The 144,179-nt window shown below is 42.3% G+C and overlaps 1 protein-coding gene across 1 annotated transcript; it reads right to left on the minus strand.

The window, feature by feature from the left end:
- Positions 1–4,530: 4,530 nt before the first annotated feature.
- plek (pleckstrin) lies at positions 4,531–50,880 on the minus strand. Its single transcript, XM_079511771.1, has 10 exons — positions 50,781–50,880; positions 11,113–11,174; positions 8,907–9,062; positions 7,707–7,888; positions 7,491–7,582; positions 7,184–7,368; positions 6,576–6,680; positions 6,262–6,345; positions 5,467–5,539; positions 4,531–4,746 (listed from the first exon to the last, which is right to left on the minus strand). The coding sequence occupies exons 2-10, from the start codon at positions 11,152–11,154 to the stop codon at positions 4,607–4,609; spliced, it is 1,059 nt and encodes a 352-aa protein (XP_079367897.1). The 5' UTR covers positions 11,155–11,174; positions 50,781–50,880; the 3' UTR covers positions 4,531–4,606.
- Between the last annotated feature and the right edge of the window lie 93,299 nt (positions 50,881–144,179).

Genomic DNA, 144,179 nt, shown 5'->3' on the forward strand with positions numbered 1-144,179 from the left:
ACATTCCGGGTTGATCGTCTTCTTCAATGGTTTCCCGGTATAGCTCATCGGACGACGATGGGGAGACAATGAAAAAAGGAGGGAGGGAGCAGCGAGTCTCGCTGTAAGCACTGGACCAGGGCTACTCCGCCTGGAGAAGGCGACTGGGACGCGTATGGATCAATACTACTACCACAAAACTCGCTCAAATAAATAGTACTGCTTTCAACTTTTTCTGCTAGAAAATCGCTCGGGCGAGACGGCAAACAGGCAAAACAATGAAAACTATGAAGACTCCCTCTGCCCCCACTGTTTACAGGGGGTGGGACCAGCTTCCAATGGCAACACGTACACGTGTGTCACGTGACACGGGTTTTCTGGGTAATGTAGTTGGAATATAAGCTCAGGAATTTAAACAGCGCTTCGGAGCATATTAATATGTTTAGATTCATCAAAAACTGTGAAGACGCCAATTGGCGTCATTGATCATTTACGGAATTCTGATGAAGACGCCAATTGGCGTCTTTCATCTTCTAAGGGTTAAAGACCTCACTAGAGTAGGTTTTGAGGTCCCTTGATATGACTGTTTTGTGGCAGCCGGTCTTAAGTTTTTGTATTTTGCGGGTACAGAATATCATAAAATGATCACTAAGCCCACATACAATAACCCCTTTCTTGGAGATTCTGGATTTGTCCGAGGACAGAATGAGATCAATGACAGTTTGAGTAGAATCACACACTCTAGTGGGTTGGGTAATTAGCTGACTGACACTATGTAGATCACAGAACTTACTGAATGACTTAAACACAGGTGCTTCCTTTCGTTGCATGTCTGTATTGTAGTCGCCAATCAGGATTTTCTCTACACATTCCTCCTCAGCTAAGCACCCCTCAAGTATATCATAGAACCCATGTTGGTCAGGCGGTCTGTAGACGGTGCCCACTAATACTGATTTAGCTTTTTTGAAAATTAATTCAACCCACACAGTTTCAATTTCATCATGCTGTAAGTCAGTACGAGTAACATATTCAGTGTCTTTGTGAATATACATACACACGCCACCACCATGCCTGTTTCTGTCGTTTCTGATCAAAGAATAGTTCTCTATTTCAACTTCTGGGTCTTTGGTTGACTCATCAAGTTTGGTTTCAGAGAAGCTAATGATGTTCGCCTTACCACATTGAAACATATGCCTGATTTCAGCCATTTTGGGTCCAAGGCTGTTGACATTCAGGTGAAAGATATGAAGTCCGTTGGCTCTGACTATGGTGCTTATCTCCTCCAAGGCGAAGTAGGGGAGCGGAGGGCCATTGTTGATGTCTGTAGAAGCCGCGGGTTGCCGTGGGGGGAGGGTGGGGGGTGCGTGGGGGTCGTCGTGGGGTGGCGGGAGTGGGGGATGGGGTCCCTCGTCCAGGGTTGTTGAGGGCTCTGGTGGGGCCGATTGAGCCATGGTGTCGACCGGAGAAACAGCAGAAATAGCAGGTAAAGTATCACGGTGTCCGTCTCCAGCCTCGTTGTCCCCCTTGGTTGGATGTGGAGACTCTTCACGCCTGTAGATGGTGGTGTTGTCCGTGTCTTTTGCCTCGACTGCCGCCGATGTAAGATCTGCGTTGGGTCCCCAAGACGGCTCCGTGCCCGTACCTTGAGTTGGCTGTGTGGCCGTCTCATGCGTTGTCCTTGCGATGGATCCCCAAGGCGGCTCCGTGCCCGTATCTTGAGTTGGCTGTGTGGCCGTGACCGTCTCATGCGTTGTCCTTGCGATGGATCCCCAAGGCGGCTCCGTGCCCGTATCTTGAGTTGGCTGTGTGGCCGCGACCGTCTCCTTTGTTGTCCTTGCGTCCGTGATCATCAGGCAACAGCAAATATACTTACTTACGCCTATCGCTCCTTTTCATGGAGCATAGGCCTGGGCCTTCTTTTCCAGCTGTTTCCATGTCAGTCCACACTGCTTGGTCTCAAGGTCCCTGCGCCAGGTGTTCTTCGGCCTCCCTCTCTTTCTTGTGCCTTGCGGGTTCCATCTAAGGGCTTGTCTTGTGATGCTGGTATTGGGCTTCCGAAGTGTGTGGCCGATCCATCCCCACCACCTTCTCATTATTGCTGATGGTGTCTAGCCAGCGGATGCTCAGAATTCTCCTCAGGCAGCTGTTGGTGAAAGTTTGCACCTTCATCGTTGTTGCCTTTGTTGTCCTCCACGTATCTGATCCGTACAATAGTACTGGCTTGACGTTTGAGCTGACTCAGCTGAAGAGTCTGAGCTTTGTCCGCTGGCTGTTTTGTTTCGAGCTCCAAATGATCTTAAGTTGGACAACAAATATAGTTGAGCTTCACCGCCGCCAAGCATTATCCAAGACCATGATTCATGATAACTACTTTTTATATATGTGATGTATGCCATGCTTTTGTTATTGCTTAATGTAAGTCGCTCTGGATTAAGAGCGTCTGCTAAATGCCTAAATTGTACCATGGACAGTTCCAACTTCCTCAGCCATCTTTAATGGGACCGTCAACCCTGACAGATTAACAATAACAGCAGCAACAAATTAGGCTAATGCGTTTTGCCAATATTTGCGGCGTTTTGGCTTTGAGCCAGTTCCTTTAATATATCCATGATTTTACAGGTTTGGTTTTCCCTCTGAAAAGATTTGAATTGAACCGCACCGCCCGGCAACAACACACAGGTATAATGACGTAGCGGTGGCGTTGAGGTGCGCTGCATGAAAACAAATCCGACTCGGTGCAGACTATTGCCAGTGTACTTTTTATTATTGCATTTTTATTAAACTATGAATTCATTTGAAAATGTATACATTTTATATAATCACAAAGAATATATATTAAATAATGGTGGGGTAGGGTACTACTGGCCAATCTGGACTGGGGGGGCACAACGTCTAATCTGGGTGGGCATTGCCCCCCCGACATGTGTGTGTGCGTGCGTGCGTGCCTCTAGTAACTTCATTTATACATGACGGCTCAGAATTCCTTCAGCTAACAGTTTTGGAGATACAAGGTTTATAATAATACATACAATTTATATAGCGCTTATCAAGGTACTCAAAGTCGCTTTACAGAACAGAAAATAAAAATACAATCTCTTTTATTAGAAATATAAACTAGTTGAAAGGTTAAAAGGTTTCCTTCCACTCGACAGTGACAATGTGTGTAATAAAATATCGACACCTCTGCAGTCAACGCTCCTTTTATACAAACATGAGTTAAAGGGACACTTCACCCTTTTTGCAAAAATATACATGTTAATGATGTTTAGAAGATTTAGAACACTTTCCTGGGGGTCTTTATGTGTGTAATATGTGGTTTTAGATATTTTAGATTTTAGCAGTGAGCCTAGTGTCTCTGATGTCATCGAAAGTGGGCTCACTTCCTTCCTGGACTAGAATTCCCATAATGCTTTGGTGCACTGCTCCTCCTTGTGGATAGGGGGAGGGCTGTCTTACTGAGACAACATGTAGTCCAGGAAGTAAGTGAGCCCAGTGTCCATGACATCAGAGACACTGGGTTCACTGCTAACATCTAAAATATCTAAAAACACATATTACACACAAAAAGACACCCAGGAAAGTGTTCTAAATCTTCTAAACGTCTTTAACATATATATTTTTGCAAAAAGGGTGAAGTTTCCCTTTAACCCACAAAGTGACAGCAGAAGTCAAAGGCAGGATATGATTCTGTTTTCGTCACAGGAACTGTAGGAGCTGTGCTCGAAAGATTATGTTTAACTAACGGCATGAGGAAAACGGATGAATAATTATGGAGGAATTAACTTCTTACACGCTTCCTTTGTGCCTCACTGCTCATAATCTTTTAATACATTTTAGTGAATAGTGCAAGTAGCTTTCACTACGTTTGTGCTGAAGCGTATGATGAAGTGTGGCATTTATTGACAGTTTCATGGTTTTAGAGGAAAAACATATCCAAAAGTTTAAAAAAGAAAAGAAAAACACACAAATTACACTCATTAAATATTCATAACTAATTTAAAATGTCAGATACTCAAATTGTACTTAAGTAGCCTAATAATTAACATAATAATAACTTTGAATCACAAAAAATAAATAACAATGTATTGTCCTTGTATTTAAAGAGGGGGGGGGGGGGTTAAAAGTATTTCAACTGGTCAGCCAAATGAGATATCGACATAAGTTATATTAGGCCTACACTAATTGTATATCTGTTCTTGAGGTAATTGTTTACCCCACAAAATCACAAAAGCTCATTTGACTTTTGGGATACACAAATAGGTCGGTGTGTGTCCAAAAACTTAGTTATGGCAATTTGACTTTGCAGGGCAGTTCAGTTATTAGTTTCTATAGATTTTGATTATTACTGCAGTATTGGTACTTTTACTTAACCCATTTTGGGCCGGAACCACTTTTGGTGTTAGCATTATGTTATGCTTTAGCTATTGAAAAATAGCAGATCTACAAGCTCATAGCGCGCCACCGAGTGGCGCGCTACGAGCTTGTAGGTCTGCTATTTTTGAAAAATCGAAGAACGACATAGAAACACAGCTTTTTCAGAAAACTGTCAGGATGTAGAAGACATTTTTAGAATCTGATCTCAGGTCAAAATGGGGTAACACATTTGAAATCCTTTTTCCACCACTGGCTACTTTCCGCTTTTGGCCACAGCCTGTACGGCCTGGATCCACTGCTTCCTCTCCTCGGCCGCGGCCGCCTGGAGGAAGTAGTGTCTCTCATCCGACGTGATGATCTCGAACAGGTTGCCATCCACCTCATACTTCTTAGCTGGGAACGAACAGAGAGAGAGCATGCAGTGTTGATTTCGTTGACTAAATCCATGATGGAAAAATGTTCGTCGACTAACCTTTTTTCTCTGACAAAAACTAAATTAAAACCAAGCGATGATGATGAAAACCAAATGTATTGTCAATTTCGAATCGGAATGCCGGCGTGTAACCATTTTCAGCATGCAACCCAAATCTTCCATTACGACAAGGCACCGCCTAAATACATTTTAGTCAACAAAATCAACTGTAGATGTTGTGGTCTAAAATCGTATGATATTTAATCGACCAAAACTATACAAAAACCTAAAAGTTTTCAGATGACTAAAATATAAAACTAAATGCATGGAAAAGGCTGACTGAAACTAAATCAAAATGTGCTGTCAAAATCAACACTACTACAAAGGATGCGTTGAAATGATGACGGAAAGGGAGCCGAAATTAACAACCTCATCATGAGAAAACCTCATTCCATAATGCTAACTTATATTTTAACTTATTAACTTTTTTTTGGTAAATGAACGGCCTAATTGATCACACTACAGTGTCACACAAGCATCAAAAGTTTGAATCTGAATCCTGAATTTGAATCCTGAAAAGTAACAGTTTTGGACATATGAGGTTTCCCCTCCTGACATAGAGGTTATGGCCGTGTATAGCATTTCCTGGTCACGGTCTGCCTGTCACAGTGGGAGGACATGGACATGGGTATCTCACTCACCATCTGGAACAAACTCCACTGCTGTGACCACAGAGCCCCGGAGATGGATGGAGCCCAGAGGATACTCCTCGCCCTGAGAGAGAGAGAGGTTGGGGGGAGGGGGGGGAGAATGTAAGAGAGAACTTTCTCTAGAAGAAATGTAGCCTTTCTCTTTCAGACATTGCATACAGCATACTGTATGTCAATGCAATCAGCATATTTCAATGCATTCAGAGTGGGGGGGGGGGGGGGTCGCCAAATTATTTTGGGGGGTATTTAATATTTATTTATATATATATATTTTTTTACAAGCCAATGGCTGGAAAATGGAAATTTAGAGTTTACATAGTACACATAGTGCATGCATAAACGTTCCTTAATGATTAAATCTGGTTTTAGTATTCATAATGTATTTTCTCTGTAAGGTTATTTTTGCAGTCAGTTTGCATTGGTGGTGGGGAGGGGGGGCGGGACGGGGGTCACGAGACATGGCCAAAGCATTCCCGGGGTCCCCAGCCAAAAACGTTGAGAACCCCTGGCATACAGCATATTGTTGTCTAGCAGAAACCTCTTTTCTCCATATTTTAACTTGTCATTAAAGTCAGTGTTTTTTTTATTCATGAATCAATGTCCCACTTGATCATACCACAGAGTCACACTAAACTTAAGTATCAAAAGTAGATCCACAAGCTCAAAAACATGATGCAAAGTGATTTGCTACTTTTCATTTTTAATGGTGAAAATTCAATGGTTTGGACATGACGACATGTCATTGCATACAGTATTATGTAAACGCAAAGACACATATTTATTTACCTTTGTGGGATCATAATAATGCAGGTACGCGGGGTCATCTCTCAGTATGAACTTCCTCACTTTCCAGTTCTTCCTCTTGTGTCCCTGTGAGGTGATGACAGTTTGGCACATGCATTTTTTCACTGAAGTAAAAGTATCAATACTGCAATGTAGAAGTACTCTGTTACAAGTAAAAGTCCGGAATTTACTTAACTTTTGCACTTAGTAAAAGTGCAAAAGTATTGGTATCAAATGGTACTTAAAGTTCCAAATGGAGGCATTGGGGGTGGTTGTCCAAGCCAGGGGTTTTGGAGGCTTTCTCTTGTCTCACTCACCTGTTTGAGTAAGCAGCCCTGTTTGACGATGTTTCCTCTGAACTCCTCCTTCAGAATGCTGTCCTCGTCACTGGAGTAACCCTCGCAGAAAAACCCACTGTCTGCCTGTGACACCAGATGGACAGCGAGCCGTTAGTCGTGTGCTACACACACACATGCACTCATTTCATGTTGTTAAATTGGTACACATCCTAGCTTGGACTGTATGTTCCTGGATTTATGTCATGTTTCCTGTGTGTAATTATTGCTACAGTGACTACGTGTGTCATTGAATTGTTTCCGGTTGATAGTGGTATATATCACTTGTTCCCAAACTTTTCAGGTCGAGACCCAAAACAGAGATTAGACGCAGACCCAAACCAGTGAAAATAGCAGAACTACAAGCACACAATGCGAAGATTTGAGATGCATTGCAAGCGTGTAGATTGAGATTGGAATTTCTTAGATTTGTTTGTAAAGGTGTAACATTATTTAAAAAAATAATAATATAAATATTTTAATATATACATTTCTTTTATGTAGGAAAATACATTTTTACTTGATTTTAACTTGATTTGTTTTTTGTTGTGTAGGAAACAGTGGTATAGATAGATTCAGATCATGCTTACAAAGAAGTAAAGGGCGTCTGGCTCGTCTAACAGGACAGACTGCGCTCCTTCCTCTGCTCCCTGCTTGGACAGTTCGCCTGCTGGTTGGAGGAAGCCCTCGTTCATGAGGCCTGAAGCCAACATGAGGGCCTCTGGCTTGTTCCTCGCTTTGCCCTTCGAAATCAGCCACTCCACCGCCGTGGCACCTGTGTGTGTGTGTGTGTGTGTGTGTGTGTGCAAGGTGGGGAGGAAGGGAAGTGATTTGTAACTTAATTGACCACGTACAAGTGCTGACTGTGAATAGACATGGGAGAAGTGGTGCGCATACCGGTGAAGCAGTGGTTGTAGACTTTCTTCTCTTTCTCCAGTTTCAGTTCTTTCACTCCATTATCCTGGTCTTTCATCAGTAGGTACAGCTCGCTGAGGAAGCAAACGTTTACCATTTACAGTTGGGATGCATTTCTGTCTGTCCTGCTAAAGCACATCAAGATACAAATCAAAAGGCCCGGCCCAGGCGGCTGGTGTAGCATTTGACAGAACCTACTTAAGGTTGACAGAGTCAGGCAGGCGAATGGAGCGCCTCGTGGACTTCCTGGCAAACCTCTTCCCGCCCGCCAGGCAGGTCATAGCTCGATTGACGTCTTTGACCCAGGACTCTCTCTCTTCCACGTGCGTTGCTTGGAAGAAATGGTCCTGCTTCTTCTCTGTGGTAATTTTGAACACCATCTGAAAACCACCTGAAAAGTTAGATGGCTGTCGCATGCGCATATCGCTTCAACGTTGCGCCGACATGCTCTACCTTTTGTTTGTCTGCGGGAAATTAAATTACAATGACCCAGATTAGCATAGAAACTGCTGATTGTGAGATCGATAGGGAATCGATAGGGAATCTGATCAAGAAGCAGGATCGATAAAGGGATCGAAATCGATTCAAAAATAAAATACAATGGAAGGTATGCGCATGCATAAAGTGAGTGGAAAATTGAGTGGCAAAGTGAGTTAACGCATTCAGATAGGACTTTTCTGTTTGGATGTATGTGCTGTCAAGGCCAGAAAGTAGTTTTTTGCCACTCGCACTCAATAGGCGTTCCTGCATAACTTCCGGGTATGATGATGATGTCACGTGCATACCCTCTATTCCCATCCGTATTTTGTGGTAGGATGTAACTGACGATAATGCAAAGCAGATGTATTGTAAATCACCTTGAAGGTTTGTCTTGGGGTTTCACACGGATAAGATGAAAAACATACCAAAAATGTGAATTCTTTGCATGTAACTTTTACTGCCGTACAGTACGGCATCTTTCCCTATTCTTGGCTTCCACAAATACGCATCCACATAAACCATATTGTGACACATCATGTCCCAGACTCTTCTCCCGTCTGGATCCTAAAAAACTTGCCATCGTAGTCTGAAAACTCACCTCTTCAGACTCCATCTTAGCCTGTATCACTTGCCGTAGGTAGCACTTGCACTAGCCTCGACGACCTTACAGGCGTATGCAAAGGTTAAACTTATGTAATTTAGATGGCATTTTATGTACTGTAGACATAGCACTCTATAATGTAGCTTCACTGTACAGAAAAATCTACTGTTAGACAGATATTGGGTTCTTCTGCTTGCTTATGATACTTGATGACCATTTCTATGTATTTGCTGTATTGCCTTATGATGTTCTTGCTTAATGTAAATCGCTCTGGATTAAGAGCATCTGCTAAATGCCTAAATTGACATATTTCTTACCGTCCGCTTTCCAAAATCTTGGCAGGGACTGGTGAGGGTTGCACCCTTCAGCGGGATCATTCCTTTGGGAGAGTTGTCGGTCTTCTTCTTATAAAATTCCACCCCGTCTTCAGAGAGTACCACCCACACCGCCTTCCAGGAGTTCAGCACTGTACCCTGAGGGGGGCAATGGCACAGATGGTTAACGGAAAGTGATGGAAAACGAAAGATTGATACAAGTTAGCCGCGGGGCCGGGGCCCAGGGGACCTTGGCTCTCAGGGGCCCTTCAGGGAAACTGGATTGTGCTGTACTGGGTTTGGGGTCCTGACAAGGGCTCCCGGGGCACTTCATTGGCCGTTGATTAAATTTAGATCAAAACAGTTTGAATCCACTGCAGTGCATCTGGCTTTTGTCTATATGCCAGTGGTTCCCAAACTATTTTGCTCGAGACCAAAAAGATAAATCGGTCCATCTGGGGGAGTCAGGTTAGGGATCCTGGGTTTCATGTGGTTAAATGTCAAGTACAAAGTTATTATTAATCTGTCGTAATGGAAACCACTATTGTCCCAAGTTTTCCTTGTTGTGACACATACTGTATCTTAGGGGGAAACATTTACATATGATTTACCTACCGTACCATAGTATGGCATAAATGTAAGGTTCTACCACTGATATACAGTAGCGTACTTACTTATTAATTACTAATTTACGTACTGTAACCCAGAACCATTTCCATGACCTGTCTTGTTCTCTTTTTACATTTCTATTATAACCAGAACTGGAAGGTAGCCTAGCTACTTCATAAAATATAAAATACAAAAATACAATAGTTATAATAATTAGCTCATCTACAACTTGAGCATGTGTAGATCAGCTACTTTTCCCACTATTTTTGAATACGTGCCAGTTCTGAATTTGGGGTTAGTAGGCTACTACTTCCTGAGCAGGGCCCAAATTAGGTTCTAGGAACCTTATCTGAACCCAGCCGTAGTGCATGGCAGTGTTCATTTCATCACCTAAAACTATGACAAAATGTTCGTCATCTTTTTTCACTGACCAAAACGAAATAAAACTATGATGACTAAAACTAAGACTAAATATATTTTTGTCAACAAATAAAAACTAGACTAAAAATGTTAAGGACTAGTGGAGAAGCTCCAGTAGAACTTAAAAGATAAGTCGTTTTGTAGTGCTCAGGCTCTGAAAATAGCTGCGACACGTTGAGCTTGTAGATCGGTTATTTTCAGCAAGTGTGAAAACTGGTATTACTACACCATCAAGGCCCGCCGTAATACATTTTTGTCAACAAAATCATTCTGTAGATAAAACCTAAAACATTTCAGATGATTTAAATATGAAAGTAAAACCCAAACCCACAACCCATGGAATATGTGAGAAGGCACAACACGGTTCACTTAATTATTCTAGTCGTCACAAAAGACACATTGATCTACGGCAGCATATTGGCAATTAAGCGAAGCGAGAGCGCAAACTGATCAATCTGCTGTTGATCAGCTAACCGTACATCCAAGACCCCATGCATCAGTGGTGGAAAGTAACTAGTACATTTACTTTTTACTTTACTTACTTTTTTTACATTACATTTTTAGGTATTTGTACTTTTCTTGAGTATTTCCAATTTCCAATACTTTTACTTCTACTCCACTACATCTCGGATCCAAACATTGTACTTTAGTTGCTAGTTACTTTGTAGATGTTGATGTATTATTACAAAACATACAGTAACCACTTCAGCCCTACATACATTTTGGCCATTTGAAAAACGATCTACTGTACAAGCTCACAATGCGTGTCCTTGTAGATTGGCTATTTTCAAAAGATTTTTTTAAAACATTTGAAAACCCGAAATGGGACATTCTGAGTACTTTTACTTACTTTTGGTATAGTACATATTGATGCCAAAACGTTTGTACTTTGAATCAAGGTCATTGAATTCCAGAGTCTGACTTTTACTGTGGTACTTTTACTTAAGTAAAACATTTGCCACCATTTTTCCACCACTGCCCTGCATCCACGCTCTAGTCTAAACAACCCTGTCATCCTGTGAAATAAGACAGAAGTTTGACCATAAGACAGCCGTATTATTCAAGTGGAAAGCCCACGTTCTGAGAGTCTTTAGGCTACTAATGACCCAAGTCTGGGTAGCCTATATAAATAAATAATATACTTGTACAAATAAATAATTGTAATAATACATTTTCTTACCTTTTTGACTAAGTATCCCTCTTTGATCTGTTTTGGCTCCATGGTTGCAGGTTGTCTGGGTACTGTAACACAGCATGCAAACACACACACACATGCAGCGGGTTAGGGGAAGTTGCTGTTGGGGGTATGACTCAATATACTGTAGGCTGTTGAGCCAGCTTCCCCTTTGTCTGCAGTATAAATACATTGTTGGCTATCACTCATTTTGCAATTATATTTGGTTGTCCTGCTTTGTGTGTGAGCAAATTATTTACTGTAGTGTAGGCCTACGCACATTGTTTTGTACAGTATGCTGTTCACTTGTTGCATCAGGTAGTACTTTCAAATAACTACCCCTTATAATTTGTAGACACTCCAAAAATAGCCGATCTACAAGCTCACAATGTGTCGCAACGCAACACATTGTGAGCTTGTAGATCTGATATTTCTGGTGAACAGTCCACCCAGAGTAGATTGATGCTGGGGTTCAAGTATTCAATAGTTCATTAACAAACTGTATGAGTTATTAATGATGTGTTAATGTTTATAATTGAGTTGATTAACAACTTTACAACTTTACCCTCTGTTCTTCCAGCTCCTTTGTTTGTTTTTGTTTATTATAAATGTATTTGCACATAGCATATACATGCTATGCCCCCCTTGATATCATCTGATGTGTCAGAACAGAAAATGGGTGGAACAAGTCATAAATGGGTGGAACGAAGTCAGTTAAGGTACAAAATCAGTCATGTCTGAGTCATCAGTGACTGGACAAGAGCTGCCATGCTGATGCAGTAACCTACTGATGATGTTACAATAGTAACATTGGCAGCAACTGACTAGGTCAGGGGTCATTGTCATGCTGGCTTGTGGTGGATATTTTGGTCAAAATATATATATTTTTGCCACAGACATACAGTGAGCGGACAGGCCGGACAACAATATTACCAGAAACACAACACATGAAGAGATGGCCCTGAATGACGTCGTAACAGGTCTGTAACTCTGAGTGTTCAAATGGAACTAAATGGACCCTTATCGACCCATTTGGTTCCATTTGTACACACTCTTGAGTTAAGGGGGTCCAAACGTTTCAGAACCACTAGTACTAGTGGACTCGTAATGTGCCATAGTGTCATCGTAGACAAAATAATTGCATTATGGGTGTGTACAAAGTGCTTAGATAGCACTTTTGTAGACTTAGATAGCATTTTATACAGACTTATAGCATGTGATGTAGACGGGACTAGAATTGCATTGTATCTAGTCATAGCACTTTATAGTATATAAGTATAGTATATATGTATAGTTTATATGTTTAGTTTCATTATATAGAGATTCCACTGTCACGTTCCTAGCTTACGCATGTTTCTTGAATATTACTCTTTATGTATGTGATGTATTGCCATGCTTTTTTGTTCTTACCTAATGGATTAAGAGTGGACGCTCTGGATTAAGAGTGTCTGCTAAATGCCTAAATTGTAAACATTTGCCACGGACAAGGCCAAGTCTTTGCCACGGACACATTTGTCCGTGAAGGAAGCCAAAGAAAATGTTTTTACTCTTATGTACCTGTACACAAGATGTAACAAAGTACAACCTTGAACCTTGTGTACGTTACGGACACACATGACCCTCGACAGGGTTTACTAAATAAATAACGGTTGAGAAATGACAGTTACCGTGTGGGGGTCCCTCTACTGTACCCTCTACTGTACTGTACTGTACTGTACTGTACTGGCATACCCGAAATCACCATACAGTTAATATGTGCGTGTGTGTTTGTGTGTGTGTTAGGTTGCGCACAGGTGGTGAAAAACAACCGTGCTGTTTTCGTGCTCAGACGCACCCAGCCAGCCAGCCAGCCAGCCACCCACCCACCCACACACACACATAGCTCCGTAAGGGAGTGGTTGCACCACTCAAAAAGAGGTTGCCTAAACAACAATGGGTATTCTCAGTGGAGTGCTACACCCAAAATCCAGTATGGATATCAAAAGTAGGAATTTAAAAAATCCCCAAAAGGTAGCAGCACATCCAAAATGTCAATCAACATTTTTTTTATATTGGCATACACCAATAAATTAAGGAACGTCTTGCATGTTTCGGCTATGAGCTCTGATGAAGGCTCATAACCGAAATGTATACAAGCATTTTATACTCAGTTGTTACTCAACTCTTAACAAATGGTCTACTTAAGTCATAACTTAATGAGTCATTACTTATGACTCATTATTAAAGCTTCACTATGAAACTTTCCTCTTCTACCCCCGATTTGGTTTCTGACATTTTTACCATTGAGCTAATAGAGCCTGCCTGCTTGCTCAGGAATGAAGTCCAATGATTCCTGATGAAGACCCGGAGGGGTCGAAATGTTGATTCCTGACCATTTCCTAATAAACTACTGGGAGCTTAAGAACGGTGTGCGGACTTCCTACCTTCTTTCTGTATGTATATTTTTGTCCTGCACCCGTCAACATTTTTTGAGATGTGCGTGCTTCCGAACACATTGATATTCATTTTGTATTCATCCTTAGGTCCCCAAATCATACCTTGGACCCCCTTGAGGGGTCATATTTTGACAGCAGAAACTGCCTGTCATAATTCACCCCCCTCCCTAGCTAAGTATTGGACAGTATTAGTATGTTATTAATTTTGTATTCATCGTTCCCAAATCACACCTTAGAAAACATGTCTATTTCAAGTATGTGGCACATACTGTAAATGCTGCCCAAAAGTCACTGAAGCTCTTAAGATGAAAACAGGAAGTGGGTTTTCACACCTTACAGTTTGTACTCTGTGTTGCATCACACACACACACACACACACACACACACACACAATCAGGCGCGGTGCTGCCGGGGGGAGGGGCGGCATCTGTCGGGGAAGGTGGGGGGATTATGACACTCCACTGCCGCTCACTTCCCCGGCAGTGCGTTGGTCAGACATGCGTTGCGTCGTGCTTGCGGTTAGGTTTCTGGTTTAAGGACTTCAGTGTTTTGTACCATCAGGGTGTTAGGGTCGCCGGTTAAAACTCACCCGTGGCTCCTGACATGCGTTGGTCCGACATGCGTTGCGTCGTGCTTGCAGTTAGGGTTAGGGTTTTGGTCATAGAGTATATATATAATAGAGACTGAACTGGCGCGAAGCTCCGCCCCCTCCGCTATTCATGTCAGTGGAAGTTGCTCAGTGGCGTTTTGAAGCACCCGGAAGACTGCCGGAAGTCCCTCCCCGGACCTGGGTGACGTAGGGCAACCGAGCGCTCAACGTTAAAGCCCAGCTGCACGGGGTTTCCCGGTCATGAATCCACGGGTCCGCCTGTAGTCCCTCCTCCTACCACTAGGACCCAGAGCTTCAACGTTGAATAGCCTCACTGGCCCCTTGGTTTTGGTAGCCTGGGGTCCACCTATGCTTTCTATGGCATAGGCAGCTCCCAGCAGGATCCGCCGGGAGAATCTAGACGCAGCTGTGCGACATGAGACTAATTAGAGCGACAGAGAGAGGCAGGAGTGTGCGTGTGTGCGTCAATTTGACAAAGGTGCAGACGATCAGAAATCAGAAGAGTGATCGAAGTTTGCGCTACTCTATGCCGAATTGAATTGGACTCGGTCCCAGACTTTTTTTTTTCTCCCTGGAAATAAAAACGTCTGGGTTTCCGAGGCTATGGTTTTGGTAGCCCAAGATTTAGACTCTAGTAGACGTATTTATCGATTCTGACCGTTAACATCCGGAGCCCGAATCTGGATGTGCGTGCAATCTATGGCACCCAGAACTCCAGGGAACCCATACTTGTCCAGGAATTCCTGTTTCACCCTATGTTGGCTTTCAGGTGTTGTGGGAAACGTGATAAACTCACGGGCGTGTCGGATGAGGCTTTTAGTGACCGCATTTAAAGCCAGACTTACAGAAGGTTGTGACATTCCTCCAAGTGAGCTGAGGTGATTTTGGAATGAACCACCAGCATAAAAATATAGTGCAACACTGACTTTAACAGCAACTGGCAAGGCAAAGGGGCAGGTGTCGCTCGATGTCGTTGCTGACCAAATGGCAAATGTCGGTTACTGCCGACGGGAGAGGCGCAGCTCAGCTCTGCATTGCGTCTCTGTGAGAAAATAATAACAATAACTATATATATATATATACACACACACACACACACACACACACACACAGCCTTCATGAAGTTGGATCACCTAATAACAAAGAAGAAAGAATGAGAAGAAGGCTATATGGCCTATAGGCATATACCTGTCAGTCCTAGGTAATTCCTGCATTGTCTGTAGGCCTAGACCAGGGGTGCCCACACATTTTTGACGTGAGGGCTACTTTCAAAATGATCTACGCACCATTGCTGAAAAAGTGAAAATAGTTTAAATATGTACCTTTAGAATAGAGGCACTGGCATTACATATAGGACAAATGAACTTGGAATGGGAAAGAGAGGGGGAGAAATCTAATAGTTAGGGGGGTTTTGTATTTAATTTGTAATGCTACAGACATTTGTGCACAGCAACACTGTTGAAAACAAAATATTGCATTGTGAGTTTGAGTTTACAGGCCCCGTTTGTCAATCAAGTCACCTTTAACTCAAGTGGCAGATTCCAAAAATATTTTTTTATATATTTAAATTACATTTTCTTTAGGGACATGTCCTGTGATCTACCTGTACAGCCTTTGTGATCTACTGGTAGATCACGATCTACCTTTTGGGCACCCATGGCCTAGACCCTCTCGGCACGGCGGTGGCGTCTCTCGTATTCTCTACCTAGAATGTACTCCATTGTTCTCTCTCAGGCTGGACATGTGATTGACTGACGTCAGGACGTGGAGTAGCGTATGTGTTAATTTGTGTACCAACTGCGCGCTCATGTCAAATCAAACATTGCTCTTTGCATTTAAGAGGTGGTCAGACACAGGCGGAATCGTTATGCACTGAGTGTTTTTAGGTCAAGGGGCTTAATAGCAGAATGCGCAAAGCGAATAAAATTAACATATGGACACTCCCCCAATGCTAAAATATTCAGGAACGTGGTATGCCATGTGCGTTCAACACAGCTTGCATAATACGAAAGGGCGCAGAGCGAGGCCAAATTCTGTATTACCGCATGGGTTTTGTAATATTATTTGACCTGCTTAATCCAACCCATGGTGTCATGTTTGGAATTGTATTATAATTATTGTTATTATTACAGCAGAAAAGATATGTGGACAAGGATAGAGCCCTGGCTCAACAAACTATTCTAGTAATTGGTGGAAACTACTTAAGTTCAAAAATTGTGAACTATCCCTTTAAAGTAACAAAAGTAGAAAGTACTCATTATGCAAAATGTCATACGTATAAAAAATCTTTTGAAAGCATATCTACAAGCTCACAATGCGTCACATCGCGACGTGTTGTGTGAGCTTGTAGATTGACTATTTTCAAAAGGCAGAAATGTAAACATATAGGGATGAAGTGATATGTAATGTATGTTTTGTAATCAAAGTAGTAACTAGTTTTCAAATAATTAGTATAGTAAAAGTACATTTGGATCAGATGTAGAGGAATACAAGTATAATACTCCAGTAAGTAGGCTACTCAAGTGACAACAATACCTCTGTTACGTAAGTACAGTACTTGAGTAAATGTACTTAGTTACTTTACCCCACTGAGCAGTTGGTGTGGGTCTAATTAAGTTTCTAACGTGTCCTTTTACCTAAGTCTGTACAGTACTATGAGCGTAATGTTGCAAACATACCACTAGAGGGTCCTAGAAACACGTGGAAACGAATGGAAGCTGAAGCAGGTACTAGGTAGTAGGGTGTTCTGCACTGTACTGTGGCTGGTGCTAGGAGGCACCAGCCACAGTACAGTGCAGAAACAGAACCGGACAGAAGTGATTGCGATTTTTTTTTAATACTTACTCATCTGTTATGGTACAGTAGATGACGAATGAGCAAAAACAATGAGTTAAAACTAGTGTTCCTCAAGGGACAATATATACGTACATACATGAACTGTAAGAGCCATTATGACTTTTGACTATGTTAATTGATGATGTCACAATGGGGCATGGTCAGATTTAAATTATATCCTTTTCTTTTCTTTCTTTCTTCCATTCTTTATTTAAAATCCCTGATTCGTTGCCCGGGTTCCACCCTTTATTTTCCCTCTACGCCAAATCTCTTCGCCGAAAACTGGCTTTCTGTGTTCACCTGTTTACGGCATGATGTTCCTCTCAAAATAGGGATGTGAGGGTTCAAGTGGTTACTGTAAAACATGAAAAAGATATTAATTCCTATCACACAAAGATTTGGGCATCCTCCCTGTAGTATCTCTGAGGACCCCTTAGACCCCTTAGCCCCCTGTTGAAGCCAAAAATAGCCGATCTATGTACAAGCTCTGCAATGTGCCAATGTTCCCCCAGGAATATAGATGCTCGGGTTCAAGTGGTTAGTGTACAACAGGGACAAATGCATATTACGATGATCTATAACCCACTCTGCCGGTTTTGGTATTCCTCCAGATTTGTATGAAAATGAAAATTATGTCATTTAAAAGTCACCTTGCAACGAATGATGATCTCATGCGTATGAACATAGATCACAGAGATGCCCTCCACGACATGCAGTCCTCCGTGACAATGTCACCTTTTCAAAGGCAGGGACACATTGTAGAGTATATAGACCAGAATGCATCTGCTGTGATTAATTTGCTTTCATGCTGATAAACATCCACGGCGGAGGATATTGACGGCTTTATTGATGTGTCTTGGATGACCGAGGTTCATTAGCTGTCACTATGAAGACCCCAACTCTCCATGACAATTGATTGGAAAATGACCGTTAGGACCCTTAGCTGAGAGAGAGATGAAGCAGGGACCCCCACTATACATTATTCATTGGATTCATGACATTTCAGAATTAAACCCTCAATACCTTTTGTTAAATTGACCTTTGGCTCTGTACTTTAGCTCTCTCGAGCTCTTGTAGCCTGCTGTAGATGGCCTATTTTCAAATATCCAAAGTATAAAATAGCGGTAAAGTGTTTAAACCGAATTTGATGCAATATTAACTCATTTAGCTGAAACGTCTGGGTTTCCGAAGCTAGGGACACCCTGGAACCGCCTCAGGGACCGAACTTTGAGAACCACTGGCATAAAACATAAGAGAAGATATGTGGAGTTGTTGAATGTTTTGAAAATTGAAACCACAGCCCTGTGTTTCTTGGTTCGTCTGATAAGGGAGCAGAGGGAGCAGAGTGTAGTCTGCTGATGTACACAGAAGAGATGTACTTCACTAGGCTTTAGGGAGAGAGGCACTGTAAGCATGATGAAACTTATGAAACAGGAAGTCTTCACTGTTCCCAAAATGCATTTGCATATTCTCTCCTCCACGTCATCAGTGCCCATACCCGAGGCAGGGGTTGGCGAAAGGGCCTTTCTGTGGAGTTTGCATGTTCGCCGGAGCACCTGATGGAGGGGAAAGGAACTGGTCGGAAAAACGTGTTCCTTCCACGTGCTACGTTCAACCAGGGAAACACAACTCTGTCAGGTGAAAAGAAGCGGCTTGGACTCCTCATGCATAGAAGGAAGCATGATGTCAGTCCACTGCCCCCCCAAATTGGCATGTGTAGTGTAGCACCCAGGATTACATTAGATAATTGACACTGGGTGAAAAAATGGGTTGCAAAGTCATGGAATAAAAGAATAATACAAAAAAAAGAAAGTCTTATGATCCATATAATTTGAAAGATAAAATAATAATAAAATAATAAAAAATATATGAATAAAAATAAATAAATAATAAAATATGATCATTATAATGGTGAGTAAAAACAATCTAGATTTTTCCACGGACAAGGCCAAGTCTTTAATCGCTCGGTCTGGAGGGACCTCATGCACAGTTTTCCCATTTTCACAACAACAACCCAAAGCCTAAGGGTCCGGCTTTGGTTTACATTTTTGCAGTCTATGGATGAACCTTCTGGCATTCTGAAAGAGGGGCGTGGAGGTTAATACGCTCAACCATCTGCCACCACCCAGGTGAAAAAGAAATATACTAAAGTATAGTACATTTATTATATAAATGTATTATTTTCAAAAAATGTAAGTTGTACTTAGTTGCACTAAAGTTGCACTAAAGATATATTTAAACATATTTTAAATATATTTGAATGTACTTTCCCCCCCGAAAAAAATACAATTTAATTACAAATAAAGTACAGCACAGTACACTTTTGCTGGTGTCATTAAGTATATTAAAGTATACTATCATTACATTTATAGTGCATTAACAATACATATCAGGTACTAAATAAATATATAGAGTATATTGCAATTATGCTTAAAATATACTATCAATGTATTGCAAATATACTTGTATTTGTTTCAAGTATACTATCAATGTATTACAAATATACGAGTATGTAATAAATTAATTTGAAGTATACTTTTAATAGTTTGAAGTAGTAATGTAATAATAACGCATTTAAACTCACTACAAGTACACAGACAATTAATTTAAAATATACTATTATTACAATTAAAGTATGTTTGTGTTGTAACATTATTATTACATTGCTAGTACACTTGAAACTATTGAAAGTATACTTCAAATTAATTTATATTATATTATACTATTATACTTAAGTATATTTTGAGCATAATTACTATACTACTATTACTATATGCCAAAAATTGTCATAATTGTAAAGGCTTGAGGTATAGTTGCGGCCTGCAAGAGCCATGACAACTCTTTGTTGGAGCAACCATCAACAACAAACCCAATCCAACAGATACTACACATACAGTATGAGACTGGCCAAATGAACAGACATTTACAGTCATGGTTTTACTAAACAAATCACCAAATAACACTAACAAAACACTAAACACAATGACCCATAAAATAACGCCAATATGCATTCTAATATTCACCACAAATAAGAACAATAACAGACAGTCCTTGGAACCCCAGTGCATGCTGGGAAATGGACTTCCTCTAGCCACCAATATAAGTATATTTTAATACACTCAAAATATAATAATTTAAAATATATTTTAAAGGAAAGGTACTTAAGTTGAACAAAAGATAAACATTATTTGAATACACTTTTAAAAATTACATTTGATATTTTTGTTTAGTACACTTAAACAAATTACAAATTAATTTATGTTGACATTTAATGTGTATATATTCAATATATTTTGAATTTACTGAATTACAATACATTACAAATATAATGTAAGAAATATATTTCTAATAGCATCCAGGAACATTAATGAATAGTATACTTAAAATAAAGTAGACTAAAGTAAACTTTAAGTGTAATGCTTTTTCTGTATACTTTGTCAGCATTATACTATAAATGCACTGATGAAAAATGTACTTTTATGAAGTATAATTAAGTGAAACTTCAATACATTGGGCATTAACATACTTACAAAAATGTATACTTGAACATATTTTGATTGTATTTGTGAAAAGTATACTTTTTATATGCATATTATAGTATATCTTAAGATAAGTGCATATTGAGGATACTTTCCTAGGAGTATACTGTATAAGAACTTCAAATAGTTTAAAATATATTTAAAATTAAATGTACTTAAGTTCAACAAAAACTTAACATTATCAGAATACATTTTTGAAAAGTACATTTAATTGAATTAGAATTATGTTGACATTCAATGTACTTTCTAGAAATATATATTGAATGCACTCTGATTATATTTGTAAAAAAATGTATTGGAAAAAAATGTACTGTTAGCATGCTTTGACAAAAGTACCAATATACTTTTAGTACAAAAGTATACCTTCAGTATAATAAATTTACTAAAAGTATATTTTTAATATATTAAAATACATTACTTTTTCACCTGGGCACAGTGGCCTACTATACATCATGTGTTCGCTTCCCGGCTGCGTGCAATGCCTCCAGCTTCGCCCGGGGCGCTCGAAACCAGACGAACACTGGTACCATCGGCAGTGTTTGCTGCTGCGTGGTAATACGCTGGTGGGGTCCGATTTTGTCATTTGGTCGCCGCACTACATTGATCCCAGCTTTGGTTGCATTCTGAAAATGGCAGATCAACAAGCTCACAACGTGTTGCAGCGGCCAAGGAAGCTTTGAGAAGGAAGAAAAGTGGTCACGTGACTCCCACTTTCATGGGAGCCAAACTCACACCGGAAGTGCAATGAATACATGGCAGTGAATGGAGCCGGCTAGACCAACCGGCTCCATTGTGTAAAATCAGGCTATTACGATGCCATCAAGGCACGCCAAAATACATTTTAGGCGAATAAATAAACTGTAGAATTAGTCGACTAAAATCGACAAAGTATTACTTATTTGTAATACTTATCACAAATAAGTATTACTTTAAGTTTCAGTGGTGTGAATAAGTAACTAAGTATACATACAGGTACTGTATTTAAGTACATTTTTGACTTGAGGAATTTGAGGAACTTTTGAATATTTTCTATTTTCAGCAGGCTACTTTTTATTAGGGTACTACTCCACTACATCTCAGAGGCAAATATTATACTGTAACTTGAGTTACTTGTTACTTTTTAGATTTTGATTATTATTACAAAACATACAATATCCACTTCAGCCCTATATACAATGTGTGTGACGCATTGTGAGCTTGTAGATCTATTGTTTGTTTCTTCTATTTTGTAAAGATTTTTTATTCATGTATGTATATGCATTTGAAAACTTGTAAAATGAGACATTCTGCAGAATGAGTACTTTCCACTTTTGGTACTTTAAGTAGTACATTTTGATACTTGTACATCTACTCAAGCAAAATTTTAATTCCGGACTTTGACTTTGACTTGTATTTCTACATTGCAGTATTGATTATTTTACTTAAGTATAACACTTGAGTTTCTGCCCGACACCAACTTTCCCTTGGCAAAGAGGTCCCTCTTTGCCAAAAACACCTACATTAACACAGTCTGTAATAAATAACTGAATATACTGCTCTCCCTCACTGATGCCTTTGCTGCTATCAACTCTTGTTTAACAGTGTAAGAATGGAGACATCTTCATCCCCACGCGGCCTATGAACCTCATGTCCAAACATCGATAATTCTGCTGAGAGCGGCACTGTGCTTAAGGGGGGGACATTGATGTCTTTTCCATGCTACACCCAATCTCTCCTCCATCTTCCATTCCCAGTATATTTGCGCCCAGGCACTCCTCCCATGCATGTATGACCCCCTGCAATGTTATTTATCATTTCTGCTGCATGGACAATAGGCACAGAGTCAGACACAGCATAAACGCACGTACACGGCACGCATGCACACACACACACACACACACACACACACACACACACACACAGTTTTTAGTCCAGGCATGATTCTCAGCAGGCGCTCACAAAAAGGTTGTCTGAGCAGATTCATATGATGATGATCCCGGTGGTGTAAAGTATCAATGTACATTTATTCAAGTACTGCGCCTAAAGGGAAACCATGCAAGATCTCTGGTCTGTGTGTGTACAACCCCCCCGACATATGAATTGATTGGAGAGAACAATAATTGACACTAATTGACACTTTGACACTTGTAATAAGGCCCAGTCAGTCAACTCGGTGCACAACCCCTTTGAAGTTCAAAGGGATCAATGTAGAACATAACGGCTGTAAATCATTCATAGATGACAATCCATGCATGTTGAAGATGAGCAATCATCAGTGGCATATAGCCAGGAATAGGGTGTACTGTACTGTTCATTTTTCATTTATTTATTTATTTCGAACATATTAAAACATAAATGAACAGACAAAGGAAATAAAGGAAGAACTAGATTTAAAGTAATAATAAAACAAATAAAATTAACAAGAGATATCTATTATCCTTAGTTTATGTTCGAAAAAGGAATAGGAAGAAGTTTTGTTAAAAACGTATCGGGTCCTATACCCTTCTTTGTGTATCAGTCTTTCTGCCACAGTATTTACACACTCGCATTTTAGTGAGGTCAAAACGAAAAGCAAAGTTTTCATGAACAAAAAATAGTCGAGCATATACAAGACAGTATAGATCTACATACATTTATACACACATTATGCGTACACACTGTACCCAGCTATTCTATCCCATATGTATTATATCTGTTTTAAACATTGTTTTTAAACTTATTCCATGTTTCACATTGTTTCAATTCGTCTCTGCATTTGTTCCACAGGATAACCCCTTTCACTGAAACACAGTGGTATTTTGCACTGGTTTTGATTGATTGATTGATTGAAATATTTATTAACAGTTTGCAGAATTACAGTACATTTCAAGCACAAACTCAATACAAAGACTGTTAACTGTGAGTGGACGACCCAATTAAGCATTCACTTGTTTACAAGAGGGTCCACCATGTTCAATTCATCAAAAATTGAATTGGTCCTCACTAACGGCTGATTAAACGTACTGTACTGTACTGTACTGTACTGTACTGTACTGTACTGTACTGTACTGTACTGTACTGTACTGTAGGTGGAGAGAGCAGCAATATAATGTATTTTACAAACAAGCCTGTACAGCAGTAGGTTCACAAACTTCTTTCATGTCAAGGACCCCCAGAAATAATGTTGGAAAAAATCTAAATGTTTACAATCTTTGCAAGATATCTTGAAAATAGCAGATCTACAAGCTCACACATGTCACATCGTGACATGTTTTTGTTGCATTCCTAAGCCAATAATTTGATGATTGGCTTAAACGATGTCAATTGAGTCTCCTACTGGTGACTCTGTCTGGTCATCACATTATTGGCTTATGCATGATAGGACAAAGAAAATCTATATGAATTCAAGGCTTAATGGGGTCTGTAATTGATAGAAAATAAGTATTTTTTTAATGCCCTACTTTGCAGTGCCACACAAAATAAGCAGGAATTTCCACTCAAGGTCACAATAAAACGCTGTGAGAATGAACAACAGCTAGCTACACTGCATCCAATGGAACAGGTTATTTTTTATTTAGAGTTTCTTGATAAGTAATGATTTTCAATCTCCCGGCCATGGCGATAATTGTATACTGTACGTACAGTAAGCCTGCACTGTGTCTGTGTATGCCTTGAGTGTGCTTCTGGAAAGCAGAAAACACGCGGGGACCACATAGCATTTTAAGTGGCTGCATGGGGTAAATGGGCAGCCGCTTGCCGCGAATCTTCCCGCAGGTTCGTAAAAGCAGCTCGCACTGATCGAGCTAATCCCTCGTTTGAAACGCTGTACACCAGATGAATGAGTGATATTTCACTTCTGAAATTATAAAGTTCAATATTTTATCTCCGTCACCATGAAAAGCCACAGGCAAATTGGTGTTTTTAAATTTCATTACTGTACCTGCCAAATAAATTATCCCCGCTTATATAAAGGCCATTATTTGCATAGTGGACACCCCCAGATTACTATGTATTTGGCCGTGGAAGCCCCCCGCCCATCTGAAAATATTACAAGATTTGTGTTGTCAAAATGTTTGAAAAGCATTAAATATATTTTTTATGTTTTTCTTAAATAGCCAAAGCAATCGTGACGCGTTGCAACCTTGTAGATAGGGTATAAAACAAATAATAATAATTATTAATAATAACTTTTCAGGAAAACAAGCCAAAAGTCACTTATAATAAGAAGACTTGGCAACACTAGACACTTACAACGCAGTAGTGTTAATCACCACGTTTGCATGTGAACATTATGAGCACATGTTATTTGGGCTGTTTTTTGCTTTTTTTAAATATAGATAGGATATAGCAGACAGACAGAAAACTGAAGGCAGTGCTAGGAGAAGGACATGAAACATACATACACCACCAGCCAGACTCAAAGCGCTCATCCAGTGGTCCTATAGCTACAGGGCCAACCTGTACTAAATGTTTGTTTGCCTCGTGTCCAGAGATCCTTACAATCCGTTTCATCTTTCACATCACAGCTAGTCTACAGGTTTAAAACGGTGGGTGAAAAATCCTCCATTTCGTATTGCGCGAGAAGAGAGCGGATAGAGGTAGAGTGCCTCCCCAGACAGTGCCCCCCCAGTGCCTCCCCAGACAGTGCCCCCCCAGTGAGGGGTGAAGATGCGAATTAGAATGTTACCATCAGGTGTGTTGTACATGTTGTTTTGAAACATTACATGCAGGTGGAAAAGGTAGAAGCATGTACTGTACAATGTTTCTTAAAGTTGCCGTTTCAAAGACCAGTTTGTGCATCATGGAAAGCAGTGTTTATTACAATTATAGAACAATTACAGATAATAAAAATAGACTAAAATGTTAGGGAGGGATTAGTGGGGAAGAGATCCAGTAGAACTAAAAGACAAGTCATTTTATGTTTGGTTGCGCTCGGATGATGCACTCTGAAAATAGCAGATCTACAAGCTCACAACACACTATTTACTTATAGATCGGCTATTTTCAGTTTCCGAATGCAACCAAGTGTACAATCAGCCATTGCGATGCCGACACAAACATTGAAGACAAAAGTGAGGATGTGAATTGTGATGAGATGTATGATGACCTATGATGATAAAAGTGAGGATGTGAATTGTGATGAGATGTATGATGACCTATGATGATAAGAGTGCCCCTCACTTCACACGGGTGTGATTTTTTTAATTCCACCTGACCTTTAAATGTAGTTGTACCTGTTATTACTACAGCTGAAGTTTGAGCTGTCCAAGCTAAGGTCACAGGAAAAAGAAAAATATGTGTACATGGCTGTGAAAGAAAGTTAATCTGAATTTCCACTCATAATCGCCTGCAATCACCAGCCAGGAGCGATGGTTTAACACAAAATGAGAGAGAACGCGGTCAAAGACATAAAGTTCAAAGTCTAAATTAACAACAGGGCAGGATAATAGAGCTGCTGCAGGTAAATTGGACCCACTTTTACTTGCACCTGTAAACCCAGTGGTGTAAAGCAACCAAGTACATTTACTGTACTTGAGTACTTATACATGAGTCCAATTTTGAGGTATTTTGTACTTTAGTATTTTCAATTTCCAATATTTTGACTACTTCTTCAACAAATATCCACTCAACTACATTTATTTGAAAACTTTAGTTACTAGTTACTTTGTAGATTTTGATTATTATTATTATTTTTTTAAACATGCATTATCCACTTCAGCCCTATACATTTCGGCCATTTTGAAAATAGACGATCTCTACAAGCTCACAATGCGTTGCCATGCAACACATTGCTGAATGTATATTGTAGATACAGTATGTCATAGAGAACTGACACCACAGATGGCTGATGATTGTCAAATAATAATCGATTAGTAATAATTGCACAGGTGACTGACTAAATGGTAATTGCACAGGTGGCTATGACTAAATGGTGATATAACTATCACTAGCAGTGACAAATTGAACCGATCATTAGCCATCATGATTACAAATTGTCTTTGCTTTTTAAGCAATCTCTTATAGGTTGTATTTTAAAGTCAAATAATTGGTGCCCTCTCTTAATTCTGTATAGGCATTAATATGCCGCAGCCACACTGTGCATCAATGAATATAGCGAAAATAGCCGAAAAACATATCACCTAATCAATTAGTCAACACATTCCTGCGACTTTCGTTAGTCAGCCAAGAATGTATTCCATGGAGGACAGCCCTACAGAGGATAAGACGGTGTGGTGTTTGGAGCTACACATGCAGCCAGGGCCGGTCCTGAGCAATCTGGCGCCCCAAGCAGGATTTTTCGCGGCGCCCCCCCCCCCCCCCCCCCCCCCCCCTCAAAAAATAAAAAAATAAAAAATGTTTTTTTTTTTTTTTTTTTTTTTTTACTCTGTCCCAAAAATTGAGGAGACACTGTGGAGGCACTTGGGGGGACAGTGGGGACACTGTGGAGGCACTGGGGGTCCATTGGGGAGGCACTGTGGGGACACTGGGGAGGCTCTGTGGAGGCACTGGCGGGACACTGGCACTGGGGAGACACTGGGGAGGCACTGGGGAGGCACTGGGGGGGCACTGGGGAGGCACTGGGGGGGCACTGGGGGGACACGGTGCAGACAGAGTTGGGACAGAGTAAAAAAAAAAGGAAAAAAAAGTTTAAAAAAAATAAATAAAAAATGTTTTTTTTTTTTTTTTTTAATGTTTTTTTTTTTTGGCGCCCCTCCCCCATGGCGCTCGAAGCCGTTGCTTCGTCGGCCTGTAGGAAGAACCGGGCCTGCATGCAGCCAGTTTCTCTTACATCATCACCACTTTAACCACATCCTCTCATGGTGCCATCTGCCTCCGGCAACAAGCTAACTTTATTTACTCTCATGAACGTTATTCTAATCTCCAGCCAACGCCGATATAACCCCCGCCCATTCAAGAGTTTGTTTTACGAGAGGCCTATGCTAATGAAATCTCTTTTCTCTATTGGAACTAAAGTGGATAGCTTCTCTTATCCGTTGCCTCACACCTAGTTTGCTGCTGGCTGCCCGTTATTTCGGTGGGAGAGGAGGGGACCTGCTGCTCAGGCCTTTGTGGCCTGGTTCTTTTAGACACTACTACAATAGTGGCAGAAAGAATACACTGCTTTGCACAAATTGGCTGTTGTATTATTATTGCATAATTCCAATAGCTAATGTAACTGTGCGACACGCACATACACAATCAAATCCTGAGTGTTGATTTTTGAGTGGTGCTAGCTACTCCTATAGACTGCAATGTGTGTCCCTGGGTCTGAGCACGGAAATAGCATATTTTCACCACTAAGTGTCACTGTTGGTGACACACGCACGCACGCATGCACGCACGCGCACACACACACACACACACAGAGAGAGGCCAGGGAGGAGAGCTTGTACAGTACGTACAGCACAAGTACAGTACAGCACCACTCACTTCAGACAGGTCTGATTTTTTAAAACTCGGATCGACCTGAAAGCTGGGTCCATTTAAGGGTTTGAGTGTTTTGAGTTCAATTCAAACTGAGGGTTTTACCGTGTAGTATAAGAAAGGCAACACATCGAGAGTTCTGAGCGAGTGTCTGGTCTCTAAACCCTTGAAACGCAGTTGATTCCAGATACAGCCGGGGGCTATTAAAGAAAATGTAACTACGTTTTTAAAATAAATGTAGTGGAGTAAAAGTACAATATATGGATCAGAGATGTAGTGAAGTAGAAGTAAAAGTATTGGAAATTGTACAAATTCCTCCAAATTTCACTTAAGTAAATCTACTTCCACCGCTGGAAAATGTCCACTATAGTCATTTGTGCTGCAGCTCTGACGAGGCCATGTGTGTGGTCGCTCAACCTCAGTGCCTCTGGGCTTGTCGTTAATGCCGTGGATTTCACAGAAAGTCTGTTTGATGGTCTGGCCTTTGGGTAAAACAACAGACGAGGGCACACCGTGTCCTTTAAAAGCGCCTTCAAATCCTGCCGTGCCTGACGCAGCCCGTTTTTCTCGCGGCTAGGCCATTGTGTCAACATATCTGCTACTGTCGGTGTAGACGTGTTGAATTGTCTTTGTGTTCTTCTCACATTATGTTTGTTGTTGGTATGAATAAGCGTTCCAATTTGCCTCAGGCCCTGCATTCCATACCGTACTCCGAGGCGCTGAAGAATTGCGCGGTCTGCTCTGTGGGGGGTCACGTCTCTTGTGTGTCTGTGCAGTGTGCATGCGTGCGTGCATGCATGCATGCGTGCGTGCGTGCGTGCGTGCGAAAATCTCCCATGCTGTTAAATTTTCCCTTGAGCATTGTAAGTCAAGCACAGCCCGACATACATACAGTACATATAGCTACACAGTACACTACAATCACATCTACACTATATCTGCTCTAGGAAAGTGTCACAAAGTGATTCAAAGCTTTTGTTTCTCATAATGTTGGTATATAGACAGAATCTACATTTAGGAATGGCACCTCCCTGGTTAATTCAGGAAGGATATCTTTATGTTGCAGCTAAAAAAGAGAAATATACAGAATATAGAATAATAAGAATATACAAGAAGAATAATGCATGAATAAATTTGCGTCCGAGGCACGTAGGCTACACTTTCATTTCATGCAAGCCAAGGTAGGTTTATTTGTATATTTCAACAATAACGCTATTTAATGTGCTTTACACAAAAACATTAAGCATAGGATGCATTGTAAAAGGACATTAGAATACAATAAAAACAAAAGAAGAAAGACAATTACAGTGCAGAATAATTATTGAAAGAAATCTGAATAAAGGCTGTGGCAAACAGAAAGGCTTTCAGCTGTGATTTAAAAGAACCAAGAGTTGCAGCAGACCTGCAGTTTTCTGGGAGTTTTTTCCAGATATGTGTATCCTCTTCTTTTGAAAGGAAATACATACGGTCTCCGAGACTAAGATATGTGAGACATACAAACTTAAATGCTGTTTTCCACAAAGCAGACCTTTCCCAGATGACCTACAGAGTTCTGGAATGGTTCATGATATCGCACAAGATCAGGAATGTATATTATATCATATCAGGAACTGCATATCTAATCTCTGATGTCAGCGTGTTGGGATCCTGTAGGTTTCTTTTTGGACAAAGCCCTTTTAGGGAATTCCAGCCCCTGCCTCTCAAACATTCTTTGCACGTCCCTGCACCTTTTTTTTTAATATACAAAAACGACAACAATCATAACCAATCTCCTACCTAGGTAACATAAAACAGGTGTGTTATACAATATTCCGTTTTCATCATCTTTGCTTGTTTTGTTTTTTTGGTCCGTCTGCATCATGGAATACAGATTTGTTTGGGTTAGTTTGGTAATTAATGTGGCTTTATGTGTGGCCACGTGAGACCGCTGGCATGGAGATAATGTGTTTTGATGGGAAGGGCTGCCGCTCCCCTGCTCAGAGGGGACCAGAGGTTGGCAGGGAGTGAGAGAGATGCCAAACGACAGTCTGCGGCAGGATATAAATCACATCTCTCAGGAGACCATAGAGGGGCTCAGGGCGCACACAACATAAACACACGCATGCGCGCGCTCACACACACACCGTGTGTATTACTATACTTGGTAGGACATCAATGGATTTTTGAATGCCCTTTTCAAACATTTTACATTTTTAACCGAAAGATTGCTGATTTACATGCCCAAAAACATTATTTTTAACTAGATCTTAACTAGATCAGGCATAACTCCATCTCAAGTCCCTAAACCTGGTTTCTAAATGTCTAATCCTAAGCGTAACCCCAACCTGAATGTTTTTCCTCGTCTAAACATCCTTTTTATTTTTTAAACCAATGTCTGTTTCTCAAGTACTACTATACTTATGGGGACATCTGGCGCTCAAAAGCTTAGTAACACGCACACACGCACGCATGCACACTGTGTTCACGGCACATCTGCCTATAAGCACCGGCAGAATGACCTTAAAAACCCAGAGGGACTTTTGCAGAAGTATGCAAAAATTTTCGTGGCATTCTATAGCATGAACTACATTGCTGTATGAGGTCATTGAGGTACACTTTAAACCACTTTAACCCTCTGTATATTTAGTAAACTGGACACGAGGATCCTCTTTTTTCCCCCTGTACACCGAATCTCTTCGGCACAAATAGCAGATATTTTCAAACGGCTGTAAAGGCATTATTCCAGATGCTTTACACAAAGCATAAAAAAGCATGTCGACACAAAGCCGTTTAAAAGCGTACAAATACAGAATAAATGAAACCTAAATGAAATGGCCTCAAAAGTGAAATTAATTGGTGGTAATGTTGCGCAGCCTCATTATTTTTTCTCTCCCCAATTTTGGCGTAGAGAAGCCAATTCCCATCGAACAATGAACTATGCATGTCCTGAGACCGTCATTTTGTATCATAGCCCTGGGCCAATAGCGAACGTTCTTCTCAAGTGTGGGTCAGTGCTTCATCAATGTAGTCCCATGGTCGTACACAAGGATTGCAAAAACGAGGTCCGCAAGTCCATTAATCACTACGTTTTGCAAACGGTAGCTGCAAAAGGAGAATATTAAGTAAGCCTATGCATGTGCTTTAACATTGGACATGGGTGACCTGCGTGTGCCAATTCGATGCGTGCCCCCCCCCCCCCCCCAACCCCCTCCCCCCGTATCATATCTAATCACATTATTTGAGCATTTAACGCATTAAGACCCAATGCCAGTTCTACAAGATGTCTTCTACATCCTGTTTTGTGAAAAACATGTTGCTATATCAGTGGTTCTCAAAAATGTATAAGATTAGGTTAAACTGATTGTGATGCTATATTAACTACTTTTGCTCGGGACCCCCTGTTACCCCCCAAAGACCCCTGGGGGTACCCGGGCCCCACTTTGAGAAACAATGTTGCTAAAAATCTAAAACGACACGGATTGTTTCCCGGTTTTAATGGGTTAAATTCTGATACACACACACTACCCCCAAACCCCCTTTTCTTCGCCCGCTATGAAGGCTTGGCTCGGCTGACAGCTGCACATTGGAGAGAATATACCCCGGGAGATTTTCATGTGGCACACACGGTTGGGAATCCAAATCCCTTGGCTCGTCCTTTCTTTCTGTGACTACCAGCTCTTGCCCTTCCACTCGCCTGATGAATTATAGGCGTCCTGTTTGCTAGGGTGTAAAGGGATTCATTCCGCACACCATTGTGTCCTGAAGGAAGCTCTCCAAATGGGTAATGTATCAAGGTTGGCATAACCCGCAAGGATTTCATTGAATACCATATTATGTCGATTCAGGGCTCACTGGCTCAGCATGGTTTATAAAATAAGAAATTGTATAAGAGCATAAAAGTGGACTTGAAGACATGGCTAGTATTGCTAAATCATGTTTTAAATTCTCTGTGGGTGAGTCTCTCTGCTATAGTATTTGCTTAATAGTATTAGCCAACAAGGGGACATGACCTTTCAATCTGCAGTTATAACTGTACGTCAGTTGGATCACTGACACTTCCCAAAATTAGTTTTCTCCCTCAATAAGAGTATAAACATTATTGCTCACTTGGTCTGACCTACACTGCCCTACAAAGACAGAGTTTAAATTGGTTTTTTTTTTAGAGGAAAAAGTGTTTTGCAGTATTGCAGTAACTACAAAAGCTAAACCAAAGCAGAGTGCAGTAACTACATTTTGGGGGTCAAGGGTAAAAAAATGATTCTGATTTTTGGGAATGAGAATTTCTCATGAATACATGCACAATTAAAGTAATATCACTTTGTAGTAGTACCCATTTGGCTGGCCAGTTGAAAAACTTGAAAGCCAATCATCTGTTTCACCTTCAAGCGTATTGTATAAAATTGTGTTGCAGATTAAACTTTGTCATAGATTTCATAGATAGATTTATAGGATCATCAGTATGTTGGATTCGTAATGTGTATTTTATTTTTTTCATTTAACCACTTCACCCCTCAATACTTAGTAAACTTGACCTTTTGACACTGTACTTGGTTGAGGAGACATCTCAAAATGTAATGGGGTTGATTTGTGCCACTACCTCATGAATGTGTGAAGAAATGTATTTCCTTTCCTGGTATGAGTATTGAAAAGAAAATTAAACATACAGTAACATACTGGGTGATAATGATGTTGCATATTTGACCCCTTTTGACACATCACATTATTTAAAATTTTATCCCCATTTTTTTCCACCTAGTGTCAATTATCTAATGTAATCCTGGGCGCTGCACTTCCTCTGCCAACCTGGGGGGACAGCGGACTGACCTCATGCTTCCTTATGCATGAGGAGTCCAAGCTGCTTCTTTTCACCTGACAGGGGCAGACCAGACGTGGCACGTGGAAGGAACACGTTATTCGCCAGGGGGAGGTAGTTTAGAGACCAGGATTACTGCATGTTTTTTGTGAGGGTACCTACTACCTACCCTAGGGGACACAGGGAGAACATGCAAACTCCACACAGAAGGGCCCTTTCGCCAACCCCGCCTCGGGTATGTGCACTGATAACGCGGAGGAGAGAGCACGCCCACAGCGTCCCCAGCGGGAATCGAACCCAGGACCTTCTAGCTGTGAGGCGACAGCACTACCGACTGTGCCACCGTGCCCCTTGACACATCACATAATGAATGATTTTGATGTCGGATGGCTCAAACGTGAGCCAACCTTTCATGTATTGTGGGGAGACCTTGCACTGGATGCTTTTCTTGATGACGTCCCGAGAGTCCTTGAGTCCCGAAGACATGCAGTAATTGATTTAGACATCTCTCTCCTGTGTGAAGCTTCTTTTTTTTATACCGTGTCTGATGATCCCATCGATTCGCCATACCCCAAACCATAACTGTCATATTTAATTTACTTTAGTAATAGTCAAAGAGGGGAGAACATGCAGTTTAAGAAATCTCTATTCAATATTTCTAATGACTGCTTTCTGCCAAAACAATCAGCTCATATTTTAAGCCATATTGTTTAAATCGGCACCCAGAACGTATTGTGTTGTGCTAAATCATTGTTTGTGTTGAAGCAACTGGCTGCCTCATGCTTCAGAAGCATTGGTCATCGCCATGTTTGTGGCATACAATTCCTACAGTACACTCTCAGAGTTATGAGACTAATGAGAGTCCTTCAAAATAAACAGTTTGATAACCACTGTCCTAGTGGAATCCTAATGTGCCATACATAATAGTGTCATAGTAAATCGGTGCTATACATAATCTGAAGAAAACTTGTATACTGACATTCAGTAATTGCCTAAATGATACGTAGCTTGTGGAGTTAGTCAGATACACTCAAGGGGTTAATATCATAGATATTAAAAAAATAGATGCAGACGCTGCAGTTCGTTGGAGCGATGTGTGTTGAAGGAGGGGAATTTACACTGGGGAAGGAAGTACGCCGGAAGTGTGGAAGGCACGTTACGTCACGCTGCCACTCAAGTGATTACTGGCCAATCACAGCGCATCTTTCCGGGACTTACAGGCCCGAACATGCGCTCTGTGCTTCTGCGGTGCTTCGCAAGGAATTTCGGGAAAGTTTTGCCCTCCCTTGAGCACATACGCTCCAGAGCCGGAAATATTGGTTAAATCTATTTGTGAGTTATCTGACTGAATTGGGTATTATGATCAAAATAAAAACACATTATGTCATGTAAAAACTACACGTAAAATTTGCCACGGACAATGACAAGTCTGGTATGCCGCATGCTCTGTGTGTGTGTGTGTGTGTGTGTGTGGTTGTGTGGTTGTGTTGTGTTGTGTTGTGTTGTGTTGTGTTGTGTTGTGTTGTGTTGTGTTATCACACAGATCACATACAGCCTGGCTGGCATAATTATGCTTCTTAGGGATATGGTGAGATGCTCAGTCATCCATGATGAGAGACTTGGAGTAGAGGCGCTGCCAGTTGAGGTCATTTGGGCATAAAATGCCCAAATGATGCGTGATGCGTGATGATAAGGATGCGTCCTGGTCGCCTCCCCAGTGAGGCAAGTGAACGAGGCAAACATTGTGAAAATGGCCGATCTACAAGCTCACAACTGAAATGTAATGCCTCAACTCCTACAATTCCAAGTTTCACAGTTCAAATATGATTCTTTTGGGGGGTCACAGTTCAAATATGATTATTTTGGGGGGTCCACAGTTCAAATATGATTATTGTGGAGGATTGCCTTCTTGGATTATGAGACTATGATGCAAGAGCGCAAGGCAATCTATCTTTGTGTGTGATCTTGACTGTTGCGTGTCAAGTGATTTATGTAATAAATCGTTCTACATCATTTTGATTTATGTTTGAAATAATTTGACTGGAAGTCCATAAATTAATGGATTTCCACATCAGTTCATGAATCCGATAAGACTAATAATCTTTGATGGTTTGTGCACACCGTCTTAATGCTCCCAGGAAATAAATAAATGAACATATTTATTCATCCAGCGCTCGTCCCTCTGCTCTGGAAAACACACTGAACCCCCCAAGACGAAGCTCCGCACCATGGGGGACCGGGCCTTCAGCTCAGCTGCTCAGCGGCTGTGGAATTCCCCCTCTGACCATCTGAGAGCACCACAGTCCGTTGACGCTTATTTATTTTTTTGCACATTAATACAATTTATGCAACATATACACAGTAAGAATGAAAAAGGAACTACGTTCAGGGTGTGGGTGTAGGTGAAAGACTGTGAATTGTTAAATAAATTTGATTAATCAAATGGGTTCACTTCTAAGCTAATATTTTTAAATGATTTAGTAAAGTAGACTTTGATGAGATCACAATACTGTGTTCCATATATGCTTTTAAAAGGGGACTAAACACCTTTCTTTTTAACAAGGCATTTGCCTATAGATAGATAGACCTATTGATTTGACTTTCAACCTTTTCTTAGCTGTGTATACTCTAAGAAAAGTATACTCTGACCATTGATCTGAATTGTATTTATTGTTGAATCATATATATATATAATCTTTTTGTTCTTGACTTTTATGCAATGTAGTACTTTGAGAGATGTGTCAAATATAAAGTGTGTTACAAATAAAATGTGTTATCCTTCTACCCTAATTGAAAAGGGGTGCAAAGGGGTATACCCGTTTATCCCTCCCTCTTCTTCTACCAAACCACTCTGTTTGCACAAATCTCTCCATGCACAAATACTACTGCATGCCATAGGAAACAACACACTACATTGCATGCTTCCTACTTGCATATTTACTGTACAGTTTGCATTTGTATGACATTTTCCAATTTCACCAGCCCTCCCATTTTCACTGAACACTCACATACAGTACATGCACGCGGCACTTGGACAACTGGGAACATGTGGCCACCTGGACAACTCGGCACCTACGGACATGTGGCCACCTGGATGACTGGTCACCTGGACAATTGGCCACCTGGATGAGTGGCCACCTGGAGAACTGGGCACTGGGACGAGTGGGCACCTGAATGAGTGGACACCTGGACAACTGGGCACCGGGACGAGTGGGTACCTGGATGAGTGGGCACCTGGAGAACTGGGCACCTGGATGAGTGGGCAACTGGATGAGTGGGCACCTGGAGAACTGGGCACCTGGATGAGTGGGCAACTGGATGAGTGGGCACCTGTAGAACTGGGCACCTGGATGAGTGGGCAACTGGATGCGTGGGCACCTGGAGAACTGGGCACCTGGATGCATGGGCACCTGGAGAACTGGGCACCTGGATGAGTGGGCACCTGGAGGAGTGGGCACCTGGATGAGTGGGCACCTGGCACGTTTGCTTTTTACCAGCTGCGAAGCAGGCTGGTCTACTTTCTATCAGGTTGCTAGTGGCATCTTATCATTTCATTGGCTACCGTAGTCACCTAGTGGCAACTTATCATTTAATTGGCTGCCGTAGTCACCTATTTTTCTGATTGGCTGCCTCGTTTCTAGGCAACCAGACACTTTTTTTTGCCTCTAGCCGACCTCTCAGCCAATGGGATAGCATTGCGTTGCAACCAGCAAGTTACAACAACCCACTAGTTATTTCACCCACATTTCTGCAGAAATAACGCAGCTGGTAATTATGACTGTCATCAATTCTTTTTTTTCTCAAGGTTTTAATTTTTTCTTCTTCTAGAGTTAGTTAGTTAGAGTTAGTCTATTATTATTATAAAGACATAACATTTCGGCCTCTGTGGCCGCCATCGAGTGCACCTGTACACCTGACAATGTGTTTCTACAGCTGCTGCATAAATTAATTTAAAAAAACTCCGGGGAGCATTAAGATGTCGTGCAGACTTTCTCCCTCTATGCAATGTTATCTATTCTGATCTAGCACCCGTCCAAATAGCCAATTTATGGATGTGCGTGCACCTCTTGACTGCTAATAATCTTTGCTGCTCGGTATTTGTCTTCATCAGTAATCTCACCTCCAGTATCTGTATAAAGTTAAAAGAATATATATATTTTATATTTACCATTGTTTATTTCTAATACAGTTGAAAAACGCACAAGATTTGTGGGCAAGGATGGGGACAGGATTCATCTCTTGATTTATCTACCGTCTAACAGTTTGAGAGGCAAAACTATAGTTTGATAGATACACATCTAAAAGATGAAGGAATATATAGATTCCTGCATGCTTGGCTGTCAACCCCCGGATATTATCCTGACGGTGACCTTGCAAACAATGTGGAATGGAATCTCCTGCCATTGGCAGAGCGCTTGATTTTTCATGGTTAGTCCAACTTTTATCATAGAATATCTGATGCTGCATACAAAGTGGATGGCTGGACCCATCAAGCCTTCAGGTCACTAACCGCAATAATGGGAGTATCTAAAACGGATAAACGGATAACACAACCAAATAGATTGCATTCATGCTTGGCAAAATGAATAGAATGTCATTTTTGTTACATCACACATTGGGAATATTATAATAGAATTTGTTGTGCCCTTTGGTTGGTTCCGTTGTGTTTATAGTATCTGATACAAGATAATTAATTATATTAGGCCAAGTTGTTTGCCTTGATTACATCAGCCATGATGATGCTCTATCATAATTACTCCACTTTTTGTTGTCATGAAATAATTAAGTGTCTAATAATAAGAGTGTCTGAGACAAAATAGCAGTGGGCTACACATTATAATGTGTAATGTCGGCTCAATGGGGGTGGCAGTATGGCTCAATGGGGGTGGCAGTATGGCTCAATGGGGGTGGCAGTATGGCTCAATGGGGGTGGCAGTATGGCTCAATGGGGGTGGCAGTATGGCTCAATGGGGGTGGCAGTATGGCTCAATGGGGGTGGCAGTATGGCTCAATGGGGGTGGCAGTATGGCTCAATGGGGGCGGCAGTATGGCTCAATGGGGGCGACAGTATGGCTCAATGGGGGTGGCAGGATGGCTCAATGGGGGCGACAGTATGGCTCAATGGGGTGGCAGTATGGCTCAATGGGGGTGGCAGTATGGCTCAATGGGGGTGGCAATGGCTCAGGGGGTAATGTGTAATGTGGGCTCAATGGGGACGGCAGTATGGCTCAATGGGGGCGGCAGTATGGCTCAATGGGGGTGGCAGTATGGCTCAATGGGGGTGGCAGTATGGCTCAATGGGGGTGGCAGTATGGCTCAATGGGGGTGGCAGTATGGCTCAATGGGGGTGGCAGTATGGCTCAGGGGGTAATGTGTAATGTGGGCTCAATGGGGGCGGCAGTATGGCTCAATGGGGGTGGCAGTATGGCTCAATGGGGGCGGCAGTATGGCTCAAAGGGGGTGGCAGGATGGCTCAATGAGGGCAGCAGGATGGCTCAATGGGGGCGGCAGTATGGCTCAATGGGGGTGGCAGTATGGCTCAATGGGGGTGGCAGTATGGCTCAAGGGGGGCGGCAGTATTGCTCAAAGGGGGTGGCAGGATGGCTCAATGAGGGTAGCAGGATGGCTCAAAGGGGGTGGCAGGATGGCTCAATGAGGGTAGCAGGATGGCTCAAAGGGGGTGGCAGGATGGCTCAAAGGGGGTGGCAGGATGGCTCAATGAGGGTAGCAGGATGGCTCAATGAGGGTAGCAGGATGGCTCAAAGGGGGTGGCAGGATGGCTCAATGGGGGTGGCAGGATGGCTCAATGAGGGTGGCAGGATGGCTCAAAGGGGGTGGCAGGATGGCTCAGGAGGTAGAGCTCATTGTCCATATTTAACGGCATCTTTTTTTCTCAAGGTTTTAAATATAATTATATATTATACTATTTTATTGTTATAAGATGATTCAAATGTTAGTGTTTTGCACATATTTTTTGGGGCCCACTTGCAATACCCTTGCGGTCCAACAGTGGGCCCCGGACCACAGTAGGTTGAGAACCAGTTGTTTTAGACCACCATCTGCAAGAAATGTATTTTAAAAAAAGTAAACGTTGAATACGCTTCTCAAAGAGTGCGATACCAACCGTGATTTATGATGGTATTTATGATGATTTATGATGGTATTTACGATGGTTACATCATGTGATTCCAACCATATTGGCCTACTCTGAGATTTTAATTTAAATTGGAACGATGCTGAACAATTTGATTAAAGGTATATTCAGTGATTTCACTTAATTCAAATATCACTTATTTTTTTGTTTTGTTGTGATAATCCTCCCTACTATAGAGTGCCCATATAAGGAGTTCCTCCCTGTCCCCAGTTAACCCCTGGGGGTCAAAAAACCTTTTTTGGCTAGGTGGCCCAGCCATTCATCCAATCAGGATAGAGAGAGCTGGCCTTCCGCCAATCATGATCGAGCGGGGTCGGGCCTTGGTGTGTGTGCTGTTGGCCTGTTGCGTGTGTCCCCACTCACTGTAGTGCCATATGCACATCTTGTTACCGTGGCGGACCGAGGTTTTTTCCAAATCACTGAATGCTCCTTTAAAGCGTTGTCTGACCTCAACATGATTCTGATTGAGATAAAGATCACTAAAAGCAGATTTACCAGAATAAAACTACCAATAGTCAATCGGCGAAGGGAACAACCATTTTGCACACTGCATACTATAATTATATCATGGCAAAAAAAAAGATATACCATTTTATGAAGAACATGAAATGCAGCTTAGATGGAGATAATCTCCCCTGGTTAAATGAAAGAAATGTTGTCACTCATGGGGTGACGCTATTAAAATGGCTCTCAGGAACAAAATAGAACATGAGAGGCATTTATTTTGTTCACTACTGAGAAATAATGTCTTAATGACATATTATGGTGCTGGATAGCCTGTATGTCTCCTGCCGTTTGATATCTCCCTATACTCCAGTCCAAAGATCAAATGCCTTTTGTGTTGCTCATAATGCATATTGATAATGTTCTCCATAGTTTCACACATTTGTATGCGGCAAGAGGGGAGAAAAATATCTATCATAATGGGCCTTTTAAAACAAAATAGAGATCACAATGATGCCATTATGCCAACAAAGGTTTTGATTGATTTGCCATTGCCTCGACCTGAAAAGTTTGGGAACCACTCGTTTAAACTAATGATAAATATAGAGAAATTCTCCATAGAGAATAAATACTTAAAGCTTGTGAGAATCGTGCGGTCTGTCTCCAAAGCAAATTAGTGGTGTATACGGACCCATTTCACGCTGACATTTTAGGACATCTGCTGGCAAGAACCTTATCGCTGTAGGACGTGACTGGTTGTCACGTGGGCTTTAAAAGGAGGAAGAACGTGCCTACATGAGTCCTGTTACTAAACATGGCTTGTATGTGGAAGTGGAACATACCCAAGGAGGTTTCAAATGCCTGGTGAATCAGAGTAAAAACTAGTTAATAGTATAACAGTGGTTCTCAAAGTGGGGTGCAGGGACCCCTAGGCGTATTCATACATTTAACTGGAGAATTTAATCCCTGTATACTTGACCGGGATCCCTCAGGGCTCTGTACTAGTGTTTCCCAAACTGGGGGGTTCCCGTTTTTCATTTTTATTTATTTTTTATTTTAGGGCCAGACGATTAGCTTAACTTAATGTGCAACATTGTTTTCTCACTCAACAGTTAACAAACCAATTGTATACTACAGCGTATCTGCCATTTCTAAAGTTAGAATTTAATTACCTTAAAAATACCAAATTGGCCAAATTGTCAAATACTACTTAAGAAAGAGGACAACATTGTGAAAATAGCTCACAACGTTGTTGGCTGTTGTAGTTTGTATATTTCCACAATGTTGGAACCGAGTCAAACTAAATGTAATGCCTACAGCTACACCATCGGCTAACAATTCCAAGTGCTTGTCGGGGTGCGTTCAAATATGATTATTTAAGAGGCCTGAGTTTCTCTCTCTCGATCTGCACCTTTTACTTGTACACCACATCACAGCCAATCTACAAGCTCACATAGCATCACGTTGTGGCACGTTGTGATCTTGAAGATCAGCTATTTTTGCCCCCGCAGAACATAGGGACGTCTATAGGGTTAACACACCATCGGCCTACGAGACACGTAATTTGACCATGAACTGAGCCATTGAGCGATTTGGCTTCCGTCGTTCCAATTTAATATCGTATTACTGTTTGCAATTTAACTGCAACAATGCTATCTCCTTTGGAGCTGTTGGCTAATGGTTCCGTTAGACAATCATGCATTTTAATTAGATCAAAGATTACGCCGTACTCTTTGGCCAAAGCTCGTGATTAGACCAGACAGAGTGAGTTATTATGATTAAGCTCGCTGTTTACAAGCTAATGAATCCGACCCACCTGAGAATCGATAAAGGACACCTCAAGGACCATTTTCACAAGAGGTGCATAATGGGGGGGCTTTCTCCCCATGGTCTCCACCTCGTGATTAATTACATTCAATGCTGACGCTGAGCGCAGTCATTTAGTATGTTACAGTGTAGGGAAGCACAGGCTGCCTCGTTCCCCCGTCTCAGATTAAAATAAAGCTGTTAATCCCCTATAATTTCAACACGGAAAACGCCACAGGATATGTTCCATGTGTAATATATATATATATATATATATATATCCTTGTAGGCAGTAAAGTAACTAAGTACATTTACTCAAGTACTGTACTTATAAGTACAATTGAGATATTTTTACTTGAGTATGTTACATTTTCTGTACTTCTACTGAGTAGAATCTACATTTCAGAGGCAAATATTGCATATTTTACTGCACTACAATTATTTTACATCTTTAGTTCTGGGTACCTGCCATGCAATGGCAGAAACACAGGTTGAAATCCAAAACACATACTTAACTAGAAACAAAATTTCAAGAAATTTTACTGGGTGCCTGCAGCTCGCCAAGTCTGTGCAGCATTTGAGCCACGGACCACCATTTGATGACATTTAGCCTCTCAGACCCTGTAAGGGTCCATTTGGTTACATGTAAGCCAGGTCTCTCCATTGACTTTCAATGGGGTATTTTTGTCTAAGTTTATTTTGCGAATTACGTTGCCACCAACATTCTAATGCTAACATGCTAAAACTAACATGCTAATGCTAACATGCTAATGCTAACATGCTAATGAGAACAAGCTAACATGCTAAGATCTCTGAGCTGTAAGGGTCCATTTGGTTTCGCTCAGGGGGGCGGCCCGGTTCCGGCGAGCCGCGCCGCGTCTGAAACGGTTGAGAAATGACAGAGTTACGTGTTTCCCCGATTTTCTCCATTGACTTTCAATGTGTGTGTGTGCGTGCACATGTGTGCATGCGTGCATGTGTGTTCGTGTGTGCGCGTGTGTGAGAGGTGGTCAACTTGACCTTGAATCATTAACAAAGTATCATTTTCACCTGGGCTACTCTATGCAAATACACACACTATTGAAAGTTAAAAGCACACTGACTATGTGTCTCAATGAGAGAACGTATGTCCGAACAAATTGCTCTATCGCAAAAAGTAAAAGTCGAATGCGATTTTTGTTTTCGCTGTGAGTGACCCGAGACATTGAGGTACGCTGTGTGCGAACGTGGTAATGGTACGATAAAAAACGTGGTTATAAGAGCGAGTTAAGAATTGTGTTTGTGATGAAAGAAATTGCTGACTCATTCAGGCAGGTAACATGGAGACACATTATGATGGTAGACCTGTCGCTTTCAGGGCTGTAGTTCACGTACTGTATGTATCTGGGCTATGGTTGTGACATTGGGTGAAAGAGGACGAGTGTGGCTACAAAATTACAGAAACCCATGCGTGTTAAATGAATATTTTGGCCGTGAGGACGATTTGTTCGGAGAATTTCGGTACAGTCTTCACAGTGGCTTCTCACTCTGACCCGGTCTCTCTCTGGGCGTGCGTCGAGATTATTGCTCAGACCACACACAAACCGTGCAACGTATTCGAATTCCGTCTTAACCACCACAAAGTCGATGGCCTCGTGTGCTGTTTGACATTTAAATTGTGTTTCTATGTAACAGTATGCCAGAGCAATATGGCTCCAAAGTAATGTGTAGTTTTCTGTTTTTCCACGTGTTTCCCCATTGACTTTGAATGGGGATTTTTCGCGTCGTTTATTGCGAATTACGTCAGCACGGTAACGCGAATCGGAAAGAAAAGCACAAGCACACCATTCCCGGCCGAGCCGCACGTTTCGATGTATATATTGCGGGGCTTTGGTAAACCGTGCGGCCGGCCATAGAAGTTCGGAACATGTATTATAATAATTAAGTATGCGTTTCGGATTTCAACCTGTGTTTCTGCCATTGCATGGCAGGCACCCAGAATAATTATCAATACGCAAAACTTTGACCTTGAGATTAGTGATTTTTGTGATTTAGTGATTTTTAGTGATTTAGTGATTTTTAGTGATTTTAGTGATTTAGTGATTCGTGATTTTAGTGATTTAGTTAATCTGTGATTAGCGCTCCTCTACTGTTCTATATGTACCATTTTCTGTCCTCTCTTTTTTACGTGGTTGCCTAAGTGGGGTTTCATATTATGTGTATTTAGTGATTTAGTGATTTTTAGTGATTTTTGGTGATTTTTAGTGATTTTAGTGATTAGTGATTTTAGTGATTTAGTTAATCTGTGATTAGCGCTCCTCTACTGTTCTATATGTAAAAATCACTAAATCACTAAAATCACTAAATCACTAAAATCACTAATCACTAAATACACATAATATGAAACCCCACTTAGGCAACCACGTAAAAAAGAGAGGACAGAAAATGGTACATATAGAACAGTAGAGGAGCACTAATCACAGATTAACTAAATCACGAATCACTAAATCACTAAAATCACTAAAAATCACTAAATCACTAAAATCACCAAATCACTAAAATCACTAATCACTAATCACTAAATACACATAATATGAAACCCCACTTAGGCAACCACGTAAAAAGAGAGGACAGAAAATGGTACATATACAGCCCTGCACACAACTGGTGCGCCAGTGCGCATGCGTCGTCAAAATGTTTTCTGCACGGTAGATAAAGGCATGCAAGGCGCATTTGCGCACCAAGAGCTGCGACAGTTATATGTAGAGAATCTGACAGGTATTCAAAAGGAACTCAAATATGATGTTATGTCCTGTAAGTAGACTTAGAAATAAAACTAGTGTTGACTAATCTTTACACGTGACTCTTATTTTGAAGAGGAAGTCAGAGCAGAGCGGGCAGCGGTGGCCGAACGGTTTGCGGAGCAGTCTTGATACCGGAAGGTCGCCAGTTCGAATCCCCGGACCGGCACGTTAAAATTACCACCGCTGAATTGCCCTTGAGCAAGGCATTGAACCCCTACCATGAAATGTTCTATGAGCAGGGTGTGGCTGTAAACAAGCATCTCGAGCTTAGTCCACTTCCCTGGGTAAACAAAGAACTTTGCTTTGCTTTGCTTAGCACAGGAAGTTTGTTTCAGTTGTAAACAAGCTACTATGACACTTTCCCAAAGTTTACGGTGCAGTGGTCGCAACAGATTGCTGTATGCTTGTTGTATACAAAGGGTGTGACACAGCTTGCCCCAATGCATTTCCAATGGGAGTCACATGGTTTGACACAACATTTGTGTTGTATGAGGGGGAGGGGCGCAGTCGAAACACAGCCGAAAGCCATACAACAGCTTGTAGTCTAAAATGTGGACTACAAACCATGTGACTTCCATTGGAAATGCATTGGGGCGGCCATGACACTCACAACATTCATACAACAAGCATGCATCAATGTTTTAAAGGTCTGAGTGAGGCCTTACAGAGTATTTATACGTGGCATTATTGATACTTTTGCTTAAGTAAAAAATGTGAGTACGTTTTTATTTTCAGTGGGCAGCCGTGCTGCACATTGATTTCTAGACGTCCTTTTAGCACCTCTAAAAGAGGATCTCTTGGCAGTTGTGAGATCCTGGCGGGGGAAACATTTCACACTCACACTGTGCGTACATAACAGAGGTCATTAGTCACGTTTGCAAGACTGTCCTTCTCTGCGTGACTTCACAGTACAGAATAAAAGGGGCCATCCAATATATATCAGCTATGTGACGTAAAACAAAGTTTATACGGAATAAAAAGTTCTATTAAAAAGTCCATAGACTTGGCTGCCCATCACGGGGCACACAAAGCCTTGGGACAAGATACAAAATATGATAAAAAAATATAACTATAATGGTCACACATCTGCACCAGCCAGTGTTGCAGCCAACTCATGCCGAGATGTTGGACCATGTTGTCTTGCGGGTTATGAAGTGGAGTGGTTGGAGTGGTTGGTTCACTAATAAAAAAGCAAAATGGCTGCCAAGTTGCTTGAGGAAGCTTATGGCCGCCCTCTACCATTGGTTATGGCACAGAAGTGCTTATTTGCTAAGAAACAGATAGGGCTGCAAGGAGGTATAGGGATCTTTGTGGATGAATCAATGGAACACCAGTGTTCTGGGAGAAGGGACCTTCTCCTTAAATAGGGAGCTTAATAACCATTTGAGACAGTATCCTGGCATTAGTTCAAAAACATGTTGTGTGGGGACTGAGACTTCTGTTGGCTGAGGATGATGTGAGAGGTAGGCTATAGAAACTACTGCATTCACCTGTGAGACCATGAGTGCTCTCTGGTATTGATGATGCTACACTGCTAGTCCAGAGCCCATACAGGAACTGGAGGAAGGCTGTGAAAAGGCAGGAGGATGAAAAATAAATGGAGGCATTTGGCACAAGAGTTATAGAGCACCGAAGTCTGACGTAATTATCCTACCTGTGCCGTGTTTTTTTCCCATTCTAAATTCCCATAGACTTTTTGTCGCATCAAAATAAGAACTACAGTATGCTCAACGTTAATGTCACTGCTGCCGAATTGGTTATATTGAGTGCCATAGTTTTGTACTTTTGTTGTTTTGTACTGTATGTGTCTATGGAGTTAACATTACTCTAATAGACCCTGGGATTGGTTAATATATTCAAATACAGTACGTCTTCCCTGTGTATTTTTGTTTTCTTCCTGAAAGCTGAAAGCCTTCGAGTCAAAAAGCCCAGTCGAAATACACCACTTCCGTGACACTCTAAAATCATCCCTCACCGAACCCCTCCCACATTATCATATGACTGTGGGTAAAACATTTTTAGAGAAAAAATATAATTCCTGCTGATCATGTTTTGGGGGATCACGGCCCTCCGTCTTCACATTTTGCCAGAAACAGAGTATCAAATATGAGTGACTGACTATCATAAATGATACAGATACAGCTCCCCGACAATATATATCGCAGAGACAGTTTTTGGACCACGATGGTTATACGACCCAATTTTAAGATGACCCAATGTTATTCTCCATAGAGGAATTACTTCCGCACCCCAGGGATGAGCGAGTGACGTCAGGACTTCCAGGTCAAGTGGGAGAGGCATCCTTGGGGTACAAGACAGCAGTTAATATACCATTCAGCTGGTAGGCCCTTCTGCTGTACAGGTGGGTGTGGGGCATATTGCCAGGATGTACATCTTGTTTGTTTTTACAGTATATACTGTACATTTAGATAGATTTTATTATTCATGAATTATTCATGTTTATTTAGAGTAGCCTGCCTACCAGTGACATCATCGTTTTTTTCTTTTTCTTTTTTGTTGTTGTTTTCAAAGGCTCCCATTAGAGCATGCTAACTTTCTAGGAAGGGGAAGCCTGCCGTTTCTATTAGCTTGGATTTGCTACTGATGATGTCACTGGTAGGCGAGTTTGAATTTGAATTGTAGATAGATAGTACAAAGTGTAGAGTAGATACAAATTGTACCATATCACCATGAGCATTAGCGAGGAACAATTTGAAGATAGGATAAAAATGGGTGAAGTCGTCCTTTAACTCATGTATCCTACTGGCTCACGTGCTAGAGAGCAGTGTTGATTTCATCAACTAAAACTATGACGACAAATGTTCGTCGACTAGCTTTTTTCAATGACGAAAACTAAATTAAAAGTAAAACTAAGCTAAGCTATGATGACTAAAACAAAGACTAAATATATATTGACAATTTCTTCAACAAATAAAAACTAGACTAAATGCTAGGGAGGAAAACTAAATCGAATTTTAGTCAAAAGATTAAACTACATCAATGCAGGCTAGCAAGTTTACACTTTACTGCACTTACTTAGCTTGCATACCTTGGTGAAGTCTGTTGATGTTGTAGTTTGTTGACAGTTTGGTTTTGGGACCCGTGAGGCAGTACTTCTGTCAGTCCCGCTTCACTCAGCGTCTAAGTACCAGCTGCTGTCTTAGGCTGGAAGCTAGTACCCATCGCTGATGTTGTTTCGTCAAATCTATTCACCAAATGTCTTTAACGGCGTGTCCGCAGAGCGGACAGCTAGGGGTGATAGATTATGCATATTTTGTGTTTTACATATAACCACGCTTGAACCCTAGCGTCCTTATTCTGTGGGAGCCAGAAACATCCTTTTTTTCCCACTTCTTCTGAGAGGTCTTTCTCTTAGGACCGTGTTACCTTTACTGCTGTTGAACAAAATATGTCCTTCGGGAAATGGTTGATTGAGATGCTCACAAAGCCTTGGCGGCCGATATCCACTGGATATGTTGTTGCTCTCCAGTGGTTCTCTCGGCATTCTGCCACCAAACTATCTAAGTTACAAAGTTACAAAGGCATTTTTCAGAGCCCTGCATGACGCTGAGTAGTGGTGTGGCCTTGTTGAATGGTGTGAGAGACCGTTCCCGTCGACATTAGGGATTCACCGCCAGTGGACTACATTGGGAAGAACTGTATTTACTGTGATACACAGCAAGGAGCGGATGCGGTTGTATTTGGATGTTGTCTGCACCCTTACATGCAACCAAAACTGCAATAAATAAATAAATAAATCACACTCGTGTGTGAAGTGAGGGGGGCCTGCTAATGTTTGTTTAACAGCTGTAAACCAACATTAAAAGTCCATAGACTTGGCTGCCATATGACATAATTTCAAAAGCCAGATGGTGGAGGGACTAGTGCCCCTCAAAAACACGTACTGACATGGAGGAATCGGACGGACGCTGGACGAGGAGGACCAAAGAGAAGAGCTTTGGAGGGGGATACTCATAACATTGCTTGTTGATAAGTAAGCCTTCCATCCCTGCACTTACTGGCTGTGACACTAAATTAGTTCTATGTTCAGAGTGTATTAGCAATTAAAGGCCTCGACAAGTACCTAGTTGAGTAGCATTAGTCAAGACTGTATAGTAATACTCCTAGACTGACTCCTTTTCTTTTTTGACCACATTTGGTCTTAAGGAACAGCACATCATCTTGGGGGCGTCTAGCATACAAATCTACAAATGTCTTCTAAATCCTAACCTTTTTCTGAAAAACGGATGTTGCCGTTTTCAAGTCAAGGCGGACCCTCAATATATTTGGCCACGGATCCCCCTTCTCAAAATATTTTGTTTCAAGGACCCCTCAAAACTAGCAGATCTACAATTTCATATGAGCTTGTATATCTGTTATTTTTGAATAATGGTTAAGACAAAATGCTGCAAACAAATTGAGCTTAGTGTTCTCGTTATTGCCATGTCAAGTGATGCTGTGCATACATACTCAATAGCAAATTAATGAGAACAAATTATAGACTATGCTTTTCGTATCCATGAAGACAGTTAAATGTTTATACATACAGTAGCTGTTGTGGAATGTGTGGATAGTTGAGCGACTACATTTTCATGACAAAAACAGAGGGGTAAGAAAGGGAGGCACGGGATGGGGAGAGCTGCTGATGTGGGATTTTGGGAGTTTGCAGTAGCTTATACCTCTGGGTCAGTATCAGTCTACGATCGGTAAAGACAGTGAATGTGTCACGTTGTGCAATCTATGTGCAGATTTTGGCACTTTACATGGAGTGCTATTGATAGAGAGGGCGCTTCCGCCCTGCTTATAGGGAGATTTGTAGTAATGACTGACAGGGAGAAATATACAATCCTTTCAATCGTGCCAGCCTGATGGATACATTTATTATGCTGAGTGTTATTGTTTGCAAACAATAACACTCAGCATAATAAATGTTCCGTCTACTCAAATATGCCCTATGACCGGAAAGCTGTACAAACAAGAGCAAGACAGTGCAGATGCACACATCACTGCCTATAATGATATACAGCTCTGTCTGTCTGTCTGTCTGTCTGTCTGTCTGTCTGTCTGTCTGTGTATTATTTTATATAATTTGTCTGAGGGTTAGGCTACGCGCACATACTTCATATTTCCTTTCCCCAAAGTTTCCTTAAAAAGCATAAAAGCTTTTCCTGAATAGGCCTACAGGAGTTTATCCCGTTGTGTTGAATGGTCAAGCAACAGAATACCCCAAAACACCGGACACAAATCTGGCGACCTCGGAACGGTCTCTACCTGGTATTCCTAAACGTACAGTAACCTCAGTAAACTATGCCTAAACCTATCCTTATTCCTAACCTTAACCCTCAGAAAAACAGTGGCAAAACCTATAGCCCCATTCCTAAACTTAGAACCTCAGTAAAACTATATGCTTAACCCTAAACGTAAACCGTATCCTCGTAAAACAAATACAGGAATACAGGAACCGCCCCAGCGTGCGGTCGGTCGGGCGACCGTGTTTTGGGGTGAGCCTTCCAGGTTACCCTGTAACAGAATGGAACATGCCAGGCTTTTGTCGTTGGCTCTTTAGTGTACATTTAAAAGCAGTGACTTGACAATGAGGACTTTTACAATTAAGTTATTGTCATATTTTCCCAGATCGACTTTGTCTACAAATAAGTAGGTTAAGTGCCACAATTATATTTATTTATCTATTTTTAGCCTTTTAAACTCCTTGCTTTGTGTTTTGTTTTGTTTTGTGTCTTTTCTGCAGCCCCTGTGCAGTGTGTGTTTTTCTACTTGTGTGCCCACTAATGCTCTGTTTCTCTCTCTCTCTCTCTCCCCCCCCCCCCCCCACCCCCCCAACACATTTGTTTATTGTGTTGTATAATTATGTGAGCGTATGCACACATAAGCTGCCTTTGCATGCATATTTGTTGATTTATAGGCTACTACTGAAGGCTACAGTATAGCCTATAATGATCTACCCATGCGTAATGCATTTGGGCTGCTGCATATAGCATGCATATAAAATGCATCAAATTTCCTGCACTTTTCCTTATACTCCACTACATCTCAGAGGCCAATATTATATAGGCTACTTTTACTCCACTACAATTTGAAAACTTAGGCTACTATAACTTAGATAACGTAGACTTTGATTAGGCTATTATTGCGACCAGGTCGCAATAATCACGTAACATCATCAGGGATGGAGCATGTGCCCAATATAGCCCAAATATGGAGATCCCTGATGTCATCAATATTGGCCATGCAGCAACATCTGATCTCAAACCCTTAGATCTCCATATATGGAGCTGACCTGTTCTGACATTCCATGTTGATCCTTCCCCATCCATCCTTCCTCTTCGATGTCTCCCTTTGACTGATACCTGTCCATTTAAACTCTAGACGGGCCTGCCCCAAAGTTATTATTGCAGCCGCGCCCGGCAGCCGGCGAAAACTAGAGTTCTCAACAGGCCCGAAAATTAAGATCTTACCCCCCATGCCAAAGCACCAACGCTCACCCAGCAGTCTGCTGTCACCTAGGCTGTCACCCAGGCAGATGCGTGCTCGCTTCTCGCCTTCAGGCGTTACAAAACACTTCAGCCCTGTATTATCTGTATACATTATAGCCTATATTTGGAAATAGCAGATCTATGAGCTCACAATCTGTTGCAATGTGTATTTTTTAAATATTTCTTAAAACATGTTATACATTTGGGAAAACGTGTAAAATGGGACCTTCTGCATATGTGAGTACTTTCTACTTTTGGTATTTTTTTATACCAATTTTGTACTTTTACTCAAGTAAACCTTTACTTGTAACAGCAGTATTGATAGGCTATACGTGTAGGCTACTTAAGTAAAATAATGTGTAGGCCTACTTTTTTCCACCACTGCGTACTTATACTTACTTGCTTACTTAAAGCAGAAGGGAGTTGGTGTTGTTGTTGTTGTTGGTGATTGTTCTGTCAACTTGAAGTTCTGTGGCTCGTCCAAATCCATCCATGCTCGCAATAAATCCTTCGCCCAGCGGGACATCGTTGGGTGGCGCTAGAGTGCAGCGGAAGAAATAAACAAACTCCAGGGGTTAATCTTCAGCCCAGAGCTTTCGCTGCTCATCCAATACGTCCCAGCGGATTCTGTGTGAATCCTTTCAGCGAGCGGTTGGACCGCGCTACCTGTCAGGAATAATAAGCAAGCACTGTCTATCGCGCTGGGAACAGATCACAGGCGCACGGCAGGCACAGAGCAGCCAGCGGCTCGGAGACTTTTTTTTGTGACCAGACCAGTAGGCTACGTGAAATTGCAGCTACCGATCCTGGGACAGTGCACGTGCAGTTTACGCATCATATTTTAGTAGCTACAAATACAGATCAACTTTATCTGCATGATTGCGTCCTACTTTCGAGGCACCATGCTGCATGCGAACAACCGCTGGCATTAGTGAGATTAGGCTACATTGGACGTGTGTGCGCTCGCTCGCAAGGGGCTCCGACCCCTCTCTCTCGATGCTTTGAAGATTAGACGGGTTGAGGAAATACTCAGATAGCCTACTCTGAAGGACACCGACAACAGGATTAGAACCCACACCCACTCCAGTCGAACCTTGTATTCATTCAGATCCGATCACTGTGAGTCTGTTCTGCCTTAATTGGCTGAATATTTGCGCAACAATGACATTTGGCGCATCAGGTGACTGCGTGACAGCCAAGCGCGTTCGTATGTGAGGTATTAAGGTAAGAATTGCGTGTGTGTGTGTGTGTGTGTGTGTGTGTGTGTGTGTGTGTGTGTGTGTGTGTGTGTGTGTGTGCGCGCGCGCGCGCTAACGTGTGTGTGTGAAGTTATCTGATGTAAAAGGCTATTCATCGGAGACTTAACGTTTTTAGGAGAAAGCTGTCATCTGCATGCCTGGATCTCCTTTTGAGGCGCGCGTAATGAAGCTACTATGCCATCCTCAAAAGCGACACATTTGTGTGACACATTTGACGTCTTGAGTCTCGGCTCAGCAACATATGACATGATGTATCATGATAAGATTACTTGTATTACTTTATTCAGATACTCTGCTATGCCATACGGGGCTATCTTCCCTCGACGTGTCAGGACCCGTTAAGTGCGCTTGACTTCCCAGTTCCACAGGGGCTGTATGTTAGTAGTACTTACGACGATGGTGGATGCAATGCATGGTACTTGGTAGTAGCAGACTGCTCCTCTGCTGCATGCAAATGCAAACTATCAGAGATGATAAAACAATGTGTTGACTTCAATGACTTTCATGGTGATTAGGCTAGTATAGCTGTCATGTCATCTCTACTATTGTCATCTCTACTATAGCCAGCCTACTCGCTGTGGAGAAATGTTTCATTCTAGCTCTTGAGTTGTTCTCCCAAAGGGGAATATAGCCTATGCCACTTGATGTCCATATTCCCATATTCTGCCAGTTCACAAACTGACAGTCCAATCTGTGTGTTGTAGTTCCTAACCACTTGCCTAGCTATAAGCTGAGTTGCAACTGTATACTTTTTCCATCTACACACAAGTTACACAACACACAGAATCTCTTTGACAATTACAGTATATTGTTTTGGCTAATGTAACTTACTACCTGTAGTACCCCCAGAATAATGGATAACACCCAATTAAGTAGCCTATAAAAAAGACTAGACTAGTAATATCTAACATACAAATCAAACCCAATTCATTAACTTGTAAAACAAAACAAAAATAGGCAATCATTCAACTTAACTGGTGAAAAACTATACATGTGAGCACAGTTGATTTGTTTTCAACCATAGTTTGAGTCCTCTGTTAAACACATTCCATTTTCAAATGTAAAAAGGTTTGCTGGGGAAGAAGTGGTCAGAATGAAAGCAGGAAACTAAGTAGTCACAAACAGATCAAATCTCTGCATGGGTAATATAGGGATCACCCTCAGACATTTTGTTGACATATAACTTCCAAGTCAAGATTCTGTCTGTCTGTCTGTCTGCCTGTCTGCCTGCCTGCCTGCCTGCCTGCCTGCCTGTCTGTCTGCCTGCCTGCCTGTCTGTCTGTCTGTCTGTCTGTCTGTCTGTCTGTCTGTCTGTCTGTCTGTCTGTCTGTCTGTCTGTCTGTCTGTCGTCCGTCCAAACTGACACTGGTATAATTCACAGGTATGTCCAAGGAAGAGTAATGCTGCGTTCACACGGGCAGATGCAAAGATCCAGTCCACCATTTATCTCCAATGGAAGCCAGCGACATGAAGATACATCCGACGTTTGTAGCTGCATGCTGCAACCGCTACAAATACACTGTGTAGCGTTGCATCTTTGTATCTTTAGCATCTGCCCATGTGTTGTGAACACAGTATAATAACTCTAAGACCAGCCTGACGACAGGCTCCCTTGTTCAGCAGTCTGACCGTATAGCCGGAAGCTGTTCAAGAACCTGGTGATGCTGCTCTTGATACTGCTCCTTGCCTGGCCATGGTCATTGTGGGGGGTTGAACAGTTTGTGGCTGGGGTGCCCTTCATACCTAAAACAGTCTCTGAAACCATTCACATCCCCATACCCACTTAGACACACACAACATCCCTATCTTGTGGTTCCCAACAGAATATTTTCAGAATCTGGACGCAGGTCATTCCACTACAAAGCCCCATCTGACTGGAATAATCTCCCGCTTCCACTCAGATCAATTACCTCTCTAGGCCGCTTCAGGACTTCCCTGTATTCACATCTTCAAACAACCTGTTCATGCTTCTAATACTGCTTGCTCACATGTTTACCTCTAACTTTGAGACAGGTTATAGTACCGTTTTCCCCATTATTCCCATATATAAACGAGTCAGGGATGGGGTGGGGGTGGGAGAAAGGGAGTTTGTGTTGTGTTGTGTTGTGTTATGTTGTGTTGTGTTGTGTTGCACCTATGTGTACCTGCACTGCTGTAATGTTGTATGTATAGGACCCCCTCTAAAACGAGATGCTGCATCTCAAGGGGCCATCCTCTAAATAAAATTCTGACAAATTCTGGTACTTGACCTTGATGATGTGCTGAGCTTTGACTACACACCACCTTTTGTATAGTTTCTGGAGCGTGGGGACTCGGGAGCTCGCCTCCCATTGTGCTGCAGATCGCACTGATAGAACGCCTTCAACTGAGCTGTTGTAGGACAGACTGCGGGGTACTACTACTAACGTTTTCAGGCAGGGGAGCCATGTTCAGTCGCTGTTGAGCCTTTGTCCTCAGGTGTGTGTTCCTCCCATTTGGGAGCCAATTGGAACTAGCTGAATCTTTCCACTGCATGTGTGATGTTAAAGGCGATGTTGTTCTCAGAGTTGATCTCATCTCAGACTCGTCATTGTTCACAAATGACAATCAACTGTTGTGTCGTCCGCGTATTATGATGGTGTTTGAGTCAGGTGGTACAATATAAATAACATGGGATTGTAATTTTATTTGTTTATTTTTGGGATTGCTGTTTGTTTTTTGAGGGGCGCTATAGCCCCTCCAATGCATCACTTTTGAAGATTACATGTGGCAGCCAATTCTATGGACTTTTTAATGTTTGTTTAGATCACTTGATGTAAATAGTGTGCAAGCAAAGTATATGGACTTTAAGGTGTGAGAAAACAAAAGTCATCGTGTTGTACATGGGATTTAGCTGATGAACACATGCACATCAATGACATCACACAGCTCAGTGGACTTGCGGTTAGACTGTCCGCCCTGAGACTGGGAGGGCCATACAAAGACTATAAAAATTGAACATTTTGATTGGGGGTAAGTCCCTGTGACATTGCATCATGTCCAGGGGGTGGACTTGTACATCAAGCTGCCTCACGCTACAGATGGCTCATGGCTCGGCAAGGCTTACTTATCATACAGCATAGCAATGTGACGTGAGCTTGTAAATCTATTTGACATTTTCTTCTTTTTTTGTACCTATCTATCCTCTGTTGGAGTGGTCCCTGACACTTTTCAGATGGGGGGGGGGGGGGGGGGGGGGTCTGTGTGTGTGTAAACACAGCATCACAATCATTTTAACCACTTCAAGAATAACAGATCTACATTCTCACACGCTGCAAGTCCTTTGACATTTTTGAAAATATATTTTTTAATATAATATAATTTAATATATTTTCTGTCTTCTCTTCTTGGGGTCCGTGGCCAAAATACGTTTCAATTTTGGGTCCTTAATTGACATCTGCTAATTTTTGAAAATATTAGAAAATATTAGAACAAATCTTCTCTTCTGGGGGTCCGTGGCCAATTTCTGGTCTTTGACATGAAAAGGTTTGAGAACCTGCCCTAGTGTTCACATTTAACCTCAAATTCAGTTATTTTGCAGATCAGTCTGTGCTGACTGAGTGCATCTCATTCCATGGCATCCATGTGACGCATGTTTTCTTGTGTGCAACCATTAACCACTTTCAAACCTTGAGTCATTATAGGCTAATGTTTTCAAACATTTTCTGTGTCGCAAACGCCTTGCATATTTTGGAAATGGGGCTTAAGAATCTTTAAGAAGAAGATGAGAGCAAGCACTCAGTTGAATAGTTCCATGTAGTGATGTAACGGGTGCACGGTTCTGGAACATGTAGTGATGTAACGGGTGCACGGTTCATTCAGCTTAAGAATCTTTGCCACCCCCTGTTTTTGTCTTTGTTTTCTGAATCAACGCCCTCTGCTATCAGGCCACAATTTCAACGAGCAACCACTAAAAGGATAGCGATTTGTTTACTTTTGTTGTGTTTTGTTGGTTTCCACCTACGACAACCTTGGAACTAAGTGTTTGCACTCTTCAGTGAGGGGTTTAAGTGCCATCTCCTCTGGGAAAATACAACCGTGCACGTATATTATACATATTTCCATTAGTGTGATCTCGAATAAATTCTTGAGTAAATTCCTCATGAATAAAAAGACCTTGAGAATGAAACCATGCAAATTGGAACAGCCTTGAGTCACAGTGTATGAATCTCTTTGTAAAGCCGTTTTACAGAGCTGTGCATTTTTCAATGGCCTAATTCAATTTAAACTGTGAGACACTTTCCAACAGCCTTGTAAAGAGAAGCCTCATCGGTGGCCAGCTCCAAGTCCATTCATGAATATGTGTTGACGTTGTTAGAAATGCATGCAGTGGTGGACAGTAGGCTAACCACAGTACATTTACCGGTACTTGATTTGAAGTACATTTTTGTTTTTCTTTGCAAGCTCATGACTTTCACGCAGCTACATTCAAATGGAAATATTGTATACAGTATGACTCCACAATATTTATAGGAAGGGATCTTGGGACCTAAACAAGTGTTTGTCCTTGTTTGTCCTTGTTTGTCCCTTGTTCGAGACCTTGCCACTGCGTGCACTGAGTTTGAAGTCGGGCCCATGTATGCACATGATATGGGCATAGTGACCGGATCTGTGGCTCTGGACAACCGGATCTCTGTAACTGTCAGTCCTTGAACCTTTTATGTCCATATATGCGATCACTGATGTCATCAGTATATGCCCATATATGGAGCTGAGTGATTTGTTTGCACCTGATGTCATGACAACACATTAGTAAGTAGTAGTAGTCGAGCCACGAGGCCTGTAGGGCAGGAGCCTATCCTGTTTCTGTAGCGTGAGGCAGCTTGATGTACAAGTACACCCCCTGGACATAATGCGTTGTCGCAGCCAGGGACTAACCCCCCAGTGCCAAGCAGGGAGGCACTGGGTCCCATTTTTCACAGTCTTTGGTATTCTAGCCGGGGCTGCATTGTTATAGTGACGTGGCCGTAGAGCTTGTAGATTGGCTATTTTCACTACTTTCACTACTAAAGATTTTAAAATGTTAGACTTTTTTTAAAGAAAAGAAAATCCATTTTAAATACTTTGTAATATTTACTTGAGTATATTGTTCTTTGTCTGTCACTGGACGTATAACTGTAATGAATACTCTATTGTGCATGTGCATACACACACACGCACGCCCTGAGTGCAGCAGGCACTAAAGCTTGATCAATTTGAGAGACCTGTGTGAGCTTAGCTTGGAGAAATATTGCAGACTATAGTAATGGAATGTCCCCATGCATGCATGCCTTGGACTGGAATCTGTAGTAATTCATGAAAACAACAGAAGGCAATCGAAGCCCACAGAAAGACTTATAACCCATTAAAACCGGAAAAGCTTCTGTGCCACTTTAGCGGTTTGCATTGGCTATTCCAAAATAGATATACAAGCTCACAGCGTGTCACTTTGTGCCACCCTGCGAGCTTGCACATCTGCTGTTTTTGATAATTCCCTAAACATCTGGAAAGCGTGAGAACTACCGATTTTAGAAGGCATTTTGTAGAACCCGCCTCCGGTCTTGATTAGATAAAGAACACACGCCAACATAATTCGTCCTCCTCCAATATTTAGAAGAGTGTGTTTGGCCTTTACTTTACTTCAATACACCCTGGACTCATTACTAGCACATTATGTTTCCACTGAGCCAACAGCAAAATCATTGAGAGCCATTATATATCCTTGACACAACATGGCATAGACCAGCTGGTTCTCTAACTTTTTCACGGTGTGTGTGTGTGTGTGTGTGTGTGTGTGTGTGTGTGTGTGTGTGTGCGTGTGCGTGTGCGTGTGCGTGTGGACACCCATCTGAAAATACTATTCTACCTAACCCCATGGTAACCCCAAGCTAGTGTCCCCAGATTTTGTGAGAGAAATAACAAGCAACCAGGACTATGAAAACAAGCCCAAAAGAAGCGACTTGGGCACTAAACCATATACTATATCGGCTATTTGAAATACCGTAGCAGATCGACTATTTTCACACAGATACTTAGAATATTGAATGTCATTCCATTCATGTACCAAAAAAGTCATGGGGCCCTATTAAGCAAGTGGAATCTAATTACATATAATTTTACAGTTTTTAAGACGTGGGGGCGTGTGCAATGTCATATTACAATTATGGGCCAGGTAAGAAGCGCTTTCGACACCCCGTGGTGTGAGCAAAACGGCCTTGAATTAGTCATGGGAGTGTTTCAGGGAGTTTTGAGGCTTACCCAATGAACATGTCCGTACTATTCTCTTTACGACACCAGCTGATGTCCTCATGGAATGCGCCCTTTTCGGCAAGTGGTATTACATTTCTGCAGACTGGCACCATAGACATGACATGACTTTGTCACATTTGGGTTAATTATTCCTATTGCACTGCATGCTGTCACCTTTATGCCTCAAAAGAACAGATCCACAAGCTGTCACAGCCATGATGTGCATAGCTTGTAGGCCTATGTCTCTATTTTGTTAAGTAACTTGCAGTGTTCATTGGAAAGTCATTACAGCGGCGCAGCCATATGCTAAGGGAGGGAGATATACGCACATCATCACTTCATTTGTTTCTGTTCTAAGCATGAAAAACAGCTGTAAAAATCTTTATTCTAGTTCATTTGATTCATAAATGAATAACTAAGCCTTTGAAATGGCACCTACCTATACCTTTCAGATCGGAATGGAACTGCGAGTAGATACGCAGCATTGGCTGGCAAATTGGCAATCCATGCGTAATGTTCCCAGAATCGTCTAACCCCCGAACATACAAGTTCGTTTGATATTGTTTAATTCGATAAAAATAGAACCATATACCATACAGCGAATGAAAGCAAGATTCCTAAGGAATGTGGGGATTTTTACATTTTAAAAAACGGCTGAGAAATGAGAGAACCATGAGTGTTTATAATATCAAATATTATAAGAATAATATGAAAGACAAACGGGCTGTGAAGAGCTCAGCTCACCATCCCGACAAGGAGGAAATATAGCCTATAGTGCATGCACGTATATGCACTGACTGTTGCACACACGCTCTTTATTTGTTTCTATTGAAAAACACCAGTAAAATAACGTTTATTTTATTTAATTTCATTCGAGTCACGACGAAGGAATGAGTTGAAATGCCATACGTGCGCCATGCGTATTGCTGCGGCCCCAATGTTATGGTCTTCGCTCGTAGCATTTTATTGAAGAAGAATTGAGTCGGGTGTGATACAGCGTATGAAAGCAAACTTCCCAGTGATTATGGAGATGTTTTAATTTTTAAAAAAGGTTTAGAAATGAGCGATATATGACCCTTTATAATCTCAACGAGAAAGCCAGAAAGCTCGCTGTTGCCATGTCTCATAGAAACAAGTAAATAGGTCTATAAACATACTCCCAAAAGAATCGCATATAACAGGGGCCTACAACCTATTTTAAATGAAGTGCCATGTTTTTATTTTCTAGATAGTGAGTCTGCCATATCAAGATTCCTTTTAATGACACCACATTAAAATTTCCAGCATATTTTGATTGTCCACAAATATAAAGTTCTTCCTTCTTTTTACATATTTTCTTGCACATTGTTATAATGATCATTATAAATATATATCCCCCTGCAGTCAGAGTTCATTGTTTTAATGAATGAATGTGATGCATTGTGAGCTGGTAGATCTGCTATTTTCAAAAGTAATCTTTGAAAAAAGTGACAATAAGAATATTTTTGAAAAATGTTATTGAAACATTTAAAAACACAAATCTGTCATGGGGGTCACTGGCTTAGTTGGGCAAATGCATTCATCTGGGGGTCCTTGACATGGGAATGTCGCTGTGTGAGGATCACTGGTTTAAACAACATTAGGAGAAAAGCCCAAATAAGCACTTTAGAAACAAGAAAAGCAACCACAACTACCAATATTTACAAGCAACTTTGCAGAAAAAGAAGCCGCTTATAATAAACAGCAAACAGACATGGCAACACTCCAGCAGCACTCCAGAGCCGCTCAAGTGTAAAATCAAACAGTGCTTTTTGCTTTTAAGACGTGGTCAGACCCAGGCGGAATCGGTATGCGCTGAGTGTTTTTAGGTCAAGGGGCTTAATAGCAACTAGCGCAAAGCGAAAATAATTAACATATGGACACTCCCCCAATGCTAAATTATGCAGGAACGTGGTATTCCATATGAGTGAGCGCTCACCACGGCTTCCATAATACGAAAAGGCGCAGAGCGAGGGCGAAATCTGTATTACCGCATGGGTTTTTCGTCTTGCTTAATAGGGCCCATGGTGTCTGTTATGTTATTCTATCAGAAGCACCTTTAGCACCTGTTCCAGGCTGGCAGGGGAATGTATTGGGAATACTTAGAAGGTGGATGCTGCTGGATATGTCTTCATCCGTCTATAGAGCTGGTTCACAGTACAGCTCCATCCAAAAACATGTGAGATGAAGAGCAGTGTTGGACAAAACAATATTTACTACTCAAGTAATTGTTTAATGTTAATGCATTGCTGTATTGAAATGTAGAGCTCAAAAATGTAAATGTAAAACAAATCTAAGACTAAACAAAACAGCGAATTGTTGTTAGCTTGTAGATCTGCTATTTTCAGTTTTCACTGTCTTTAAATGGGAAGCGGTTAATGTTATATTTTTGTATGTTTAGGTCCTAAGAGTCCTTTACAAGACATCTAGGAGTCAAAAGTGTACAATATTTGAAATGTAGAGAACATGACATGAAAGTCACGTGAGCTTGCAAAGAAAACAAATACTCCAAAAATGTATGCAGTTAAATACATACAGTAAATGCACTTAGTTACAACACAAAACAAGTCCTGGGGACTTGTTTCATTATGGTCCCGTGTACTCAATTAATCAACATAGCATACAAAATGAATAATACACAATACAAATGCTATATTGTAAAAAAAAAAAAAAAATTGCATTTATCTCCCCACTAATGAAGAGCAGTGAGGCTTTCGGGCCAGGCAACGTCACTCCATTGGTATTCTGGCGGGGCGATGCTCTATAGGCTGCAGCCCGTTGTCATGGCTGGCTCAGTCTCTGATGATTGAGGGCTATAAGTAGAGCCTGTCGTGGAAGACGGAATAAGTTGTTTTTTTGCCAGGTGCTTGGAAAGCGCATGGACTACATTTTCTAGTAGTATACCTCTAATAACGACCGTAAAGACAGCCATAGTGGACACTTTTTCATGATTGGCTGCCTCTAAGCCAATGGGAGACTTACACGCTCCAACACTGGACTCTTTTAAGGCTGCCTTGAAAATACACTTATTTTCTCAGGCTTATGGCATATAGTCTTTGATTGTTGTTGGTACATTTTGTAAAGCGTCCTTGGGTTCATGAAAGGCGCTATATAAATTCAAGCTATTATTATTATTATTATTATTACCCATAAGACCCATAGTCTGAACGGCATAAAAATCAAAGTACAACGTTTTCCAAATAATTGTAGTCGAGTAAAAGTACAATATTTGATCTAGTGGAGTAGAAGTACAAGTACTGACAATTGGACACACTCCAGTAAAGTAAAAATGCCTCAATATTGTACTTTAGTAAATGTACCTTGTTACTTACATCTGTTAAGAAACTACATGCTAATTTATTGAAGCTTAAGGATTCATTCTCTGTAAAAAGCTGAAGTATTTGCGTGTTTTTGCACCTGTGTGCACATGTGTCAGACTACGGTGCATGGAGAGCAATACAATCTGACACTCAAACACAGATAACAAGTAACTGTGACAATGATTGTGTATCGACTTGTTTTGTTGTCATCCACTTCACCCACCGCCACCACTCGCCGCATGCTAAAACCGTAGACTTTGATTTCAGATGCAATACGCATCCTGTATGCATAATCTTTATTTTGAACATGCAAATGAAATTGTTAAAAAAAATTGTTAAGAAAAACGGAAGACGAAACAAAAAACAACAAAATACACGCATCATGATACGTTCACAAAGGAGTAGGAAGAACTTATTTAGGCCTACTCCTACCCTGGCCTTCTCGACTACTGACATAATATAAATGTATAACTCCTATATTAAACCCTATACCTATTTATTTTCTTATATATCCTGCTTGTATGCAGTATACTTGTACTGTATATGAGAATTATGTATTATACGTATCACCATAATATTAATTGGTAGTATATATCACAGTGCAACCCTTACACTTCCGACGTGCTCAGTGGAACACCTAGTATAATGCATACGTTTCACAAAAGTATTCCCCCTCTTAGCCTCTCTTAAAGTCTCTAATGGTCTCTAGATGATGTGGAGAAACAGTGGAGACATACTTCCCCTGCAGTGCAGGTGCTTCAGAAGTTTCCAGTGGGGGGTGCAGGGGGTGGTTGCCAGATGCAACAGAACCACATTGTGTGGCCCACTTCAGCCTCCTGAAGATTCATGGACAAGCCAAGGGGAAAGATTTATCTGTCGTGAGTGCACAAAATTGCAGCACGATGCACTATTCTGTCCAGGGCTTGGCGAGTAGAGACGGATTCCTCCATCGCTTTGGGAAATGGAGAAGTAGCGGGAGAAGTCAAAGTAGTTCACGTCGAAGACGGGCTGAGCTGTTGTGTTCCGCTGTCAAGTGGCGGTGATCAAGGCTAGCTGCGGTCTCGCTTTTCTTATAAAAGAAAGGAACAAAGTTAAGAGGATAAGAACTACCATTAGGGAGACGCAAAGATGGTCCATCTAAGGACACTGGCAAAGTAATACGTTTTGAAGAGGGCCAATGCAAGGCGTCAGTCGAGTTTGAAAACTGATCGCCCCGGCATTCTCTGGTGGCATCTATAGGGATAAAGTACCTGTCATGGTAAAGTACTAGGACTCGTGGCTGGATGAACCACAGTGGGTTTCAGAGTGGATATACACAAAGCAATTGGCCGTGTTCGGGGGAAGGAAGTATTATGGAAATGTTAATATCCAGTGTTTACAATTGTTTTGAGGAAGATTGAGGTAGACAAAACAGCATGACAACAGCACAACCCCAGGCCTCCTGGCTAGCCAACACAAAGGAGGTGATGAGCTGTATGCTCAGTTTAAGTAACACTGGTCAGAACTAAATACTAGGGTGTATATATATATATATATATATATATATATATAAACAAAAGTTTGGCACAATTATTATCCTGTGAGTCCGTCCGTCCGTCTGTGTGCGTGTCTGTTAACAGCTATTATCTCTGGCACCGTTGGACCGATCCGTGTGAAACTGCATGCACATTCCCAGTAGACCAAGGAAGAAACTTTGCCACTTATCTTTATAATCGGCCTGAACCTTATGGTGGATTATAACAGGCCACAGGACAGAGTTTTAACACAATCAGTGCCGGGATTCCTTCAAAATAGAAGCTCTGGGGTGCCGGAAAGACATGACTGCTTTAACTCTGAACCCCCCAAAAACCAAGGCTTGAGAAAGGACTTGAGAGCTTGGCAAGAAATACAAGACAAGGCTTGAGTGAGTCTGATAAAGCCAGAGTTATATTACTTGGTCATATGACGGTATACGTCACATGTGGAAAAAAGGTGATCTACAAGCTCACACAACGCATTGTCTCTGTTGGGTGGAAACCTCATATGTCCAAAATTGTTACATTTCAGGATTAAAGCTCCAGACGCATCTCTTGGCGCCACGTTTTGAGCTTGCAGATCGGCTACTTTTGTGTGACACGCTGTAGTGTGATCAAGTAGTAGGCCAATCATGTATGAGAAAATACAAAAAGTTAAGATTTGGACATGAGTTTTCTATATACCCGACAGTGACAATATAAGCTCATTGCCTAAATTGGGCTGGCTTCATTGAGATGTTTTTAGTGGTTTAAATTCACAGCTGTGACAAACAATGTCGCACACACGCACACGCACACACACACGCACACACACACACACACACACACACACACACAAATGTAAGCAAAGCAAATTAGTTGCTTTCGCCGCCAGCTCTTGGCCCTGGTGGGTGTCTAGGGCCTAGTTCACACCTACACAACAAATGTTTGGTCCGTGTGTGATGCCTGATTGCTTTTTGATTGCTGCTCCAATTCATTTTCAATGGGAGTCACATGGTTTGACCAAACATTTTTGTTTGATGAGGGGGGAGCAATCAGCAATCAGCCATCAAACACAAATGTTTGATCAAACCATGTGACTCCCATTGGAAAAGCATTGTGGTGCCCCAAAAAAACAAAAAAACGACCAAACATTGCTTGATTGGTGTTTGGTACGTGTGAATGCAGCCTAAGGCTGCCACAATTATCATTACATAAATGGCCTTGATTGCAATTATTTGAGATGATCGCAATTATTTGTGCATAATCGACATAAGCGTTTCCACGTTGAAAGATGACAATACATACAAATAGAAATAGTGTAAATGTTTAAATCGTCAATCACAATAATCACAATTATTTGTATGACAATTAATCGCCAAGTAAAATGTCATGATCGTGACTGGAAGCTGTGTTTAAATAGCAATCCCTCCAGAAGCACAATTTGTTTTCGCTCTGTACTAGTTCAGGGGTTCTCAACATTTTTGGCTGGGGACCCCCGGAAATGCTTTGGCCATGTCTCGCGACCCCCGCCCCGCCCCCCATCCCCAATACAAACTGACTGCAAAAATAACCTTAATAATAGAGAAAATATATCATAAATTAATACTGAAACCAGATATAATCATTAAGGAAAGTTTACGCAAGCACTATGTGTACTATATAAACTCTTCATTTCCATTTTCCAGCCATTCAGTTGCAATTTTTCTTTTTATAATTTGGGGACCCCCCCAAAATAATTAGGTGAGAGGAAAAAGGTAGTCGACGAACATTTGTCATCATAGTTTTGAAATCAACACTGGACAACTCAGTTTTATTTCATTTCAAGTGAACCTGTAACCATGTGACAATAACCCTCGGATCAGGAGCATTATACCAAATTAATCACACCCGTGGGTGCCGACGTCACTCTATAAGTGCGTCCCACACCCACACACTCTTCCTCTTTTCTTCCTCCTGGTCGGTAAGAGCTTATACCAGCTTTTGATTTTGACTATCAATTCCTCACGGTACTGGATGCCTGCTCTGGGCTGCCTTCTATGTGGCACCCCCTTCGTGTACCGTGAGGCTGTCTCATCATATACGTTGTTTATTGCAGGCGACGATTGTGTTCGTAGCGTGTGATACACATAACTGATCCACGAGGGTGTTCCCCTTGGCCAGGGTGGTTCCAGGGTGACCATAACGACTGACGCCTCTGGCACAGGCTAGGGCGCAGTCTTGGAGGGCAGGTCTGTTCAGGGTCGTTGGCCTCCTGCGCAGCAGGGGTGGCATGTAAACCTCCTCGAGATGGAGGCGGTCCGCCTGGCTCTGGGACACCTCCTCCCAGTTGTGTCGGGGAAGCAAGTCATGATGAGGACAGACAACACAGCCGTGGTGTCTTACAGTACATCAACCGCCAAGGTGGGCTGAGGTCCCCATCACTGTATGCAAGAGTGCGCCAGTTGCTCTTGTGGGCACAGTCCAATGGTGTCACCCTGAAGGCTTTCTATCTTCCGGGACCCCAGAATGTAGCAGCAGATCTGCTGTCAAGGGGGGGACCCCACCCCGGTGAGTGGCGCTTGCACCCCCAGGTAGTGAACCGGATATGGTTTCACTTTGGTCGGGCAGAAGTAGACCTGTTTGCCACGGAAGGGAATACTCACTGTCCTCTGTGGTCGTCAATGCATGGACCACCAGGACCACTGGGGGTAGATGCACTGAGCCTTTCATGGCCTCAGCAGAGGCTGTATGCCTTTCCCCCACTTCCTCTCCTGCCGGCTTTCCTCAGGATGGTGAGGTTGCTGCGCGTCCATGGTACTATTGGTGGCACCGAATTGGCCACAGAGACCATGGATGGGAGAGATCTACGAGATGCTGGAGGGCCAGCCATGGTGTCTTCCAGTCAGACGGGACTTGCTGTCCCAGGCACATGGCAGGATATGGCACCCGAAGCCTCAGATGATGAGGCTTCATGTGTGGCCCTTGAGAGGCAGCATTTTCGCCTTGTTGTATTGGCGAGTTGTATTGTTCTCAGTTAAATATGGGCACCCGTCGGTTGTGCTCCAGAATGTTTGTTTCCTGTGATTGGAACATTTAAGTTTATTGGAATTAACCTGGATAATGTTTTGTAAACATGATTTTCAGTTGGCAATAAAATGCTAGAACTCAGTTGGTTGTGTTCTGCTGTATTACTGTGATGAGTTTCACTCCTCGTGTATGGCTTTTTGACCTGTATAGGTTTTGGCCACTTCACTCTCCTTGTGACTAATTTGGTATACTGTTCATGTTGTCACATGGTTACAGGTTCACTTGAAATGAAATAAAACGTAGGTTTACGTACGTAAACCCGGTTTTATGAATGAAAAGTGAACCTGTAACCCTTCTTTGTCACTCGGTGACGAAGGCTGGCCCTGTCATGCCTTTCCAGTCCAGTGGGTGTGGGACGCACTTAGTGACGTCGGCACCCACGGGTGTGATTAATTTGGTATAATGCTCCTGATCCGAGGGTTATTGTCACATGGTTACAGGTTCACTTTTCATTCATAAAACCGGGTTTACGTACGTAAACCTACGTATTCTGTGATTGTGGGGAAATTTCTCGCTGAAAATAGCCGATCGACAAGCTCACAACGCATGCAGAGGCGATGGGGTTCCAGTAGTTACAGGATAGAAAGCAACATTAAACCAGATAGTCTTCCTCTGTTTGTTACCCTGAGGAAGAAGATCATCATGTCGAAACGTTGGTTTCTATCCTTTGAATTTAAAACAGCGTTGCTCAGGTGGGAAGTCTGTGGGCATGGCACCTTACAGTGTATTTGCAACGTTAGGCACCACATGGGTTCTATCTGCACACTCGCCTAGAGAGATAGAGGTGCACAATGAGAGAGAGAGAGAGAGAGAGATAATGAGAGGTACACAATGACAGTGTACGACAGACAGTCAAGGTACACATGAATGGGAAGGGGGGGGGGATTTTGGTACAACTGGTATTCACATGCAGCAGCATCACTCTTTCTGGCAGCTCCATATTAACACTTCCTTGCCTTCAAGCAGCTCCAGATTAAATCATTCAGATGAACTCTTTTGACGCCTATTTTGTACCTCCTCGCCGATGACATCTTTTCACGCGTTTAAAAAAAAATCAATTGATTACGGTGATCAACTGTGACCTGTATGTGCTCATAACACGGTATATAACGATTCCGGTGCAAACAATGGGAAATTGTAAATTGTTTTGTATTTTTATATCAAAAGTCCATACAAATCTAATTTTAAAATCCTTTGAATGGAAACGTGATGCTTGATGACGGGTCGAGTGCCACATGAATACAAATGAAGCTTGATTTCATTCACCTGTTTGATTCCCATTGCTGCGTCGTCCTCCAAACACAACTGGTTTTGATTACAATTACAGAACTACTCCGTTTTTAATCTCATTCAATGACATCCAGACAGTGTCAACTCGTTTTAAACTTAATCATCACGCTAAAATATGTATCTGAAAACATTATAGGTTAGAAATAAGCCACAAGCTTTGCTGCCCATCTCTCTGTCACTTTGTAAACAAACACTCGTATGCACGCGCCGCGCATGAGACAGAGCTACGTACGTCCCATTGCCTGGAGGGATGCATCGTTCAGCTTTCCTTTTCAGAGTGAAACTTCAAAATAAAATGCCCGTATTTTTTATTTCACTAGGTCTTTAAAATGAATTGACGGTGCTCTGAGCCCTCCACCAGATGGCGCCGTTGGCGGTAAATGAGTTAACCCACAAGCTGACAGGACTGTGTGCAGCCCATTGGCCCAGAGCTACAACTGCCAATTTATTTTTTTATTAGCTTTTTTATTTCTTTTTCTTTTTCACGGCAAGCTGTGATGGCTATTCCTATGGTGTGTGCGTGTGTGCGTGTGTGCGTGCGTGCGTGCGTGCGTGCGTGCGTGCGTGCGTGCGTGCGCGTGTAATATGACAAACATTTCTAGACAATTTATTCTTGTGCTTTGGCTTATGTTTGGCCCCATATATATTTTTCTTCCGTAGAGTATGTTACAATATGACCTGTATTTCTATCCCAGATCTTGAGACATTTTGATCGTGTCAAAGGCCATGTCTCACCGAGACACAGGATCTGACACCAATGTTGATCTGATGGTCAAGATTATATTGATCCCTGAGTGCGCAGGCAGGCTCTATTAGTTCAACGGTAGAAAATGAGAAATGTCAGGGTTCAAATAGAAGAGGAAAGTTATAGCGCAAGCAGCACTGCAGCTTTAATAATAATAATAAATAATAATAATAAAACTTTATTTGTATAGCACCTTTCATGACATGAAATGCAGCTCAAAGTGCTTTACAGATCAATGGAGAAAGAAAGAAAAGAAAAGCAAGGCATAAACATTAAAAAACAAGAGCAGTAATGCAATACAGTGAGGACATGAATAACAAAAAATTAAAATATCAATTAAAAGCAAGAGTGTAGAAGTGGGTCTTGAGCTGTGCTTTAAAAATGTCTACAGAGGCTGCCTGTCGAAGGTACAGTGGGAGTTTGTTCCACGCCGTCGGCCTGTAGAAGCAAAAAGCTGCTTCCCCGTATTTTTTAGTTGCCATTATTTTTTAGGCAAAGCGAGCAGGCCTTAGGGGGCGGTTTGGGACATATTTAGGCAGGCAGTCATGTAGGTAGGAAGGTGTGAGACCATTGAGAGCTTTATAAACAAGTAAAATAATTTAAAAATCAATCCTACAAACAACCGGAAGCCAGTGCAGTGAAACTAAAACTGGAGTAATATGTTTTCTCATAGATGTTAGATGTTGGCATGTTTCAGGACCCTACTTCGTCCCATTGAGTAGACTGCTTTTATCATTTTCCAAACCATACCGCATTATTGTGCAAAAGATCTTAGCTTATCTCATCTATCTTGTTTAGTCATCATAGACCTTATATACCCTCGCCCAAGCCTAATACATTGTTTTTTTGTACTCTTAAAGACCACCTTCAACACTGAACTCACAGCTTCCATAAAGCAATGCTTTGTCCTCTCTCGTCTCAAAGTTTTGTTATTGTTGCATTTGACAAGTACATTTATTCGAAAGGTCTAGCATCCGAAAACAGACCCTATAGACTAGAGGGAAAAAGAATATCATCCTCCTTGACTTCATGGATGTGACATGAATATAATGGCTGGGAGAAGTGATCGTTTTAAGGTGTTTTTTATTACACGAGAATGTGAATAAAAGAAATAGAGGAATCAGTAGTCAATGGGATTGTGCCAGTACTGTCACAATTTGTACCTTGTAATTGCCTAATCACAATTATTTGAGATAATTACAAGCAGTTTGCATATTCATCATAATAGTTTCCATTCATCTCCATGAATTTATCTGTTGAGAAATGTTTATACATTTTTCAAAGATGTATGAGAGGTCGGGGTTCGGTCGCCGGCCAGGTGATAAAGACTCTGAAAGATGGAACCCAGTGCCTCCCTGCTTGGCACTCAGCATCAAGGGTTGGATTGGGGATATAGGTCCCTGCGCAGTGGTGGAAAGTAACTAAGTACATTTAATAAGTAAAAATTTCGAGGTATTTGTACTTTACTTTGAGTATTTCCAAATTCCAATAGTATTTATTATCCAAATTTCAATACTTTTACTTATACTCCACTACATCTCGGATCCAAATATTGTACTTTTACTCCACTACATTTATTACAAAAAAAATGCACTTCAGCCTATAATTTCGGCCATTTGAAAATATCATATCTGCAGGCTCACAATGCGCCACGATGCGACATATTGTGATTTTATTTTTTATTTTTTTGAAAAGATTTGTATACATTTGAAAACTTGAAATCAAGACATTGACATTCTGCACAATGAGTACTTTTGGTACTTCAAGTACCAAAAGTTCTGTATTCTGGTAGTTTGTTTTCCCAGTACATCTTATTTTGTAACCCTAACCCATATGTTCCATGGTTTCCTGTCTGCCTTTTCTGGGGTTACCTGCCTTGTCTCACCTCCCTGTATTATTGTAACACTAGTCACCTGTGTTCTTTTTGCCTGTTAGCCTATACCAGTGTTGATTGTCTGTTTCTGTTCACCTGTGTCTAGTTAGTCCTTGTCTATTTATATAGCCTACCCGTTTGTATTCAGTTCTTTGTCAGTGTGTCACCAAGTGACGTGGTTATTCCTTGTCCTTGTGTATTCCAAGTTACTGTATTCCAAGTATTTCTAGTCCTTGAGTATTTTGTTCCTCGTGATTTTCCCCAGTGTGAGCTTTTGTAAATAAAAACCCTTGCATCTTCACCGCTCTGCCTGCGATCTGTTTCTGCACCTGAGAACTACACCTCCAGAACCACATTGCGACAAGGTGGGGTACCTGTTGATAGAAGTTCAGCTTGTGTGTTTGTTAGTAAAACAACTTTTTTTGTGAATTAATGGAAGTGGCATCTGCTCTTATAGAGAGCTTGACAAAGCGTATATGCCCAGCAGGTATTCTTGCGAGCGAGGAGCTGTCTCCAGGTGTCCACTGAAGCATGAAGGGGACAGGATGATTCCATGCAAGTTATCTGTCTCTGTGGCAATAGCAGGTACTCTGAAAATTAATGGAAAAGGAACTCGATATGAATATGAAAAAACCTGTGTGTCGACGCATTGCAGATACCCATCTATTGCTTCATTCATCCTCTGATTCTTCCATCCACTCTTCCAATATTTTTTTGGCACTCTTTATCTCTCAGAAAGAAGGTCGTCTTTCCCTTAGTCCGACAAGGGCTGATTATTGTTATGATTTCTGTTTTTACTCTAGTTATATTTTTTTAGTGACCTCTTCTCTGCTGCTGTTCCATTATCAAACAACTCTGCTCTACACTGTTGGCATTCGTTTACCATTCAATTTAATGGAATAGCAGGGTGTAGTTGACAGACTTCTAAAGTCTTCTAAATCCTAACAGTTTTGTGGAAGAAAATGTATGTTGCTGTATGTATCAGTGGTTCTCAAACTCTTTTATGTCAAGGACCCCCATATGTATTTGGCTGTGGGCCCCCATCTCAAAATATTTTGTCCCAGGGACCCCCAGAAGCAAAGTTTGAGTTAAACATGTTCTTGTGTATTCCAAGATGGATAGAAATGTCATTACATCGGGGTATATAGCGCATGGTGCAAATTGGGGGCCCTAGAAATTAAAACGCTTGAGAGAATCACTGCTAGTCTTAAAAAAAATCTCTTATGGAGGTCCCAGGAATATCTTTTCAAATAGGGATCCGCAGGCTAATACGTGTCAACTTGGGGGTCCTTGACATGAAAAAGTTTGAGAACCTTTTTGCTGCACCACTATTTGCACTCATCTGCTGTTTTTTACTCCACACAGTATTGAGTGTAGCTCAGAGCCCATTGCCAAGAATGCAATCAGAGGAAACGCACATGCTCTGCATGTTGATGCGTGGTAGACAGTGCAAAAGGTGGCTCCCTCAAGTCTAAAAATAGGATCTGGGTTTTGGCCAATGAATTCAGTTGCTGTATTTTATTTTCATACGTCTGACACAATGACCTAGAGTATGTTGTCTTCAACGGATGTGCAACATTGGATCTATTGTTTCAGTAAGTCGGGAGATGCACACTTAGATTAGACACACCAACGGACCGACATGCGAAAACAACGGTCGGACATGCGGTCGAACATGCGCTGCTCCCGTGCTTGCGGTTAGGGTTAGGTTAGAGTTTGAGGTAGGTTGTCGGTCTAATGACAGTCGGACATGTCTAAACTAAAGCCTGTACCCGTAAGTCGGAGGCTTATTGTCGTTATCAGCCAGGAATGCACTGCAGGTGTGTGATTGAATACATGTAAACAGTACAGGGTATAGTCAGACATTTGGGCTAAAAGGATAAGTCAATCCTCCATTCCTAGTACTTGGTAGGAAAAAAAGCATCAGCATACAGTAGATATCTTTATTTAAGTGTCATGCTTCCAAGGAAGGTCAGACAATATGCTCTTACATTACTCTTTTACATACATTTTACATAAACAATGACAATAAACCAACATGACAGTTCGCAAACAATAATCAAATTAATACTAAAACTAAAACACCAGATTACATAATTACAAGTAATTATATCTATGTGAGTTGTTTCAATGCATATCTACGGTTAAGGCTTTTAGGGACAATGTGGTTGGAGAAATAAATGTTGCACGTTATTGTGAACTATCTACTAGATCGACTTATGATGAACCTCATCATGATGTAACTTATAAAAATATGATTTTTTTTCGTGAATGGAAATGAGGAACGATGACAACTTCCTGTGTGCTGCTTTCAGGGGGTGTGGTTAGACTCTTCGTAGCATGCAAAGATTGCGTAACAGTTATCTGACTTGAGCGATTATGCATGACTCGGCCATATGCTTCGACCGTCTTGTTGTAGGTAAAACCTTTGGCCATATTGCATCTTAAAGGCAATATAAGTTGAATGGATGACAGCTGGAATTCTGGAAAGTATGCAAACTCCGTCAGAAAGAAACATTACCCCCATAAACCTACAGTATAATGAGCATTGATGGCAACAATACACATTATCCTGCACAGCTCACTGTATGACATATTCGTCTATATACAAAGCCGTGCGTTGGGCACAGATAAATATGCTCTTACTGAAGTGTGAAATTAAAACACATGCATAATATAATGCAATCTGTTCTCATCTGGAAATTGATTTCTGAACGCGTATTCACTGACGGTTATCATCACAACATGGTACAACTAATGCAGCATGCTATGTAGTGTACGTACAATGTGCCTCAACAATATTTGGCCTACACCTATAGTCGCTGTAGGGTGGAAAGCGCCAGTGATGGGAGAAGTACTTGAGTAAAAGTACAAAACTATTGTCATCAAAATATACTTAAAGTACCTAAAGTAAAAGTGTGTGTATGAATGAATGAATGGTTTGGATGAATGAATGATATGGTTTATTTCGATCTTATGCCGTTAGTACATTACAAGATGAATCATGTTTTAAACTCATTTGACATGATCGAAAAGGTATAGGCGGAAGCTGGGAGCTTATTAATGCCTATCCTTATTACATTGTACAGTTGTAACTAAGAGTGTGTGTGTGTGTGTGTGTGTGTGTGTGTGTGTGTGTGTGTGTGTGTGTGTGTGTGTGTGTGTGTGTGTGTGTGTGTGTGTGTGTGTGTGTGTGTGTGTGTGTGTGTGTGTGTGTGTGTGTGTGTGTGTGTGTGTGTGTGTGTGTGTGTGTGTGTGTGTGTGTGTCAGTCAAAGTCGTACGATTTGTCACACACGTTTCCGGTCAAGGTTCAAGGTTTCTTTATTTTGTCTCCCGAGGGAGAAATTTGTCTTGGACACCAAGGACCCGCCCTGCAGCATACAGATACAAGACAACAAAGGCACACAGTGACCCGTACATCATTAAAAAAAAACACACACCAACATACCTAGTGCAAAAGAGGAAGAACAACACCTCATAATCTTCGACCCCTACCCTGTCTGCCCTCTGCAAGGACTCTGTTAAGGAGTGTGATTGACAGAGGGACAAAGGAATGCTTGTACCTATTATATTTGCACGCATGGACCTCGTACCTCCTACCTGATGGCATTAGCCGATACTCTGGGTATAGTACATGGGAGGGGTCAGACACAATTTTCTTAACCTGTCCAATGGTGGCCTGCTCAAAGATGACCTGGAGGTGTAGACATACCCATGATCTTCCCTGCCATTTTGGCTAATCTAAGGATCTCAGATTTGTATTTTACAGTTAGGTTTCCAAACCAACTGATGATACCATACCTTAGAATTGACTCTATACTAGCTCTATAGAAGATCAGCATTATGTTTCTACTTACACCAAAAAGTCTGAGCCTATGGAGAAAATGAAGGCATTGGTGTACTTTTGCACACATACTTGTCACATGTATGACACTGTTCTTGACCTGTTCTGTGTATGTTGGGTGTTTCATGGTGTTTTTCCTTTTCGTATGTGAACGTGTCTGTTATTTGTATGCAGCTGTGACTCTGCCTCCAAGACAAATTTCTCCCAAGGGAGACAAATAAAGACAACCTTGAACATGGGAGTGCCAGTTCATATCACAATCCATGTGCACTCCTAGATATTTTAGATCGGCAGCCACTCATTCACTGTGAACGTATGGTCGTGATTTTGTAGGAATAAAGTTCAGTTCTTTAACCACACTATATCATTTGATTATGTGATGGTGTAGTTTTTCATAGTTTGTATTATTTGTGTTGCGACGTTGACATGATGACATGAGTTAGAAACGTCTTAAATCTCTTAAACAGGAGGTTCTTTAATATTTGGCATAGTGAATGAATGAATGACTATCTTCCATAGTCTTTCATTTGTTATTCATGATATATAGGTATAGTCTACAACTCCTCCCTAATGACCCAGGAATGTGAGACAGATTGGTTGTATGACTAGCCCATGCTTTATATATGTGACATTGTGACTTGAGATGTTTTGCCACATAACCTGAAGAGTCCTATATAATACAAATGTCGGCACTATTTGACATATTAGATTATTCTGCCGTGCACCACTAGAAGGACTGGTGTGAGTATATAGCATCCTTCCGCAGCTGGAGAATAAGTAGGTGGAGAGACCACTTTTTCATAGCTTTATTTAATATTATTTCACATGGCTTCCAAACGCAGTAAAAACACCTTCCAAAAGCGACAGGACAGTTCATCAACATACCACTGCGGCACTCAGCCAAGTTTAACTCCTTTCTCAAGTTTACTCTGTGGTGTTTCAGACTTCCAGTACACATCTGAGTGCTGCGCACATTAACGGTAAACCTTGGCAGGTCGAGTAAACAACGGGTGAAACAGGATGATTCCTCCTCCATTGTTGCAGTCCAGTCACTCCAGTGTGTCTGTCCACTCATCTGGGTCGGACTGAAGGACTTTTTCTCTGTGAAGCCACAGTCTCTCCGCCTACTTATTCTCCAGGTTTAAAGAACTAAACTTTATTCCTACAAAATCACGACGTACGTTAACAGTGAATGAGTGGCTGCCGACCGGAAGCGACATTGTTGATACTAAGGGCACAGCAGTATATGATATGCTCTCAACAAATGTTAGTAGCCACAGTAATGGAATAAGTTGTTGTACTTTTCACAAGCTTATTGAGTCAGCCAATTAAAAAGAACATCTTCTCAGCAGCAGCTCCATCCCAGAGGGGATAAAAACAGCGGCATGGTGAAAGAGTTGCAGAAATACTACTATACCTACATGCACACAAACAGACCCGCTAAGAAGCTGCCCTGAAGCAAACAACCTTGTATACTGTTGTTGGTTGAACAGCAGCAGCTCCACATACGGTAAGGTACAAATACCTTTCTGAAGGTCGCTCATCATGGAGGCAGGAAAAAAATCCATAATATTCATTATCTACAAGCAGATAGTTCACTATAACCAAGTGGTTTTCAAAACTTTTCATATCGAGGTCCATTATTTATTCGCATTTGAGCCAGACCCAAGACTATATATATATATATATATATATATATAGTAATATTTTCTTGTCGTTGGATAGGATTTGGTCCCTAATTCCATGCTGTATAGAGCGTCGCAGTCCCGCCTCCTACCCTGGACCAGGAAATGAAACCCAATGCATTATTCTCATAGACATTTCTTAAAGTATTTATTTAAAGACGGTTACGCCGCGGACAAAGCCAACTGGAGTCGTGACAACTCATGACAACACAAACAATATTTTGGACCAAACAAATAATTAGAAAGAAGAAAAAAACGGCAGGTTACAACACTTTTTTTGTTGTTTTTCTTCTTTGTAATTATTTGTTTGATCCAAAATATTGTTTGTGTTGTCATGAGTTGTCACGACTCGAGTTGGCTTTGTCCGCGGCGTAACCGTCTTTAAATAAATACTTTAAGAAATGTCTATGAGAATAATGCATTGGGTTTCATTTCCTGGTCCAGGGTAGGAGGCGGGACTGCGACGCTCTATTGATGTGGTGCCATAGGAGAGTCAACGTTAGGCAAGCGTCGATCAAAATAACAATTATTCTGCATTTTCTAATTGTCTAGACTTCTTGTAAAGCAGATGTTTAACAATAATTTAACTCTTGAGACCATAAAATGAAACCGGGTCCATTTGGTTTCATTTTACACTCTCAAGAGTTAAAGATCTATAAGGGTCCATTTGGTTACCAACTCTCTCCATCATTTAGCTAGGGACCCTCAAGGACCAGCTGGTTGAAAACCACTGCTATAACCAATCTGGAAACAAAAGTTGGTATTCTGTGTGAACTTGGGATATCTCGGTCACGTTTCTTTTGCTTTTACAATCATTTGATTTTGAGTATCTGCCGATACCGATTTTTCCCTATCCAATATCTTTTTTTTATAGAACACTGCTGTATCACAATAGTACAATATCCAAAATTACATGCAATATCCAGTATAATATCTATCATATGGATATATAATTGTTGCGACCGAAGGTTGCATCAATATTATCGACCAAAGTCGAGCATTTCCCGTCAGTGTGTCGGGCACCATATATGGTGCCCAGGTATTGTGACATCATGTAACATCATCAGGGATGTAGATGTGGAGACCCTGATGTCATAGTAAATGCGACCTGCTGTCGCAGTTAAGCCCATATATGGAGCTCCCTGATGTCATCACTATTGGCCAGCATCTCTACATCTGACCTCAAACCTCAAACCCTTAGATCTCCATATATGGATATATTTCAGAACAATGTTCTGACATTCCATTATGTTGATCCTCCCCATCCATCCTTCCTCTTCAATGTCTCCCTTTTGACTTATACCTGTCCATTCAAATTTCAAACTCTAGACGGGCCTGCCTCAAAGTTATTAGTGCACCGCGCCCGGCAGCCGGCGAAAAGTAGAGTTCTCAACTGGCCCGAAAATTAAGGCCCGGTCCTACCTGGGCCCTCATCAAACCCTGTACACTCAAGAGAATGTCCTGGCTACCACCCTTAGATCTCCATATACTGTATGGATCTGACCTGTTCTGACATTCCATATGTTGATCTGACCTCACCAAACCCTGTACACTCAAGACATGCTCCTTATATGGCCAGTAAGGAATTCATGATCCATAGTTTCCTTTCGTGGCTGTTTACATTCGAGGGTCGCCGGTCCTCTCGAACGCAGATGGGACGGTGCTCAAGTGAGTCGAGGACTTAAGTAACTCGGGGCCTGGACTGCCTCAACTGAACAGGATCTGAAGGTTCGGAGAGCACTTGCCTGGAAAGCCTTGCACGGGATGAGGAGAGTGTGGAAATCAGACATGGGAGAAGACCTTAAGAGGCGGCTGTTCATAGCTACTGTGGAGTCAGTACTGCTGTATGGGGCCGAGACATGGACCCTCACAGTAGGCTACAACAGGAAAAAGCCCTGGATGGAGTCTACACAAAAATGCTACGAATGGCACTAGGTGTCACATGGACGGACCGCATCAGAAATGTGGACCTCTATGGGGACCTACCACGGGTCACGGACAAAGTCAGAGAGAGAAGGATGAGGCTGGCAGGGCACTGCGTCAGGCACCCAGCACTTGAGGCAAGTAAATTGACTCTATGGGAGCCAATCCAGGGCAAAGCCAGGAGGGGAAAGAAGCGGACCACCTATGTAGACATGCTGCGGCGCGACAGCTTGGCTAACAACACTGCAGAGCTCAAGAACCTGATGTTGGATAGGAATTTGTGGAGGGCAGCGATCCAGAAATCCCGAATTGGTGTTTGCTAGACCTCACTCTCGCAGCAAAGGGACCAGTCGAAATTTAGAAAAGGGGGCCCTGGAAGAAAATAGGGGAGGGCCATGTCTTTTTAATTTTAGTCAGAGGGAGGGTGAGCTAATTTTACTTCGAGTCCAAGGGAGGGTGATCCAATTTTGATAATAAAAAGTACAAATTTGGTCAACGATACCCCTCTGTTGCTTTCCTGGTTCTTCCCAACAGGACCGGTTTTCATTGTTCCCCCTATGTGTCAATCATTGTGCTTGGCCTATCCAGACAGTAGGCGTGTGCAGAATTTGGCCAATCAGTGACGCTCGCGCGAAACGACCGGAACACTCGTCTAGAGATTAGAAACTAGTCAGAGAACAAGTATCGTTATGGCGTCTCACAACAGCGTTAGGACAAATGTCCGTAGTAAAAGTAAAAGCTAAAGTGTTGTGATCGCTGCCGTCGTTCGGGTAGCGTCTGTCACGAGCAGCGCTATTTTGAGTGAGCCGCGCTACACTTGCCCATGACAGCTAGAGGGAGCGATGTTACAATCAAGTACACACTACACTTTTCAATAGCTTGCATAGGTTGCTGTGTTAGGCGTTAGACTACGAGACCATTGGCCGTGAGTTCGAACCTCACAGTGGACAGTGATATTTTTCGTGATTTTTGCGGTCACTTTATTTTCTCACATATTAAAAACGCTACCAGATTAAAGTTAGGAATAAATAATAATATGGTAAATGTGATGTTAATTAATAGGGGAGGGTGATTCCTTTTTGTTTATTCACCTGGGGAGGGGACTGGATTTTTATTTTCATTCACAGGGAGGGTGATGATTTCCTCCAGGGGTACCCATTTAAATTTCGACCTGTCCCTATAACTAAGGAATTCATTCCATGTTGATCTGGCCCCCCATGCCAAAGCGCCAGCGCTCGCCCACCAGTCTACCGTCAACGAGGCGGATGCGTTCTCGCCCTCAGGCGTCTTACTGGTATCGATACTAGGGATGTCCCGATCCGATTCCCATCATTTGGCGCGTGGCGCTCGCCACGCTCTCACATGCAGGCCTTTCAAGTGGCAAACCCTGCCGCAGGCTGTTATTAATCACATGCCGCCTCAACAGAGAGAGAAAGTGAGAGAAGGAGTAATCTCAGAGGAACATGGGCATTCAGAATGTGTGTACATACATTGGGGATTAGTGGAATGAAAATGTATTCATTAAAGCCCATTCAAATTAATGACCCTGCAAAGATGGGTCCCGACCTATTGTTTGGGAAATGCTTTAGAACCTAACCTCTACACTGTAATTTAATTGTGGACATTGTTTCATTATTTTCTATGATATGATACATCAATATCTCCTGGACATAAATGTTCGTAAGCATATTTCTTTTTTCCTTTTTTCATAACGCAGCCATTTTTCACTCTATAACGGCTCAGCAGTTTCAACATCTGTTCCCCATCTATATTGCCCCCTGCCAGGAGCAGCCTATTCATAGAAAAATTAGGCTGATGCCGTCTAATTTTTTCCTCTCTGCCTCTTTGATGTCAAAAATATACCAGGTAATCAATTACCTTACTCATTCCACGTATTAATCGTGCCACGCTGACAATATTAATTTAAATAAATAAAAGACGATTCTTTTGTTTAACCCATTAAGACCTGAGGCCGATTCTATAGTGCAAATGTCTTCTAAATTCAAATAGTTTAATGAAAATTGTATTGTATGTTGCTGTATGTTTTTATTTCCAGGGAGTCCACTTCAATCCGGTATACAGTAGCGCAAACGTCGCTCACTCTGATTTCTGATCGTCTGCACCTTTGTTAAATTGACGCACACATGCACACACGTACACACACGCTCCTCTCTCTATATGTCGCTCTAATTAATTAGAGTCTCATGTCCAGCAGCTGTGCCTAGTTTCTCCCGGCGGATCCTGCTGGGAGCTGCATTTTCCATAAAAATCACACCCGTGTGAAGTGAGTGGTGCAACTCCGTGTGGGGGTTCGGAGGAGGGGGGAGTTCCAGACCCACAGGAACGCACCCAGGGGGCCGTGCCGGTTCCGGCATGCCGCCCCGCGTCCGAAACAGTTGAGAAATGTCAGAGTTACCGTGTGGCTGTGTGTCCCTCTACTGTACTGTCACTGTACTGTACTGGCACACCCGAAAGCATCATATATACAGTTAATACGTGCGTGTGTTTGTGTGTGTGTGTGTGTGTGTGTTAGGTTGCGCACAGGTGGTGGAAAAACAACCATGCTGTTTTCGTGCTCATACCCAGACACCCAGCCAGCCAGCCACCCACACACATAGCTCCGTACGGGAGTGGTTGCACCACTCAAAAAAAAGCATAGGTGAGTTCCAGTCTACCTATATAGAGACACACCATGGTGTGACAGTGGAGCTAACAACACTGCAGAAGCTCAAGACAGGACAGGAGGGTGTGGAGAGCAACGATTCACGAGGAGTCCCAAGCTGGTGGCGCCTATAGTCTAATCTCGCAAAGCGGGGCACCTTACAAATACATCACATCAAGCAAACTTTTTCCCATCTTTATTATTGAGTGATGTTGATGTTTTAGCCCCACAAAAAAAGATTTGAGCTTTTTTGTATTAATCTTTTTTAGTTGTAGTAAATTTTCCTCCTCCTAAAAATCATTGCATAGATTTCTAGAAAGTTTTATGTGAGCGTGAGGCGACCTCACATCGCAGAAGATAAAATTGCAATTACTGACTCTTCAAATGGTTTCAGCAGTGAGATCTGCTGGCTGGAGGGGCTTTGTCTGTTAGACGGCACGCAGACAGACTGGTTGTGTTGCGTGCAGACTGCAGAGAGAGGCCGTGCTGGGCCAGCCACATTATTATTGTCGTTTGATTTTATGTCATGTATTTTTTATATTTTATAGTGCAGCGAAACGGGAACGCAAGGGCAGACACAGGAGGAGGCCGGGGTGACATGCAACCTGTGGTGGAAATAGTACTCAAATGCTTTTATACTGCAAAGTAGAAATACTCTGTTACAAGTAAAAGTCCAGAATTCAAAATGTACTTCAGTAAAAGTACAAATGTATTGGCATCAAAATGTAATTGAAGTACAAAAGTGAATGTTCCATTTCACGTTTTCAGATGTATAAACATCTTTTGAAAAACACAAAGAAATATTATATCATACGTAATAATACGTACACGTTAACTTTGAATATAACAGTCTTAATTGCTTTGAGGCAAATTTGACTCAAGAACGGCTAAATCTGAATGATCAAGGAATTTATTGTCGCCATTGGGTGGAAACCGCTTGTATGTCTAAGATTGTTCTAGATACACTGAACCACTTTCACTTTGAAAATTGACAACAAAAGCAAAAATCGCAGATGTGTCACGTGAGCTTGTAGATCACTATTTTTGCTATTTTTCTGTTACACTGTAGTATGATGAAGTAGGGCAATTCATTTAGCAATTAAAAGCATAAAACGTTGAAATATGTAGATATGAGGTTTCTGCACGACACCAAATATATCTAAAGTTAGATGCTTCCTGACACTAAAAAGCTTTTCATGCTCTTATTTCCAGTAAACTTGATTACTGTAATCCACTTTTTTGCTGGTCTGACAAAGCTAGGGTAAACTAACTCTCCAGCTTGTTCAGAATGCTACAGACAGAGCTTACAGAGTAACTAAAATCAAAAAGTTTCAAGACATCACTCTCATTTTACCTTCTCTTGACTGGCTCTTGGTAAAACTAAGAATAGATTTTAAAGTACCTTGCATTGTTTTTATTATATTAGTTTTTATTAGGTTTTTATAGACATGACAAACAAGACATACATAACAATGACACCAGACACTGTAATAAACGAGTGACTGACCTATCGTGATGAGGTCTCCGAGTACAACAATTTTGAAACATTAACAAGAACACAGTAGTAGGCAGCACAGCAGTTATACAAAGCAGAAAAACTAACAAGGGCCCCATATAATCAAATGTTGCTGGACGTTTGGCTAATAATGTACCGAGCATGAGCGTCTGCTGTATAGTGTATGGCAGCGCGAGGGAGGCGCCGGAGCAACCGAACAGGGCAGCTAGAGCATCAGGGACAATATTAATACCGTATACTCTGCTGTATGCAAACATATTTTGTCAAAACGAGACAATCTTTGGGCAAAACCAGAATGTGTGGCCCAGTGTGCCCCTGGAGATCTGTCACAGATATCGGAAACAGCCGGGTACATTTTGTTCAATTTGACATTTGAATAATGTAATCTGTGGAAGACTTTAAATTGAACAAGTTGCAATCTGGAATTGACTGATCCAGAGTGAATCCTCCTCAACCCCTCTGTAGTACCTTGCATTGTTGAATTGTGGTGATCCTTATGACATTGTTCTCATTGAATATGCACCGAGCAGATCCCTTAGATCAGGTGTTCTCAACCTGTGGGGTGGGAAGATATTCGGAGGGTCACCAGATGGCAGTGAAGTGACAATTTAACTTTGTAATACCTAAAAGAAAAGACCATTACAGCATCAAAAGTAATCAACAAACTATAAGCTACTATAAAAAGTGGTGAAATTGGCCAAAATGGTCAAATAATATAAGAAAATATTGTGAAAATAGCAATAGACTATTTATCTGTGGCACAGAGTCAAACAAAATCTAATGCATCAACCCCTACAATTCCAAGTGCTTGTCAGGGTCCCCCCTGGTCAAATATTATGATTAGTTTGGGGGGTCGCGGACTATTGAGAGAACTATTGCATCTTCAATGTTTTGAGGCCAAGGACCACTTTGACAGAGAGAGAGAGATGAAGCAGGGATCCCTACTACATTAATGTATCAAATTATGTTGTAAATTGAACTTTTTCCAAATATTTCATTTTTGACAGAACAGTGTCATCAGTGTTAATGTTTTTTTAATTTGTTTACTCATGATCTTTTCTATGTTGGATTCATGTTAACATATTTAAAACTGGGAAAGCATCTGCATAATATGTGCCATTTTAGATTGTAGGTTAGTGTTGTAGTACTTGTCGAGTCCACATTTTCATTTACTCTGTCTCGTCTCAGTTTCGCACGTAATTTGACTCTTGGATTCGGGACTCTTCCCCCACCGAGTCCACTCGAGTCACTATAATGCAATTAAATAGATGTTATACCCATTCACGTTAACGGTTTTTTTTGCAACCCAGTTTTTTCACCCAGTGCCAATTATCTAATGTAATCCTGGGCGCTACACTTCCTCTGCCAACCTGGGGGGGCAGCGGACTGACCTCATGCCTCCTGCTTATTTTCACCTGACAGGGGGGAATTTCCCTGAATGGACGTAGCGCGTGGAAGGAACACGTTATTCCGACCAGTTCCTTTCCCCTCCATCAGGCGCCCCAGCTGGCCAGGGGGAGGTAGTTTAGAGACCAGGATTACTGCATGTTTTTGTGAGGGTACCTACCCTAGGGGACACGGGGAGAACATGCAAACTCCACACAGAAAGGCCCTTTCGCCAACCCCACCTCGGGTATGGGCACTGATGACGCGGAGGAGGGAACACGCCCCCAGCGCCCACAGCATCCCCAGCGGGAATCGAACCCAGGACCTTCTAGCTGTCATGCGACAGCACTACCGACTGTGCCACCGTGCCCCTCTCATTCACGTTAACGTTATAAGAGAGCTGTCTGGTGCTTATAGACAGCTATCTTGTCAAGTAACTGAGTGCAGCTGATGCGCATGCTTGCTCTCGCAAACCTCGAATGAAAACTGCAGGTTCAACTCTGGGGTAAAAGTTACACAGTGCACCTTCAATTTACGAAGAAAACTGGAGATATGAGGTTTCCGCCCAACAGTGACAATATATGATGATATGAATGAATGATATGACCCACTCTGGCCCAATATGAAGAACCCAACATTACAAAGAAACTAGACCTGCTATTTCAAATAATTATGATCACTTCAGGCCATTATGTAATCATTTGTTGACAGGCCTGGGCAGAGATATGATAATGTACTGGGAGAGGAGAGGGGGGGCGGGGGAATCCAAAGTTGCTGCATTACTTTGAATTGCATGTGACCTGAATGTACTTTGAGAGGTGTGTGTGACTGAATAAAGCCCAGTCATTGCAGGTGACAGAGACTATTTGTGTCTCATCTCTCTCCCCTGCGGGGACCTTGGCACTGAAGCACTATTGAACTCAGCTCAGGGGAAGCATTTATTTTACATTTTGTTTGCACAACGCTTTTAACAGATCACCCCACTGCATTATTTGGCGTCGCGGTTCTTTTTGTACATCTTCAATATCTTGATACAATATCTTGATACTACTTGATAATCCCGACCCACTGTTTTACAAACAGTGGGTCGGGATTTGTGGTCAGAACATTTATGGGTCATGAATCCCATTTTCTTTTCCTACCAAAAATAAATAAATACAAATAAAGTGTTTCAAAATATTTTTCCAAAAATATATCAATTTCTTTTTTTATATATTTTATACATTTTAAAATAGACAAACACATCTAAGAAATTCCATAAATAAAAAATATTAACTATTGACTAATTTGGGTCCCTGGCAAACGTCTAATTTCTTTTTTGGGGTCTTGAGCTAAAAGGTTTGGGAACCACTGCTCTAAACCAACACCTAGCACTGCAAGGCGTCATGCGCTTGTATATCGGTTATTTTCATTCAATTGTAACTTTAGAAATGTACAGATGCCCTGTATACACTTATAGCCTACTGTATATCGGTTTGTTGTTTACCACCATGCAACAATTTGGGGGACCACTGCTCTAAGTAACTTTGTCTTCGTCCAACTTTGTCCATGCAGTTGATTAATTTCCAGGTGTTTGCCAAGAAAGTAGGTGGCTATCAAATATAGTTGGGAAAGTTGGGAAAGTACAACACAATTGCATGTGGCTTTACATAATTGTAAAGTCACGCATGTTTTCTCTATACAATACATAACAGGCACTTTCTTACTGAGTATGGTCTTGATGAACTGTAATACAATTTTAAGTAGCCTATCATACTACATAAATATTTTCCTAAAAGCCACATTTTAGGCCAAATAAGTTTGTAATAAGGTTTCCCTTTACTTACTAGTATTTAACACCGTTCAATGCAAATACCTCAAAATTGTACTTAAGTAAATGTACCTAGTTACTTTCCACCACTGGGGATCAGAAGGTCCCTGCTTCACTCCCCAGCCTGCTCGGTCGAAGTGTCCTTGAGCAAGACACTAACTGCTTCCCTGGCGCTGTATTAACAGCTTTCCTAATAGTTGGGTAATAGATGGGTAAATGCAGAGGACAAAATGTCACGTGCGTGCAAATGTACAATGGCAGAAATACCCCAAAGAGGTAAGTAAAGCAATTAGCCATGGGAACCAATGGTTCCCGAGTCGTGTGGACCATAGGGCAGGAGCCTAGCTCCTGTTTCTGTGCCCCTGGACATGACGCTAGTATGTCACCGGGACTTACTTAGTGCCAAGCAGGGAGGGAGGCACTGAGTCCCATTTTAACAAATTAACTGCTCCTGGCGGAACGTTCCGTCATAAGGAATCCAACTAGCAACTGCTTCTGGCGTAATGTTCCGTCTGATAAGCTTTATTATAGATATCAAACCGGATCGCTGATTTCTTTTTTTATTATTATTATTTTAGCTTGGCCTTTCCTTCTTTAGCGATCCTAGACCGTATTGCGCAACCGCGCTGCCGTCCACCTCCCATTATACAGGCTGACTAAAAAGCTGAATAACTCAATCTGCGGCGCTCTCCATGGTTTGGATAAAACGTGCGATGTTCGGAGGATGTTAGGAGGGGCCCGGACAGGAGTCAACCCACAGAGCCTAGTCCTTCCACGCTCCGGAATAGTGCCTCCCAGTCCCAGCAGAGTAATTCAGGAAGAACGGATTGTGTGGCCCTGGTTTTCCCTAATGGGACTGATCAAGGGTAGCTACTGGGACGTAAATCGGGACTTTATCACCCCGGCTGGGTCACCTGAGTGAGAGGTATGTTGGGAGACACGAAACCCTGATGACCTTGGGATACATCACTGAAGATACATCCCAGGTGCATCCATGCGATGTATTTTTGTTTTTTTATAATAACCTTTTGAAAATAGCAGATTGGCTATATAGTGGTTAATGTATGTTTTGTAATAATAATCTAAATCTACAACTTAACTAAAGTTTTCAAATAAATGTAGTGGTGTAAAAGTACAATATTTGGGTTCAGGATATAGTAGAAGTAAAAGTGTTGGAAATTGGAAATACTTGGAAGTAAAGTACAAATACCTCAAAATGGTACATCGGCCTCGCTCAATGTACTTCAATCTCTCAATTTAACCCTAACCTACCGGTCTCATGGCAACACTCACAAGACCAACTGAGCTCCCCAAAGGAATGCTGACAAAACAGGGGGCACTTTCCTATTCATTTATTTTTCGACTCTACTTTACCAGTAAATACCTGTAAAACAAATATTTCTCGTACATTGCGATTTATGGCGCTCCTGACTCTGTGTTGCATGACGTCGTTATTGTGGAGCCTGTTTCATAATGGGGTCAGATGAAGCTGGACTATAGTGTACAGTAGTATATTTCATGTACTGTATGACAGGTGTATGTGACCCCATTAGCCTCTTTCGGTACGGTGCATGGCCATTAGCTGTCGCGTAGCAGAGCAGTGGTTCTCAAACATCTTGGGCTCAGGTCACCCCTGTAAATAGCGGCACCCCTGAAATGCATTGTTACTTTATAGCACCTTATGTCATATTAATCGTACGTAAATGTGTAAATATTTCCTCCTATGATACAGTATGTCATGAGGAAAACATGAGAGCATATCAGTTTTCATTCAGACAGATTGAAAATTATTGTTAGACTTGGCGTTTTTCACCAAAAATAGTCGATCTGCTACAGTATATTAGGCTATAAAATACTTGGTGTACTGTACACTGAAAAAGAACACGCCAAGTAAAGTGCAAGTGACATTGTTAAATGCCATATATTATGAAAGTATTTTGAGACCCTTACTGGTCCATAACCGCGCTAAACAGCTCTTTTAGCTCTAGATCAAAAATGAGGCTGTCTGGCGTGAGGTCTGTGTGTACTTTTGTGAAGCCGCAAAGTGGTCATTTGGAATGGAGTGAGAGTAGCATTCCAGAAAGTAAACAAAGTAAGTTGTTTCCAGTTTATCCAATTTTTACACCCAGTGTGCTGGCTTCACTTCAGGTGTCTCTCTGTTCACTTTCATCTGCAGTCTATATTATTCTCTTAGTGGAATCTGTCCGGCTCCACTTAGCTTTAACGCTAAATCTACATGGTTCAAAACTCGCCCACTCAACACACTTTCCCACCTCTTTACGCCTACATTTAGATAACAGGCAGCACAAGACATAGCCTATTATTGATGTCGGGCCTTTTATCTCCCTGTGTGTGTGTGTGTGTGTGTGTGTGTGTGTGTGTGTGTGTGTGTGTGTGTGTGTGTGTGTGTGTGTGTGTGTGTGTGTGTGTGTGTGTGTGTGTGTGTGTGTGTGTGTGTGTGTGTGTGTGTGTGTGTGTGTGGTTTTTAGTTTTTTTCACAAATGAATGCCCCACTTTGTTTGTGCGTGCGTTCGTGCTATAGCCTACAGTATATCGCACCAATGAAAAGTATTAGCAAGAGTTTGTGACTAATAACCTCAGATTATAGATGGAGAAGCGCTGTCTGGGTCCGTAATTATGGAAAACTGCATACAGGTGCTCTTTGAAAGGGCTTAATTTCAGGGCAAGAGTTCTAACTTCATTTCTTTGTATAGGCATCACATTGAAAGAAATATAAGGCGTTGAACTTAAGGAAGGTCCAAGGCAGCTAAGTAGAAAAGGATTTAAAAAAAAAAATCATGTTCTTTTCTTTTTTCTTCTTTCAAAAGATGTTCTACTTGAACTGAACAGAGCTGCCTTGGACCATCTTGAAGTTCACTCATGCCTTATTTTTTTATCTTCACTGTGAAGGAAATTTACCATGAAATTAACTTTAACTGCCATTATCAATGACTAAATTATACAATGTTATACATTCAGGCCTGTCTACCATGGCAACCAGACAATCAGCCAAACTTTGTCCTGTGGTTATTTTGCAGTGGTTCTCAATCTGTGGGTCGGTGCTCCCTAATGGCTCGCTCGGCGGTGCCTTGTGTCGCTCAAGTTTGCTTTAGACGTCACACCTCTGTAATTGTAACTTTTTTTTGTGTGTGTTGTTGGGATGAGAACGTCACTTCTGCATTTCTGGAGTGCGCAAAAGTGCCTGGGATGGCACCAGATGACATCAAATGTTTGGTCACGTTTGCACCAATATCTCACGATATGCATTTTGAGGAGTGAGAGTAAGGCCACAAGAAATTAAAAACGTGCTCTCAAAATCAACGTTGGTTGAAATGCAGTAGCTAAACACAATGCTGCTTCTCTCTCTCTCTCTCTCTCTCTCTCTCTCTCTCTCTCTCTCTCTCATTGCCCCCTGAGGCCCTCACTGACTGAGTCATGGAGCAGAACCTCTCAAAGACCTGACGTATGGCTGTCATTGAATGTATGATGTGTACCTACTGTATGTACGTACCTACTGTATGTCACAACCCTTGCAGCAACAACCTTATAGGGCCTATTGTTCTACATATGAATGTTCTCTCAAGGTGACTGGTGGGACTTAGAGTATACTGCACGATTAAAAGAAAAATAAACATTTGTTGCTGTGCTAAATGTTTCTTTTTGGAGAACTGCTCAGGCTACTTTAAATGTCATGATTTTATTGTTTGGAATTAAGTACCCATGTGAAGGTCATTATGCTAAGCTATATTTGCGTTTTGTTTTTCAATCTAATGAAATCTCATTTCTTTATTATTATTTTTTCCCCCTCCTAAAATGCATTCAACTAAAAATAATTCATCTGTTGGCATTTGCCATTGGAATAACTGCCCCCCCCCCCCCCCCCCCCCCCTTCCGTTCTTCATGTTTATGCACGGCATTAAATCAGCATGAATTGGAAAGGAACATTCAAGGTGGTACAGTAGGCAGGGCGATGTTATTACATTAGGCGCAGTTTGTAGTTTTCTCAGATGTTGAACACAATGCAATGCTCTATCCATGCCTTTCAGCCAGAGAGACCTGTGGCTGTGATAAACCATCCCAAGGCTGTTACAGTACTAGTAGGCCTCTATACAGTATATACAGTATGCATCTGAGATGCCCACGAGTCTCGGAGCTTGAGTCCGAGTCGAGCCTGGAGTCTTTGGGGGTCGAGTACGAGTCGAGTCTTGAGTCTTTAGCCACGAGTAAGAGTCGAGCCTCAGTAAAAAAGAAAGAAAAAATCTGCCAGTTTTAATTGATTTCATTATTTATTCATATGATAGCCTAAGGCTCTAAAGGCTGAAATACAGTTGTGATGATCTACACACCCAACCCGAAAATGAAAAATGCACTGAATGAATGTTCAATAGTAGCTACATACTTTAAATACATACATTCATATAGCCTCCTGCGTCTACAGTATATAAATAAGTATCAATCAAATCAATGACAATTGTGACTAAATTTGACTGAGGGACTGCCATTTATTTATTTATTTAATTTTTGTCTTTTCATGTCTCATGGAAGCAGGGAATCGTAGCTTCAAATTGACATATTGGTTGTTCAGTTTGACCCACCAGTTTTGGAGATATGGCTTATAGAGTAATGTCTTGCAGAAAACAGGCTTGAAAGGTTCACTTCTGTGGTCTCTAACATTACACCTAGCTACATGTTTAAGCATTTATTTCATATTTACATTTCAGCTCTGACACTTATTTCAGACATGCTCTAGTATGTGAAGAGTCTGCCTGTGCTATTAACTCATTTGAAATGGCAGGCTCTCATTCAAATCTGGTCACAATTGTGCACTGCTGTGCTTAACGAGAATGCTCAACCACCAGCGACACATTACCTGCTGTTCACAGTCACCACAACCAGTTTCAGGAGGAAAGGCACAACGTTGGCTGTTACTCCAACCTTCTCGTGGTTCCATTTCCAGGACAGGAGTGAATAGCATAAACGTCTCTGGGACCTGGGTATGTCCATTTAGTTTCCACTGAAGTAACAGAGTTATGTCCAACTGTCCGTCTAAGTAGTGTCTCCGTTCGAAAAGACAAGTGAACCTTTTTAATTGTCCATCTTATTCGTGCAATGGTCCAAAACAGAGCCACAGCTATATCGTTGTGACAAGTGACAACTTAGGCTATTATCTAATACTGTAAGTTTACGGTTTACATCAATCAGCCTCTCAAACCCATGCCTTGTTCTAATGTGTAATGTGTGTCGGTCTGGCTACCCCCCCGAAAAACAGACTGCTGTCGACACGCCATTTCATGGCGTGTTGACAGGTGGCAGATCTCTTGGGCACATAATCAATGGAGTAGTAGCATGGAGTATACAGTAGGCTACAACCCACGTAACTAACATTACGTGGGCATGGTGGGCAACATATGGAACTTGACGTTAATGCATGCAGGCTAACATTACGTGGGCATGGTGGGCAACATATGGAACTTGACGTTAATGCATGCAGTGAACATTAATTACGTAGTGTTTAACGAGGTCATTAGTCGCAGCACACATTAAACACAGAACCACCCGGAAACTTTCACTCACGGACAATCCTATCATATTATCAGCATATTAAACAAATGCAAAGTCAAATGACGTTGGATAGCTGATGCGGAGCCAAACATTTGAATACTTTTGCCGTTTTTATATTTAAATGTTATGATGAAAGGCTCCACCGTGCATCTGCGCTGCAGGAGGGGAAAGGAAAGGGATGGGATGGGAGTGTATTTTTTTCCCGGTCATTCATTAATGTTGGTCCAAAAATACGGTAATGACTCGTCGCCGTCGTCGGTACTCCACGTTTCATTGAGCTCGAGTCCGAGTCGAGTCTGGAGCCTTTGAGGGGCGAGTCCGAGTCGAGTCTAGAGTCCCATTTGTGGCGACTCGAGTGAGAGTCTTTAACTCAAGTCACCATCTCTGGTATACGATTACGATTATTACCGGTATCCGATTATTTGCGGTCATGTCAATGGAAACAAGCCTGGATCCTAGGGGCTATAGGCCCAAAGCCTATTTGATTTGGCTTTTGTTCTAGACTAGAGGTACTAGACACTTTTGAACAATTCCTCTGCTGCCTTAACATTAGAAATACACACAACAAAAGCAACAGAGACATGCAGGCAGTCTGGCTGCTCTGTGAATACAAAGACATTGATGGTCACACTATTATTGTGTCATCAATAATCTGGTATTATTATTATGAATGTATTGTGCTTTTTTCATTCCTTTTTTTCAATCAATCAATCAATCTTCATTCGTCACACACAGATTAAATAGTAGTATTTCTAGAAATGCAGTAAAATGTATGCAGGTCAGCCCCACAAATAGCGGGGATCCCCTGCACCAATGGTGGGCAGGGACATTACCACTGTTACCACCCGAGCACACCACCTCTTATATTAGACTTGTTTACTCGTACGGCCGTTGCCAACTGTAGTAAAAAAAAACATTTTAAAGTTTGTACAAGACTAGAACATGCTCTCTCTCTTCATGATAATCACCTTGACCTTGTTGTGGAGACATTTGATACCAAATATTCCATTAATCCAACCTGAGCAAGCAGCTACAAAACACTGTTTGAACATGACAAGGCTCAAGGCCCTTGAGCCACCCCCTTGAGTCACAGGGATGAGAAGCGAAAAGGTTTTAATATAGACAAGGTTTTAGCTTCGGGAAAACTAACACCAGCTAGGCAAAGTCCTAGAATTACTTTTCTGGCATTGCTTTGAAGTTAATGTGGGAGGGCTTGATTCAATTGAAGAAAAGATCCATCCTTTCCCCCCTCTTCCATTTAGCTCTGCTTAGCAGAAATCTTTAACTTCCTCCATAAAAATACTTCCTGCCTATAACGTCTGTCGGGCGAAAACCTTGTATGTCCCAAATGTCCCTTTTTCCACTGGTGGATTACAGTAGTACTGTACTGTACTTAAGTACAAATTTGGGATATTGTATTGTACTTTACTCCAATTTCCAATCTTTTTACTCCTATACTCCACCACATCTCGGATCCAAATACCGGTATTGTACATTTCATCCATGCATTTATTACATCCCGGATTGATTACTGCAACAGCATCCTCAACGGCACCACCTCCAAAGTCCTCAATAAATTCCAGCACGTCCAAAACTCAGCTGCCCGCCTGCTCACCAGTACACGCTCCAGAGACCACATCACACCTGTCCTCCATGACATGACTACACTGGCTCCCTGTCAAACAAAGAATTCACTACACAATCCTGCTCACCACCTACAAAGCTCTCAATAACCTGGCTCCCCCCCTACCTCTCCGATCTTCTTGAACCCTACGCCCCCTCCCGCCCCCTCAGGTCCAGTGAAGCCAACCTCCTGAGAGTCCGCAAGGCCAAGTACCGCACCTGGGGGGACATGGCCTTCTATGTCTCTACTCTGCCCCCAACCTCTGGAATGAACTCCCCAATCATCTCAGTCAGAGTTGCCCCCACCCTCCTCTCCTTCAAAACCTCACTCAAAACCCACCTCTTCAAGATAGCCTTCCCCAGCTGAGGTCTGGTTAAGATGATACTTTTGTACTTTTTCCTCAGGTAACTTTTGAATTCCGGACTTTTACTCGTAACAGAGTATTACTACTTTGGAGTATTGATACTTTTACTTAAGTAACAAATGTGAGTACTTTTTCCACCACTGCCTTTTCCAGGAAGGTAAAAAAGGACCAATGGATCCAATGTGGTTATGGTTTACTCTCAAGCTCTTGATAACAATGTGTTATTGGTTCAATATTCATAAAACCCACAGAAAGACTGAACCACTTTCGGTAACGAAATTAAAATAATTAGCAAGCTACTTTTTCCTACTTTTGTGTGACGCTGTAGTATGATGAAGTAAGGCATTACTTTACAGGGGTTTCTGCCCGACATCGACAATATGTCGGCCACTGTATCTCGCCTCACTGCTCCAGATGAGGAATTCTTTAAAAAAAATTGCATGCTCTACGTGTGTGCTTGCTTCTCTTGGCTGACAGCGGTGTGTAAATGCACATGGTCAAGGCCCATTACCTCACTGCAGTGAGTGGTATAGTACATTCAAGAGACAAAATGACTTTTTGCTTCAGTGCCGTAAGTGATTTTTTTCTTCTTAACCTGTGCGTGCGTGCGTGCGTGCGTGCGTGCGTGCGTGCGTGCGTGCGTGCGTGCGCTACAGTGGATAAACCTGTTTTTCCCCCTTGCCACAGGGGTTGAACATACACTCAGTGGTCGGTGATGGACACAGTGATAAAGCATACCGTCATAGTGTTTCATTCTTATTCATCATTTTATTGAATCAACAGAGCACATTGTGCACATCATTGTATTGTTTTGATTAAAGCTTAACAGCGCACAGTGTCATATTTGCAAGTTGCAGAAATGGTTACTGACCATTGATTAGTGCTAATGCTGCCTCAAGGGAAATGAAAATAAATACATCTGGGCAATATACCTTCTTACTGTATATAGAGAGCTGACAGCTAGTATATTAAAACATAGACAATAAATGTGTTTAATGTCAATCACAATCAGTTTTATTTGTCACATCAGAACCTTCTAAAATGAGATGCTGCATCTCAACGTGCTATCCTCCCAATACATTCTGACACATTCGGACCAAATGGTTTTATTGGGGGTACCATTAGGAACAAGGGTTAGGCATAGTTTTACTGAGGTTACTTTAGGAATAAAATTAGGTTTAGGCATAGATTTAATGAGGTTACATTTAGGAATACCATGTGAATGTCGCCAGATTTGCCCCACGGCGACTGTGTTTTGGGGCGAGTGTTGTTTTGCTATTTGTGACATGAGCGTGACATCAGAGTTCCATCCGCCCACCCTCCCTTAAGCCATTTTTCCACTTATTTTTCATTGAAAAAAGATTTCAAGGACGAAAAAAAGACAGTAAGAAAAACAGTACAAACACACATGACAAAAACTAAACAAAAGACAAATTACATTACAACAAAAGAGAAAAGAAGGCTGCATTTTTCAGTTATTACAGATTCATATTTGGACTCCATATGGACTATGGGCTGGAGGAAGAGATCCCACTTTTCCCACTTTTTGTGAAACTTATCATCTTGTAGTCCGAGTATGAATGTTTGTTTTTCCATGATGTATATTTCCCCAGTAAAACTATATTTTAACTAAGAAGATATATATGTAACACCCGGGATTCGAACTCGGGTCTCACGCATGAAAGTCCAACATCTTAACCACTAGACCAAAGGGATAACCCTTTGGACTGGGGGACATATTAGACTTTGAGGCCATCAGGCAGAGGCTCTGAGCCACTCTGCTACATATTTCACTGGGAAGAGACCCCATGGCAGACCAAGGACCAGATGGGGAGATTATATCTCCACACTGGCCTAGGAATGCCTCGGTATAGTCATACAATATGCAGCAGAGGGTCCCTGCTTCATCTCTCTCTCTCAGTTACGGGGTCCTTGGCCTGAAAAACATGGAAGAAGAGTTATTTCAGCCCTTGGCCAGTGTGAATGGATTTATCTGGAATGGGATATTTTCCATTCATAAATGCCCTTGGGCTGCATGATGTGTGTCAGCCACGCCGGTTTGATACAGCCGCTGGCTTCCCACCGAGGGGCCTGTCACAAATATTACTTGATCGCCTAATCAATATTATTTGAGATCGCAATTATTTTTGTCAATAGTAAAAAGGTCCATACATTTTCAAACATTTTTCAAAAATAGCGGCAATAGCAGAAAAAATAATCAGTCTAGGTTTTAGTCGACTAAATATCGTAAGATTTTAGTCAACTAAGTCTACTTTAAGAACATTTTGTACTTATATGCCGATACTTTTGTACTTTTACTCAAGTACATTTTCAATTCCATACTTTTACTTGTAACGGAGTAGTTCTAAATTGCAGTATTGGTACTTTTACTTAAGTAAAACAATTGAGTACTTTTTCCACCACTGTATGCCTATCCGTTGGCCAGGTATAGTAGTGACTCATCACAACCAAATTGGCGCACCCCCCGAATTTGCATACCAAAGGTGCGAGGTTTGCAAGCCATGAAGGCCTGCCAAGATACACTTTAGTCGACAAAAGTGTATCTTGGCAGGCCTTCATGGTGTCGTAAATCTCACAATGGCAGATTTTACACTTGGTTGCATGCTGAAAATAGCCGATCGTGTTTTGAGTGCAACATTGCTGAATGTTAACCTGCACATTGAACCCTATAGCGTCCTTATTTATTTAATTCTGGGGCCAAGTAAAGGTGGCTGATATTTACCTCTTGCAAGATAAGCCCTCATTCTCTTCAATAATGCAGGAACACTGCGATTCTGGGAACACTAACACAAAGAAATGTAATGGCTCTATGTGGATATAGAGCAACCAAGCTTACAATAACTGTCTTTTAGTTCTACTGGATCTCTTCTCCACTTGTCCCTCCCTAACATTTTTGTCAAATTTTTATTTGTTGACAAATTTGTCAATATAATTATCTTAGTTTTAGTCATCATACAATTTACAATTACAATTTTACAATTTACAATTTACAATTTAGGCATTTAGCAGACGCTCTTAATCCAGAGCGACTTACATTAGGCAAGAACAAAAAGCATGGGAATACATCACATATGTAAAATGCATTTATCGCGAAACATGCGTAAGCTAAGAACATGACTAGAACATATCTATATAATGACACTATACATATAAACTATAACTAGAACATATCTATATAATGACACTATACATATAAACTATACATATATGCTATACTATGCTGTACATATATACTATGAAGTGCTATGACTACATACAATGCACTTATTGTGCTGTCTACATGACATGCTATAAGTCTGTTTCAAATGCTATATAAGTCTAAGAAGTGCTGTCTAAGGGGGGTAGGGTAAGTGCTATGGGCCATGATGGAGTCTGAAAAGGTGGGTTTTCAGACTACGGCGGAAGATCGGGAGTGATGCTGCAGTTCTGATTGCAACGGGAAGTGCATTCCACAGTTTTGGGGCCAGAAGGGAGAAGAGTTTGGGACGTGTGGAGCGTTGTCCCTGCGTTTTTAGTGAGGGTACTTCCAGCTTCCCTGCGTTGGCTGATCTGAGTGCGCGGGAGGGTTTGTAGGGTTCAATCATGCTGGCAAGATATGGGGGAGCCATACCTTTGGTTGCTTTAAATGCCAACATCAGAGTTTTGTATTCTGTGCGGGCAGCGACCGGGAGCCAGTGCAGGGAGCGGAGCAGGGGGGAGACATGTGAGAATTTTGGCTGGTTGAAGACCAAGCGAGCTGCAGCATTTTGGATCAGTTGGAGAGGCTTCAGTGCACATGCCGGTAGGCCAGTAAGGAGAGAGTTACAATAGTCAAGTTTTGACAGGACTGTTGTCTGGATTAGGAGCTGGGATGATTCCTGGGTGAGGAACGGTCTAATTCGTCGTATGTTACTAGAATTTCGCGGGCCTTCGGCCCGCTCATCCTAACGCGATGCGTCGCAAATGGGAAGAAGGCAATGGCAACCCATGATGTTTTCATTTATGCATTTGCTTGGAAAGCGCAAAGTTGCCAAGCTGGCTGAGTGGCCCTGTTTGGTTTTGTGTATGTGCGTATGAAAGCGAGCATGGCAAGGCGCAGGAACAGTATACTGTACTGTACTGTACTGTAAGTCTTTGTACTGTACTGTTTATTTATTATTATTATTATTACATGGATTAATATTCTGATGTACTGTACTGTACTGTTCTCTGTACTGTTGATATTATAGTTAGTAGTGTTGTGTTATTATTTATTATTATTATTATTATTACATGGATTAATATTCTGATGTGAGCTTTCTTTCTGTACTGTACTGTACTCATGTGTACTGTAGTGTGCGCTGTATTGTTGATATTATTGTTGTTATTAGTGTAGTGTTGTTATTTATTATTATTATTATGATTGAAAGAGAGCATGGCAAGGCGCAGGAACAGTATACTGTACTGTACTGTACTCATGTGTACTGTACTGTTCTCTGTACTGTTATTAGTGTTGTGTGCTTATTTATTGTTATTATTAGTATTACATGGATTAATATTCTGATGTACTGTACTGTTCTCTGTACTGTTGATATTATAGTTATTAGTGTTGTGTTATTATGTTTTATTATTATTATTATTATTACATGGATTAATATTCTGATGTGAGCTTTCTTTCTGTACTGTACTCATGTGTACTGTACTGTTCTGTACTGTTGTTATGATTAGTGTAGTGTTCTAATTGTGTATTATTATTATTATTATTAGCGTTTTGTGGCGTGTGTGTGTGTGTGTGTGTGCCATTTCAGCTGCATCGCGAGGCGATCCAAAATCCCCCCCCCCCCCCGCGCACGCACGCACGCACACACCACACACACACACGTGTCTGCAGTGACACTGCGTTGTACACAGCTGTTCTATTTCATCCTTACTGACTGCCAGAGGCAGTGCTTAACACTGGACGCCAATCATCCAGTGTTAAGCAGTCATCCAGGATTCATAGAACCATAGTTACATACGTGACTTACGTTTTGTGTTGCAGCGCGTTGTTGCAGCGTGTGCGTGTAGTGTTGTTGTTGTTATCCATATATGCGCCTCGGTTCGTCCCGATTGTACCACGCCAGGTGTCGACGCGGTCGTGTTTGCATGATTGTAACTGTGTATGTAATCGCGGCGCTCTCCATCCAAGTTAGAATCAGTGTAGAACCTGTGTTGTTGTTCTTCGTCTTCTTCTACTTTTGGTTTCCGGCAGGCTGTACACTGTGTGTGTGTGTGTGTGTGTGTGTGTGTGTGTGTGTGTGTGTGTGTGTGTGTGTGTGTGTGTGCGCACGCGCACGTGTGTGTGTGTGTGTGTGCGTGTGTGTGTGTGCGTGTGTGTGTGTGTACCGTGTAACTTCCGGTAGTGTTTCCGGAAGTGTGAAAGGTAACACGAAACACACGTGGGTCACGTGGTGGGGTTTTGAGCCATTGGGAAGGGGTGATGTAGTGTTGCCAGGTCCACGTATTGTAAGCGAGTGGTAGTGTGTGAAAGTATAGGCTGTAGGCGGTAGGAAGTCAGGGTTTGCGGCCTTGTTTACATAGACGTGGCAACAATGTTTGACAATGTTGGCGGCGCAGCCAATGAAAAGATGCAGTGTTGCCAGGTCTGCGAATTGTAAGCGAGTTGTAAGTAGCGTGTTGAATGGCATTTTTTCTGGGCTTGTTTTCATAGACGTGGCAACAAATTAGGCGGGGGTGTCGGTGCTTGTGGCGTGTTTGTGTTTATTATTTATATTGATATTGTTTGCGAGTGTGGACGGGAGCCGGCTTTAGTGGCAGTGCGATGACAATTTTTACGCGGGTGGTGTGGAGTGTGGCCGAGCGGCGCGACATTAGGAGATAGGGAACGAACGACGCGGAGGGTAAGTGTGTGACGTGTTAGTGTGTTGTTGCAGTGTGTGTTGCAGCGTGTTGCAGCGTATCAGTGACGTAGTAGCTGGTGACTTTCTTTTCGTGGTTCGGGCTTTGGGGACACCTTTTCAAATGTATAATAGATAGAGTGTGAACCTACAGGATCGAGTGACAGCTGTGATGTGAGTTTTGAACGAGAGCTGACTGTCCAGGACAACACCAAGGTTCCTGGCTGTTGGGACAGACGTTACCAGGCGTTACCAGGGCCTACTGTAGTTTTATTTAGTTTTCGGTCAGTGTTTATTCAGTAACGGGTGTCTCCCTGTCTTTCCAGCTCACACAAAATACATGTTCAGTTAGGTGACTATTTCTGCCAATCAGGAGAGAGTATTTATCAGCTTCATTTTTATAGTGTTCCAGTTCCAATTGTGTCCGCTCATTTATTTGTGTCATCACATCAATTTCACTTAAGTCTTTAATCTGTATCCTGACAGCGTCCTCTTGATTGGATGTCTGTCCTGAAAATGCAGACATCTGTTTGCATTTTCTGTTTAATAAAGAGCCGGATAAAGATGAAGACTCCAAGAGTGCAGAATACAGCAGTGGCGTTTCCAGGAATTACATTTTGGGCAGGCAAGAATTATATTTTGGACAGGCAAGATGTGTTAATTGTCGTCTCCCCGCGCACAATCGTAGCACTAAAGGTTTTCAAAGAGATATACCTGCCAGACGAGTAGGATACAAAGGCTGAAAGGCTGCATTTACATTCCAATGGTGATTGAGGGTCGCCCTCTACCGCGACGGCCAATCAGCTGTCCATTAATAGTTCTCACGTCTTGTTTTTGTCCTCTTTTTTTCTCATTGTATGGATTTTGGCCAGGCCAGAAATGGATTTGGACAGGCGGACGCCTGCCCTCGCCTTATTGTAGATATGCCTCTGGAATACAGATTATTTTAACCAAACAAAATCACTTACTCTACCTTTAAGTTAACCAATGAACAATATTAAGAGTCTTAAGGTGTCTGCACAGTGCACTGCACACTGCTGCTTTTCTTTTATTTCTGTTTTAGTTAGCTCTGATTTTCCGCCGTTTTTCAGAAAAAACGCGTCCAGTCTGCAAGGACCTCTGAATTAAGTTTTGATGCAGGAGTTTGAATTGCTGTGACGGGGTCTTTCTAGTATATTGTGCTTTGCTTCTTCCGCCACTGCAGAAGAGCAACAGGCTTTTGTTCTGCTTTCCTTTTGTTCTGCCTTTTCCTACAGTACAGCATGTCTGTCATTGTTATCAGCAGCAGAATGGTGTGGCCGCTGGCTCACAGCATTCATGCAGCCAGCCATTGCTTTCATCATGTTACGGTGCAACCGTGCTGTCGTCACTGTGAACACCAGTCATTGTGCTGTTTCACCATACATCTGCTTACACTTTGTCGAAAGTATACAAAATTGAGATGTTTTTGTGTATTTTTCATAAATTGCAGTTGCCATTAACAGACAACATAAAATATATCCCTTTGTGCGTAGCAAATCCCTGTGTGTGTGTGTGTGTGTGTGTGTGTGCGTGTGCGTGTGCGTGTGCGTGTGCGTGTGCGTGCGTGTGCGTGCGTGCGAGTGAGTACTTAGTACTATGGTTGGGATCCGGATCCAACAACGGACGTAAAATATATCCCTTTGTGCGTAGCAAATCCCTGTGTGTGTGTGTGTGTGTGTGTGTGTGTGTGTGTGTGTGTGCATGCGTGCATGCACCTGTGAGTACTACTATGGTTGGGATCCGGATCCAACATTGATCCCATTGCAATACTGAATTTCTATTGTGTACAGTGTGGTGGAAAAAATACTCACAATTAGTAAAATTATCAGTAGTGCAATATACAGTAGACATACTCTGTTACAAGTAAAAGTCCGGAATTTAAAATGTACTTGTGTGTAGAAGAAGCACAAACGTATTGCCATCAAAATATACTTAAAGTACCTAAAGTAAAAGTACTCAGAGTGCAGAATGTCCCGTTTCAAGTTTTCAAATGTATAAAAATAATTTGAAAATAGCAGATCTACAGTCTCATAGTGGCACATTGTGAGCTTGTAGATCGGCTATTTTCAAATTGCCGAAATGAAGTGGTTAATGCATGTTTTGTAGTAATATATATGTAGTGGAGTAAAAGTACAATCTTTGGAAGATATAGTGGAGAACTAAAAGTATTGGAAAGTAAAAGTAAAGTAAAAGTACCTCAAAATGTTAGGCTACTTAAGTACAGTACTTGAGTAAATGTACTGAGTTACTTTCCACCACTGGCTTGTGTATAAAAATAATGTTAATGAAGACCAAAATGATATATATTTAAAATAGAGGTAATTGTTAAAACATTTTGAAGATGCGTGCGCATCCACTTGCACTCTATGTGCTGCTTTCAATGGCCTGTATCTCTAAATCGGCGCAATGAATGTCGTTTCTCGTGAAAACAAGGTTTTTCAACGGCCGACAGCAGGCGCGGTGATACTCTCGGTCGGGTTTTTTCACTACCGGTCAAGACACCACACACAGCATTTTGTCATTGTAACATCCGGTTACGGATATTTGGCTCTTCAAAACAAGGTTTGCGGGCCATAAAACCTTGGCAATGCGCGATAGATAGATTAATTAATCCTGCAGGCGGGCAGACGGTTAAGGATTCGGACCTGTGAGAGGGAAGAATCGTTCAAATCCTGCAGGATCCCAACCCTATAGTGAGTACAGAGTGTGTGTGCATTCGTGCGAAAGTGCGTGTTCCGGTTGATATTGCTCCGTTCTAGGTCTGGTGAATTGCATTGCTATGGTATTACTGTCAACCAAAGCACAGTATTAATGTTCAAATCCTCACACTATAGAACGTAATCGCTTTCTGTCGTGGTGTGTTTGATGGTGGTGGTGGTGGTGGTAGTGTTTTTTTCACTTATCTGGGCCTGGGTGCTAGGGTCTCATGTTTGGAAGGGACATCCGTCTCCTCGGAGCAGACACCAAATCAAACCTTCTGGCAAGAAGATGCTCTAATCTAATCCATTCGTTTGCCACATTGCACCTTTAGTATCGGTTGCCCCCCGACAACCCCTTTAACACATAAGCCAGAGGGATATTCATACAGAATATGCGTCCAAAAAAAGCCAGAATTGGCTGACGCAACTGTCACGATTTGTGTGGCATTTTGTGTAAGACAGGCAGCCGCTCTTGCAAACATTGAAAGCCAATTGTAGCCAACGGGAATGGAATCTGAATGATCTGACACAGATACACCTTGATCACATGGCTACAGATACACAGTAAGGTGTTGCCGTTGACCATGTGGGTGGGTTGTTTTGTCTTTTTGTAGAGGGATTCTCCCATTTAGGCCTGAGGCCGATTCTAAAAAGGCCTTCTAAAGCCCAGCTGACCTAAGTTTTCTGAAAAACTATCAAATATTTATATAGCAGCATCAAAGTTTTTCAATGTTTGGATACTGCACAGAAGGGGTAAAACACCAAAAGCTGTTCTCGCCCAGAATGGGTTAACCCATTTGGACCTGTTTCACCTTCTCTGTTTGTACCCCCTTTAGTAATGTTTATACTGCTCTTTTGGAATTGTTGCCTGTTAGCTGTTTGGGGACTAAAGATGGAAACAATCTGGTGTATTTTACACAGCATATTGTTTGTGTTGTGTTCATTAAATATGCACTGCCCCTCCCAAATAAACATTATATACATAAATATATGGATTTAGAAGGCGTTTTTTATCATGAGGTCGGGTTAAAGTGAATGATGATAGACTGTGTTGTAGTGTTGAGTCAGTCTATCATAATTCACCCTGCTTGAACACACACACACACACACACACACACACACACACACACACACACACACACACACACACACACACACACACACACACACACACACACACACACACACGTAAGCTGTCTGTCATTAAGAGACAATGTAATTCCTCCATTATGTACTTTTGGTTAGAAGGCTTGGCCCTTTTATCTCAGTTGATGCGATGTGTCAGGGATGAGATATCGCATGTAGGCTCATTCTTGTAAGCTGCCATGAGTATTTTCGACAACTCTTTCCACTACCTGAGTGAATACGTACGAACAACGATATGTATTCAACATGTTGATTATTTTTCTTCAAACTATTCCACTGTTATCAGTGTATCTCAGGTGCGATTCAAATAGACACACACACCCGCAGACAAGCACGCACGCGCACGCTTGCATCTCTGTGCGATGGCATTTAGTACCGTATACAACCCCCCCAACAAAACAATATATACAGTGTATATATATATTCTAGCAGCACAACAAACGTAGTTATCAGAGGCACTTTGTGACACTCTGACATTTAAGAAAGTGCGGCGATCGTACTTTTTCCACAGGCAGGCAAACAGAAATAGAAAGAAGAAGGTTTCCTCATTGCTGGAGGGTTCGTTAATGGCTCGCAGGATTTGAAAAATGTGGCAAAAGTTTTATTGGCACTCAGCAGGAATATATAGTCACACGCATGCCTTATGATATAAGTAAATTACCTGTGAAAAATGGATCTGTGCTGACATCAGTGGATATTCAGAATAGTACTCTCTTGGACTCAGATAGGTGGCGAGGCGTATTATAATGACTCTTATTTGCATTGAAATAATAAAATAAAATCTAAAGGAATCATTGGACCATTGGCTGCATGTCATTGCTTGATTAAACATAACCTTTTATTTTAGGTGAAACTGCCAACTTTACTTTTAATGATTATGGCGATGGCAATCGTAAACTTCTTTCACTACAGTATGTCCACAGAGCCTGTATATTCTAGATCTAGAGACTCCTGTGACCTTGCTGTAATTTCTTTGCGTTGCGTTAGTGTGCCCGGGTTCAGTGTGAGTTTCCTGCTTTATTAAAGAGAATGAGGGCTTATCTTGCAAAAAGGAAATGTCAGCCACCTTTACTTAACCACATTGAACCCTATAGCACCCTTATTTATTTAATTATGGTGCGAACGTTCAGCACAAAATAACCATGCATTGCCTTGCAATGTTCTTTGCAGAGGGACAGATGTATTACAGTGCATTGGCTGATCTAAAGGTAGCTCTCCACCGCATCGACGTTGGCGGCGGTAAGAATTAGGAAAGCGTCTGGTGTTACAAAATCTGCTGTTAAAGATGGGCTGCCGTGATTTTTGTACTTTTTCTGTTTTGTATGTGTGTATGGATGAAGTTAACATACTCTAATACACCCCCAGGTGTGGTTATAATATTCAAATAAGTCTTCCCTGTGTATGTTTGGTTTCAATCGAAATACACCACTTTTTGTGACATCATAACCCTAACCCCTCCCCTAACCCCTCCCTCATTACCATACAACAACAGCTGTGGGCGAGGCTTAAGTGCAGGTGGGTGGTGCTAAGGTGAGAACCAGGTATACTTAATGCGTATATCTATTCTACGTCCGAGCATAGACATGGTAACGCCCCGCCTGCCTCTGATTGGCCTACCGACACTGCCCGTCTTGCCTGTCCTCCGAGATGCAAGGACACTCCGTGGTGGGAAATAATACAAGTACAAGAGAATGGCAAAATGCGACAGTAACTTGTAACTTAAATTTTTTGTAGAAGAAGCAAACTAATATTGTTTGTGCCATTTGCTTTGATTGAATAATTGATTGAACATGTATGCACTATGATTTGATTTGGCTGTGTTCTAAATTAAAGTGTTAGTGTTGATTAATCTAATTATAGCAAACTAATACTGTTATACTAAAAAAGATAAAGATCAAGGGAAAATAGACCTTTTTACAGTACAATGTTTCAAGTTTACACATAAACAGGCCAACGGCATAAACAATATTAGTTTGCCTCTTCTACAAAAATAAAAGTTACTGTCGCGCGTGCCAAGCTGTACGTCATTCTCTTCTCGTATTATATCGTACTTGTATTATTCATTTATTTCCCACCACGGAGTAACCTCGCGGCAGACTATCCAGCATGTATCTTCCACCTCAGAGGAAACTCTGGTAAGGCCGGCAGTGTTGGTAGGCCAATCAGAGGCAGGCGGGGCGTTACCATGTCTATGCTCGGACGTAGAAAAGATATACGTGGAAATGGTGGGTGTGGCCACATAAAAACATAATTTTAACACTTTCTGTACACTTTTTTGAAAATAAACCTGATGATCATGTTTTAGTGGAGAAAGTAGTAATCTGTAGTTTGAGTGAGGGAATTGTGACTTCATAGATAGGTCAAGCACTATGTTATGTGACTATTTACCCTGCCACTTGTTAACCAGAGTTCCTCGCATTTACTCCGATTTTTCGCGCTCCGGGCAAGTCAAGAGCAACTGCTAAATGCCATTTGTATATTATAACAGCACAAAGCTCGTGGACGATCAGAGAATAGCACACAGGCCCAATTTAATTATGATTTTCTAAGCAATAAAGAAGTCTTCTTGTGTTATTATTACATGAGAGAGGGTGTTCTTCATTGTTGTTATTGCCACCAGAGTGATGTGAGCCCATTCTGTAGAACACCATTCCCGACCAAATCGCTGAAGTGCAGCCAATCATAAACACCCCCTCAAGTGTAACATTGTGATGACACAATGGTTACAAACACAAAGGCTAGCGACTCGTCTTATGTTTTTAATTAAAGTTATTCATTTAATGGCGTGGGCGTAGAATTTCATGGTCGGAGCGGGGAAGCTGAGGTGTGCTTGGTTGACTCAAGCACGCCTTGAATGCCGTGCGTGCGCGTGCATGCGCGTCTGAGCAAATCGGCATATGTATGTCGGTGGTAACCCTTGGCCAATAAGGGACCACCATTCTTGATGATGATGTACGATGATCTACAATGATAATTAGAGCTTCACACAGACCCGTGATTTTTAAAATACCAAATAAATGTAAATGTGAGTGCACTTTCCAGAGAATTAGCGGCTGTACCTTTGTTATCCCACAGGGAAATTCTATTTTATTGGTAGGCCCTACAATTGTGATCGCGGGGAATTATTTTGGGTAGTTCTAATTCTGGTTGTGGTTTCCTGCCTGATGACTACCAATGAGTAAGTAAGTTACCATCCGCTCCCGACCAGATCTCATAGCAATTTAGTAACACAGACCATGCTTTCCTCCGAGGTGGAAAGCCTGGTGACACGAGGTTAATGGCATCCACAGTAATTCAATGGAAACATAACACACATTTTCTTTCTTTCTTTCTTTCTTTCTTTCTTTCTTTCTTTCTTTCTTTCTTTCTTTCTCATATATGTGACTCTCCCTCTCATTTATTGAGTCCACACTTCTTCTCTAAAGTGGCAGTTTGAGTGCTTTTCCCCCCCTTTTCTCACTAGAAAAAAGTCTCAATGGCTTTTAGTGACCATAAAAGCACATCAGCCATGGCACGTGTTAATGACAAGGAATATCTCTGTCCACATAATGGTCACTAACACAGCTTTTGGGCTGTCAGACTGTAGTGTGGTATCCTTGTCGCGTGGAAACCTTGTATGTCCATTGTCCAAAACCGTTTGGACAAAAAAATTGTATTATTCTTTCTTGTGTTATTAAAGTAGCAGTTTATTTCATCATAAGTCTATAAGCATTGGGACAGGACAGCTTAGAAGCAGTGGCTCTATTACAGTAGAATGTCATCGCTGTTGGGCAGAAAGAAATCTGCACAGGCTGCCCTGGCCGCAGTCATAGCTGTGGTGTCACGTTAAGCGCAGCTTGACACCGCAGCATTGATTGCATACAGCTGGCCTACAGGGCACGGCTCCTGATTCGGCTCTTTTTCACTGTGCGTGTGTGCACAGTGAAAAAGTAATTGTGTATAGTACCTGTCCATGTTCAGTTGCAATTATTCCCATGTAATATAATGGGGACTGCCACTGCAAAGAGGAGAAATGGACTGCAGAGCTCTGGGACCAACTGGGTGACTTTCTACTACAGTAGTTAAAAACCATACCAGCCTGGAAATGGACAAAACAAAGATATTCTTGGAATCTGTCCTACAGGTTTTTGCGGGTCGACCCCTAAAAACCCCACTCAAGGACCCATCGAGGACCCCTGGGGATCCGAGGACCTCACTTTGAGAACCACTGCCCTAGTACACGTGCATGGCTTTCAGTGTCCATTAAAAGCAGTGGAGTTGGTTCATATTGAGTGTTCTGTCAATAAGTGTTGCGCTTGTTTCATTATCGTGGCCTTATTGCCGAGTCCTGATATGAGTTGACTGACGGCAGCAGGTGTGTGTGGTGTGTGCGCATGTGCGTGCGTGCGTGCACGTGCACATGTAGGAAATTACATTTCAGACTATAGCGCCTCAATACTGTATCTGTGAGAGTGACGTGCAAAGAATGGGATTTAGAGATTACTTGTAAACGGGGACAAAGACGTCAATGCCAACGTGGAATCCTCACATTGACAAACACTATTCCAGTGCTACATTATTATGGAATAATGTGAATGTGAATCTAGGCTGAGGCGTCCTAGCGTGCACGCACGTGCACCATACCGTACCCCCACGTGAGTGTGAATAAATTACTGCCACACCCATTGTACCCCGCGCTATACTACCCGCAAAACGTCCTGGTCATAGCCCCTATTAGCTCAATGGGTAAAATGTCAGCACCGCGTGCAGAAAACCAGGTTTAAATAAGTCCCTGGACCCTACTTAGAGAACTGACAGACTTAAAATGTTAAATTAAAAACCACAGCACAGCAGCGCACCTGTGATGCCAAGATTAGTTTGATTTGTTTGAAGTCGTGTTGTTGTTTACTGCTTGTGAAGTTGTGAAACTAAAACATTGACAGCATCACTCAACTCAAACAGAATCCACACTGAAGGCCTTCATTTATCTGTAAACAGCGGGGGTGAGGAGGGGAGCGTTCATTGACATGCTTTTCCATTAGCTGTTCAACAATCTGTGTTTGCATTATTATAATCACATTGCAGGGACCATTACAAATTATGCAAATGAGGTGTCCTGAAGTTAGGAGCACCTATACGGCTGGCTCCTTCTGAGGGTACAAGGTTAATGGCCTTTCTTATAGTCTGCTGTTTCAGCTTGTTGCTGTCGGGCAGAAACTTTTTCATTTTTAGAAATGAATGCCCTATACTTGATCATTCCAGGTGCAATGGACGCATTCGCTTATTTCTTGTATCAAATAAATTGTGACGGATGCTGATTTTTTTGAGTGTTACATTTTTAATGGAATGAGCATTGTGGGAGAAAGTTGGCAGCTTGGCTGCCGTCTAAGCGCAAGCTTAAAAATATGTCTCTCTCTCTCTCTCGCTCTCTCTCTCTCTCTCTCTCTCTCTCTCTATACATATCCCTTTCATATATACCCCCCCCCCCCCCCCCCTGTCATATAGCCTTCCGCTTGGTGCTTCCCTTGCGCCTTTTGTCCTTTCATCCGACTCGTTCCCTCCACGCTCCCTGCCCGGTCCATCATCCCCCTCCCTCCACGCTCCCTGCCCGGTCCATCATCCCCCTGTTTCTCTTGTAATCCTTTGAAGTGCAAAAGAAAAAATAAATGAAGAAATGAGATGGCTGCGTTCCCTGTCGAGTTCACAGGGAAGCATCCGCACTGATATACTACTGAGTATACTACTGAGTGCCTCGGACGAGTCATGCCCCGGAGATGTCAAGAGGGAACAAAGCACGCAAAGAGGCACACAAGAAGCGGTCAGAAGACAATGGCTAGGCTACTTTTCCCCCTCCAAAAAGTTTTAGAGAAGCCAATCATCTTTTAGCCCTTTTTCTGCCCAATGTTTTTATGCTCTAGTCTGTACCCTTTTCTCTCCAATTTAGCCGTTATGCCAATTAGAGTGACACCTGTTTCTGTGGTGTCACTGCTGTTGTATCGCCTGACTCACCTGCCAGGTATAGGAGCCCACACCAGGAGGACGTAGAGAGCCTTTGTTCTACTCCTCCCGCCCAACACTCCCTGCTGACGGGTGCCGCCCAAGCCCGTAGGATGCAGACACCCTCCCCGCCTCGGCTTCCCTCCCCCGAACACGGGCCAATCGTGTGTAGATGTTCGACAAAGCCAGTTGCACCGCGGTGGATCCGACCCCCACAATCTCCCCAGTGGTGGGCAGATACTTTCATAATAATAAGAATAACGCTTTATTTATATAGCACCTTTCAAGAACAAGGTCACAAAGTGCTTAACAACAAAGGAAACACAATAATAATAATAGCAAAGCATTGGCTAACAGAAAGTGAAAAATACATCAGAAAATACATAACATTCACAACGATAAAGGATTAAAAGCAGCTTTATAAAAATGGGTCTTCAGGAGTGATTTTAAACGAGGAACCGAGTCGGCAAGCCTGATCTCCAGGCAGTAAGGGTGCACAGACTGCAAAGGCCCGGTCGCCTATAGTTTTTTTGGAACCAGTTTTTTATTGTAAGTAGAGCCTTGCCTGAGGATCTCAGCTCGCGGGCAGGCTCATAGGGGTCGAGTAGGGTCGAGATATAGGACGGAGCAAGGCCGGTCGTGGCCTTGAATGTAAAGAGCAGAATTTTGAAGTCAATTCTAAATGAGATTGGCAACCAGTGGAGGGTGGCCAGGATAGGAGTGATATTGTCAAGAGGCAAGAATCACTGCACCACCCGAGCACACTTTCTGCCCAAGTCATTATTATACCAATATAATTCCTCCCCACGCAAATATCTGTGTTTTGTCACTGCTGTTGTACCTGACTCAACTGCTAGTGTGGAGCCCCTACCGCAGGGGTCGACAAGTAAGCTTTTCAAAGATATTATAGATGGTGGGCCACATGCAATCAATGGCTAATTTAGGACCTGGAACAAACCACCTTATAAGTTATATATAATACAACAATAATTGTTATAGAACTTAATGCATAAATGTATAAAGTGTGTGGTGTAACAATTGATAGAAAAGCATGTGGAATCAAAATGTTAATCAAAAAGTTTCAAAAGAACATTTTATCTGGAGACAGAGTGATAATCCTTTTGTAACGAGAGCTCTTCATGGTTAAGGTCTCTTATAGCACGGAGAGAAACACAGCTTTGGTTTGTTGTTTTTAAACGTGTGAGAAGAAGAAATCAACAATTAAAAGAATGGAAATTAATTTGTTCATCCTACCTGGTTTAATCAATTCTTCATCCTCTTCCTCCCGCTCAACATTCCTTGCTGACAGGCTCAGAGGAGTAGTACGTGCAGTGACACATCACGTTGCCGAGGTGTTGTGAGCTAGTTTTTAATAGAGCACCGAAGTCCTGACGTCACTCACTCGTCCCCTCGATTCCCCTGGTTCACGGAAGTAATTTCTCTATGGAGAGTAACATGGGGTCATCTTAAAATCGTTTCATATAAGCGTTGTTCAAAAATAAACAAGCTGTCTCTGCGTTATTGTCAGGGAGGTGTCTCTGTATCGTTTGCGACCATCAGTCACTCAATGATACAGTCTGTTTCTAGTGAAAATGTAACTAATTCAGTAGCAGTAACAATAGCATTTTCTCTTAGTCAGTTGATTCTTCATATCCATATGAGTGCGATTTGTTTATTTTTTAAAAACAGTTCTTATATGAGGGGGTCTAAAATCCCCCTGGGATTACAATGCAAATAAAAAGTACATGAGCCAGTGGATTTGCGCCCTCTACCGATATTGACGTCGGACTTCGGTGCTCTATAGTGTGTGTGTGTGTGTGTGTGTGTGTGTGTGTGTGTGTGTGTGTGTGTGTGTGTGTGTGTGTGTGTGTGTGTGTGTGTGTGTGTGTGTGTGTGTGTGTGTGTGTGTGTGTGTGTGTGTGTGTGTCCAATCCATTTTAAAGTTATTAATAAGGTTTTATAAAAGTCATTAAATTGTCACTTATACTGTCATCAAGGCATTTGGATGCACACGGTGGATTTGAACCCCTAAATGCCTTACGGATCGGTCTGGTCTATGACAGGATGTCGTAAGTGACCCTTTGGCATGAAAGTCTCTTGATCGTTGGATCAAGAGACTTGCTGTTGCTTGATCGCAACGTCCTGCATTTTGACTCTTTGTCTCTTTTAAAAGTACAGCCTGCTGTTACCGGATCATTGATGTATCATCATGTTCATTGTTTTGTGAAGTCCAAACACGCACAATCTGTGTGTGCTGGAGGTGGGGGGTGGGGACAGTTTCTTACTACTTGGGTTAGGGTTAGTACTAGTATTACTACCAAGACATTCAGACCTACTTTGGTTCATTCTTATCAACATGCAACTACGGTTAGGCGTATACGTCTTAAGCATACGTAAAGACACTCCAGTGTTATACTTCTGTGCTCATTGTCTTCTTCTTCCTCTGCTTTTTTCCCCCTCCTTTCTTTTTGTCTTCTAATTTGCACACACAGTGATGAATGCCATTCATTACAGGACGAGGGGAGAAAGTAAATTAGCTTTGGGTAGCGGACTGACCACTTGGGCCTGCCCTGTATTTATAGAACGCCTCTATCCAAACTGTTTTACAGTGGCCATTCCATTGCAAGCACACACACAAACACACACACACACACACACACACACACACACACACACACACACACACACACACACACACACACACACACACACACACACACACACACACTTATTGCTTATGGTAGTCCATCGTATCCGATGATGACTTCTACTTCTTCAACTGGTGAGTTTTGAGGTGACTGTGAAGTCCAATCCGAGCGCCACATTGTTTATTGCAGTGAGGGCATATGAAGTCAGTGTTAGTTGTGGCCTTGGCTGCAGTGATCATCTTCCTCCCCTGGCGTTTCCTTCCCTTGCCGTACTCCTCTCTTCTTCAAAACGCTGAAGTCCAGTATGGCAGAGCTACACACACACACACACACACACACACGCACGCGCACGCTCACGCACGTGCACGCGTGCACATGAACATGCAGAGAATGTTAGAGAGGCAGGGGCTGAAATTCCCTTTGACAAAACAAATAGCTGATCTACAAGCTCTCAACGAATTGCACTGCGACGCGTTGAGAGCTTGTACATCAGCTATTTACGGGCGCTAACCCATATTCTTTAGCTACTGAAGATGCGGCCTATCACATGAAGAGGACAAATTATTTCAACATAAAATACTGCTTTCTAGTTCAGAAGAGTTTGGTAAAAAGCAATTATGCTGCCTTCGGGTATGGCACGGAGAGGGGGGCATTTGCAGTTCTTTCACCATAGTAAATGCTTCTTTCTTGTTTCTTTTTTACCCCCAATTTAGTTGCCCACAGTACATGCGGCGTGTTGTTGTCTGGAGTCAGGCCTGCAGGAAAAGGATAGTATATTTCTTTCTTATAATTTTTATCCCACGGTTTTGCAACCCATTTTTTCACCCAGTGTTATCTAATGTAATCCTGGGCGCTACACTTACTCTGCCAACCTGGGGGGGCAGCGGACTGACCTCATGCCTCCATCTATGCATGAGGAATCCAAGCTGCTTCTTTTCACCTGACAGGTGGAAGTTTCCCTGGCTGGACGTAGCGCATGGAAGGAACACGTTATTCCAACCAGTTCCTTTCCCCTCTATCAGGCGCCCCGGCTGGCCAGGGGGAGGCAGTTTTTTGTGAGGGTACCTACCTTAGGGGGACACAGGGAGAACATGCAAACTCCACACAGAAAGGCCCTTTCGCCAACCACGCCTCGGGTATGGACACTGATGACGCGGAGGAGAGAACACACCCCCAGCGCCCACAGCGTCCCCAGCGGGAATCGAACTCAGGACATTCTAGCTGTGAGGCGACAGCACCACCGACTGTGCCACCGTGCCCCCAGTATTTTGTATTTTAAAACAAAATGCCTAACGCCAAGAGGGTTTAAGATGTTGGCTTTTCCACGTGAGAGACCAGAGTTCGATTCCCAGGCATTAAACGTGTTACTGGAGGAATTCCTTTGTGTCTTCGGTGGTATAGTCACACTTTTACATTTCAAGGACCCCCGCCATAACCAATAGTTCCATTTGTACACTCCCTACTCTGGCTATACTCTCCCCTACTGTACAGACAAATACCAACAAAGTCGCCCTTTTACCAACTCACTCCGGACGTACAGCTGGCGGAACTGCTCAGCCTGGTGTTCCTAAAGTAACCTAAGTAAATTATGCTTAAACGGTTAAACCAGGGGTAGGCAACCTGCGGCTCTAGAGCCACATGTGGCTCTTATAGCCCTCTCCCGTGGCTCCCAGGCAGGCCCGGTTCTTCCTACAGGCCGACGAAGCAACGGCTTCGAGCGCCATGGGGGAGGGGCGCCAAAAAAAAAAAAAAACATTTTTTTTTTTTTACATTTTTTTTTTTTTTTTTACTCTGTCCCAACTCTGTCTGCACCGTGTCCCCCCAGTGCCCCTCCAGTGCCTCCCCAGTGCCTCCCCAGTGTCTCCCCAGTGCCAGTGTCCCACCAGTGCCTCCACAGAGCCTCCCCAGTGTCCCCACAGTGCCTCCCCAATGGACCCCCAGTGCCTCCACAGTGTCCCCACTGTCCCCCCAGTGCCTCCACAGTGTCTCCTCAATTTTTGGGACAGAGTAAAAAAATAATAATAAATAAAAAACTTTTTTGATTTTTTTATTTTTTGAGGGGGGGGGGGGGGGCGCCGCGAAAAATCCTGCTTGGGGCGCCAGATTGCTCAGGACCGGCCCTGCTCCCAGGGGTAGGCAACCTGTGGCTCTAGAGCCACATGTGGCTCTTATAGCCCTCTCCCGTGGCTCCCAGGGGTAGGCAACCTGCGGCTCTAGAGCCACATGTGGCTCTTATAGGCCCTCTCCCGTGGCTCCAAGGGGTAGGCAACCAGCGGCTCTAGAGCCACATGTGGCTCTTATAGGCCCTCTCCCGTGGCTCCCAGGGGTAGGCAACCTGCGGCTCTAGAGCCACATGTGGCTCTTATAGGCCCTCTCCCGTGGCTCCCAGGGGTAGGCAACCTGCGGCTCTAGAGCCACATGTGGCTCTTATAGGCCCTCTCCCTCCCGTGGCTCCCATGTGGCTCTTATAGGCCCTCTCCCTCCCGTGGCTCCCATAGGCCCTCTCCCGTGGCTCCCAGTTGCTACGGCAAAGAAGTATGAAAAGGAATAAGAGGTTTTCTTTTTCTTTCTTTTTTTACATTTAATCATAATTTATTATTGAATTTGTAGGAGGCATAAAGTTATTCTTTCATTTTGATATTGCAAAACAATGTTGCCTATACACCAGATAAAAATAAGAATCAAACTTAATGAAGGAAAATAGAAGAATAGAAGAATGTATTCATGATAAGACATCTTTGTTTGTTTTCACCACCAATGCTGCTGGCTTACTGGTACAGTATACCTGATATGCTTTGAGAAATTAGCAAACAATAAAATGTAATATTGAAAGACCAGAAAAATCCCAAATAATTAAAGATTGCTTTATTAAAGCAAACATTATTTTGCGGCTCCAGATAGAATTGTAATACGTTTTTGGGCCAAAAATCTCTTCTGATAATAAAGGTTGCCTACCCCTGGGTTAAACCTAACCTTATTCCTATAACCTTGACCTCAGTAAAACGGTGCCAAAACTATAACCCTATTCCTAAACTTAACCCCAGTAAAACTATGCCTAACCCATAAACGTATATGTCTAACCTTATTCTCAGTCAAACAAAATAAAGAATACAAGAACCGCCGCAACGAGCGGTCGGTGTGAGGTCGGTGGGAAAAAAACGAGGGCGAGATGGATTATGGGCCACGGTACCTGTTACCGTACAGACTAATGGAAAGATTAATACAAATAAAAAAAGATATATGTAAAATCCAATCTCAATATCAATTTGTACACAAGTTTGAAGTAATATTCATGGAGCATGTGGAAAGTTGGCCCTTGTAATGGTGGTTATACACATTTAAAGCTGTTACTAGATGTGCTTTGCCACTGTTGATTTTGTCGACTAAAACTATGACGAAAAATGTTTTTCGACTACCTTTTTTAACAAAATCAAAACTAACTACTGTATGGTGACTAACACTAAAGGTCCCCACACACAGAGCGCGTTTTTCGGATTTTTTGCGGCGTTTTTTCATCGGTTTTCCGAAAAACGCGCCCAGTGTGCAACCACCTTAACTAACTCAGTGCCACAGGACGCCTTATGACGCCTCCCCCTTATCACTAAATAAATATACTGACAACAAATAAAAGCTAGACTAAAATGTTGGACTATAGTGGAGAAGAGATCCAGTAGAACTAAACAAGAAGTCATTGTGTGCTTGGTTGCATGCTAAAAATAGCAGATCTACAGTACAAGCTCACAACACAACAGGTCTGGAACTTGCAGATCAGCATGCAACCACGTATAAAATCAACCATTACGCTGCCTTCAAGGCCTGACAAAATACATTTTTGTTGACTAAATCAATTTAGAATTTTGTTGATTTAGTCAACTAAAATAATTTGATATTTAATCAACTAAAACTAGACTAAAACTAAAAATAAGCTATAACTATACAGTACATACACAGCAAGATGGTAAATGTAATTATTTAGAATTGTTTTATTGGCATTTAAAATGTCAATTATGACGTACATTCTAAATGAACACACTATAACTATAGCTTGTCTCTGCCATGCTAATTATTCACTTAATGGCCTTGGGGTGTTATAATTGCAGCAAACTACACAACCGCATAATTGGTAGGAACCAGCTCCTGGAACCTGCGTTTGCCATTATTCATTATGTCCTTGTAATAATAATGAGTTTTCCTGTCCTCTTCTGCGTTAGATGAACATCAGTGCTTCTAGGGCAGTTGTTGAATCAAAGGACAGCGTAATTGAGAGTGACAGAAAGAGTGGGAGGGCAAAGATGAGGAAAGAACTCGACACAAGTCCACCGTTTTGTGAGTACCAGAGTTAGCATAACGGATTAACGAAAGCTAGAATTGACAAAATTATAAAACATTTAATTTTTGTATTTTTGTAATTGAAAATGTAGGCTACTTTAAATCTTCGTCAGTTGGCAGTATTTTTGAGGGGCGATAACCCCTCCTATGTCCAGCTTTTAGTGTGTGTAACCCTAATGTTGTCCTAACTCCTAACACAAACATTAAATGCCATTGACAATGAATGGACACTTCACACGGGTGTGATTTCTTTCTTTAAAAAAATGGAAAAATAGCAAATACAAATTGAGCTTTTTTGCAATTTTTCAGAGCTTTTTGAATCTCGTCCTGGCTATATCTATATGCACCAAGTCTCTCTCTGTGTGTGTACGTCTGAAATCCATGTATGCGAGCTGGCCTGTTCTGACATCAGAGATAAGAAGATCCTGAACAAAAAAAATATACATACAGAAAGAAGGTAGGATGTCTGCGCACCGCTCTTAACACAGCGAACGCTAATCGCGTATCAATACGTTATCAATTAATCAAACGTCCGGTGCGAACCACGTATCCATACGTTTCAATCACTTTTTTATAGCATACTTTCATTCATCTTTTTACCCACCCGGACAATGAAGAACCATCCCCCTGTCATTGCTGCTTAGTCCCGCTCACGTGATCAGAAAAAAAAAAAAAAAAAAAAAAAAACCCTCCCCTCCTGAAAACAGGAGGGCGGGCCGCTTTACGTGTAGAAGCCAGTGTAAAATGGACGCGCCCATGGAATGATCTAGACGGTGTGTGAAAAGAATCAAATTTCACCTAACCTCGCCTCACCAGGCTTTCCTCCACCTATTGGCTTTCACCCAACACTATAATACTCGATTCCCCCCTCCCCTCCTGTTTCTCCTGCAGGAGGAGGGCCTTGCGAGATGGGGGCTCTGTCTCGGAAAAAAAACATGATGAACGGAACGCTGTTACGCTGCCTAACACATGATCTGCACCAGATCGGCATTGCACAACGTCTGCAACACACATGGACAGATGCATGTTTACTTCTTCATACTGTAGCGACCAAACGATCCCTGAGCCTACAATACTACGAACTAACAAACGAACTACAGTATCGAGAGGGGCCGCCATGACAACAGACAGTCTACCGTTGGGGGATCACGTATCGCCATGCAGAGCCGTCATAATCGGAGATCGCTCGGACGTGTGATTGTAACGCTTTTTTATTCATTATAATTGTAGTGATAAGACCGCAATGAACGCGTCGGGGACGTAATCGACCCGGGTGTAATGTATAACGAACTTTTCCGCGTCCTAAACCGTGCATGCCCAGGCATGTTCCCCTATACTAGCTTGAAAAACAAAATCAGCTGATGATGACAACGCGTCTCACCGTTATACTATAGTTCTGAACCGAACGGTGGAATGGGACTTTTTATAGCCGTACGGATCAAGACTTTTGCTGCCCAATGTGCCCATGACCCCCCCCCCCCCCCCCCAATGTTACTGCGATCAAAACAATGAAAGCAGTGAATCATCATCATCATCATCCTCATCTAAAGAAAGCAGAGTTATGAAGGTTTATAGTCAGACATTGACAGGCAGATATAACAATAAACACAATAAATATGCTATACATCCTATACACCGAATGAAAGCCCTGAATGTGTACTTTTACGAGGAAAAGAGTAAACATTGATCCCATGTACAGTTTGTCATAAATTGGTTACTGGGTGGATGCACATTGCGCCCACCAGATATAACTGCAGAGAAGACATGGACCCGAACTCAATATTCACAAAATAAGGCCTATAGCGACATATAAATACTATATACCGTATGAAACAGAAGACTCTCTGTTTTCATAAGAAAAAAACTTCTACTGTAGTAATAATAAAAATCACACCCATGTGAAGTGAGTGGTGCAACTCTGTCCCATATTCTGTTCTCTGCTTATTCAATACAGCTCGCTATATACGGACTGAGGCAGAAAGTCATGTAAACCTTTTATTTACAGTTTGGTCTGTAAACTTCTACTGTAATAATAAAAATCACACCCCTGTGAAGTGAGCGTTGCAACTGTTCTGTACTTATTCACTACAGCTCGCTATATACGGACTGAGACAGAAAGTCATGTAAACCTTTTATTTACAGTTTGGTCTGTAAACTTCTACTGTAATAATAAAAATCACACCCCTGTGAAGTGAGCGGTGCAACTGTTCTCTACAGTTGCACCGCGCAACTGTAGAGAACAGTAGAAGTTTTTTTCTTATGAAAGCAGAGAGTCTTCTGTTTCATACGGTATATAGTATTTATATGTCGCTATAGGCCTTATTTTGTGAATATTGAGGAGTTCACGTCCATGTCTTCTCTGAAGTTATCTGGTGGGCACAAGCTGCATTCAATAACCAATTACTGTCTAACTGTAGATGGGATCAATGTATACTGTTTTCCTCGTAAAAGTACACATTCAGGGCTTTCATTCGGTGTATAGGATGTATAGGATATTTATTGGGTTCAATTTTATATCTGCCTGTCAATGTCTCTGACTTTAAACCATCCATAACTCTGCTCGCTGTTCAAGATAACCAACACCTGCAAATGCAGGTGTTGCAAAAAGGTCAATATCTCCAGAATGGAACATGGTAAAATCAAAATGTATTTTTTAAATTGAAGTGGACAAGTTCAGCTTTCTTTTGATGTATGCGTGTGATTCTTGCTATAAGAGAACATTTTGCTGTGGGCCCCCGAACAAGGCCTTTGTGCAATGTTAAACGGTAGCAACATCAAAATAGGCCTGCCGAGATCCTGTAGCAATCAAAGTGTTAACACAATCAGCGCCGGGATTTCTTTCAAAATAGAAGCTCGGGGTGCCGGGGCAGATATGGCAGCTTTTACTCTGAAAGCCGGGGGCTTCCGTTCCGTACAAAAAACGGGAGGCATAATGTTGCTTGCTTACCTCGCGATCATTACGATAAAGTCTCTCTAGAAGCGTTAATATTCCGGGCGAGAGGCATGTTGAAGTCAGACAAATGATGTACAATCTTTGTAAAAATCGTACCTCTGTACTATTTGCAATTACAAACGGTTAATAAAGTATTCAATCCTTGGGGCCGCTGAACACATGCTGTCCTGGCCCGTTTATACCGCCCTGCTCCCGTCCACTAAAATGACTTCCGGTTTGCCGTCTGCCTGATCCCATGTGAATGCAGCATTACCCAGCAGCAGCAGTTGGCATTTTTTATTTAGTGAGATGGAGCTGAATGTTGCAAAATGTTGTTGAAAAGATAAACAAAAAAACATTTTCATGAACTGTCTAATGAAATGGTCTGACAGTTCACTCCTGATAACGCCGTTTTCGTTATCTACTTTGTTTAGGAGTCCGACTGGAAACAGGGAGATGCAGTGTGATCAGATGAACTCAAGTCAGGTGAGTCTTTAACAATTATAAAGTAATTAGGCTCAAGTAGGCTAGGGCAGTATCAACGTATTACGTACAGTAAGCAAGCCTTGGGAACCAATGCTACCCGAGCCATGTGGCCCTTAGGTCAGGAGCATACTGTGATCTCCTGTTTCTGTAGCGTGCGTCGGCAGCGGGTGGCATGATGTACAAGTACATCACCCAGTCATGATGTACTAGTACACATCCTGGACATGACGCTAGTATGTCGCAGGGATTTTCTGCATTCCAACCCTAAGTTGATGCTGAGTGCAAATCAGGGAGGCATCGGGTCGCATTTCTGTTAGCCTGGAACTCACCTATGCTTTTTATGGCATAGGCAGCTCCCGGCAGGATCCGCCGGGAGAAACTATGCGCAGCTGCGCGACATGAGACTAATTACTTAGAGCGACAGAGAGAGAGAGAGGAGTGTGTGTGTGTGTACATGTGTGCGTGTGTGTGTCAATTTAACTAAGGTGCAGACGATCAGAAATCAGCAGAGAGTGAGCAATGTTTGCCCTACTCTATGCCGAATTGAAGTGGACTCCCTGGAAATAAAAACGTCTGGGTTTCCGAGGCTACATTTCTGTAGTCCTTTGTATCAGGACTATAGTATTCAACCCCGACCTCCCTATGTCAGGGCGGCCAGGCACTCTTACCGCAATGCCACTTAGAGTAGGTGGATCATTACGGTATACCAGGGTATTCAGAAACCCTGATGGTATAATCTTTAATACCGGCAAAAATACAGGCGTACCAAGATATGGAATCAGACACCGCCACATATAACTTTATCTTGAGAGGACTTCTTCCAACTACAAAAGCAGTTTATTTTTTTATTTTTTTTATTCAACTGCCTGTCTGTCACAACCAGCCGCACGCCATCTCTGTTCAGCTCCTCTTGATGTGTCACTGTTGTATCACATCCATCAGGACCGCCACAGCTACAAGTGTCACCGAGCTCTCCAGCAAGGCATGCTGTTTAGACAGATGCTGAGCTTGATGTTTACTTGGCTGCTATATGGTTCTTTGACGTGCTACTTTGTTCTCGTTGCACTCTAGTCAAATTTTGTTGACTAGAGTTTAAGACACTTAATCAGATTTTATGCACTGGTATTACTTTAGGTATAAATGAGTCTGCTAAATGTTTCAACTGTAAAACCAAATTGAAAAATCGAAACTAAAACTAGTCAAACTCGTAAAACTAAAATTGATATATATATTTTTTGAGGGGCACTAGCCTCTCCTATACACAGGTTTAATGTTTGTCTTTAGTTCAATGTTTGTTTTGTAAACGCCATTGACAATGAAGGGAAAATTTACGTCATAATGTAACTCATTACGTCATATTGTCTCTTTATTGTTAAAGGCGTTTAATGTTTGTTTTGGCACCATTTGTTTTACATCACCATTACATCACCTAATCAACATGAGTTAGACTTTAATATATTAGCGCCCCTCACTTCACATGGGTGTGATTTTTAAATTGTATATCAAAGCTATTTTAGCCGGTCAATGTCCAAAAGGTAAAATTGTCTAGATACCTCCCAAGCCTAGAGTAAACTGTATCAACTTTTTACCTGTGTAGGTTCAAGGTTGCCATTTTATTGTTACATCTTGTGTACAAACTTATTTTGGTTTTGGCTTAATTCAGAAATATAACAGTAGAATAATGATAAAAAACATAAAAAGATTTAACCCATTTAGACCTGACACCAGGTTCTACAAAATGTATTCTAAATCATGACAGTTTTCTGAAAACCTATGTTTCTATGTCAGTGGTTCTCAAATAATTCATGTCAAGGACCCCAACAATGATATGTAATTGGCCGCCGCCCCCTTCTGAAAATATGTTGTTCCAGGGACCCCCCAGAAGCAAATATTTGAGTTAAAAACGTTCACTGTGAAAGAAGATATTTTCAAAGATTTGCACACATTTAGCTGTTGAAAAATAGCAGATCTACAAGCTCTTAGCGCGGCACTCGGTGCCGTGCTATGAGCTTGTAGATCAGCTATTTTTCAACAGCTAAAGTTTAAAATTGTGGTTACAGTGGTTAAAAGCTAATGTGACACAGGCGCGTCCTCAGGTCTAAAGAAAGGGTTAAAGAAAGAAAGAGTGCAAAAAAAGAGCAAAGAGAGAAAAATGCCTAATGCATGTGTGCGTGCATGTGCTGTATGCGTGTATTCCATGTCACGCATGTCTCTGATTTGATACGTTGTCTTCTGGACTGTGATTTATGTTTTGATTTTGTTGTGTACGGCTACTTACTGCCAGCCCCGTACTGAATCAGACAGGAACAGAAGCGGCGAGGAGGGCCTTTATGTTTTATTGATGTCTCTCTGATGGCCCACGCTGACATTTGCTGTTCTGTCTCGCAAAACTCTATAGCAATCATAAAGGCTGCGTGCAGGGTCTACACATGGTAAATATTTGAGGTCACCCGCCCCTCCTTCATTGAACAAGGTTGGTCCAGTACATCAGTGCTCGCTGACCTTCCAGATAGTGCCCTTACGTTGTCCAGGTTTGTCTGCAAAACACAGGTCCCTCTGTGACAAGAATTTATCGCTCGGCGGCTCGCGTGGGACAACCCAAGGCAGGGGTGTGTTTGTAATGACAACTAATAACTAGGGGTCATCAATACTGTATGTCCCTACACAGACAAATGTGTCCGTGGCAAAGACTTGGTCTTGTCCATGTCAAATGTTTGATTTGTTTTGAATGCCAACTCTCTGGGTTTTCTTCAGAATATAGTATGACACTTGTTTACTACGACACGATGGCACATTGTGAGTCCATCTAGTACTAGTCTCAAATGGACCACTTTAACTCTGAGTGTACAAATGGAACAAAATGGACCCGTAATTGTCCATTTGGGTCCATAACACATTCATGAGAAAAAAAGAAAAGGAACCATAAAAGCGATATGCTTATGGGCTCTGCTCTATACTATACAGTATGGGGATGCTGGGGAAAAATAGTATATAATGAATTCTTATTTTACGTTGTCTACCACTGCATGTTCTGTAGTAATTTAAACTGGCCCATTTTTGCCAGACAGTTTAGTTTGAAGTGGTGAAGTGTCATGGCTGGGTTTTTTAAGCTAAGAGCCCTTGAGGGATGCTCTCCTCTCTGATGCTGTCTCATAACATCCCCTATTCATGCTGTTGTGAAAATATGGCTTCTCTCATCTGGCTTGGAAGAGACTTTTAGCTCATATATTATTAGTGCCCAATAGGGAGTAGAGTGGCCACATGGAGCGGAAGGTTCCCAGTTCGATCCCGGGCTCCCCCACAGTTGTTGTAGAGTTGCTGGCCGGCTCCATATATGCAGATCTAGGTGATGATCCAGTCTTCTCCATGTATGGCTATCCAGGGTTTGATGAGGTCAGTGTCGTGATCTTCATATATGGAGAGGGCCATAAGGAGCATGTCACGAGGCGTGACGGACTGACAACCATATATGGAGGCGTGGCGAACTGACTGACGGACTGACTGTCAGTTTTGCAGGTTTTCATAGTAATCTGCGACCTACTGTCGCAATGAATGCACCATTTACCTTTAAACCATTGCCCACTGTGATAATAATTGGCCAAATTAACCACGTGAACCCTAGCAAGTAGAATCCCACTTTTTAGAATCAGAATTTGTCACATCACAGATTGTGTAAAAAAAGAAAAAAGAGAGATCAACAAGCTTGTTCATGCCGCGTTGCATGCAGGGGTCGTACGCAGGTTAAATTAGTGTTGTGTGCTTTTCTGGGAGGAACATTTGGCAAACAATAGCATAACGTGGTGGCACGCCGTGGGCTTGTAGATCGGCTATAGCCTATTTGTGCCGGAGAGGTTTGGTGTAGAGGAGAAAACAGACGGGGCGCGTGCATGCGTGTGTGTGTGTGTGTGTGTGTGTGTGTGCGCGTACGCGTGCATGCGTACGTACATGCGTGCAAGAGAGCTTGGACAGTAACGTTGCGGAAATTGCAACAGCATTGCAACAGCATTCAAACATATTATTTCTAATTACGCCTTATGTCTTATTAGTGTACCCGTAAATTGTGCAGGGACCAAAAATTCAATGTGTGTTTATACAACTTAAAAGGGTGTAACCTGATGATGTGCTTGCGTGCGTGCGTGCGTGCGTGCATGCGTGCGTGCATGCGTGCGTGCGTGCGTGAATGCATGCAGAGAGCTTGGACAGTAAAGTTGCGGAAAAACAGGATTGCAACAGCATTCAAACATATTATTTCTAATAACAAACAATACATTATTTCTAATTATGTCTTATTAGTGTATCATAAATTGTGCAGGGACCGAATTTTTATAGACACATTTTTATTGGTGACTTCTTAGATCTCTGATTGTACGTCTGTCTGTCTCTGTCTCTCTCTCTCTGTCTGCCTGTCTGTCTTTAGACATTTTTCTCTCCACCAGGCCAAAGGCATGGGGAGAGAGTATGTTTTGCACTCGGTCCGTGTGTGTGTCCGTCCGTCCGTCTGTGTACAGCTAATCTCCGGCACCGTTAACCCGGTCGATGCCAAACTTTGCACACACACTCCCTAGACGCCAACGATGAACCTTTGCCCAAAATTTTTCAGAACGGCCTGTTCTAGCAGGAGGCTGACTTTTGTAAAACACATTCTTTTATATATTACTCCTCCATATTTTGTCCAAAAATCCATTGGCTTTCAAAGTTTACAGGATTGGCCCATTTTTAACAAAAAGCCTCAAATCATGAACGCAGCGTGCGATTTACGTTTTCATGTAAATCGACACAGACCTTTCTTTCACAGACCTTCCTAATAGGCTGAGGAATATATCTCACCCTTTTCACATTGGCCTGTTATAGGTGGATTTTTGCAAAACACATTTTTGGAACAAAATGCCTCAAATCATCCAATTGCCATCCAAGGCGTAAGAAGAAATGGCACCCTTTTCACATTGGCTTATTATAGCACCACCAGGAGGGCACAACCTGACCTGCCCTGGTGGAGACCTGTGCCTTTTTCTAGTCTCTTAATGTTTTCCTAAGGAAAAACAATATACAGTATTGTTCCGCTGGATATAGTAATCAGCGTTTGGTTTCTATTAATAAATATGCACTGTATAAACTTCAATAATTCTTAGTGCTATAACTATGGGAGTGATGGCCTTTTCAGAGAGCCTTTCACCCCAAAGCAGGCTAAGGTAACAGGAAGGTGTGAAATGTGACACCTCCGTCTCCCTCTCAAGTGAAAGAGAATGTCAGTGCTTATAACTATTGTGTGTACCAATAATTGTCTACTAAAACTCCCCAAGTTATCAATTATCCATTGAATGTCTGATTATTGTAATGTAGCAGTAATGTCATGGGTTGAACTTATAGTCTTGGAGTAGTCAGACAAAGGGCTGTGAGGGAGTTGAAATCTCTTTCCTCACGAACTGCCATAAAGGAAACAGGCCAGAGGGGCACAGCGGGGGAGCTCTGATAAGAGTGTGACCAGAGCCACTACCACTTCTACTAGCCAGCATGCTTCTCAAAGACAACCTAGCACATGTCAGTTGTAATACTTCCTGGTCTTTCAACCAATAGTAAGGTTGGCTGTAAACCAACCACAGGAAAGGCTGTTACCATGTGCACCAGCAGCCAATGATGCCAAGCTGGTTTAAGACCGGCCCACAGGGCGGTCCCCACTAAACAGAGGTTTTAAAGGGCCTTGCGATGGTTTCAGTAAGTTAGATTCTCTAAACATCAACCAAGAGTCCATACCTCTCCAAACGGAGAAGAGAGATCCGGATGGGGAACTGGTAATTACTTTTTTATACTCTGCCTACTATCTCTAATCTATGCCTATACCACTAAAGCCATACCATACATAGGCACTAACATCTGTCAATTAAGACTACTTATAATTGGTTATGATAGACACTTTTCACTGTCTGTAATAGCTCAATTAATCTGTTACCATACTTATCTAAAACCAGGCAGTCTGTGCAGATAAGCCATTTATAGATGTGTTAACTAAAATGTTGTTTGTTGAAACCAATGAATTGATAATAAAGTTTATAAGATACACTCTGTAGTCCTAAAGTATGATTGGCGTGAATATTAGCTACTGCTCTTCCGAGTTCTCAAATTAGGTGTCTTCTACCTATAGTAAAGTGTGACAACCACAGAATGCTAGAAAGATGTACAAGTATAGTAATAGTGTGTAGTTTACAATTATATAATACAAAATGGAACAGAACAGTAGCTACAGAACAGGGAGGGGAAAAAAACAGCAGGTCATGAGACCATCACCTCCCATGGTAAAATATGTAGGCCACACACACACACACACACACACACACACACACACACACACACACACACACACACAGCGTGCACGTTTATTGACTGACAGGTGCAGAGTTGTGAGGTGGGAGCGAGACACGGAGAGATGGAGCAGGCATAAATATGAAGGCAGTGGAGCACTAAGGTACAGCATGTCCACCTGCACTAGGGGATGTACTGTAGGAGCTGAACAAGCCAGGGGGGCAATGCCACTATGTACAAATACTCTGTTACAAGGAATTTTACTTTTTGTTCTACTTACAATCTACTTAAAATCTACTTACAGCTACAGTATACTTGTGGTGCATGTAGGTTACGAATAAAGGTAAGCATGCGGACAGTGATGGTGTAGTATTTCCAATTTCCAATACTTTATACTTCTACTCCACTACATCTCAGAGGCAAATGTTGTACCTTTACTCCACTACAATTATTTGAAAACTTTAGTTACTTACACTGTAGATATACATACGTTGTGAGCTTGTAGATCTGTTATTTTCAAACATTTTAGTACTTTTACTTTTGGTATTTTAAGTATATTTTGATGCCTATATTTTGTACTTTTACTGCAAAAGGCTGTTTTTCACAGTTCAGTTTTCACTTGGGGACTTTTAACATGAGCCAATCATTCGAGCATGTCCTGCAAGTTCCTTGCTTTGCCTTGAGGATTCTACGTCAGGTCCTCAGATGTCATAGTGCCAGTCACCTGTTTTTTAACGTGTGGAATAAATCCATACATGTGAGGCTCTCTTAAGGCACTATGTATGGATTCCTGTCTCGCCTGGATGAGTCCCGGAGCAGTATTATTGGGGTTATACTATTCTACAATCAATCTCCGAATACTATATAGAGCAGTGACATTCAACTGACAGCCCACGGGCACAATTTGGCCCCTGGGGAGTTTTCTTGTGGCCCTGGAACACTATCCATATTAAAAAAAAGGAAAAAGAAAAAAGTTTTAAAATGCAAAATATTGCCATGGGTGGTATGGCCGTCTCCAGTTATTAACACTATAGTAGCCCGGAACTATTTAATCCATTTCATCCATGTGCCCATCATTTATAGCGCACGGACCACTTTTACCGGCGCACCGGCAGTTGCTGTGCATGTCTGTGTAGCAGCTAACAATAGCCACACCACTCTAGAGTCGATCGACAACAACGGGAGACAAGAATAAACCGCGGAAGGCCGTCAAACACAGGATCTTTTTTCAGAATTAGACGGGATGATTTAGATCGGGAGTTATGATCGTTTTAAGATTTTCGTTTTCGTCCGCTAAACAGGCAGGGAACATTTTCGATGACGTGTCACTTTTTGACACGTCATCGGAATGGGCAACAAGCACTCCAAGGCTCTAGAGCGATGCGATCGGTTTTGATATCATTAATCTCCGTCCTATTTATCAATCTCCGGCTTGGGCACTTGACCATGACCTTGAACTTGATGGAGACATGTTGCTGTCCATTGTTGTGTGCTAATAGTAGGGGAGAGCCGCCACAGTTGTAACGCATCATGGTTGTAACATGCACGTTATCTCTTGATTGGTCAACGCCATCATGACGTCATCGCGCCAGTATATGTACAGCAACGTACTCTACGTGCCCAGGAAGTTTCAAGTGTTTTCCTTCATCCTACTGGGAATTATTGACAGAAAACTGACTTTTCTCAAAATGCGTAAAAAGTTTCACCTTGAGTATCTGTGGTCTACAAATCTTTTCTTTGATGTTGATGAGCTAAAATCGACATGGATGTCTGAATGCTTATGTTCTTCATTAGTTTGCATCGTTTTTAGTTCTGGTCTGTAAGCAACGCCAAAGAAGGACTTGCAAAGTGGTTCAATTGTAACACACGCCATGTCATATCATAACATTATGGAATATTTACATATTTGACATATTGGCCAATATTATGTTCAGTCAGCTGTCTTTCAATTGAATGCCACAGACGAAAACAGTCTAAGTCCACACTATTTATCCATAATATATAAATGATGGATAAGGGGTCAGGACAACGAGGCCTTTTCGTGGAGGGGTCAGAATGAAATTTGGACTTAGACTGTTTTTCGTCTGTGGTACTCAATTACAGAGTGCATTCTAAATCAGTTTAGGGTTGTATAACATTGTACATAAATGTTTTTTGTGTAATCAATGTATTTTCCCATTGAACTGACTCAAACGCCCAAACTGGTACACCCTGTAATATTTAATTATTCCCTTATGTTTAATACATTTTCTTATCACATCCATGGTATGAGTTAAAGAGTTGCTTCAATGGAATATAATTGATTTAAGCTGAACACGATATGTTTAATGGCATGTTTTTGCATTGTTACATTTATGGCGCATGCCGTTACAATGAATCCCATTTGTACAGCAAATGTAAGACTGGAACAGCGTCCACTTTCGGTTTAATAACTCCCGACCTGTTTCATCAACCTACCTCAAACCCTAACCTAACCATAACCGCAAGCACGGAGCAGTGCATGTTCGCCAACCTTAACGCATGTTCGCCAACCTTAATCCGGTCGCCAACCTTAACGCATGTTCGCCAACCTTAATCCAATCGTTTTCCGCATGTCGGTCCTATGGTATGTCGGATAAGCGTGCACACCCCGTTTCATCAATTGAAAAACTTGAAGTGGTTTATGATAGCAGACATGTGTAGGTCCTTTGCCTGAAAATATTACATAAATTCAAAGTAAAAGAGTGAAAAGAGTGAAACTTGCAAAATGTTACAACTCTTCCCTACACATTTATGTCCATTGTTGTGCTATAGGTCGTATATATGAGATCTCTGTGCCAGACCTTAATACTGCTCAGGCTTTGATTTAGTTTTCTTTATATAATTGTTTGAGTACCTGGTTCATACAGGCTTTATGAAGTGTTTCATGGACCATTAGTTGAGAGTTAGTGCATCATGACATTCTGCCCGGGAAACTATTGAGTGATTGGATAAAAGTGGAAAGTGGAAAGGTTAATGGATGAGATGGAGAATTATTTATTTGGTGTGATGGGAAAAAAATCCAAAATGTAGGTAGCTACAAATTGAAGGAGTTGGCATGTAATGGACGACGAACTGCACTCAAAACTCATGTTGTGCTATTTTATGTTGATGTGCCACTGTGTAAATGTATACAATGTAACTATTGTTTCTGCAAAAAACAAACATTACCTTTTTTTGTTGTCTTGTGGATATACATGATTACATTTCAGGATTCTAATTCAAAAATAGCAAAAGTAGTAGCAGATCTCCAAGCTCGAAATGTGTCACTTTGCGCCGTGATTCGTGCTTATGGATCTTCTACGATAAGAGATAAGAGGTTTCTACAATACTTTCCAGCACTGGAAGGTATACAGTATAGTGAAGACAGGGTTGTTGTAGGCCTGGTAATAGCCCTGGAGCATATTGTCCTGTACAGACATCAGTCTTGCATGGACATGCAGACAGCAATTTAGAGGCCAGTTGTGTATGTCTGCCCGGAGACCATTTCATACCCGGTGTTAAAGCCTGATTTATGTGCGGAGAACGTCAGAGAATAGCAGATCTACAAGCTCACAGCATTTCTTTCACTGCATATTGTACATTTTGCAATATCATCATGTTACTGGGGCATGGGGCATGTTAACGGGACACAGTGTCACTCTTCTTCTTCTTCTTCTTCTTTACTCCTCCTCCTCCTCCTGCCGAACAACTTTCGTGCTCTGACTTTTGACTTTTGAATTATATGAAAAACAGTTCAAATCTATCTCCTCCCGGGATCTTTGATCAAAATTCACAAAATGTTCTACACATTAACTTTGGACCTACAGTATACGGATCAAAAGTCGTAGTACATTTTTTTTGCCTTTTTGTGAAAATTCTTCTGCCCCTAAAACATACATGCGGCGTCATATGCTTATGAAACTGTACAGTATGGTAGAGGGTCATGCCAAATAGCACTGAAAACAGTCTTACTCCAATTGGTCAAAGGGGGTCACAATTACAGTCTTCTTTTTCTCAAGTTCAGTCTTCCATTTATATGGCTTATTCTATATGGCTTATTGTGCATATTGTTCTTAATGCTTATTGCCTACTTTCTTGGTCCCGCCTTATCGCTGCATGCAGCTATATTCTTTCCTTTATTTTTTTTCACTCATCTGCAGCATGTGAGGTACAGTACTACAGTACAGTACACTGCACAGCATGTGAGGTACAGTATACTACAGTGTGTGTACTGTAGTACACTGCACACTGTGCAGCATGTGAGGTACAGTACACACAGTAGGCTATTGTAATGTACACTGTACAGGATATACTTCACCTGGAATTAATTAGCCTTGACAGGTTGAGAGAAACAAATAGATGGTTGAGGCATCCTGAATGCAACAATGGCAGGCATGTGCACGCACGCACGCACGCACGCACGCACGCACGCACGCACGCACGCACGCACGCACGCACGCACGCACGCATGCACGCACACACACACAGACGCACGAAGGCACGCAACTTGAAACACAAACTACACAGAGCGCACACGGGGTGAAACCGTGTGGAATAATGGCCCTTGTGCGTCATGCCTTGCTGTCTGAAGGTCGCCCAGCCTTTTCTCCTATCTATTCTGATCATGTCTCCGCTTAACATAATTCAATTCATTTCTACGCTGTGTTATTTGGACAGCCGCCGACACAATGCCATCCCTGGATTCCCTACAACAGCAGCAGCAGAGTTTAAGCTCAAGTTTTACTGAGATGGTGAATGGAACGGGAAGTTGATGAAAATGGAAAGGGTTGAGGCAGGCTTCTGTGATGCATGCATGTTACAGTAGTATTCAATTTCAATTCAATTCAATACTTTTGAAATGTGTCTCCTTAAGGGACTATCTTGGAAAAGCTCCCCGGGCAGCACTACAATGCACCAAAGTGTCTTTAAGAGAAAGTCGATTCACTCGTCGTGTGCCATCTTGGAAAAGCCCCCCCTAGGCGGTATACATTGTGACTAACGAGACAAGCCTCCTATACAGTGGTGAGACGTAGTAGCGGCTCGGCGGCTGGCCCCAGCACTGGAAGTTATATTATGAAACCCAGTGATGGAAAAAGTACTCACAATATTTATATAAGTATATCAATACTGCAATATAGAAATACTCTGTTACAAGTAAAAGTCCTAAATTCAAAATGTACTTGCGTAAAAGTACAAACGTATTGGCATCAAAATGTACTTAAAGTATACCAAACGTAAAATGAATCCTTATACAGTACAGTACCGTTTCAAGTTTTCAAATGCATAATAATCCTTTGAAAATAGCAGCTCTACAAGCTCACAATTTGACACATTGTGCTTGATTCGGCTATTTACAAATGGTCAAAATGAAGTGGTTAATGTATGTTGTGTAATAATAATGCAAACCTACAAAGTAACTAGTAACTAAAGTTTTAAAATAAACGTTATAAAAGAGCTCAAGGCTGTATTGCTGATTACTTAGCTTAGGACCCCCGCAGTGGTGTCCGGTTAGAACTTAAACCAGGATGCTTTGACTTCTGCCTTCTCCCTGAAGCCGACCCTCTATATATTCTCCGACCAGGCTTGTCACGATGACTAAGCCAGTTAGATCTATCCATATATGGTTCTATCCATATATGGTTCTATCCATATATGGTTCTACCATATCTATCGATATCAGCACTAGGTCGGCTCGGGCCCAAATATAGGGATTGTCATACTAAACATGTCATATATCATATAGCCCAACGTCCTAGTCAGAGTCTTCGTTACAGCCACCCCAGATTTCACGTTGAAATCTATACCGCATCCAGAAGACTCAGACATTGTCCTTTCTTTCGGCTAGGTTCTAACAGGCCAGGCCTGGTAGTTATCCAGCAAGGGAAGCTCTCGAAGATGTTAATCTCTCTCCATTAGTCTGCTGGCGATCTGTGTATGCTCACAATCCAAGCTGTTTGGCGATCAATGCTCCCTCAATATTATTGACTTGGTTTGGCTGTACGGCAGGAGATACCTCGGAAGATACAGCCACCCCGTGCAAAACTTGAAGATCTCTCATGATTCTGATACGCAACTCTTCAGGTTGACCCCGCAATCCGACTTGGCAACTGTGTGTAACAAAATGGTTCGCCCCGAACCATCATCCAGAACTGCATATACTTCCATTACTTTGCCATAATTGCAAATTAGAACTTTGCACACCTTTAACATGACATTTCTCCCTTTAGGCGGTGGATAGCCCACATGCAAGGACTCTCCTGCTATAGTCAAGATTGCTGGCTGCGGTAATTCCTCTTGTAAATCCTGTGCCGTCTCGATCTTAGGTGTCCTAAGGTTCCGCAAGGGTTCATCTGCTCTCCGGTTCAACCGGGTCCGGCTCCTATTAATACTGTGAAGAGCCAGAGGGTGCCTTCCACCACATTTCACTCCTAGTCTGTAGTTTACAGTTTCTTGCCTGCATGACGACGTCCATTGCTGATAACACAGCTTCATCTGTCATATCAAGTCTCGTTTCGCCACTAAACTCAGTGGTTTGAACCTGCCGCATACCCCAAGATGGTGTGTGCCGCTATTACAGTACTGACATACGGCTTCTTGCCGTCTTGCTGGTTACTTGGTGTACGATCGGCAGAATTGGGTGCTACTACCGTACCATGCATGATGACTGTTCGTCTCCGGTTATACTCATGGTCATTTCTGCAAGAGTGACCGTCCAGCCTCCTTGCTGGACTACTTCGGTCCCTATGAACCTGGACTTCTGGTCTGTCAGCTTGCACTTTCATCTCGATATCCTATCGGTGAACGAAGCCTCTGCCGTCCTCCGACTGCTCCAACATCTATGGGAGGGTTGATATAGCTCCGATGCCCTTGCATCATCATGCTGTCCAGACAATGCTCTCATGATATCCACTAGAGGCTCTAGGTGAAAGCCTTCGTTACACGATGACACATGAAGCTCTAGGTGAAAGCCTTCGTTAAGCTCTAGGTGAAAGCCTTCGTTACATAGGTGAAAGCCTTCGTTAAGCTCTAGGTGAAAGCCTTCGTTACATTCATTGCCACCCCCAGATTTCCCATGGAAATCTGTACCATATCAAGAAGGCTTGAACAGTAGACCCCTCAGGCCACCCCAATACAAGCATACAGAGGCTTGAACATCAAGCGTCAGCCATTCAGACCACCTCATTGATGGCGTCCAGTCGTCCCGCTTTCTTCCTTTGATGTTACGGTGGGTCATACAAACCTCAAGATCAAATCACATGCCACCCATTGGGGGCGTTCCCTGTCAATGGGTCAGAGTCTGCCAATCCATGCAGTTCCAGTTTGAAGTAACGCCCTCTTGACCGTATCAAAGGTGGTCCACAGCTTCGGACCCAGGCTTCTACAACACCACGCCATCACTTCAACCCTGGCGTCTACAACACCACGCCATCACTTCAACTCTGGCGTCTACAAGACCACGCCACCACTTCGACCCTGGCGTCTACAACACCACGCCACCACTTCGACCCTGGCGTCTACAACACGACGCCATCACTTCAACCCTGGCTACTTTCAGGGAGGTGATCATATCCAGTGCTCTCTCTCTCTCTCTCCCTGCACATCACCAGTGCTCTGCACATCACCAGTGCTCTCTCTCCTGCACATCACCAGTGCTCTCTCTCTCCTGCACATCACCAGTACTCTGCACATCACCAGTGCTCTCTCTCCTGCACATCACCAGTGCTCTCTCTCCTGCACATCACCAGTGCTCTGCACATCACTAGTGCTCTCTCTTTCCTGCACATCACCAGTGCTCACTGACTCTGGGGGCCGGGGAGGTCTCACGGCTCCGAGATTCTGGCATCCAGATTCTGGTAACAGGGTGGGTCTCACAGCTTCGAGACGCTGCTGCTCACCTAGGGAGCAGCCAGGACCGCCAGAGCGTTCATGCTCTGGCGGCAACAGAGTGCATCTCACCGCTTCGAGATGCTGCTGCTCACCTGCGGAGCAGCCAGGACCGCCAGAGCGTTCATGCTCTGGCGGCAACAGAGTGGGTCTCACAGCTTCGAGACCCTGCTGCTCACCTAAGGAGCAGCCAGGACCGCCAGAGCGTTCATGCTCTGGCGGCAACAGAGTGCATCTCACCGCTTCGAGATGCTGCTGCTCACCTGCGGAGCAGCCAGGACCGCCAGAGCGTTCATGCTCTGGCGGCCACAGAGTGGGTCTCACAGCTTCGAGACCCTGCTGCTCACCTAAGGAGCAGCCAGGACCGCCAGAGCGTTCATGCTCTGGCGGCAACAGAGTGCATCTCACCGCTTCGAGATGCTGCTGCTCACCTGCGGAGCAGCCAGGACCGCCAGAGCGTTCATGCTCTGGCGGCAACAGAGTGGGTCTCACAGCTTCGAGACCCTGCTGCTCACCTAAGGAGCAGCCAGGACCGCCAGAGCGTTCATGCTCTGGCGGCAACAGAGTGCATCTCACCGCTTCGAGATGCTGCTGCTCACCTGCGGAGCAGCCAGGACTGCCAGAGTGTTCAGACTCTGGCAGCGACTGGGTTACCATCTGGTTAAAATCTTACCACTGAGTCATAGAAGCTACTCAAGGTATATGGGTTGTAAAGCCAGATACCTTGGTTCGTATGTGTCTGGAAGACTTCAGCATCCCGTTACTGCGGTAAGCCCTAATCCGTACTCAAGAAGGACCATATAAAAGAGCTCAAGGCTGTATTGCTGATTACTTAGCTTAGGACCCCCGCAGTGGTGTCCGGTTAGAACTTAAACCAGGATGCTTTGACTTCTGCCTTCTCCCTGAAGCCGACCCTCTATATATTCTCCGACCAGGCTTGTCACGATGACTAAGCCAGTTAGATCTATCCATATATGGTTCTATCCATATATGGTTCTATCCATATATGGTTCTACCATATCTATCGATATCAGCACTAGGTCGGCTCGGGCCCAAATATAGGGATTGTCATACTAAACATGTCATATATCATATAGCCCAACGTCCTAGTCAGAGTCTTCGTTACAAACGTAGTGAAGTAAAAATACAATATTTGGTTCCGAGATGTGGTGGAGTGAGAAGTAAAAGTATTGGAAATTGGAAATACGTGCTTAAATAAAAGCACCTCAAAATGTTACTTAAGTACAGTACTTGATACATTGTACATACTTTGTTACTTTCCACCAAATTATTTCGATTTCACAATACATTTTAATGTATGTTTGTTTTTTCATCACGATAAACAATGAAAACGATTATCGTCCCATCCCTAATTGGAATGGCATTCAACGAGCCTTGCTTGGGGTAAGTCCTCGTGCCTTGTGCTATACGAGGGTGAACAGCGGTCACATAGCAGCCAACACGTCTCACAGTACGCACGCACAATCCAATTTCTGAGAGTAGCAAAGCCAGCTGCGTGGCTCTTTTATACAAGCTTTTGTAGACACATGATAAAACGCCACAGGAAGAAAAAAGGCGTGATCCCTTGGCTTGCATTTAATGTGCTCACTGCTCACCTTGACCTTTGACATCCAGATTTGACCTGCCCAGGTCTGCTGGATCATCTCATCGCATGATCAAATAGAGACTTGCCATTGGATGACATTGCCCATATGTCATCTATTATACATTTGAAAAGGTGTCCCCAAAAGCAAACCACGAAAAGAAAGTCACCAGCTACTACGTCACTGACACGCTGCAACACGCTGCAACACACACTGCAACAACACACTAACACGTCACACACTTACCCTCCGCGTCGTTGGTTCCCTATCTCCTCATGTCGCGCCGCACGGCCACACTCAACACCAGCCGCGTAAAAATTGTCATCGCACTGCCACTAAAGCCGGCTCCCGTCCACACTCGCAAACAATATCAATATCAATAATAAACACAAACACGCCACAAGCACCGACACCCCCGCCTAATTTGTTGCCACGTCTATGAAAACAACCCCAGAACAAATGCCATTCAACACGCTACTTACAACTCGCTTACAATTCGCAGACCTGGCAACACTGCATCCCGTGATTCCACTCTTTTCATTGGCTGCGCCGCCAACATTGTCAAACATTGTTGCCACGTCTATGTAAACAAGGCCGCAAACCCTGACTTCCTACAGCCTACAGCCTATACTTTCACACACTACCACTCGCTTACAATACGTGGACCTGGCAACACTACATCACCCCTTCCCAATGGCTCAAAACCCCACCACGTGACCCACGTGTGTTTCGTGTTACCTTTCACACTTCCGGAAACACTACCGGAAGTTACACGGTACACACACACACACGCACACACACACACACACACACACACACACACGTGCGTGCGCGCGCGCACACACACACACACACACACACACACACACACAGTGTACAGCCTGCCGGAAACCAAAAGTAGAAGAAGACGAAGAACAACAACACAGGTTCTACACTGATTCTAACTTGGATGGAGAGCGCCGCGATTACATACACAGTTACAATCATGCAAACACGACCGCGTCGACACCTGGCGTGGTACAATCGGGACGAACCGAGGCGCATATATGGATAACAACAACAACACTACACGCACACGCTGCAACAACGCGCTGCAACACAAAACGTAAGTCACGTATGTAACTATGGTTCTATGAATCCTGGATGACTGCTTAACACTGGATGATTGGCGTCCAGTGTTAAGCACTGCCTCTGGCAGTCAGTAAGGATGAAATAGAACAGCTGTGTACAACGCAGTGTCACTGCAGACACGTGTGTGTGTGTGGTGTGTGCGTGCGTGCGTGCGTGCGCGGGGGGGGGGGGGGGGGGGATTTTGGATCGCCTCGCGATGCAGCTGAAATGGCACACACACACACACGCCACAAAACGCTAATAATAATAATAATAATACACAATTAGAACACTACACTAATCATAACAACAGTACAGAACAGTACAGTACACATGAGTACAGTACAGAAAGACAGCTCACATCAGAATATTAATCCATGTAATAATAATAATAATAATAAAACATAATAACACAACACTAATAACTATAATATCAACAGTACAGAGAACAGTACAGTACATCAGAATATTAATCCATGTAATAATAATAATAACAATACATAAGCACACTACACTAATAACAGTACAGAGAACAGTACAGTACACATGAGTACAGTACAGTACAGTATACTGTTCCTGCGCCTTGCCATGCTCTCTTTCAATCATAATAATAATAATAAATAACAACACTACACTAATAACAACAATAATATCAACAATACAGCGAACACTACAGTACACATGAGTACAGTACAGTACAGAAAGAAAGCTCACATCAGAATATTAATCCATGTAATAATAATAATAAAAATAATAATAAATAATAACACAACACTACTAACTATAATATCAACAGTACAGAGAACAGTACAGTACAGTACATCAGAATATTAATCCATGTAATAATAATAATAATAAAAAAACACTAATACAACAGTACAGAGAACAGTACAGTACAGTACACATGACTACAGTACAGTACAAAGACTTACAGTACAGTACAGTACAGTATACTGTTCCTGCGCCTTGCCATGCTCGCTTTCATATGCACATACACAAAACCAAACAGGGCCACTCAGCCAGCTTGGCAACTTTGCGCTTTCCAAGCAAATGCATAAATGAAAACATCATGGGTTGCCATTGCCTTCTTCCCATTTGCGACGCATCGCATTAGGATGAGCGGGCCGAAGGCCCGCGAAATTCTAGTATATGACATATGGCAATTGAGGCAAATGTACAAAAAGAAGATAAGACATTATCTAATCATTCAATTGAATCATTTTAAAATGCAATTTATATATAGCCTACTTTTTAAATGAAAATAGGACTGGTTAAAATCATGGTGCAGAAATGTAGTGCAGTCAAAAGTACAAATTCTCAAGTAAAGTAGGCTACAGATAAGATATATTTTAAGGGACCAAGAAGTCACAAAGTGACTTTGGTCACTTATTGTTTTTGTGTTTTTTTTCTTCTTCTTAATCGGTAATCTGGTAGAGGGCCATGCCAAACGGTGACTATGCGAAGCCCATGACGATTTACAATTTACAATTTACAATTTAGGCATTTAGCAGACGCTCTTAATCCAGAGCGACTTACAATAAGCAAGAACAAAAAGCATGGGAATACATCACATATGTAAAAAGCATTTATCGCGAAACATGCGTAAGCTAAGAACGTGACTAGAACATATCTATATAATGACACTATACATATAAACTATAACTAGAACATATCTATATAATGACACTATACATATAAACTACACATATATGCTATACTATGCTGTACATATATACTATGAAGTGCTATGACTACTTTACACTATATACTATGAAGTGCTATGACTACATACAATGCACTTATTGTGCTGTCTACATGACATGCTATAAGTCTGTTTCAAATGCTATATAAGTCTAAGAAGTGCTGTCTAAGGGGGGTAGGGTAAGTGCTATGGGCCATGATGGAGTCTGAAAAGGTGGGTTTTCAGACTACGGCGGAAGATCGGGAGTGATGCTGCAGTTCTGATTGCAACGGGAAGTGCATTCCACAGTTTTGGGGCCAGAAGGGAGAAGAGTTTGGGACGTGTGGAGCGTTGTCCCGGCGTTTTTAGTGAGGGTACTTCCAGCTTCCCTGCGTTGGCTGATCTGAGTGCGCGGGAGGGTTTGTAGGGTTCAATCATGCTGGCAAGATATGGGGGAGCCATACCTTTGGTTGCTTTAAATGCCAACATCAGAGTTTTGTATTCTGTGCGGGCAGCGACCGGGAGCCAGTGCAGGGAGCGGAGCAGGGGGGAGACATGTGAGAATTTTGGCTGGTTGAAGACCAAGCGAGCTGCGGCATTTTGGATCAGTTGGAGAGGCTTCAGTGCACATGCCGGTAGGCCAGTAAGGAGAGAGTTACAATAGTCAAGTTTTGACAGGACTGTTGTCTGGATTAGGAGCTGGGATGATTCCTGGGTGAGGAACGGTCTAATTCGTCGTATGTTATAGAGTGTGAACCTACAGGATCGAGTGACAGCTGTGATGTGAGTTTTGAACGAGAGCTGACTGTCCAGGACAACACCAAGGTTCCTGGCTGTTGGGACAGACGTTACCAGGGCGTTGTCTACGGAAATAGTTAGCTCCCGCATCGGGCAGGACTTAGCTGGGAAGAAGAGAAGCTCAGTCTTGTCTGGGTTCAGCTTGAGGTGGTTGGAGGACATCCACTGTGAGATGTCAGCCAGGCAAGCAGTGACGCGCTCTTCCACCTGGGTGGCAGAGGGGGGGAAGGATAGAAACAGTTGTGTGTCATCGGCATAACAGTGATAGGATATATTGTGAGCAGAGATGATAGTGCCAAGGGATTTTGTGTACAGTGAGAAAAGGAGGGGACCAAGTACAGATCCCTGTGGGACCCCAGTTTGGAGGGTTCGGGGGGATGATAACAGACCTTTCCAGGAGACCTGGTAGGTCCGGTCGGTGAGGTAAGAGGAGAACCACTTTAGTGCCGTCCCGCCGATGCCTAGATCCGCTAGGGTGTCTAGGAGCAGCTGGTGGTTCACTGTGTCAAATGCTGCTGATAGGCCAAATGGTGGTGCTATAGCGCTCAATTGAAAATGCTAACTTTGAACGTGCATAGCTCATGAACCGTTTGACCGTTGGCAATGACACTTTGATACACATATGTGTCTCCTCATGCCGAACAACTTTCGTGTTCTGACTTTTGACCTCTGACCTTTAGATCACCCGCCATTTTGAATTATATGAAAAACAGTTAAAATGTATCTCCTCCAGGATCTTTGATCAAAATGCACGAAAACTTCTACACGTGAACTTTGGACCTATACGGACAAGAAATCGTAGTACTTTTAAGTGAAAAAAAGTTTTTATGAGCCAATGAAAAGTGCTGGTTTGTGAAAATTCTTCTTTTGTCCCTAATGCATACATACAGCGTCATATGCTTTTGCAACTGTACAGTATGGTATAGAGGCTCATGCCAAATAGCACTGAAAGCAGTCTTACTCCAATAGGTCAAAGGGGGGCGCTATGGCAATTTTTGGAAAATGAAACCTTTGAACAGGCATAACTCATGCCTCGTTTGTCCAAAAGTCATGGCACTTGTTTCCACTTGTTCCTTGACTCATGGGGAACATATGTGTCACTTTGATCAGTAAGCTCCGCCCTCAGATCTTCTGCCACTTTGAGCAGTTAAAAAAAACGCTTATACCTGATTTTCTGGTTTTTTTTTAGCTATTTGCATGAAATGTTCATTGTCTCTGTGTAGCTCAGTCAGTAGAGCTCTTGCCTTCAGACCACAAGGTTGTGTGTTCAAATCCGGGTACTGTCAACTCGAGCTTGTCAGTCGTATTTGTGCATATTGTTCTTATTGCGTATTGTCTTCTTTCTTGGTCCTGCCTTATCGCTGCTTGCAGCTATATTTTGTTATTATAGTACTCAAGTAGCCCGTCTTTCATTGTTGCTGTTTTAAGGTTTCTGCTCTTTGATTCAAATTTATACATTATTTGTCTATCTGTCTGTCCTTCTCCTCCACGTGCGTGCGCAAGAGAGATAACTTTGAGCCACTCTGCGCTCTCACTGGACCACATGAGGCTGTCACTCATAACTCAGACACGCCATGTTTTGCGATAAGACAGAGCAATAGAAACCTCTGCTGCCTCTGCTGCTCATGTGAATTCAGTGTAACACAGGTCTAGTGTCTGGGTCATAGTCAAGTGTCTGGGTCATAGTCTAGTGCCTGCGGTCATAGTCTACTGTTCCACTTAGCACTTCAGTGGATATATCGTGCAAGCCTTGTCAACAGAGAAATGGGGACCTTTGCCAGGTGTGGTGTGGAATTATGCCAGATGTGAATTGGCCTCATTTCACACAGGCACACTGAGGCACGTCAATGGGGGGGGGGGGGGGGGGGGGAATACTTTCCAGGGACAGAAGTGTGAAGAAGATGTCGCATCGGCTATACACAACAGGCAAGCCGAAGCCTGTCAGCAAACGCTTGTGATCTGTGCTTAGCCATGGTAAAATGAAGGCTTTTCCAAAGTTTTTCAACTGAGCAGAGTGCCTTGGACTCTTTTTTAAGTTCGCCTCGTCTACCTATTGACTTGTTCTCTATGGAGGAGAGGAACTTAAATTCTGTTTGCTATACACAATGTACCTTTCCCTGACAGCACCTGAGTGATTGACAGGTTGGTATTCCACCCATAACTCTCTATAACTGACACGCACGCACACACACTGGATTTCTCATTCCTTACTGCTGCTTACTGTTCTGCTATTTTTCGAACTGGCTGCTCACCCTCCACCACCCCAGCAACCACCTGTTGTTTTGGATCTGCCTTTTTATGCACGATTTGTGGATTCGGAAGTCTAGTGTGCTCCTTCAGAGTAGCTAAAAGCAGATTCATTCGTCGCCGAACCAAAGTAAATGTATTCATTAAAAATACATGTTTAATCTATGCATGAGTTGTCCTGACTGAACTCCCTATTACGACATGCCCAGAATAGGGACGCCTCGGTTTCATGTACTCAATCAAACATTGAATTAATGTTAAAATCAAATACTGTACATCAATTGTTGCATTTGTGTAGATAGAGTTTTAATTGGAAGCGGAGAAGGGAGGGCTTTATGCGCTCTTGCGTTCCCCTGTCTGCCTGCCAGCCAGCCAGTCACTCTGTCATCGTGTGTGTGTGTGTGTGTGTGTGTGAGAGAGAGAGAGAGAGAGAGAGAGAGAGAGAGAGAGAGAGAGAGAGAGAGAGAGAGAGAGAGAGGGAGAGAGAGAGAGAGAGAGAGAGATGTTGTTGTGACAAGTAATAAAATGTGGAGCCCTGGACTCTGCTGAGCCGCGAGCTGTGATTAGAGGCCAGCGTCTAATGCACTTCATTTGCCTGTTCTCTTCTCTTCTCCAGGCAGCCAGACTGTCCGCCTCCCACTGCTCACTCCATCTCCAGTCACAGTTATGCTACTGTGGCGGTAGTAGTGCAGGGCAAAGTATATATCTATTTTTTAAACGATAATAAAAAGGAACGGTTTTGAATGTATAAGCTTTCCACCTGACAGTTTCCAGTGTGCTACATTCATTCCTCCTCTGGCAGACATGCAGGCTGTCCGCCTCCTACTGCTCTCTATAGTCTCCAAATGTGGTGGACAAAGTATTTACTCAAGTAAATGCACTTCCCTCGGTCTCCACAGTGTGCTACTCTGTGACAAAGTATAGTAAAAGCACTACACTAAGTATATACTCAACTTAATAATGCAAATATTTATACTGTTATCAGGCTTATCAGTGGTACACTTTGGCGGTAGTGGACAAAATATGTTGTGGCTGTCGGGTGGAAACCTCATACTGTGTGTCCAAAATGGTTTCGTTCCAGTTTAAAAGCAGCAGATCTATAGGCCACAAGCTATATCTACAAGCTCAAAGCGCGTTGCGTCGCGCCACGCTTTGAGCTTCTAGATTGCTACCTTTGATACTTTTGTGTGACGCTGTAGTATGCTGAAGTAGGGTGTTTCATTTACACACAAAAAACACAAAAAGTTAAAATATGGAGATAAGGTTTCCACCCTACTGTATTCAAGTAAATGTAGGCTACTTACTGGTATCTCAGTTCTATGGTGGGAAACATTTTGAAGCAGCGGGCGAGATCAGCCCACTCAAGCAGCCTTCAATTCCAATCACCATCACATCACATCAGCGCTGCCTGAGCCAACCAGTCACCCGCGCACTGGGCCAGTTCAGTTGTAAACACCTGACATTACACGCCATGCATTACATGCACACATTACTGTGCTGCACGCGCATGCTGCACACGCATGCTGCATACGTGTGTGAGTTTGTGTGTGCGGCGGGTGTGCTTACTTTGAGAGGCACAGGAGCCATCAAGGTGGAGAAAATAGATTATCATCAGATGTTTGTGCACATGAATTGATACTGCATTGGTACAGCCTGCCATCAACGTGAGTGCGGAATCACCTTTGTGTTTGAGTAGTAGGGGATAAGTACAGTTTTGGACTGCGACAGCTAGAGGGCGCCGTCTCAAGCTAATTAGCCACGAGAGACACCACCGAGCGCGCTACAGTGTGCAAGTTGCCGTGTCGAACGTTGCGAAGTTCGCTTAACCGACTCAGCTACGTTCAAGTTGCAACCTGCCAAGCAAAGAATAATAAATCATGTTCTGGCAAGAGGATTTGCCCTGACTGCTGCTCAAAGTGGCTACTGGCCAATCACAGTGTGTCCTTGCACAAGTGCACTGGCCAATCACAGCGTGTCCTTGCACAAGTGCACCTGCCAATCACAGTGTGCCCTTACTCAAATGTGAAGGCGATTCTGCACTCGCTCCATCAACACATGGCGTTTGTCATTTGGTGTTTTCAGTGTTTTTCAGCAAGCTGTGAGTTATCCTAGGACTTCTGAAGAAGAGTACGCTGGAAATAACATGGTCTAATATATATATATATATATATATATATATATATATATATATATATATATATATATATAACATTAGGTCGGTCATTAGGTCATTAGGTCGGTCCTAATGTTATAGGAAATGTCTCTGCCTTCTGTTCCCAGAAAGTGTTTTTGGTGAAAACAAGCTATGTATATTCAACTGCCAATATAACTAAATAAGGGAACACCACGGTGACAACTAAAAAATACATCGCATGGATGCACCTGGGACGTATCCTCAGTGATCCTGAGGTCAACAGGGTTTCGGGTCTACCAACATCATACCCCTCACTCAGGCGACCCAGCCGGGGTTGATCAAATCCCGACTTACGTCCCAGTAGCTACCATCGTCCATCCAAATTCTGGCACGTGGAAGGACTAGGCTCTGTGTGTTGACTCCTGTCCGGGCCCCTCCTATGTCTCACCAGGTCCACTCCTGCTCTCACCAGGCCCAGGACATGTGCGTTGCACCAGACTCCCAGCACTTCATTCAGGAGTGATGGATTATAATGGCCCTCCTAAAGGCCTCACGGGGGTTGTTGGGCTTCCTCCTCACGGAGGACACAGGCTGGGGCGCTAACCCATAGTGCTCACCCGGGTGCCGTCTACATTCCGGCTGTCACCCGTCTCTCCGGTGGTCACCAGACTATACCCGGTTGTCACATAGTCTATTCCTATGAGTCACTATAAATAGAATAACTATAACTAAAAAATACATTGCATGGATGCACCTGGGACGTATCCTCAGTGACGGAAAATTACCATCATATATTTCTTCCATGTTACATCAGAAACCTAGTCGCATTGTAACTCGCTCCAGTGATTGGCTAGGCCTTCTGGTCCCTTTTGCCAACTCTGAACTTGGAAAGGCTGCTTTCAGCATCGGTGCACCTGATTCTTGGAATGTCTTGCAACAAGAACTTAAACTTAATACCCTGGCATCAATTGGTCATTTTAGGAATTTACTCAATAACCGTCCATCACCTGTATGTTGCTGTTTTAACTGATTGCTGAATATATAATTGTATTAACGGTTTGTTGTAACTAATATTGTTGTTGTATTACTGTTTTTTTGTATGTAATCTCGGCATCATTGTAAATGAGGGGTTCCCTCAATGGTCTCTCCGAGAATTTAAATAAAGGTTGAATGAATGAATGATTGTTTCCTGAGGTCAACGGGGTTTCGGGTCTACCAACATCATACCCCTCACTCAGGCGACCCAGCCGGGGTTGATCAAATCCCGACTCACGTCCCAGTAGCTACCCTCGATCAGTCCATCAGGGAATGAGCAAGGCCACACAACCCGTTGCTCCGGAATTACTCTGCCGGGACTGGGGAGAACCAAATTCTGGCACGTGGAAGGACTAGGCTCTGTGGGTTGACTCCTGTCCGGGCCCCTCCTACGTCTCACCAGGTCCACTCCTGCTCTCACCAGGCCCAGGACATGTGCATTGCACCAGACTCCCAGCACCAGGCACTTCATTCAGGAGTGATGGATTATAATGGCCCTCCTAAAGGCCTCACGAGGGTTGTTGGGCTTCCTCCTCACGGAGGACACAGGCTGGGGCGCTAACCCATACAGCTCACCTGGGTGCCGTCTACATTCCGGCTGTCACCCGTCTCTCCGGTGGTCACACTATTTTCCCATGATGAAAGTAGAGACACTCTTCTTTCCTTTGAGATATTTGGTGTTTACATCGTCATATAGAACATAATATTCTGTGGCTCTTGAAAGATTACTAAAAAACACTCAATACACTGGCATGGAATGCCATAATAGGCTATGTCGTCAAAACTCGACAACATAGCCTAGTTAATGAGTTAAGCACCGTGACCTCACTCGACCCACGAACATACAGGAAAATGCCTAATTCACATCACAAAAAAGAAAGAAAAAATGGTTTGAACAGACAGGTCAAATCTAACAGCTTTTAATCCTCTGTAACCTTCAGATGAAAACGATGCTCAGCCACAGGCATGATGGTGTGTGTATTCTGGACGTGGCTATTAGTTCACATCATGTATTTTTCATCACGAGAAGAACAACGTACTGTATGAACAATGGCAATGAGATAACAGAGCTGTTTAAGTCTGCCGCGCACACCATAAGTCAAGGGCATTTTCCTGTGGAGCAGAATAGTGCTCTCTCTCTCTCTCTCTCTCTCTCTCTCTCTCTCTCTCTCTCTCTCGTGGGTCTTATCCCCCAGGTCCATCTA

Source organism: Electrona antarctica (genome assembly GCF_951216825.1).
Source record: "Electrona antarctica genome assembly, chromosome: 10".
NCBI classification, from domain to species: domain Eukaryota; kingdom Metazoa; phylum Chordata; class Actinopteri; order Myctophiformes; family Myctophidae; genus Electrona; species Electrona antarctica.

Coding starts and splice junctions, on each gene's coding strand:
- plek (XM_079511771.1), bottom strand. CDS start 11,154: ATGGAGCCAAAACAGATCAAAGAGGGATACTTAGTCAAAAAG. Junction 7,889..8,906: donor AAGATTTTGGAAAGCGGACG/GTAAGAAATATG, acceptor GGTGGTTTTCAG/ATGGTGTTCAAAATTACCAC. Junction 6,346..6,575: donor AGGGCTGCTTACTCAAACAG/GTGAGTGAGACA, acceptor ATCACCTCACAG/GGACACAAGAGGAAGAACTG.